The sequence below is a fragment of the Salvelinus alpinus genome, chromosome 25 (assembly GCF_045679555.1).
Source record: "Salvelinus alpinus chromosome 25, SLU_Salpinus.1, whole genome shotgun sequence".
NCBI classification, from domain to species: domain Eukaryota; kingdom Metazoa; phylum Chordata; class Actinopteri; order Salmoniformes; family Salmonidae; genus Salvelinus; species Salvelinus alpinus.
In genome coordinates this window covers 13,004,840-13,149,018 of record NC_092110.1, presented here as the reverse complement: position 1 = coordinate 13,149,018, position 144,179 = coordinate 13,004,840, and the positions used below count along the sequence as shown (strand labels likewise).

The window sequence follows — 144,179 nt, the reverse complement described above, 5'->3', positions numbered from 1 at the left end:
AGTCTTACCCCTGCAAAAGCCAAAGAGCAACCCCATATACCTTGAGTCAGTGTAAAACAACGACATAAACATTCCATGGAGAGGGGGATGGGAGGATGAGCAGAGGAGGAGAGGAGGGTAGACGACGATGTGTTTAAAAGGAAAGCCTCATCACCAGTAACCCTTCAGTGATGTCATTTCCAGCCAATCACAGGAGCTCCCTTTCATCTCTCTGCAGATGCAGTGCATGCATCAGTCTCATCGTCCGCATAGATCACATAACTAGACACAACAAACAATAAGAGGACAATGTCACGAGGAAAGCAAGGCACATGGTTTTACAGTATATCTATAGGTGTTGTGAGGGGGAGGGGGGACACACATGGTTTTACAGTATATCTATAGGTGTTGTGAGGGGACACACACATGGTTTTACAGTATATCTATAGGTGTTGTGAGGGGGAGGGGGGACACACATGGTTTTACAGTATATCTATAGGTGTTATGAGGGGGAGGGGGGACACACATGGTTTTACAGTATATCTATAGGTGTTATGAGGGGGAGGGGGGACACACATGGTTTTACAGTATATATATAGGTGTTATGAGGAGGAAGGGGGACACACATGGTTTTACAGTATATCTATAGGTGTTGTGAGGGGGAGGGGGGACACACATGGTTTTACAGTATATCTATAGGTGTTGTGAGGGGGAGGGGGTACATAGGTTTGCAGTGCTACAATCTGTTTGTAAGGGGTTGGCACATAGTGACATTGGTTTAGTATGGTGGGACATAGACTCTTGTGACAGACTTAATAATAAAAATGTTAAATTCTGTGTGTGTGTGTGTGTGTGTGTGTGTGTGTGTGTGTGTGTGTGTGTGTGTGTGTGTGTGTGTGTGTGTGTGTGTGTGTGTGTGTGTGTGTGTGTGTGTGTGTGTGTGTGTGTGTGTGTGTGTGTGTGTGTGTGTGCAGGCTTGCAGATCTGCAGCAAATCTCTATGTGATGTTTGGGGAGTTGCGGTGGGGGCTTGCAGATCTGCAGCAAATCTCTAGGTGCTGTTTGGGGAGTTGCGGTGGGGGGCTTGTAGGTCTGCAGCAAATCTCTAGGTGCTGTTTGGGGAGTTGCGGTGGGGGCTTGCAGATCTGCAGCAAATCTCTAGGTGCTGTTTGGGGAGTTGCGGTGGGGGCTTGCAGATCTGCAGCAAATCTCTAGGTGCTGTTTGGGGAGTTGGGGTGGGGGGCTTGTAGGTCTGCAGCAAATCTCTAGGTGCTGTTTGGGGAGTTGGGGTGGTGGGCTTGTAGGTCTGCATTGAGCCTCTGTGCAGTGGGATGAGCTCACTGCGTCAGTCCTGTGCTGTTGACCACTCACCCATACCAAACAGCACCATCCATTATTCATTAGACTTTGTCGTCATTCCTCTCTCTTGCTCATTATACAGCCTCTGTAGTGATATTAGAATTCAGGGTTTCAATCAATCAATCAAATTACCATTTGAAAGACCTTAGGGCAGGAAGGAGTTGAAGAGAATGGAACACAATGAGACCAGGCAGAATGTATGCCAATGTTTATGCCATTGCCAGTAATCCCCAGCATTTATTTTATGTCCATCAGATACAGTAAGAATGACATCATGCTGTATTCCAAAGGGGCAACACACATCCTGAATCCACTTACCCTCCTCAAATCAAACCCAGAGGATGATGTCATAATAACAAGACTCAATGTTGTGATGGCGTCATGAGTCACCCTGCTAAGCGAGACTGCTGGACCAAAGTTACCCTAACAATAAATCAGATGAAATCAGTTTCTTATTTAATTTAGTCTAATATGCCTGCAGGCCCATATAATGATGTCATCTTGAAGAATACATGTCGACATTGGACTTGGACACCACAGATCTTCTTCAATGAAAACAAAGTTTTATTAAGGTTAGGTCTTTGTTATGATGTGAGAAAGGAAACGTGAAGGTAAGTAAATGTATCAAATAGGAACCCCAAAGGGTGTATCAAGTCACAGCTAATGATAAGCAGCAGGTAGCCTAGCGGCTAAGAGCATTGGGCCAGTAACCGAAAGGTCGCTGGTTTGAATCCTCAAGCAGACTAGGTGAAAAATCAGTCGACGAGCCCTGGAGCAAGACACTTAACCCTAATTGCTCCAGTAAGTCGCTCTGGATAAGAGCGTCTACTAAAATGTCAGATATGATATTGCATGAAAAAGATAAGTCAGCCATGATTTGCACAGACAAAAGATCATGACATTTGACCTTATTCACTACCTCCCAAAGAGTTCACTTGCATGAAAATGTGATTTCTCAATTGTAGTTATAACATTCTTCTCATACTTGTGTTCAACTTTGACACATTATTCAGCTTTTTACTGTAGATATGTAATTACTAGTAGGCGTTTTGACACTTTCCCACTGAGCTGTGAATTCCTCTCCCGCTCAAGAGATCCTATTTGTTCCCTGTGTGTCTGGCGACATTTCTAGCCCACGGGCTGAGAGGAGGGGCGTGGAGGGTGTGTGAATGTTCTTGTAAATGCCATCGCGGAAGTGAGTCACCATCACTGGAAGAACACCGACACAGGAGGCGTCTGGCTGCTGCCATTGTTTGTGTTGCCGCGACAACACTTTCATCTCATCAGAGACACGGTTTGTGTTTATGTGAATCTGTGTGGTAAGACCCACTCATCTTGAGCAAATGGAGGGAAACGTTGGCCATTAAGACTGAGATCTGTGATAAAATACTCCCCTGTATCTGTTGGCTTTCTGTGCTGCTGCAAACACGACTCAGCAGGCGTGACTCATGCATTTGCATTACACATATAGCAGGAATATACAATAAGCAGCCACAGCAGCAACTATCAGAGCAGATGAAATCTGCATCTACCAAAAGATCTGTAAACATTGAATGGTTAGGGCCGAATGAAGGGTAAGTGATTTGGGACAAGAGGACTCAGCGATGCAAAGCATTGAAGAGAAAGCTCACCCATTTTTACATATGGCCTTATTTTCACTATTTCTGTGCTTGTAGTTGATCCCCCCCAAACTGTTTTAGGATATTTTGTTTTAAGAGAAAATTGGTTGCGACATTTTGCTGAGTGATCACTTGCCATTGACTACTATGCATTATGAAAATGTGTGTAAAGCATGTTATAAAACAACTCATAATGCATCAGAACCTCATTCTGCATAATGTCCCAGCACATCCGTGTTTGAATGATGTCGTTTAAAACAACTAAAATATGCAAATATGGGACAGTGGAACATACAAAAAAACATCTAAATAAATGTAGTGCAGAAACAAAATCCACAATGACATTCTGATGTAATAACATACGGTTTTGAGTGTTTCAGCATTTTATATAACATGTCTAGACACATTTTCATAATGCATTGTAGTCTATGGCAAGTGATGACTCTGAAAAGAGACAAAATATGGAGATTTTATTTTTTTACGTTTGGGATATCACCTTCAAGCACAGAAAGAGTCAAAATAAGGCCACGTAAACATTTGTGAATTTCCTCTAACAAATGTGTTTTAATCTGTAAACTCATATGCGGTCATTCTGTAGGCAAATGATGCCATACCCATCTGCAGCAAGGTAAAATAAACTGTATTTTCAGTCTTCACAGAATACCATTCTGCTGTATTTGTGAATGCCAGTTTGATTCTTAGGCCAGATGGTGAGAAGGCGTAGAATCCAGAATATTCCGGCTATCCACCCCCTCACCCCATAGTTTCATTCACATATGGCAGTGTGCATCTCACGAAGCCACACACGACTAGGCTGAACACATTCATAACCAATTTATTTAGCTTTAAAAATGATCGAGACAAACACTACAGGACTTTAACATGAGCACATTTGCACTAAAAAAGAAAACATTGTGATACAAAAATATACACTTCCAGGACTATGTGACTGTTAAAGAGCATTCCCCAGATAGGAAGAATGAAGCTTCATAGAATGAACTTACAAACAATATGCAATAAAACAACTTAGGATAAAAATAATAGGATACAAGTACATTATTCCATCAGCCATTATCTCAATAACCCTCCCTTATAAACTAAATGAGTCTCGAGCTTCTGACAAAGAAATAGGAAACAAGTGGTTCACTTTATCCAACACTTATGCAAAAATATTGTCCTTAACTTGATAAGTTGCAGTTAGTAAGATCAAACAAAAAACCTACATAACACTTGCATTCACAAGGAAAAATACTAATTTTCAAGTCAGAGTTGAACTGCAACACTGCATCAGTCCAATGAAGTTCAGCACTTGTGAAGAGGGGACCAGTAGGCATGCAGGTAGGGATAGAAGTCCCAGTAGCCAACACACCTAGGTGTATCTCCATAATCTAAAGTGGCATCCTTACAGGGTCCTCCAGACATCATTGAGACTTCCTATTTCGTACCTGCACCACTTCTTTCCTCTCCTTCAGGAAGTTCCCGAAGGCTGTGCCCTCCTTGCTCTCCTCAGTCACTGAAAGGGATGATATGTTAAGTCAACAAGGGAACTTATATTGCCAGTATTTTTGTGTGTTTGATCATATTTTTGTAACAAATCTTTGCTTTCCACGCAAGAATCATTCACGAATCATGATTAGGCTTGTTGTTAGGAATACAAGGTGATTTGATGTTATGGGTTAAATCAATGATAGGACCTTGAGGCCACTAAAAAAGTTTCTCCCCGTACCGTTGTGATCTATGTCATCCGTGTCGCTGTCCTCCCCCTCCTCTTCCTCATCCTCATCAGGGTTACCACGGTTGAAGATGAGATCACTTCGGCCCGCCACATCAGCTTCCCCTGGAGGACAGGAAGTGGCATTTCATTATTTATTTCACAGAACACCTAGCATATAATACACAAAATGTGATCTCTTACACTCACACAATCAAGCACGTAATGCTTTGGGGGTCACTCTCTCTCTCACAGGCACACAAACATGGACACACACACACACCTGTCCGTGAGGTCGTCTCCATGGCAACAGCTCCCATGTCCTTCTGTAAATGCTCCATCTGCTCCTGCTGCTTCCTGCTCTGAGCATCGGCCTGGAGGACATACCAGGACCGTCAGAGAATGATAGATGTCCCGTGCACACACACTGGCAAACATACAGTAGTTCTCAGTATTGTGCACAGACGTAGCATTGGTATTTAAACACTCACCAGTTCTTTATGAAGTCTTTCATATTCAGGACGATAATCCCTGAACAACACAAAACAATTAATTTTCACACAAATATTACACAGTGGTGTGCGTGTTTGCAGAGCAGCCCCCTCACTCACGTCTCGTACTCCTTTGCAGCCTCTGCCACCTGAACAAAGAAATCGTCCAATCCGCTGCCTGTGACTGCAGACACACCCACAACCTGCACATGAAACACAGACGTGACCAATCAGAGGGAACACGCGATAAACCCTCTCAAAAATGCACAGAAACACTTCCCCATAGGTTGATGTAAAAGTCCAACACAAAACTCATAGAATATTGTCTCACATACACACATGCAGATCACACACAAATAATACTACATACAGTTCACAGAAGTGTGCACTGAAGAAGCATAATGTATTGAAAGACAGACACATACCCGTAAGTTGGTGTAGAACTCATCCAGCACAAGGCTCATGGAGCGCGTCAGGTTGCTGACGTAGGACGTCTCCTGGTTCAGAGCGTCCTGGAACACCTCAAAGTCCTGCATCCACTCCACCGCAAAGCTGTGGTCGATTATGTCTGTCTGAAACCACACAACACAGACATGTACCAAAATCTGTGGTTTGTTATCTCTGTATTATTATCCTCCCCAAAAAACATATTTCCTTTGAGCATGTCAACACCTACGACTACACACCTATAGTTTTTCCCCTCATTCAGTAATTCACTGTTACCAAGTTAAAGTGGTTTGATGAAAGTGTTCCAATCATTTCCTACCTTGTTCATGATGACAATGAAGGGCAGCTTTGTCTTGTACAGGATGCTGGTGGGTAGGGGGGACACAGTCACAAAGTGAACAAGCAAAAGCCCCACACTAGTTCTTTATTGCCCATATGTCAAATATTCAATTTGTTCGAACCAATTTGTGGTTTTATTTGACCATCGGAAAGTAGCTAGTGCTCCCTACAGTGTCAGACCTGCAGGCGTAGAGCATGTTGGACATGAAGGTGACTGGGTTGACACTGCGAGACGTGTCCATCACGTAGACCACCACACAGGGGAAGGAAGAGGCCTGGAAACACATTCACACAGACACCAAACAGATCACAATTATGTTGCATCTAGTCATATCTTTAGGCCTAAATGTTATAACACATTACTACTACACACCAGAGTTTCAGTGATGATGGTTCCAGACGCTGACCAGGTGAACACTTCTATCTGTCCAGGAGTGTCAATCAACACATATCTGTAGACATAGGTCAAAGGTTAGGGCAGGTAGGTAGGTACACACCAGAAAAGGGGATGGCAAAACAACAGTACAACGCTGTACTAACTATGCTTCTCCTATGCTTACCAGGAGTACATCTACTAACTTTCAGATTTAAAAAAAATACTTACTGGTGATTGTACTGTTTCTTCTCAATGAATTTCATGACCTGAGAAGGCAAAATGGGAGATTTTGATTCATAATATTCAAATTGTGCAAGCAATAATAGTGACATCTATTGGACAGTCTAGGTGTCAAATACACGTCCTGTTACAACAGAAAAAGAGTTGGGCCTACCTGATCAAACCTCGTAGCAAAGAGATTCAACGAGGTGACAATTCCTCCATTAGGACCTAGGCCATATTGCTTCATTACTTCTTTGTAATTCACTGTGTCACGAATATCTACAAGGGGACAATAAGCAGCTTTCAGTTACTTATTAGCCATGCTAGCTAGCTAATACAATAATAGTGTCGTGGGATATCAACATATTTACAATTCTTGAATTCTATCAATAGAATACCAAGGGGAAAAAAACATACCTTTCTGAACATTCAACAAATTAATGATTGGCAAGAAGTATTACAGTATCAACATGATGCCAGACACATGCATGGTTATGCATGGTGGTCAGAATGATTTCTTACCAATGTTGGCTGGGAAAGGAACTTCGTGCACCGCAGGGTCTAGGTTGATTACATATGGAGGAGACTTCTTGGTGTGAAGATGAGCATTGAGTCGCTGAGAAGGAATATCAACAACGTCAGCTCTAGCTAGGTAACGTTAGCATAGGTAGCTAAGTTAAAACCCAGATGTCCGTGACTTAGCTAATATATACCGTTTCCAAACTGCTTGACTATATAGCAAAGAAGAAAAAGACTAAATTCCAGAAAACAATTGTGCTTAGTTTGGTTGAGCTAGCATAGCTATGTCTCATACACCGTACTGGTAACGTTAGCTAGCTAACTTACCTAGCTACTGTAGTGCTAACAGTTAGTTAGCCAACATTAGCTCGTTTTAGCTTACCTGCACAAAAGTTGTTTTTCCAGACCCTGCCATGCCAAGCACTATGAGACAAACGGGTTTCTTCTGCGAAGCATTTCCCGAAGTAGTCTCTTTTGCTGAGTCACTATTGTCCCCTCCTCCATCATCGCATTCACTCCTTTCTCCTTCTTGACAAGTGCTCCCAGACGCAGTAGCCATGCTTGTTGTTGGTAGAGACTGTTGCTGTGAAGTAGTCGAGTCTGTCGCAAAGCCAGCCTGTCTTTCTTATTTCCACCACTAAGTGATGCTCTTACCTGCTCTTTTTGTTTCCGTTTTTCTCCTTCAGCGTAAAAAAAGGAAAATGGTATTCAATGGCGTAAAGTACTTAAGTAAAAATACTTTAAAGTACTGCTTAAAACTTCTTCTTAATAGGGGGCGCTGTTTTCACTTGGGAAAAAATCATGCCCAAATTAAACGGCCTCGTACTCTGTTCTAGATCATACAATATGTATTTTATTACTATTGGATAGAAAACACTCTGAAGTTTCTAAAACTGTTTGAATTATATCTGTGAGTAAAACAGAACTCATTTGGCAGCAAACTTTCAAACAGGAAGTGAAAATTCTGAAAATGGGGCTCTCTGTCAGGGCCTGCCTATTCAACTGGCTTATATTTATGGATCTGTATGCACTTCATACGCCTTCCACTAGAAGTCAACAGGCAGTAGAATGTTGAATGGGGTGTCTAGCTTGATCTGAGACCGAATGAGAGCTTTTGGAGTGACCGGTCCGCTCTTTTGTCAGTATTCAACTGTGCACCAGGGAACCTAACATTGTCTTCTGAAATGCGTTACGTATACACGACGAAATGCTCCGGCTCTGATTTTATTGGATACATATGAGAAAAACATCCTAAAGTAGGATTTTCAACCGAGTTTGACCAGTTTATTCGACGTTTATTGGGAATTTGGGAATTTTTCGTTCAGTGCGCAAAGATTTCTTGGACATGTGCCCTCCACATGGCTAGCCAAAGTTGCTAATTCGACAGAAGAAATGGACATTCTAAAACAAAACAACGATTTATTCTGGAACTACGACTCCTTGCACAACATTCTGATGGAAGATCATCAAAAGTAAGAGAATATTTATGATGTTATTTCATATTTTTGTGGTTTGTGTTGGCTCCAACAAGGCGGAGAATATGTGAGCGCTGTCTCACAATATTGCATGCTGTATGTTGTACTAAAGTTATTTTTTTAAATCTAACACAGCGGTTGCATTAAGAACCAATGTATCTTTCATTTGCTGTACAACATGTATTTTTTAGTAAAGTTTATGATGAGTTCTTTGGTTAGATTACGTGACCGTCCAAAATATCTCCGGACAATTTGGTGCATCATGGCTACATATTCACAATGTAAAACCAGGATTTGTACCTCTAAATATGCACATTTTCGAACAAAACATAAATGTATTGTATAACATGATATTATAAGACTGTCATCTGATGAAGTTGTTCAAGGTTAGTGATTAATTTTATCTCTATTTGTGGGTTTTGTGAAAGCTACCTTTGCGGTGAATAAATGGCGTTGTGTGTTTGGCTATTGTGGTGAGCTAATATAAATATATATTGTGTTTTCGCTGTAAAACACTTAAAAAATCGGAAATATTGGCTGGATTCACAAGATGTTTATCTTTCATTTGCTGTACACCATGTATTTTTCATAAATGTTTTATGATGAGTATTTATTTATTTCACGTTGCTCTCTGTAATTATTCTGGCTGTTTTGGTGCTATTTGTGATGGTGGCTGCAATGTAAAACTACGATTTATACCTCAAATATGCACATTTTCGAACAAAACATAAATGTATTGTATAACATGATGTTATAAGACTGTCATCTGATGAAGTTGTTCAAGGTTAGTGATTAATTTTATCTCTATTTGTGGGTTTTGTGAAAGCTACCTTTGCGGTGGAAACATGGTGAAAACATGGCGTTGTGTGTTTGGCTATTGTGGTGAGCTAATATAAATATATATTGTGTTTTCGCTGTAAAACATTTTAAAAATCGGAAAGATGGCTGGATTCACAAGATGTTTATCTTTCATTTGCTGTATTGGACTTGTGATTTCATGAAATTATATTATATGATATCTTTCTCGCGTTAGGCTAGGCTATGCTAGTCAGCTTTTTTGATGAGGAGGATCCCGGACCCGGGAGGGTGACTCGTTAGAGGTTAATTCGTTTTTTGGGGTATCTGTACTTTACTTTACTATTTATATTTTTGACAACTTTTACTTCACTACATTCCTAAGGAAAATAGTGTACTTTTTACTCCATACATTTCCACTGACACCCAAAAGTATTCGTTACATTTTGAATGCTTAGCTGGACAGGAAAATGGTTTAATTCACACACTTATCAAGACAACATCCCTGGTCACTCCTACTGCCTCTGATCTGGCGGACTCTCTAAACACATGCTTCGTTTGTAAATAAATGTGTTGGAGTGTGCCCCTGGCTAGCCTTACATTTTTTTTTAAACAAGAAAATGGTGGCATCTGGTTTGCTTAATATAAGAAATGTGAAATTATGTATACATTTACTTTTGATACTTAAGTATATTTTAGCAATTCCATTTACTTTTGATACTTAAGTATATTCAAAACCAAATACTTTTACTTAAGTAGGATGTTACTGGGTGACTTTCACTTTAATAATTTCTATTAAGGTATCTTTACTTTTTTACTTTTACTTTTAGTACGAAGACAATTGGGTACCTTTTCCACCACTGTTACTATGGTACATCTGGGGATATAATTTGAATATTGAAACAATGTTGCAAATGTCAGAGACATTTTATATTAAACAAAGTTTATTCAAATCTCTGCAGTTGAAAACTAAATGTTAGTCTAAAAGAAATGTAAGATAATGTCTAGATGCTTTTTATAGTGGAGATCAAGTTTATAAAGTTGTCACGCCCTGATCTGTTTCACCTGTTCCTGTGATTGTCTCCACCCCCTCCAGGTGTCACTTATTTTCCCCAGTGTATTTATCCCTGTGTTTCCTGTCTCTCTGTGCCAGTTCGTCTTGTATGTTATGTCAAGTCGACCAGGTGGTTGACTTGACAACCACAACTCCTTTTGCTATTCTTTTTTCTAGTCCTCCTGGTTTTGACCCCTGCCTGTTTCTGGACTCTGTACCTGCCTGCCTGATCTTGACAACCACAACTCCTTTTGCTATTCTTTTTTCTAGTCCTCCTGGTTTTGACCCCTGCCTGTTTCTGGACTCTGTACCTGCCTGCCTGATCATTCTGCCTGCCTTGACCATGAGCCTGTCTGCCACTCTGTACCTCCTGGACTTCGATCTGGTTTTGACCTTTTTGCCTATCCACGACCATTCTCTTGCCTACCCCGTTGGATTATTAAACATTGTAAGACTCCAACCATCTGCCTCCTGTGTCAGCATCTGGGTCTCGCCTTATGCATTGATAAAAGTGCCTGGATGAGCTGATGAGACAGTGAATTGCGCAATCAGATGGAACAGAGTAAATGGGCATTTTAAATTCATAGATTTAGCCGGTGGTAACTTGTTGGATAGACACCGGCTGGAATGCGATTTTTATCAACATTCAGGATTAGACCCACCCATTGTATAATGGCTGGCAACATTGTTATCCCTTGCTGGCTAGCTAGCCAACTACGGCTAATTTACAGTCGCATCAAAAAGTACAGCCAGAATAACAGCAAAGTAGCTGCATTTGTTTAAGCTGTTTTCTCGTGACATTTATTTGGATACAGCCATAACAATGAGCTAATGAGGTGTGATTTTGCCTGGCATAGAAAATGTTCTCACTCGTCAGGACACTGTTGTTCAGAGGAGCTAGCCAACAACACAGCTAACACAATCACTTCAAACTGGAGCTGAAAAACTGCAAACTAAATGCACTTTGTTTCGTTTGACCTTTTTTCAATTTACATTTCTTTTTATATATCCATAAAAATTATGCCAGCTGATTCATGACTTCGACTGCTGAGAAAAGCTGCCTGTCCGTCTGTCTCGTCCAGACTCCCGACATGTTCATTACTATAGGACAGCTGGAGGTCAAATTTGAATATTGAAACAATGTTGCAAATGTTGGAGAGACAGACAGTAAGGTTTATACAAATCTCCGCTGTCGAAAACTAAATGTTGTTCTAAAAGAAATGTGAGATAACGTCTAGATGTTTTTATAGTGTAGATCAAGTTCATAAATTGCATGGCTGGGCTGCTGAGACAGTGGATTTCGCAGTCAGATGGAACAGAGTAAATAGGAATTTTAACGTCATAGAGTTAGCAGGTGGTAGCTAGTGGCGTAGACACTGGCTGGAATGTGCTTTTAACCAATCAGCATTAAGGATTAGACCCACCCGTCGTATAATACTGTACATGTTAGAATCACAGTTGGCAGCAAATATAGCTGTGAATCTTTCTGGGTAAGTCTCTAAGAGATTTGCACACCTGGATTTGATAATATTTTCGCTTTATTCTTTAAAAAATTATTCAAGCTCTGTCAAGTTGGTTGTTGATCATTGTTAGACAGCCATAGATTTTCAAGCCGATTTAAGTCAAAACTGTAATTAGGCCACTCAGGAACATTCAATGTCATCTTGGTAAGCAACAGTGTATATTTGGCCTTGTGTTTAAGTTAATTGTCCTGCTGAAAGGTGAATTTGTCTCCCAGTGTCTGTTGGAAAGCGGACTGAACCAAGTTTTCCTCTAGGATTTTGCCTGTGCATAGCTCTGTTCCGTTTGTTTTCATCCTAAAAAAAAATATCGCCAGTCCTTGCCAATGACAAGCATAGGCCTACCCATAACATGATGCAGCCACCACCATGCTTGAAAATTTGAAGAGTGGTACTCAGTGATGTATTGGATTTGCCCAAATATAACGCCTTGTATTCAGGTCAAAATGTTTAGTTTTTTGCAGTATTACTATAATGCTTCATTGCAAACAGGATGCATGTTTTGGAATATTTTTATTCTGTACAGACTTCCTTCTCTTCACTCTGTCATTCATGTTAGTATTACAGAGTAACTACAATGTTGTTGATCCATCCTCAGTAATCTCCTATCACAGCCATTAAAATCACCATTGGCCTCGTGGTGAAATCCCTGAGCGGTTTCCTTCCTCTCCGGCAACTGAAGGGTGCCTGTATATTTGTAGTGACTGGGTGTGTTGATACACCATCCAAAGTGTAATAAATATCTGCACCATGCTCAAAGGGCTATTCATTGTCTGCTTTTTTACCCATCTACCAATAGATGCCCTTCTTTGCAAACCATTGGAAAACCTCCCTGGTCTTTGTGGTTGAATCTGTGCTTGAAATTCACTGCTCGACTGAGGAACCTTACAGATAATTGTATGTGTGTAGTAATTAAAAAATCATGTTAAACACTATTATTGAACACAGAGTGAGTCCATAAAACTTATTACAAGCAAGTTTTGACTCCTGAACTTATTTAGGCTTGCCATAACAGAGGGGTTGAATACTTATTGACATTTCAGCTTTTCATTTTTAATTAAGCTGTAAAAATGTCTAAACATAATTCCAATTTGACATTAGGGGTTTTTGTGTGCATATCAGTAACACAAAAGCGAAATGTATTCCATTTTTAATTCAGACTGTAACACTACAAAATGTGGAATAAGTCAAGGGGTATGAATACTTTCTGAAGGCCCTGTATATGTAAATATATTTATGTCTATTACTTATCCATATGTGGTAGTACGTATTTTCCATACAGTACCGTTCAAAAGTTTGGGGTCACTTAGAAATGTTCTTGTTTTTGAAAGAAAAGCAATTTTTTTGGTCCATTAAAATAACATAAAATTGATCAGAAATACAGTGTAGACATTGTTAATGTTGTAAATGACTATTGTAGCTGGAAACGGCTGATTTTTTAATGGAATATCTACATAAGACTACAGAGGCCCATTACCAGCAGCCATCACTCCTGTGTTCCAATGGCACGTTGTGTTAGCTAATCCAATTTGATCATTTTAAAAGGCTAATCGATCATTAGAAAACCCTTTGGCAATTATGTCAGCACAGCTGAAAACTGTTGTCCTGATTAAAGAAGCAATAGTTTTTCTATGATTTTCTATTTCTGTGTTTGGCCTGATATGGTTCTCAATCAGAGGCAGCTGTCAATCGTTGTCCCTGATTGGGAACCATATTTAGGTAGCCTGTTTTCTGTTGGGTTTTGTGGGTGGTTATTTTCAGTCTTTGTGTGTCTGCACCAGACAGAACTGTTTTCGGTTGTTTCTTTGTTGTTTTGTTATTCAGTGTTCAGTTTTTGATTATTATCAAACATCATGAACACTTACCACGCTGCACCTTGGTCCTCACCTTCTTCCACAGACACAGCCGTTACATAGCATTTGTGGATTCGATTGCAGGCTCAAAATGGCCAGAAACAAAGAACTTTCTTCTGTAACTCTTCAGTCTATTCTTGTTCTGAGAAATGAAGGCTATTTCATGTGAGAAATTGCCAAGAAACTGAAAATCTCATACAACGCGGTGTACTACTCCCTTCACAGAACAGCACAAACTGGCACTAACTTGAATAGAAAGAGGAGTGGGAGGCCCCGGTGCACAACTGAGCAAGAGGTCAAGTACATTAGTGTGTCTAGTTTGAGAAACAGGTCACACGTCCCCCACGTCCTCCTTACACGTCCTCAACTGGCAGCTTCATTAAATAGTACCCGCAAAACACCAGTCTCAACGTCAACAGTGGAGAGGCGACTCCGGGATGCTGGCCTTCTAGAAAGAGTTTCAAAGAAAAAGCCATATCTCAGACTGGCCAATAAAAATAACATATTAAGATTGGCAAAATAACACAGACACTGGACAGAGGAACTGCGGCGCCGACAGAGATGGCCGCCTCGCTTCGCGTTCCTAGGAAACTATGCAGTATTTAGTTTTTTTATGTGTTATTTCTTACATTGTTACCCCAGGAAATCTTAAGTTCTATTACATACAGTCGGGAGGAAATATTGGATATAAGAGCAACGTCAACTCACCAACATTACGACCAGGAATACGACTTTCCCGAAGCGGATCCTCTGGTTGGTCCACCACCCAGGACAATGTTTTGGATCCCAGCCGGTTACCCAAAACAACGCCACTGCAGAAGGGGGAGACGGAGCGGTCTTCTGGTCAGGCTCCTTAGACGGGCACATCGCGCACTGTTCCCGAGCATACTACTCGACAATGTCCAGTCTCTTGACAACAAGGTAGACAAAATCCGAGCAAGGGTTGCTTTCCAGAGAGACATCAGAGATTGTAACGTTCTTTGTTTCACGGAAACATGGCTCACTCGGGATATGTCATCAGAGTTGGTACAGCCACCTGGTTTCTTCATGCATCACGGCGACAGAAACAAATATCTCTCTGGTAAGAAGAAGGGCGGGGGTGTATGCCTTATGATTAACGAGACGTGGTGTGATCATAACAACATACAGGAACTCAAGTCCTTTTGTTCACCTGACCTAGAATTCCTTACAATCAAATGCCGACCACATTATCTACCAAGAGAATTCTATTCAATCATAATCACAGTCGTGTATATCCCCCCAAGCAGACACATCGACGGCCCTGAAATAACTTAATTTTACTCTATGTACATTCTTCTTTTATTAAAGAAAGAACACTGAACAAACTAACAAAACAACAAAACGAACGAAACGTGAAGCTATATGAATAGTGCAGACAGGCAACTAAACATAGAATAAGAACCCACGAACACAAAAGGGAAAATGGCTACCTAAATATGATCCCCAATCAGAGACAACGATAAACAGCTGCCTCTGATTGAGAACCATATCAGGCCACCATAGACATACAAATACCTAGCATACCCACCCTAGTCACACCCTGACCTAACCAAAATATAAAGAAAGCAGAGATATCTAAGGTCAGAGCATGACACCCGCCTGCTTTTGTGTGGGCTTATTCTCACTGTCAGTGGTGAGATTGTTGTGCTTACGTATTTTGCTGTCTGTTATTTTCCCTGGTTTTGGGGACATACCTGTTTATTGGTATTTTTGCCTGTTTGTTGGCTAGACCCAGCTTAATAAACGTATGCATTGGAAGCATTGCTCTCTGCGCCTGATACCACACCCACCACTCCTAGCTATCCGTGACAGATGCCCGCACCCGAAGCCATGGAGTCAGCAGGAGCAGCTGCGCCCCCTCTCCCATCCATGGAAGGGCGTGTCCTCCATCACACAGCCATCCTACACCAGAACGGGACGGCGATGGATCAGATGATGGAGAGAATGGACAGATGGGAGAGGAGCGGCCTCCCTACATCGTCTCCAGCTCCTCCTCAGCCTGCGCTACCAACTTCTCCGGTGGCGTCCGGACCCAGCGCTCTTCGGCTCGCGCCCCCGAGGGAGTACAATGGAACGGCGGCTGGGTGCAAGGGATTCTTGCTCCAGCTAGAGCTTTACCTGTCAGCACTGTCAGCACTCATTTGTATAGCTTCACGTGTCATTTTGTTATTTTTGTTTGTTTGTTCAGTGTTCATTCTTATTATAATGAAGAATGTACGCATACCACGCTGCGCCTTGGTCCGATTCATACGACGAACGTGACAATATAGCTGTACCATGATATTTGCACTAAGTAAACCTCCAATTGGTCCCTACTATTCCACCCGCTAAAAGCCCTCCTCATCCCGAGTTGGGTTGTCATCCCAATGCCCAGCAGACCACCTTCAACCCCCCGTATCCCATAGCCCTGAACCGACTGGGATCCATCCTTTGAAAAGAGCACACAGTGCCATTTACTGGATTGAAGTAGATCAAATGCATTTCCATCGCTCTCACCTCGATTTGTATTATATATAGCTGTGGATCATCCTCTATTGTCCCTAACATCTTTTACTCCTTCACAACAGTTGTGGGATACACACATACACCCACACACACTCAACCCTTACCCCCACACAACCATAAGCTCACTTTCTCAACAATTGCACCATCCCAGAGCCCAACTCAAGATAGGTCTTGATTTACATATGCACTTACAGTTGCAGCTGCATGAGAAGGCCATATGACCATATTCCCAAGCATCTCCATGCAGTCAGACTGATTTTGTGCCACCAGGGTCACAATAATATACCCCCTCTCTGAATATCCGAGTGTGACCCCCTCCCCATGGGTTACTGCAGCTAGTGTTGCCAGCACTGCCACTGCCTGGGTGGGGGCACCCCACCGGAATCCCCACCGGCTAGGTACAAGGTCGTCAAGGTTCTCATTAGCAGCTTTGAGAATTTCCTTGTGTAGTATGCTCTCCCTTTAGGGGGCTTTGGCTTTGCAGGACCAACCCTGCCAAGCAGGCTCAGAATCTTGAGGGGGCAGTGCTGCTCTTGGTCTCTGACCTCATTTTGGCTGCATACCGCTTACAGCAGGCACATAAAACAGTTAGGGACTTCTCCTTAGTATCTGGGTCATTCAGGTGGGTGTCTAGGGTATAGGGACCGTACCATTAAAATAGGATCATAAATAAATAATTAGATATAATTTATTTTTAAAAATGTCTTCCCCATGATAGGACAATAAATACATTTAATGTATAATTTATTTTAAAACTGTTCCACCATGATAGGACAATAAATAAGACGTATAATTCATTATAAAAGTATATCCATCATCTGAACAACATTGAAAGCCCTCTCATACCCCGGCTCACAGTAATGCATTGGTTCTGGGATATGCAACCATTTCATTACTCACTCACTCAACTTTCCCAAACATAACAAATAAAATAAAAAATAAACACACACCACACCATCCACACATACTGTGCCTTCTGTTTACTTCGTTTTTATCTTCACTATGTTGAATATGTGCTTGTATGTTCAATTAGTTATATGTGAAGATTTATATAAAAGCTATATTTTTTATTGTATTGTTACAATCCATAACCGGGCTAGAATTGTGTTTATTTTCCTCATCTATGAGAACTTTGTAATTTTTAAAATAACCATGGAGTAGTCTTTGTGTCTCTGAACAACTGGTTATCAATATATAGTTTATCAACGACGAGAGCTACTCGTTTCGCTTTTAGTCTATTTTCTTTGAAAATTGGATTTCCTTCGGAAACTGATCATTCATGCCAATTTTGGTCCCAGCAAGTCTTTTACCGAGGCTTTTTACCATTATTTTATCTTTAAATGAAGCAAATTTGGCAACGATTGGGCGTCCATACCTTTGGCCTCTGTCCGAAGCTGTGTACATGTTCAAGTTGGATTTTGTTGATAGCTTCGCGTGGGATCTGAAGCGCTGTAAGGAGGAACTCTCTAACTTCAGATTCAGGAACTTCCTCTTCTTTCTCCTGGAAAGAAGAGGAAAGTACCAGATTCTCTCTCATGGATCTAGTTTGTATGTCCAGTAAGGCTTCCCTCAGAACGGTGTTCTCCTTTTTAATTTAATTCACTTCGGTTTCAATCTTATTGACTGTCCCTTTTAGCTTGTGTGTTTCCTTCTCCAATGTCGTAGCTTTTTCATCACTCATCTCGAGGCTTACCTTCAACTCTTTTATATCCTTACTAACTAATTCAAGTATACCCAGTTTGTAATTTATTGATTTTAACAGATCGGTTTCGACCTTTACCATTCCCGCTGGTGAAAATATTAAATCGTCTGTGTCTGTAGAAGAGTCACGTTTTCGTTTTGAAATCGGTTCCCCTGTCTTACTCTCGGTCATGTTTGGGTGTTGCTTGTTTTCGTCATATTTGTCGATAAATGTCTCTAGTCTTAAAATTTGTTTTGTGTTATTATCCAGATTGAAGGCCCACCACTACCAGATTATGTAGTGCTAATATTTTAGTCTAACTTGCCGATATTGAATATTACGTTTTATCTTGAGGTGCTCTACATAACTTTGTTCAGTCCGCCATTACCTTTACGTCCGCCATTACCTGTGACTCTCTGTGAATCATTCTGAACCTTTTTTGAAGTCACGAGGTCAAATGACCAAGGAGCTATTGAAATTCTAAATATTGAAAAATTCATGTAAAATCATGTTAGATGAAAATCGACAAAAAAAGTGTGTGCAATGTGTGTCTATGCCATCGGGTTAGCTGCAACCAGTTTTGAAAGTTTTAGGAGTAATGGTTAAAGAGCTGGTGAAATTTGAAAATTTTGATTTGTCACTATGTTGACATTCCCTAACTGCTGTTGGTGGACTTAAGGAAAACTACAGGCGAATATCCGTCGAATATCCAACCTGAAACTGTCTTTACCTCGGTGAAACACATTGACACAGATTTCCACGAAGTTCCCACTTCGGAATTCCCACTTCAAGACCCAAATATACTTTGAATAAAACGACAACTTATTGACTTAAATTGTTGTGCAACATTATGGGTAAACTCTGGGCATAATCTTTCAGCTGAAAAAAGGGGATTTTCGCTTTTGTGTTACTTTAACGATGCTCCTACGAAGATTCTAACGATGAACTTACCCTTCAAGATGCTTTTCAGCTGTGCCAATTGATTATACACTACCAGGGCCGACGTTATGAGCTGGCCTTAGGGGGCCTGGCCCACCCTACCGTAGCTCCTTTCCACTGTCCAAATAAAATATTGAAATATTGATCATTTATTTGACCGAGACGAGCGCCTACAGAAAGATGCACCAATTTCAGATAAAGCATCCGAGCGAGCGAAACAGCGTCCCTCTATCTGCATATGTGTAGACCATGCATCTGATTCTGTCTGGACAAAAGGAGCATGGCATGTCAAGCTTTTTCTGTCCACAAAGCATCAGATACATGGGCTACATATAGTAAAACAGAGCGGCGCTGTTTCGCACGCTAGTTTCAGCAGAGATGAAGAGGCGAAGCGAGAGGGCTCACTCTAGCCATATGTCCTTAATAAGCCCAATGCGTTTCGATTGGCATTATATGCATACCTAAGCTTGTCGCCTGCATTCCTGCCTTTGGTTCCCCTACATACATTGCAGCCTGCCTCAGCCTCAACACTGAGCACCACATCACTGTCTGGCTCAGTAGTCTACTCTTTGTAAAGCAAAGTTATTATGAGAACTTTTTTTGCTCTTGCTGAGGTAGGCTCCGTTTAACGTTATCTTGTTACTTCATTCATCCTTCTAGCTGGCTAAGTAATGCTAGCTCTTCAACATTACTGCAATAGAAGTCTCTGCTGGCAGCTAGCCACGGTACCTGACTGACATATCTATAAGGCACTATTTACCAATTGTGCAATCATTTTCTCCGAGCAGGGGTGGATTGGCCATCTGGCAGTTCTGGCAAATCCCAGATGGGCTGGACCGGTACCATTCTTTGTTGTGTGGGCTAATAAAAAAATAGAAAAGGTGACATGGCTGGTTTTCTGATAGGCTAAGCTGAGGTCACACAAACTCATTCAAAGTCCAATGCGGCATCAGAGAAATGCTCCGACTCCGTCATCAGTTAGATCATGGGTCACACATACGTACACTGACACCCCAACGCACGCACGCACACACACACACACACACACACACACTACATACTGTACATTTGTCCTCTCCACAAAAAATAATATGGTATCAGAAAACTTCTGTCAGAATGGTTATAAACCTTTTTCAAACTATATTGTGTTTTGTTGTGTAACTGAAAGTGTTGGATTTTTCCATAAATAACAATAAAGCAACGCTTTACCCTGATTTCAGAACGTTAAGTGATTTTGTACACCACTCTCTGTCCGCTAGACAAAAAACAGTAACAGGCAAGTCAAAGTAAAGTTTTGCATTAAAGTGATCCTAAATCCAATGGTCTTTAATGAAACTCAGTTCTGCTGGCCAGGAAATCATTTTAGTAGCAAACCCATATATTCAATGTTGTACATGGTAATTGCTAAATAATTACATAATAAGTAATTGTTAAAGGAATTTCATTCCTATATGTTCAATTAAAACACTCTGCCCATTCATAAGAATTTGTAAGATACTTATTTGCATAAAATGGACAGAAACCAGTCTCAAAATCAATCAATCAATAGCGTTTATTCTCGAGAGTACTGATCATAGTACAATTTACATCAGGTTATATAATAATAATGACATCATAGGTTTTAAAATGTCCTTCCTCCTCTCGGATACAATGGCAATACAGTTCACAGCCTCCTTGCATTGTCTGCCACCTGTTAAACAATCTACAACCAGCCCAAGGTCTCTCCCCTCCCTGGGTAGAGACAGAATTTCCTGTAAGGAACACATCATTCCAGCCTGTCTGATAACTCCATTCTTTCTAACAAGGAACAGACATTCCCTGTTCCAATTCTTGATTAAAATTACACATTATATTCAGCATTATGATTATAATAAGATTCATACATCCATACAGTAACATAGTAGTATTCTGTTTAGTTATAATTCTAAGTGAAATGTATACATAATTTAGTCATTATTCATAAAAATCACATAACAGTAATTGAATAGGATCTCAGTGGTAATCATATTTCAAATGTAAGCAATTACACTCCGGTGATGTCATCTATAAAATAGCCTCCAACACTCTACTCAACAAACTGGATGCAGTGCCATCCGTTTTGTCACCAAAGCCCCATACACTACCCACAATTGCAACCTGTACGCTCTCGTTGGTTGGCCCTCGCTTCATACTCGTCGCCAAACCCACTGGCAACAGGTTATCTACAAGTCTCTGCTAGGTAAAGCCCCGCCTTATCTCAGCTCACTGGTCACCATAGCAGCACCCACTCGTAGCACGCGCTCCAGCAGGTATATTTCACTGGTCACCCCCAAAGCCAATTCCTCCTTTGGTCATCTTTCATTCCAGTTCTCTGCTGCCAATGACTGGAACGAACTGCAAAAATCTCTGAAGCTGGAAACACTTATCTCCCTCACTAGCTTTAAGCACCAGCTGTCAGAGCAGCTCACAGATTACTGCACCTGTACGTAGCCCATCTATATTTTAGCCCAAACAACTACCTCTTCCCCTACTGTATTTATTTATTTATTTTGCTCCTTTACACCCCATTATTTATATTTCTACTTTGCACATTCTTCCACTGCAAATCTACCATTCCAGTGTTTTACTTGCTATATTGTATTTACATCGCCACTATGGCCTTTTTTGCCTTTACCTCCCTTATCTCACCTCATTTGCTCACATTGTATAAAGACTTATTTTTTCTACTGTATTATTGACTGTATGTTTTGTTTATTCCATGTGTAACTCTGTGTTGTTGTGTGTCAAATTGCTATGCTTTATCTTGGCCAGGTCGCAGTTGCAAATGAGAACTTGTTCTCAACTAGCCTACCTGGTTAAATAAAGGTGAAATAAAAAAATAAAAAACCTCTCTGTATTTACAGTATTTGGACAGTGAAGCTAAAACCTTTAATTTGGCTCTATACTCCATCATTTTGGATTTGAGATCAAATGTTTCATATGAGGTGACAATACAGAATGTCATGTTTTATTTGAGGGTATTTTCATACTTATCTGTTTTACCATTTAGAAATGAATTCATCTTTGACATTGCAGACTGTAGGTTCTATCAATTTAATTGTTTATAATTTCTAATCCCACCTTATTTTAATTAAATGTTTTACTTTCTCTAAACTTTTTGCCCTACCATCCCTACCCTAATTGGAGTAAACTAACAGATAAAAGTACTTCTATTGCTACTTACAGCTACTTTGCTCACATCTATGGTACCTGTAGTTAAATTTTTTAACTATATTCCTAATTTCCTCTTTCTTCAAGTGCTGGATTTCCACAAACAGCAGCCAATCCACCATTCATTCTGATCTTAACTCCAACCCTCAGAGGTCCACAGATTAACCCATCTTTCCCAATATAATGCCATTTTGCTATTTCGTTTTACAATACATCCCTCCATTTTACTATGATGTCTTACGAGGATACTTTACCCGAGAGCATAATATTTACCAATGACTGTTCAGGGTTTTTCAGATCCCCTAAAAATACAGTTTGCAGGTCCATCTGAACCCTGATATTATGACATAACAAACATTCCTGGACCTGACTCCAAAAGCGAGTCGCAGTACCAGAAAATATGTTCTATTGAATGTGTTTCCTAATGGCAGAGTTTGCACAAAGCTCACTGTCCAATGCCCCATATATTGAAAATTATTTTTGTAGCAAGTATTTTATATAATTGTTTAAATTGAAACGAATGGATTGATTGTTGTTTTATATGTCAGTTCATAGACCCAATGCCAAGGTATTGGGACATCCAAAAACCTTTTCCCAACTGACTTGAATTTTATATGGTATTGCTGTCAAACCTTTCGACAAGTGAAACTGATGTATTTTCCGATTTATACTAATCATTTTAAGCTATTTATTATTTGTAATGGTTTGCATACAGACTAATTCTTTAATTTCTTCTTTAAGTAATTGTCTCTTCCAATTTTGTGGCAGAGCCACGATGAGAATTATTATAATTGTTATAATTTTGTATTGAGCAAACACTTCCATACACTGTTGTTAGTTACTTGTATGACATCATTTTACCATTCTTGTTTACAATGTCCTTCATAAAATACTATACCCTTGTACATTTCTTCTCTATCAGTATATTTGAATTTAGCCATATTATTTACTGTAATATTAAATCTGGCTGTTCTGGAAACCACTTTATGTATCTAGTCCCCCCATTTGAAGGTGTCATAAGTGTCACGTTCTGACCATAGTTCTTTTGTGTTTTCTTTGTTTTAGTGTTGGTCAGGACGTGAGCTGAGTGGGCATTCTATGTTGTGTGTCTAGTTTTCACGTTTCTATGTTTGGCCTGATATGGTTCTCAATCAGAGGCAGGTGTTAGTCATTGTCTCTGATTGGGAACCATATTTAGGTAGCCTGTTTTGTGTTGGTTTGTGGGTGGTTGTCTTCTGTCTTTGTGTCTGCACCAGATAGGACTGTTTCGGTTTTTCACATTTGTTGTTTTTGTATTTTGTAGTGTTCACGGTTTTTTGTCGTTATTGAACATGATGAACACTAACCACGCTGCGTCTTGGTCCGATCCCTGCTACACCTCCTCCTCAGACGAAGAGGAGGAAATCTGCCGTTACAATAAGTATTTGGACAAATTCCCTTACAGTGTATTTATTTTTTATTTAACTTTTATTTAATTAGGCAAGTCAGTTAAGAACAAATTCTTATTTACAATGACGGCCTAGCCCGGCCAAACCGTAACAACACTGAGGCAATTGTATGCAGCCCTATGGGACTCACAATCACAGCAGGTTGTGATACAGCCTGGAATTGAACCAGGGTTTGTAGTGACACCCCTAGCACTGAGATGCAGTGCCTTAGACCGCTGCGCCACTCGGGAGCCCAAAGTCATCAAACGTTTAGTATTTGGTCCCATATACCTAGCACGCAATGACTACATCAAGCGTGTGACTACAAACTTGTTGGGTGCATTTTGCCTTCAAAACATGCTAACCTCTCACCATTACCAATAACGGGGGAGGTTATCATTTTTGGGGGGGAGGGTGATATTTATGCCTCTGTAACCTTCTCACTCATCATTGTTCAAGATTCATTCATGATTATCCATAATCATGGTAGCATCCACATTAATGTAGAGGTGTTCAAAAACATTCTATTCTTATTTACAATAAACGTAACTCCAAAATAACACAATACAATATTTTCCGTTCACTTCTATTGGGCACAACATAATCCGAAGACCGAAACACAACCATAACAAACTGCAAATGCATCCAACAAGTTTGTAGAGTTACAAGCTTGATGTAGTTACTGCATGCTAGGAATATGGGACCAAATACAAAACTTTTGACTACTTTACTACACTATAAGTGAATTTGTCCAAATACTTATGATACCTTCAAATGAAGGGACTAAATACATAAAGTGCTTTCATTTCTAAACGGTAAAACAGATATGTTTGAAAATACCCTCAAGTAAAACGTAACATTCTGTACTGCCAAGTCATATCAAACATTTGATCTCAAATCCAAAATGCTGGAGTATAGAACCAAATTAAAAGTTTGCGCTTCACTGTCCAAATAAATATGCCTGACGTCTCCAGCTGAATTCTTCCGCTACTCTATGTTCGCTACGTACTTCAGTCTGAGATTGCCATCGTTGAAGTCGTTTGTGGTGATGTCAAAATTAGGGTTTTTGTACTAAACAAAGTCATCAGCGATTGGCTCATCTCAAAACAATCAGAGTGTCAAAGCCAATGACGAATTTCTAAAACGGCGCTTTACTAATTTGTGTTCTGGCTTTGGCCCAACCCATGGTTTCTGGGACTAATCAGATTGGTTAGAATGTGTTTATGTTCTAGATATCGTAGGGGAGGTAACCAGACTTACTGCGGTGAATAAACTAACGTCCGTTGGCGTGGCGTAGCATTTGGTTGGAGTAAGGAGTTTGGGTAGCCAGGCAACAAATACAGTGCCTTTGGAAAGTATTCAGACCCTTTGACTTTATCCACATTTTGTTATGTTACAGCCTTATTCTAAAATAGATTTTTTTTAAATACTCATAAATCTACACACAATACCCCATAGTGACAAAGTGAAAACAGGTTTCTAGAAATGTCTGCTAATTTATAAAAAAGAATAAAAACAGAAATACCTTATTTACATAAGTATTCAGACCCTTTGCTATGAGACTCAAAATTCATGCCAGGTGCATCCTGTTTCCATTGATCACCCTTGACATCTTTCTACAATTTGATTGGAGTCCACCTCTGGTAAATTCAATTGATTGGACATGATTTGAAAAGCACACACCTGTCTATATAAGGTCCCACAGTTGACAGTGCATGTCAGAGCAAATACCAAGCCATGAGGTCGAAGGAATTGTCCGTAGAGCTCCAAGACAGGATTGTGTCCAGGCACAGATCTGGGGAAGAGTACCAAAAAAGTTCTGCAGGATTGAAGATCCCCAAGAACACAGTGGCCTCCATCATTCTTAAATGGAAGACGTTTGGAACCACCTAGACTCTTACTAGAGCTGGCCGCCCGGCCAAACGGAGCAATCGGGGGAGAAGGACCTGTGTAAGGACGGTGACCAAGAACCATATGGTCACTCTGACAGAGCTCCAGAGTTCCTCTGTTGGGATGGGAGAACCTTCCAGAAGGATAACCATCTCTGCAGCACTCCAACAATCAGGCCTTTACGGTAGAGTGGCCAGACGGAAGCCAGTCCTCAGTAAAAGGCACATGACAGCCAGCTTAGTTTGCCAAAAGGCACATAAAGACTCTCAGAACACGAGAAACAAGATTTTCTGGTCTGAATGCCAAGTGTCACGTCTGGAGGAAACCTGGCACCATCCCTATGGTGAAGCATGGTGGCGGCAGCATCATGCTGTGGGGATTTTTTCACCGGCAGGGATTGGGAGACTAGTAAGGATCAAGGAAAAGATGAAAGGAGCAAAGTACAGAGAGATCCTTGATGAAAACCTGCTCCAGAGGGCTCAGGACCTCAGCCTGGGGTGAAGGTTCACCTTGCAACAGGACAGCAACCCTAAGCACACATCCAAGACAATGCAGGAGTGGCTTTGGGACAAGTCTCTGAATGTCCTTGAGTGGCCCAGCAAGAGCCCGGACTTGAGACCGACCGAACGTCTCTGGAGAGACCTGAAAATAGCTGTGTAGCGACGCTCCCAATCGAACCTGACAGATTCATTTGATCTACAGAGAAGAATGGGAGAAGCTCCCAAAATACAGGTGTGCTAAGCTTGTAGTGTCAACTAAGTACTGAGTAAAGGGTCTGAATACTTATCTATATGTATCTAACTTTCCCAAAGGCCCTATATATACGAAAGGGTAGTGTATTTTGTATCAAATGATGTTGACACCCAAGAATCCTGTTCATGAATGCTGGTTAATGCTGATTAAGAGACACAGTACAGGGAAATGACATGGGGTTAAGACACATGGGATCGTAAAACATTAGGGAGTGCAGTTGTGCAGAAGTGATAGTGAGTCCATTTATAGCCAGGAGTAAGGTGGATGGATCACAGGTTAGCACAGCCAGGGTGGATGAAGAATGGATGGAGTATGGTGGCTTGATCAAAGGGGAAGCAGCCGGTCAGGTGGGCAGGTCTGTGGGTGGACAGGTATCTGGATCCGGGCCAGGATGGGTGGCCTCACGGGCCCCCAAGAGGGGGAAAGGGAGGGAAGCAGGGAGTTAGAAAAGAAGACAAAAGCATAAAGGATCCAGACATAAACATATTTGGAAAGTAAATAAAATATACTAAATGTAACAAAGGTTAAAAAGGTGTGTTTTCTGCATATTCTTCAAAATTTAGACTGAATCTGCTGCCCAGACAGAGGGATGGTGCACTCTAGGAGAAGGCCTGCCCCTAGCTGTGTTTTCTGATATACGTGGAATAATGAGAAGGCCGGCTTCCTGTGATCTGAGGGATCTGATGGCTTAGTATTGTATTAATATGTCCTTAAGGTAGGTGGTAGCGTGTCTATTTAAGGCTTTATACTTATGTTAAGAGTTAGACTGTAGGCTGTACCGAACTGGGGAGCCAGTGCAGTTAGGCAAGAATTGGGGTGATATATTCAGATTTGTTGGTTCCTGTTAGGACTCTGGCAGCAACATTCTGTATGACATGTTTTTATTTAATTTAATTTGTGGCGGTACAGCCTGATAAAAAGGTGTTACAGTAATCTAGACGGTATGTAATGAAGGCATCAGTAAATGAACGTTTCTATTCATGTTAAGAGTCTTACTGTCTGTGTTATGTATTGTGTTACGTAAAAAAATATACTTGCTTTGTTGTATGATATAATATTATGTAAAAGTAAAATAGTTCAAAAAGAAAAAGTCACATTATTACATTCCCCTTGTTTATTACAGTATGAGAACTGAATTAAAGCATTGAAGACGTGAGTGTAATAGGAGTTCAACTCTTCTCCTTGTTTTCTATTTTATTGATAACACTGACTGTTTACCAAGTGGCATACCTTTTGCTGTCGGGTCGTTTTATATGATTTTAATCACTTTCTGACAGCACCCCTTTTGATTTGAACGAAACCTTCCATACATGTTTGCCCAACGTAGAAGTGGTCAGAAGGTGACTTTTTGGACCTGAATTCCATTCAGGAGATAGAGGTGCTCAAAGTTTTGCATTCCCATACTGCCATGAGAATTCCGTGTCTTCATCACTGACAAATATGAACTATTGAGTTTTATATCATTTGAAGCTTGCAAACACGTTTGCCAAACTGTTTACGATTTATTGAGAAATTATCGAAAACGTACAGTTCATTATCTGTATGTTGTACCTTAGACATTATTCTGCATCATCTGAATTATTTGTGTTGTGCCTGCCATGGGTTGAGACACAGCATACTCTTGAATGCAGGGTGGATATTAGAATAGACATTCCAATTAAAGTTGGCATTTGACGGTGGGTGGACCGGCAGCCATCTTACTGGTAGTAATTGGAAGTTAAAGTTTCAATTAAATTTAAATGTCTATTGTGTACGAGCTAAATTGCAGGGTCTGAAGGGATAGGTCCATTCTATGAATTATATTTCTATGGTTGAAATGACACCCCCTCTGTATTCAAGAGTATGCTGTGTCAATTGATGATGGGCACAACACAAATTATTCAGATTATGAAAAATAGGTTCTAAGATACAACATTTGTGAAAATGAAACAAATCTGAGTTTAACCGTTTTTAGATATTTATTTTCAATAAATCATACAACAGTTTGACAACCCTGCTTGTAAGCTTTCAAATTATATAAAAATTAACTTTTATATTTTTTCAGTGATGAAAACATGGACGTCTCATGTGGGTTATGTGAAATGGGTCAACTTTGGTCACCTCTATATCCTGAATGTTTTGCCATTCAGGTCCAAAAAGTCACTTTCTGACCACTTCCACAATGGGCAAGCAAGCATGTATGAAAGGTTTCGTTCAAATCAAAAGGGGTGTGGTCAGAAAGGGATTGAAATATTATGGAACGACCCTGTGTTCAAACTAGGTGACATTTTAACCTCTGGGCAGTAGGTGGTACAGTGAGCTGCATATTAGCACCACAGACAGTTTTGTACACCACAATAAAAGTACAGCAACGCTTCCTATTGGACTCTAGTAGGGAGACTGTACTGAACTATGGTTTTATAGACACACAATATATATTTATTTTTCTCCTAAAATATTATCTATTTGGAAAAGATTGAAAGATTTCACAATATGTTTTTTGGTGACTGTTATGGAATTAAAATAACTGTGTCTCCTTAATTTGTGATCAGTGGTAAAAATACTTTGAAGTATTATATACTTAAGTAGTTTTTGGGGGTATCTGTACTTTATATTTTTGACATATTTTACTTTTACTCCACTACATTTGAAAATAAAATACTCCCATACATTTTCCCTGACACCTAAAAGTACTGGTAATGCTTTGAATGCTTAGCAGGACAGGAAAATTATCTAATTCACACACCTATCAAGAGAACATGTTTGCCATCCTTACTGCTTCTGATCTGGTGGACTCACTAAACCCAAATGCTTCTTCTGAACATGATATCTGAATGTTGCAGTGTAACCATGGCAACCCATTAATTAAAAAAATGTTATGGTGTTGTCTTATTTGCTTAAAGAATTAGAAATTATTTTTATATTTTACTTTTGATGCTTAAGTACTCTACATGACCAAAAGTATGTGGACACCTGCTTGAACATCTCATTCCAGAATCATGGGCATTCATGTGGAGTTGGTCCCACCTTTGCTGCTATAACAGCCTCCACTCTTCCACTAGATGTTGGAACATTGCTGCGGGAACTTGCTTCCATTTAGCCACAAGATCTTTAGTGAGGTCAGGCACTGATGTTGGGCGATAAGTCCTGGCTCACAGTCGGTGTTCCAATTCATCCCAAAGGTATTTGATGGGGTTGAGGTCAGGGCTCTGTGCAGACCAGTCAAGTTCTTCCACACCGATCTCAACAAACCATTTCTATATGGACCTCGCTTTGTGCACAGGGGCATTGTCATGCTGAAACAGGAAAGGGCATTCTCCAAACTGTTGCCACAAAGTTGGAAGCACAGAATAATCTAGAATGACATTGTATGCTGTAGCGTTAAGATTTCCCTTCAATGGAACTAAGGGGTGTAGTCCGAACCATGAAAAACAGCCCCAGACCATTATTCCTCCTCTACCAAACTTTACAGTTGGCACTATGCATTCGGGCAGATAGCATTCTCCTGGCATCCTCCAAACACAGATTTGTTCATCGGACTGCCAGATGGTGAAGCGTGATTCATCACTCCAGAGAACGTGTTTCCAATTCTCCGGAGTCCAATGGTGGCGAGCTTTACACCAGTCCAGCCGACGCTTGGCATTGTGCATGGTGATCTTAGGCTTGTGTGCCCATTTCATGAAGCTCCCTACGAACAGACCGGGCAGATCTAGCAGGTAAGACATTTGACAAACTGACTTGTAAGGAAAGGTGGCATCCTATGACGGTGCCACGTTGAAAGTAATTCTACTGCCAATGTTTGTCTATGGAGATTGCATGGCTGTGAGTTGATTTTATACACCTGTCAGCAACGGGTATGGCTGAAATAGCTAAATACAGTAATTTGAAGGGGTGTCCACATACTTTTATATATAGTGTATATTTAAATAAGCCAGATACTTTTAGACTTTTACTCAAGTGGTATTTTACTGGGTGTTTTTCACTTTGACATGAGTAATTTTCTATTAAAGTATGACAATTGGGTACTTTCCACCACTACTTGTGATGGTTGATGACACACCTACATTTTGTGTAAATGTGTGACCAATTCCCATAGGCAACAACTGCAGCTATTGGTTCTAGACAGTGGATGGTGTGCAATTTAAAATACTTAATTTGTGTTTCATATTTTTTTCTCTAATTACGTAATCTTGATTTAAACTCAGTTTTCTGGGGTCGTGCATTGGCTGTTCTTTGTTTGGTTTGAGGTCTGATACCAGATTTGATAGGCTATCCACGCTGTCACTCAAGCGCGCTATTCAAGCGGTTACAGGTTGTATGATGCTGTGTGTGAAATAAATAATGTGCGGCAGAGGCAGCAGGCGTTTGAGCCATGGAGGTGTACAGAACTTGTCGTCGCCGGAAGCATCTGTAACTTTTCTCTTCATGGCCGCGGCAACAATGTTTCTTTTTTGATTACTCTTCTTTTTCGATGTTCTTCCAGTCAGTTTACATGGGCAATGTAGCTTGAACATGTGAACGCGTTTACTTTGTTCTGCTCTTATGGAAGTTTTAGATTAATTTAGTCTAAAACTGGAGTCTGAACGCTATAATTACCCCCCCAAAATTGAATCCCTGTGACCTGCACTGGATTTTTTTACTTTTTTGATATAAAAGGCACTTTTTTGTGTCTTCGGAATCTATATCGACGTGAAGATTTGTTATCGCTAGATCCCCAACAACGTGCGGTTTATGTTCGATGCCTCACGGCATTGTTCTGTCTCGACCAGGCATGTAAGGTCCCTCGAGCTGAGGAATGAGTGGCCGCGAGCAATCGGGCGGTGAACACTATTTTCGGATTTAAGAACTGGGTGGAATTATCTGAAGTTTCTGAACATGGATATTACAGTGTCAGAGTTGATGGGAAACTTCATGGATACGCCGCTGGTGGTGTGGGTAAGTGAATGTGTACTCAGCAAGTGCTATGGCGGATAATAATTTAACTCGGTGTCCTGCTAACCTGCTCTTGGCCACTTTCATTTTTAAATATCCTTGCCCATCTCCTACTCCTAATGACATATTTTAAAAAATAACGTTTTTTTCTTTCAAACATACAGTAGCAGACTGGTAGACCTGTTCGTTTACATTATTTATTTACTGTTTAGCGTTAATCTTTGCTGTAAAGCCAGGATGTCTGACATTTTCCCAACAAGCCAACACCTTTTATTGTGTTTTATTCCTATGGTCTATGGGTTTTATTGGCATGACTTATTATTCCCTAAAACTTGGAACCGACCTTTCATGAAACTGAGCAAGAGCCACGCCAGCTGCTCACACAACCTCTAGCCTGAATTTTGTATCTAGACCAATATTGGCACTCATGGACTATCACAGAGCCATGCCTGTTAGGTCATTGTACTTTGTCTCCATTTTTATCATCACACAAGTCAAGGGAATCATAATGTTGTTGGTTGAACTTGGTGTCACTAGAGTAGAAAGATGAGGACTGGTTCAGAAAACTGTAGCCTGATGGTATAACTTTTGACAACTCCCCTCTGTGTATGTTTAAATGCAATGCATGGCTACATGGATATATGGCATGACAATGGTAGAAGAGTTGGCTACAGCACATAGCCTGGTGACACTGTATGAAGGTCTATGGCTAAAGCACATACAGTATGGCATGAGGCAATGGCTACAACATTGCACAGTATGTCACCATTCTATGGATACAATACACACCATGGTACCAGGCTATGCCTTAAGCACATACAGTATGGCACCAGGCTATGGTGGGGGGGCTGATCCCCTCATCCTGCCCTGATGTCCTGTTTGGCAAGTCGGCTGGGCCTCAGCCGCTGGCTGCTTGTTCCGCTCTAACAACTCTCTACCCTCCGGTCTTTGTTTCGCTCACTGGGCTTCGTCCTCTCTGCTAGCCCTGACTCACCTCTAGGAGGACCTCCTGGTTCCTAGATCTAGAGCCTAAATATCTTGACATGCTCACAAAGTCGTAGACATTTATTAATTGAGAGTATAAAACTTGCATTGACATCTGTCAGAGCAGGAAACGTCTGTGTATTCTTGGAAACCGAAAGCACTAACACCCAGGTGTGGCCAATCTCTTCATAGGTGAGCTGAGCTCTTTAGAGTAATCGAATCCTGTCTGCCCTTTTCTCCTCCCTTTTCTCCCTCTCCCCCTCTCTCTTCAGGTGAAGACCTTTGGACCCCTGGGCTCTGGCTCAGAGGACAAGCTCTCCATGTTCATGGATCTGGTGGATGGTGTCTTCCTGCACAAGATCATGACACACATGTGAGTGGACATAAACGTGTGTGTGCGTGAGTGCATGTTAATCTGGCAGCTGTTTTGTAGTCTCAATCTATCTCCTTTCATAACCACATCCTGGCATGGTTTCCCCTACTGGTATCCAACTGTGTTCAGACATCCTCCCCATGCCTTCATGGCTCACTGACTGGACTCACTCACTCTTTCAGCTCCTTTTCTGCCCCTCATGAGTCAATGTGATCCTAAAGTCTCTCTCGCTCCTTCCCTTTCACTCGCTTTTTCTCGCGCTCTCGCCTGCTTTTCATGAGTCAATGTGATCCTAAGGCTGCGGTTATATCTGCACAATGTGGCTGTCTGTTTGGTTAGCACTGGGAGGCCTCTCAGAGCTCTTGAGCTCAGATGCATTCAGTCTGTCTACTGAAAACAGTGAACACAGCCATTATCTCACGGCTGGAAATAATGTATGTGAAAATATTAAAGAAGTTTATATATAATTTTGTCTCTGACACAGAAAGGGTTGCTCATCTCACAAAATTACTACCCAGATATCATCTGACAAATCTGACATGGCTCAGGCTAGGTCTTTCTCTAAACTGTCTCAAGTTTCTGAACCATTTCCTGTGCTCTGTCACTTCAAAGGAAAGTGATGTGCCCTGAATGGCAGGCAACCCAGTCGCAGTCAATGACTTAGTTTAAGAAACTCCCTCTAATGCTGTGACTTGTTTCTGAAATCAGCTACAATTTTCTCTCATCTCTTGCTCTCCTTCAATTATACTCTTCTCTCCTCTCTCCCTCACTCTCTAACTGTGCCTAGCGTCTGTCCCTTTGTGTTGCCCCCAGCTGTGCTAACCATACAGTCCCCTCCCGCTCCCCCCTCCCACCCCCTCCCTCTCCCCACCCCCTCCTAAGTCCTGTCCTTTAACCTACTTTCCCCTGACTAGCTGCTCCTGCTTCCCCTGGCCTGCTTCCCCTGGCCTATCTGTCTTAATGAGGGGCTTTAAATACTGTATGCTCCTCAAACAAAGACAATATTATTATGCACAGGACAAGGGGACAGAAAACAACCCCCGCCAGGACAATGAGTGGTGTAATTCTGCCATGCATGATTTAGCCATGTAAATAAGTCCATGTGACATCACTGGTATGTCTAGTAATTATCATACTTTTTTATATATTGCGTATGTAGACACCTCTGAAGCGCGTAAGAAATCTTCTGTACTCGGTTGCAACGTCAGCACAAGAACTGTTCGTCGGCAGCCGCACTCAAACCTAAGATCACCATGCGCAATGTCAAGCGTTGGCTGGAGAGGTGTAAAGCTTGCCACCATTGGACTCTGGAGCAGTGGAAACACGTTCTCTGGAGTGATGAATCCCGCTTTACCATCTGGCAGTCCGACAGAAGAATCTGGGTTTTGTGGATGCCAGGAGAACGCTACCTGCCCGACTGCATAGTGCCAAATGTAAAGTTAGGTAGAGGAGGAATAATGGTCTGGGGCTGTCAATCAAACACCTTTGGGTTGAATTGGAACGCAGACTGCGAGCCAGGTCTAATTGTCCAACATCAGTGCCCAACCTCACTAATACTTTGTGGCTAAATGGAAGCAGGTCCCCGCAGCAATGTTCCAACATCTAATGGAAAGCCTTCCCAGAAGAGTGGAGGCTGTTATAGCTGCAGAGGTGGGACCAACTCCATATTAATGGCCATGATTTTTGGAATGAGATGTTCGAGCAGTTGTCCACATACTTTTGGTCATGTAATGACACAATGACACGGCATACATGTAGACTGGTGTCATTGTTTTGGCCTTCTTTCATACAGCATAGTTTGAAGGTTATTAACTTTGTTTTTCTTGTTGAGAAAATACACAGGTGTATTTGGATCTTTTTGGTTACAATCATATAGCCTAGGTCCTCTATGGTTGACTTCTGGCACCCTTAGATAGGCACACATGTGCACACACAGGTGTCTGAGCTGTTTACGTTAAACCTCTACCACAGATGAGTGGATGGCTGGAATCCTCCAGGCCATAAGTGCCAGCAGCAGAAGTCTTCTAAGTATTTCTCTCTCTCTGTGTGTGTCTCTCTTTGAGGGTATACACTATGTGGTTAGAGACCCCCCTCTGGTTGTTCCAGATACACTTTATTATTTTCATGGAAATGTTTCTCCAATACTCAAGCCTGGGCCTGCTCTGGGCATGTATTCTAGTAGTTCTGATATAGGATCAGGCTTTATCTTTTAAATGCAGTGCATTTGGAAAGTATTCATACTCCTTGACTTTTTCCACATTTTGTTCCGTTACAGCCTTATTCTAAAATGGATTAAATATCAAATGTTCCTCATCAATCTACACACAATACCCCATAATGACAACGTCGAGGTACAGATCTGGGGAAGGGTACCAAAAAAATGTCTGCAGCATTGAAGGTCCCCAAGGACACAGTGGCCTTCATCATTCTTAAATGGAAGACGTTTGGAACCACCTAGACTCTTCCTAGAGCTGGCCGCCCAGCCAAACTGAGCAATTGTGGGAGAAGGGCCTTGGTCAGGGAGGTGACCAAGAACCCGATGGTCACTCTGACAGAGCTCCAGAGTTCTTCTGTTGGGATGGGAGAACCTTCCAGAAGGACAACCATCTCTGCAGCACTCCACCAATCAGGCCTTTATGGTAGAGTGGCCAGACGGAAGCCACTCCTTTGTAAAAGGCACATGACAGCCCGCTTGGAGTTTGCCAAAAGGCACCTAAAGGACTCTCAGACCATGAGAAACAAGATTCTCTAGTCTGAATAAACCAAGATTGAGCTCTTTGGCCTGAATGCCAAGTGTCACATCTGGAGGAAACCTGGCACCATCCCTAAGTTGAAGCGTGGTGGCATCCTCATGCTGTGGGGATGTTTTTCAGCGGGAGGGACTGGGAGACTAGTCGGGATCAAAGGAAAGATGAACGGAGCAAAGTACAGAGAGAGGTACTTGATGAAAACCTGGTCCAGAGCGTTCAGGAGTGGTCCAGCCAGAGCTTGGACTTGAACCCTATCAAACATTTCTTTAGAGATCTGACATTAGATGTGCAGCGACTCTCCCCATCCAACCTGACAGAGCTTGAGAGGATCTCCAAAGAAGAATGGGAGAAATGCCCCAAATACAGGTGTGCCAAGCTTGTGGCATCATACCCAAGAAGACTTCAGGCTGTAATCGCTGCCAAAGGTGCTTCAGCAAAGTACTGAGTGAAGTGTCTGAACATTTCTTTTTTTTTATATACATTTGCTAACAATTCTAAATGTTTTTTGCATTGTCATTATGGAGTATTATGTCTAGATTGAGGGGGAATAAAAAAAATATATATAAAATATTTTTTCATTTTAGAATAAGGCTGTAATGTAACAAAATGTGGATAAAGTCAAAGGGTCTGAATACTTTCCGAATGCACTGTAATAATGTATACGATTATATGGACAGGGCGAGCGGTGAACCTAGATCAGCCCTCTTACTCTAAAAGGCTTTTTGGATACAGGGCTCACTCTGCTTTCTCAGCCAGCCAGTGAGAACTGGGAATGGCCATGTCGGAAAGCTATACTTTTAGAACTAAAGGCAGCTAGTACACAAGTTAACCTTAATAAAAAAACTATTCCTTGTTTTTAAACTAAAGCCCTTTCAGAGACCTACTGGAATACTGGCCCAAGCTTGGCAACATTTGCATGGTGTGCCCACAAAACATATGTAAATGAGGTTAGCACAAACAACACTTATCCAGACCTGGCCCTCAAAACAGCCAAGCCTAGCCAGGAAAATGGGCTCTGTGGTAAATGGAACCTTATAGGTCTCTGGTCAAAAGTAGTGCACAGAAAGTATTCACACCCTTTGCCTTTTTCCACATTTTGTCTGACAGTCTGCATTTAAAATTGATTAAATTGAGATTTTGTGTTACTGGCCTACACACAATACCCCATAATATCAAAGTTGAAGTATGTTTTTAGATTTTCTTTTATAAATGAATGAAAATGTGAAATGTCTGTGTGCAATAATAGTGTTTAACATGATACAATTATCTAAGGTCCCTCAGTCGAGCTGTGAGTTTCAAATGCAGATTTAACCAATAAAATAAAGCAGACATTGAATATCCCTTTGAGCATGGTGAAGTTATTAATTACACTTTGGATGGTGTATCAATACACCCAGTCACTACAAAGATACAAGGGTCCTTCCTAACTCAGTTGCTGGACAGGAAAGAAACCGCTCAGGGATTTTACCATGAGGCCAATGGTGACTTTAAACCAGTTAGAGTTTAGTTGCTGTACTGGGAGCAAACTGAGGATGGATCAACAACTTTGTAGTTATTCCAAAATACTAACTAAACGACCAAGTGAACAGAAATTAGCCTGTACAGCATAAAAACAATTGTCTACTTTCCAACAGACCCTGGAGTCATTCACCTTTCATCAGGACAATAACCAAAAACACAAGGCGATGTCTACACTGGAGTTGCTTACGACATTGAATGTTCCTGAACATGTATTTACTCGGGTGTGAATACTGATGTAAATTATATATTTGTATATTTCATTTTCAATAGATTTTGTTACACTTCTGAAAACGTGTTTTTACTTTGTTATTATGGGGTATTGTGTGTAGATGGGTGAGGGGGGGGGGATCTATTTTGAATTCAGGCTGTAACACAACAAAATGTGGAATAAGTCAAAGGGTATGGATACTTTCTGAAGGCAAATAGGGTGTCATTTCAGACGCAAACCCGGTCTCAATGCAAACACTCTGGACTCATGTCAGACTATAACTAGTCCAATGTCCACTGACTGTTTACCGAACAAGTACACTAGTTCTGTGACCACCATATTTAAATTTAGTCCTGTTTAGTCCTGTTGATCAGCTCTATGTATTTCAAGGGTGTTTTCACATTTCTGGTTGGCTTTGTAGATTGAACCCTCTCCTCTGGAGACCTGTGTGTGTGTGCTTCCAGCTTGTGTAAGGGGACAATGCTGTTCCTGAAAGCCATGTGCATCCATAATAATACATCTGTCAGCCAAACAATTGGGTATTCTTGGCCTACTTGTTTCGAGGAAAGAATATCACGTCTGTGTGTTCTGAATAAGCACCATATTATATATGCCGTTCCGCTCTAAAGTGTAGGATAATCCCCAACAGTAATCTATTTTCCTTTTTTTCTGTGTGTGTGGATATTTGGTTAAAGCAACTCATTCACTAGAGTTGGTGTACAGTACATACAAATGTAGCCTAAAATAGGAATTTAGAGGATTATGTACATAATAGTTGTACGTCTCGCATGCCAGACTAAACGCTTCCTAACCGAAACAGTTCCTTAGAGTTCATGCATATATTATGTCAACATTTTGTGTTTTGGACTTCGGTAAGGGTTTTTTCGGCTGTCTTGGATTCATTCTTAGATTAATTCTGACTATTTTGAGAAATAGGCTACAGCGTCTCAAAATGGACAAACAGTACTATTGCTCCTTTTTCCCCTAATTTTTCAAGTGATGGTCTTGTAAGGGAGTATGCAAGCACACTCCTTCGGTTCGGCTAGCAGAGATTGGCTAGGCGCCAGCCGAACTGAAGCATGCTGACGCCTTAAGCAGCTGTTCAAAGAAAATATAGTCAATATAATACTCGGTAAAGGCTCCTGTTTTTTTTCTTTTTTTGTAGTTCACGTACTTTACTACAAAAATATTTTTTCATGTGATGTCTTTTCTTATCCAGAGACCCCAGCCCCACAAATCAGAGAGTGAATAAGAATGTGAATAATGATGTGAACCTACGAATCCAGAACCTCAACATTGTGATCAGGCACATCAAGAACTACTACCAGGTGAGCTCAGTTCTGTCTATCCACTTCCTGCTCACTCATCTCACGTGCATTTTTAAAATTTCCTAACCACTTTGAATGCTGCTCACCATATCAAATTATAGCTACTTACTAATGCACACCTCATACTCATTTACACCTCCTTCACATGTAGAGCCAGGAGATGTGTGTAGTCTCTGATCTTGGTGATCAGACAGCAGCTGGTGTGTGAGAGCATCCTGGGGATTAGACCTGGCTGCTTGGGTGTGGTGGTTATCCCTGGAGGGATGTTTCTCTCATTGTTTTGTCTGCTGTCCTTACACTGACATCTCAATTATCAAACAATTACTAATACATGATGTCCTCTATGTTTTAATTAGTTAAATGTTCTGGTGATAATCCTGTTGCAATATTTTTGGAAGGTAGAGGTAGGTCAGTCATGAATGACAATTAGCCTATATCAGAAACCAACAGTAGTCTTATCTTTTCTAGGTTACTGTAGGTTTCATCTCACAACCAGTAATTCTAGTAATCTGGGAAAATGAATGCTTCCCCTCACACTATCTTTAGATGGAGTAGGCTAGTAGTGTTTCATCATGAATCATGATCGCTCGTCCTCCCGTGGAAAGCTTTAGAAGAAACTATGCCGACCTTGTTATTCCACTGTAATTGAGTTGGTGAAATCCACTACACACACGGTGAGACAGTGGAGAGTGACCCAACTGTTCTGGCTGACCTCTCTCAACACATTCCTTCTCTGTTTCCTCGGTTTCCCAACTACAGACGTCACACACTCCATTCAAATGCCGCCCTTGGCTGTAACACACCCACAGTCCATTCAAACACTTCCCGACCCTGCCGCTGGCTGCCCCGCCAGGTCCAAAGTTTCAAATCTGTGCCCGCTTTGTATGTTTATGGTGTTACCTGCTTCAGTTGTTCACACCGAACTAAGCAGTGTTGTGTTATCACCCCAAATACTGTATGGAGGTTAGCCTCGTATCCCTCTTTCAGTTTTACTTTCACACTCTGAATGTAAGAGGCTATTCCCATTGAAGAGTGTTCAATTCACATTAGCAATGGGAATGTCACGAGGTGAGAGACAGTCCGGGACATTCTTGTTTCGCAGTTAAAATGTACCGTAAATGTCACAGTAGCCACTAGCCAGTAGGCCAGCTAAGCATGCAAACTATTCACCTAGCTAACGTTATGCAAGCAACCTTTCATGCATCTACCGTATTCAACTCTTGATTAATGTGATAAAAACATATTACACTCTTCAATAATGCAACAATTCACAAGCATGTGCCAACATTTCAATGGAATATTTTCTCATCATCCACATTTAATTTAGCTGCAAGACAAATAGCCAATGGCACAGCTGCTAGCTAGCTAACGTTAGCTAACATCAAGTAGGCCAAACTTCAGCATAGCAAAAATGTACGTTTACATCTCTAATACGAATATAAAAGTACAGTAACTGTATCGGTGTCATTCATATTATACAGAGCTAGGTAGCAAGATTAACAAAATGTCTACATTCTCCTCACACATAGCTGCGCTGTGTTATGCATGATAGTTTATCTATGTTTCCATACTCAATGTTACCGGGTAGCTTATACAAAATGCTGCCGTAGTTGAAAAATCCAACCTGCTCTTGGCTATACTTTCTTTGTTCTCGATTTGGGGAAAAGGTTATACAAATGTATGTGTTCAGTTGCAAGTGGTGCAACAAATTTGAGGTGGCGTTCAAGATGTGAGAAATTCGCAAGTTTTAAAGTAAGTCAATTTGAAAAGAGCCTCATTCTCTAATTCTTCTGTTTGAAAGTAGATTTTGTGAGCTTAGTGGTTGGTTATAGTTGATAAAGCAATAGGAAACATAGATGGTGCCACTGATGCAGTGTTCTTAATTAGTTGTGTGACTGAAGAAACTCAGTAGCCCTTGTGACGTGCACATGCCCATGGCACGTGCACATGCCCATGGCACTGGCAGGGAGGCCCCTTTCATTAGGTAGATAGGTCTGAGCCTAGGACACACACAATGCCGGGAGATGATGCCAGTATCGCATTATTCATTAGTACCGTGGCAAGGAAACACAACACGAAGCGGATTTAACTGCTTTAGGAAAACTACCTTAATGTTGGAAACATGTTTTCATCCAGAGTCTTATTTTCCAAGCGAAAGCACACACTATTTGACATGCAGCAGGTTTTTAAATAACCAAAGAGTTTGGTCTGCTTCGTGTTTTAATTTTTACACACACACACTAGGCTAATGAGTAACAGAGCTGTGTGTGTTCAGACCAGCGACTCGCCTTCAATATGAGTAGACTCACCAAGCCACATGGAAACTCAAAGGTTTCCTGTGTAAAGTTTTGCCATTTTCAGTTAACTTTTTCGCTTTGTATTGAACGTTTAGAGTCAGATCCATGTGGTTGAGAGTCAACACTATAGGGCTTGATGGAGCAGGGTTCATATCTCTCTCCCCTGGTCTCTACAGAGGTTTCTGTCTGATCTAATAAATGATGGCCAGTGGAGGGGTGGAGAGATGTCTTCCCAGGTCCTGCTCCAACCCTGCTGTGGGAGTCTAGAGGTGGGGGGGGTTCACCACCCCTCCCTTCCCTCCTGACCAAGAATCAAGAACAGATGTGTTGTCTTTGCCTGGCCTGCCCTGTGGTCATCTGCCTCCCCTGTAGCCTACATATGTATAGTAGGGAGAAATGTGGGGGAGGTGGCTGGTGGTGTTTGATACTATAAAGCCCCTCCAAGCGCCAGCTCCCTGAAGGCCTGTTTTAAGATTTCCGGGCCGTGCTAACAGAAACGGTTAGCTTTGGTAATGCATTAGGCCTCTCACTTTAGATTAGCCTCGTCTGGTGTTTTGTTTTCTAACTAAGTCACTCCAGGCCATGTCCTGGTTCACTAACCCCTCGGCACTCTGACCGCTAATGTCTAATTTCCCCTCAATCAGGCAGTTCTTGTTTAACACAGATATCACTGCCTCGTGTGTATGTATGTATGTGTGTGCTCGCAATGAATCTACTCTCCATTTGTTTCAGACGACTGATCGTATTAGTCCCAGTTGGGTTCTGTCCTTAACTCTGTGTGAAAGCAGTTAGCTAAAGAGTAAACTCACTTTGTCAAGCTGGATGGTTGTGTTCTGTTACTGCCCCCAGGCCAGCAGTGCTGCTGGTTGCTTGTCTTCTGATGTGTTATTATAGTTTGGTTGATCTGCTATGCAGTATGCTGATTACCATATATTAATGTAGATCGATCAGTGTCGTTGACATTTAACCTCAGGTTCCCATCAACCATTGCACAGATCTGTTTTGTACTTTACCATGATTCAATATTGACCCTGACGTTTGATCTAGGTTAATCCATGGCAATCCGCATTGCAAACCAACCAAACACCCTTTAGCTACCATTGAATGATCATGCAGCTCTCTGGTTGTAGGTCTCTCCCTCCTTCCCTACCAACCGCTCACCCCCTCAGGGTGTGCATGTTAGTACAGTAAGGGCTGGACGATGTGATATGATCACACAATTGACCATTGAAAAGAAGTTATGATCACACAAACATGCCCAGAAGGCCTGGCTAGATAAGATATGGTGAGCGTTGCAGACTAGCCTGTTGTATGTGTGAGCCGCCATCTGAGAAAAACACTATGTAGGGAATAGTGTGCCATTTGGGTTGCAGTCAAAGAAGTTGTAGTTAGATCAATCCTCAGCAGGATGTTGCTGCAGGAGGGTAGTATAGAGCACCCCACAGCTTTGGAACCACTAATCTAAGGCACCAATCGTCTCTGTGTGTGTGTATTCGTCACACAGGAAATTCATTTGATATTGAGTTAAACTGAAATCAGTTTCAAAGCTTTGCCAAACACAGCTCAAAACTGACAAGCTTATAGAAAGCATGGCCTAGAAGGCAGTGTTACAGTCCGCCACACCAACCCCCAACTATACAGTACAACCTGGCAACTGGACCAAAAAGTATTATTTCCTTACCTTTCATCTATGCTGTTATAAAATATTTGAGTCTTGTACCTTAAGGATTGATAATACGTTTAAAACACCAGTTTACAAGTGAAAAGACCAGCCATTTTGTGTGTGTGTTTGTAGAATGAATGTGTGAGACTATTTCTGCGTGTCACAAGGGATGGGGTACTCCTGGTGGCATCCAAACCAGGATTAACAATAACTGCCAGATCTAATACTGGTTTAATACATATACCAGCTTAGCCTGGATTTCAGTCTAAACCTAAAGCATGTCTCACATTTGCTTGCTTAAGCCACCCAGACTGTTCTGGCAGTGCCCCAATTTCATCCAGGAATGGGAGACGGATGTGAAGATATTATGATGACTCTCATCCCATTGAGCCCCATACACAGTACTACACACTGTAGGTCAGAGACAGCAGGCAGGGCCCCTATTCACTCACAGGGATCATCTCTGTGTCTGCATCCCCCGACTCCCCCCTTATATACTCTCCCCAAATTAGATTAGCTCCCAAATAACAATCTCTGTGCGCTGCACCATAAAGCGTCCTACCAAAACCTGGACAATGGGGACACGGGGGGGAGGGGTGACATTTTTTGGTTCCCTCCTCCTCACCCCGGCTATTGTCTGGAGAGTCAGGGCACTCCACCCCACCCCCACCTCACTGTAACATGACTCCTTCATTCTCAGATGTGTTACAGGAGAACTGTGTTGTCAGTCAGGACACAGCTCTCAGGTCCTGCTGTATTATGCCTCAAGTACCTTCTATCCATCACCTGTGCTTTGTGTAGTTTGGTATGTGTGGTGCTCCTATAACCCTGCAAATGGACCTATACATGGCACAGGCATACATCTTTTGAATGCAGCCTAGTCTAGCTTGCAAAGGCATTAAGCAGATGGTTTTTGGCTTCTGTCTGTCTAGATTGGGCAGTGTAGAGTCCATTGCACTGCATTGCTGCTGAGGCTGGGGTTGAGGCATGGGGTACTCTGATTTGGCCTCCCGGCTCTCCTCTTTTCTATTTTCCCAGAGGTGTCCAGTTTCTTTACTGTTCACTGTTAGCTATGGTATTCAGCTGTAAAGCTCTAGAGACTAGCACAAGAGCCACAGGCATTCCCATTCTCCTTTCTTTTCTTCTCTCATCTCTCCTTTCGTCCTATTCCTTTTCCTACCTAGCACACTTGTTTCCTACGTAGCACACTCTTGCTCGCTCTCACTCTCTCTGTCCTCAAGTATTTTCCTGTCTTTTGTTGTTACATCTGAAGCCTGGATGTGTGTGGCTCCCCACCCCCCAGTGCAGGAAACCCCCTCCTGAGACCGCTGCCATGGGAAACAAAAACAAAGCCTCTGACTTTAATTTTGAGCTCTTGACATTCTCTCACTGATGCCTGTGCCCTAGATGCGGAGCACCATTCCCAGTCCTAGTGTTTTGGCCATTCTGACCTTTGGCTGGCGTGTCGTTTACCTGTATGTGGTGGTTGCCCTGTGGTTCAGTGGCTTATCAGCAGAGGAAAGGCTGACCTTTGTTTACGCTGACCCTCAACACGGAGGCCCCTCAGAGGTGTGTGCTTAGTCCCCTCCTGTACTCCCTGTTTACCCACGACTGCGTGGCCACGCACGACTCCAACACCAACTTTGCTGATGACACGACGATGGTGGGCCTGATCACCAACTAGACCTGGCAGTGTGGTGCCAGGACAACATCTCCCTCAATGTGGGCAAGTCAACTGAGCTTATCGCGGGCTACAGGAAACTGGGGGCCAAACACGCCCCCATTCACATCAACAGGGCTGTAGTGGAGCGGGTCGAGAGCTTCACTTTCCTCGGTGTCCACATCGCTAAGGACCTATAATTGTCCAAACACACCAAGACAGTCATGAAAAGAGCACAACAGTGCCCCCCCCCCCCCCCCAGGAGGCTGGAAAGATTTGGCATGGGCCCTCTGATCCTCAAAGTTCTACAGCTGCACCATTGAGAGCATCTTGACAGGCTGCATCACCGCTTGGTTTGGCTACTTCTCGGCGTCTGACCGCAAGGCGCTACAGAGGGTAGTGCGTAGAGGTCGACCGATTAATCGGCATGGCGATTTTTAATTAGGGCCGATTTCAAGTTTTCATAACAATCGGTAATCGTCGTTTTGGGACACCGATTATGGCCGATTACATTGCACTCCACGAGGAGACTGTGTGGCAGGCTGACTACCTGTTATGCGAGTGCAGCAAGGAGCCAAGGTAAGGTGCTAGCTAGCATTAAACTTATCTTCTTAAAAAACAATCAATCTTAACATAGTCACTAGTTAACTACACATGGTTGATGATATTACTAGTTTATCCTCTTTGGGATAGGGGGCAGTATTTTCACGTCCGGATGAAAAGTGTGCCCAAAGTAAACTGCCTGCTACTCAGGCCCAGAAGCTAGGATATGCATATAATTGGTAGATTTGGATAGAAAACACTAAAGTTTCTAAAACTGTTAAAAGTATGTCTGAGTATAACAGAAATTATTTGGCATGCGAAACCGAGGGCAAACCATCCAGGGGGGGGGGGAATTGAGGTGACTGTTTTCTATGGGAATCTAGATTTGAGGCACCTGGTTGCAGTTCCTATGGCTTCCACTAGATATCAACAGTCTTTAGAAATTGGTTGATGTTTTTCCTTTGAGAAATGAAGAAGTACGGCTGTTCAGAATGAGTGTCAAGCCAAGTGTACTCTTTTGTTTGGTGCGTGCTCCAGGTCACGTGCTCCACGTTGATTTTATCCACTATTGAACACAGTATATTCCGTCTTAAATTTTATAGATTATTTATGTTTTAGGATACCTAAGGATGGATTAGGAAAGTTGTTTGGAACAAGTTTACAGGTAACTTATTAGATAATTTGTAGTCATGTTGGGCGAGTTGGAACCGGTGTTTTTCTGAATCAAACGTGCCAAATAAATTGACATTTTGGGGATATTAAAAGGAGTTTATCGAACAAAAGGACCATTTGTGATGTTTCTGAGACATATTGGAGTGCCAACAGAAGATCTTCAAAGGTAAGGCATGAATTATATCGTTATTTCTGACTTTGTTGTCGCACCTGCTTGGTTGAAATATGATTTTCATGTGTTTGTATGGTGGGGTGCTGTCATCAGATAATCGCATGGTTTGCTTTCGCCATAAAGCCTTTTTGAAATCTGACATCGTGGCTGGATTAACAATAAGTTAAGCTTTAATTTGGTATATTGCACTTGTGATTTTATGAAAGTTAAATATTTCAAATTTATTTTGTGCTCTGCAATTTCACCGGATGTCGTCGAAACGTTCTGCTCGCAAAACGTCTAGCCGTAACAGGTTATCGTGCGTGTCCTGCGTTGCATATAATCCATGCGGTGTGTGTTAATTTAATATATCATTGAATCACAGCCTACTTCGCCAAACAGGTGATTTAACAAGCGCATTTGCGAAAAAAGCATTCGTTGCACCAATGTGTACCTAACCATAAATGCCTTTCTTAAAATCGATACACAAGTATATATTTTTAAACCTGCATATTTAGTTAATATTGCCTGCTAACATGAATTTCTTTTAACTAGGGAAATTGTGTCACTTGCGTTGTGTGCAAGCAGAGTCAGGGTATATGCAGCAGTTTGGGCCGCCTGGCTCGTTACGAACTGTGTGAAGACCATTTCTTCCTAACGAAGACCATAATTAATTTGCCAGAATTTTACATTATGAAATAACATTTAAGGTTGTGCAATGTAACAGCAATATTTATACTTATGGATGCCACCCGTTATAAAATATGAAATGGTTCCGTATTTCACTGAAAGAATAAACTTTTCGTTTTCGAAATGATAGTTTCCGGATTTGACCATATTAATGACCTAAGGCTCGTATTTCTGTGTTATTATAATTAAGTCTATGATTTGATAGAACAGTCTGACTGAGCGGTGGTATGCAGCAGTAGGCCCGTAAGCATTCATTCAAACAGCACTTTTGTGCATTTGCCAGCAGCTCTTCGCTGTGCTTCAAGCATTGCGCTGCTTATGACTTCAAGCCTATCAACTCCCGAGATTAGGCTGGCAAATAGTATAGAGAGGAATAGTCCTATAATAACTACAACCTAAAACGTCTTACCTGTGAATATTGAAGACTCAGGTTTAAAGGAACCACCAGCTTTCATATGTTCTCATGTTCTGAGCAAGGAACTTAAACGTTAGCTTTTTTACATGGCACATATTGCACTTTTACTTTACATTTACATTTTTACATTTTAGTCATTTAGCAGACGCTCTTATCCAGAGCGACTTACAGTAGAGTGCATACATTTTATTACATTTTTACATACTGAGACAAGGAAATCCCTACCGGCCAAACCCTCCCTACCGGCCAAACCCTCCCTAAACCGGACGACGCTTTGCCAATTGTGCGTCGCCCCACGGATCTCCCGGTTGCGGCCGGCTGCGACAGAGCCTGGGCGCGAACCCAGCCCAGCCTGGGCGCGAACCCAGAGACTCTGGTGGTGCAGCTAGCACTGCGATGCAGTGCCCTAGACCACTGCGCTACACTTTCTTCTCCAAAACTTTGTTTTTGCATTATTTAAACAAATTGAACATGTTTCATAATTTATTTGAGACTAAATTGATTTTATTCATGTATTATTTTAAGTTAAAATAAGTGTTCTTTCAGTATTGTTGTAATTGTCATTATTACAAATATATATATAAAAATTTGCCTTTTATTTTATTTTATTTTTATCAGTATTTGGTCCTCCAATAATCGGTATCGGCGTTAAAATCATAATCGGTCAACATCTAGTAGTGCGTATGGCCCAGTGCATCACGGGAGTCGAATTCCCTGCCGTCCAGGTTCTCTATACCAGGCGGTGTCAGATGAAGGCCCCAAAAGTTGTCAAAGCTTCCAGCCACCCATGTCATAGACTATCTCTCTAGTACCGCACGGCAAACAGTACCGCAGCGCTAAGTCTCGAAGACCAAAAGGCTCGTGAACAGCTTCTACTCCCAAGCCATAAGACTGCTAAATAGTTTACCCGGACTATCTGCATTGACCTTTTTTTTTGCACTAACTCTTTTTGACTCTATGCACACACATTGGACTCTACTTACATTGACACTTCAACACAAACTCTCACACAACACGTGCACACAGGCACACATTCGCCACACACACACTTCCACACTCATCACATATGCTGCCACATACGCTGAGTAAACCTTGTGCTAGGGACTATAAACACAATGCCACATGTCTGAAGTGTTGAGGGAGTGTGCAATTGGCATGCTGACTGCAGGAATGCCCACCAAAGCTGTTGCTGGGGAATTGAATGTTAATTTCTCTACCATAAGCTGCCTCCAATGTTGTTTTAGAAAATGTGGCAGTACGTCCAACCGGCCTCACATAAGACAAATGGTGGTCACACCAGATACTGACTGGTTTTCTGATCCACGCCCCTACTTAAAAAAATAAATAAGAAATATCTGTGACCAACAGATGCATATCTGTATTCCCAGTCATGTGAAATCCATAGATTAGGGCATAATGAATCCATTTCAATTGCCTGAATACCTTATATGAACTGTAACTATGTAAAATCTTTGAAATTGTAGCATGTTATGTTTATTTTTTACATTTACGTTTAGGTCATTTAGCAGACGCTCTTATCCTGAGTGACTTACAAGAGCAATTAGGGTTAAGTGCCTTGCTCAAGGGCTTGGGGATTCAATCCAGCGACCTTTTCGGTTACTGGCCAACGCTCTTAACCGCTAGGCTACCTGCCGCCCATAGAGACCACTGACTCATAGCCTACATGGAGACCACTGAAGCGTTCCACTCCACTTATCTTCTGGTGATATGACATTCTGCACTACTAGATTCCATAATCTCTCGACTGTGTGGTGGCTTGTTGGTTTTAAAGACAGCTTTGTCACTGTGTGAATGAGGTTCTTAGTAGTCTACATGAACTCAGCAAAAAAAGAAACGTCCCTTTTTCCGGACCCTGTCTTTCAAAGATAATTCATAAAAATCCAAATAACTTCACAGATATTAATTGTAAAGGGTTTAAATACTGTTTCCCATGCTTGTTCAGTGAACCATAAACAATTAATGAACATGCACCTGCGGAACGGTTGTTAAGACACTAACATATTGCAGACGGTAGGCAATTAAGGTCACAGTTATGAAAACTTAGGACACTAAAGAGGTCTTTCTACTGACTCTAGAAAAACGCCAAAAGAAGATGCTCATCTGCGTGAACGTGTCTTAAGCATGCTGCAAGGAGGCATGAGGACTGCAGATGTGGCCTGGGCAATAAATTGCAATGTCCGTACTGTGAAACGCCTAAGACAGCGCTACAGGATGGACAGCTGATCTTCCTCGCAGTGGCAGACCACGTGTAACACCTGCACAGGATCGGTACATCCGAACATCACCTGTGGGACAGGTACTGGATGGCGGCAACAACAACTGCCCGAGTTAAACCAGGAACGCACAATCCCTCCATCAGTGCTCAGACTGTCCGCAATAGGCTGAGGGAGGCTGGACTGAGGGCTTGTAGGACTGTTATAAGGTAGATCCTCACCAGACATCATCCGCAACAACGTCGCCTATGGGCACAAAACCACCGTCGCTGGACCAGACAGGACTGGCAAAGAGTGCTCTTCACTGACGAGTCGCGGTTTTGTCTCACCAGGAGTGATGGTCGGATTCGTGTTTATCGTCGAAGGAATGAGCGTTACACCGAGGCCTGTACTCTGGAGCAAGATCGATTTGGAGAAGGAGGGTCCGTCATGGTCTGGGGCGGTGTGTCACAGCATCAAACTGAGCTTGTTGTCATTGCAGGCAATCTCAACGCTGTGCGTTACAGGGAAGACATCCTCCTCCCTCATGTTGTACTCTTCCTGCAGGCTCATCCTGACATGACCCTCCAACATGACAATGCCACCAGCCATACTGCTCGTTCTGTGCGTGATTTCCTGCAAGACAGGAATGTCAGTATTCTGCCATGGCCAGTGAAGACCCCGGATCTCAATCCCATTGAGCACGTCTGGGACCTGTTGGCTCAGAGGGTGAGGGCTAGGGCCATTCCCCCCCCACCCCCCCCCCCCAGAGGTGTCTGGGAATTAACCCCCCTTTGTTCAGGGACACATTATTCCACTTCTGTTAGTCTGTTCGGTTTGTCTCAGTTGTTGAATCTTATGTCCGTACAAATCTTTACACGTTAAGTTTCCTAAAAATAAATGCAGTTGACATTGAGAGGATGTTTCTTTTTTATTTTATTTACCCAAGACCCCCAGAGCACTGGGCCGTGCGCAACAGTGTGTCTCTAAAACGTTAATCCGATTTATTCGTGATGACCTCAGTAAGGAGGCCCCAAGAGCAGTCTGAGATGTGACGTACCCTCTCTAATCTAGATAGTTATGAAGCCCCTGGCTGATCTGAAATGTATGAAGAACCCCAGATCTGACTAATGTGGCAAACCCTCTCTAGTCTAGATCCAGCCAGTCCACATCCTGATTGACTGCATGATTGGCTGAGTTATTTCAGGCCACAGGCAGCCAGTGTGTGTGGGTGGGTTTTCTGTTTTTGGTATTGATCTCAGATTGCTAAAGGCGGCAGCATGCTTCCGTTCAGCTGGCGGCTAGCCAATCCGAACGCGTGTGCTCACACTCCCTTGAAAGACCTTAGCTTGAAAAAATTTGAGACGCTGTAGCCAGTGCTTTGAGACATACTTCCTCAAAGTAGTCCCAATTTATCTGAACTCGAGTTCTGTCATTAATTTTGATGTTTTTGTCGGAGATCTTAGTCGCGCAATTTTTCATCCAAGATGTTTGATGCAGTATTTCTCCAAAGAATGTGCATGAAAACGAGTCGAAGAATCCCTACTGTTGACCAATCACCGCCGAAGGGGTGTGAACTCTGGCTACTGACTTCGGCTTGCCTTAGGGCACACAATTTATTTTCTTAACAGCTGAAGAAACCCTTACCGAAGTCCAAAATGTCACAATGACTTCAAAATATATGCACAAACTGTTTCGGCTGGAAAGCATGTGGGCGATGTCTGTCTGCATTTAATTGCCATATGGGCGATTTCTGCCCTGACTGTGTTCGTTAACTGTATTTTGATAGGCATCTGTTTTACTTTAACACAACATTTGCTGCCAACCTGTCCTCTGTGGCACTGGGCCCAAACATTAGAGCAACATAATCAGGGCCATACACCCCATGGAGGGGTGACTTGGCTTCCTCTGTTCATAGCTTCAGGGGTCTGCTGCCACTGGACTATAGAAGCAACGATGCAGGCATTGACTGGTTTCCAGCAGCCAGGTTGCCCTAGGCTGTAGAGACGGGTGTACTGTACTCTGTAAAGGCACTAGACTAACATCAGCTCCAGCCCTGCTTGTACCCCATAGGGGCTTGGTCATCAAGTCACCCTATCCCAGTCAACCCATCCCTTATCACACCGACCCCCCCAGACCTCTACACCCTCCACTCAGGGACATGATCATGTCAACCCACTCTGTCCCTCAGACCGTCACAGCACACTCAGCAGAGGAGAATGGAACAGCTGGGGAGGGTTCCACTAGACTGCGTCCCCTCAATGGACGCTGGGGGGGGGGGGGGGGTAGGGGAGTTGAGGTGTCATTGTACTCAGTCAATAAAGGAGAGGAGAAGTGGGGGGCGGGGTTATCATGGTGGCAGGAATGCCTCTTTCCAGCCTGCTGTTGCATTCACACTGAATGAGGAGTTAGTAGGCCTTGTGGTGGGTGTATCGGCTCTGAGAGGGACATACCGTGGGATTTATCAAGTGTGGGGTCTCGGACATTGCTTCAGTCTTATTCTTTGTTTGTCTTTCTTTTCGACTGGGGTGTCCTTGTCCCAGGTCTTTTGGCAAGAAGCCTTAATGAGGTCTGGGCTATGAAATATGGCAGACAGCCCAAAATATTATTTTTATGTTTATGAATGATTTCACATTAATTTGTTACAGAGAAAAGTCTTTGAAATGTGAACAGCGGCGAACCTCCCAGTCAGCCTAGTGTTTGTTGCTGTCATGTGTCTGAGAGGCTGGGAAGACTAGGTACCCTATTTACTCACTCTGTCAAGTTTGAGCGTTTGTTTAATCCAGTGTTGAATAAGTTCTCGCTCTGTTCCTTCTTATTTTAGCCCCTTTGTCTTTTCAACTAATCACTCTGTCATCTCTGTTTTCTTAACAGTATATTTGTATCTGCACGGACAGTTATTCCCCATCTCTCAGCCTGTATGGTTTTATAAAGTGTATGTGATACTCTGTGGTTAGTGACTTAACTGTAGACTAGACGCCCAGGTGAGAAATAATTCAGCACCCTGTGACTAGAATTCTGAAGCTCTGATTGCAGCCACTGAAGCTCGGCTGATGCAATCAGTGCAGAGAGAAGCTTTCTGTATTATTTCAGAAGCATTCACAGAATGATATAGATGTTAAAATGTATAGATATGAGTGCTTACAGATGTGTAGTCAGTGCTGTGAGAGGAAGGCTGTCTTCCCCACAGGGAATATGGTGCAGGGGGTCAATTAGCAAGGGAGATGGGCCGCGTATATTGAGGGAATTTAATTGACAAGTTGTTTCTCTCTCACGTGTGTGCACACACACACACACAGGGGAGTGTGCTTAGCTGTGTTATTGATCATAGCCTGGGTCAGCGGTCAGACCAAGGGGGGCATAGGGTGTGCACTTTTTAAATGGGTTGCTGGTACATGATGAAATTCTCACTCACCAGGCTGTTCTATTCAACAATGACTATTGATCCACTCTGGGATTTTTACTGCACATCCACTCAACCAAAATTGAGATAAAAAAAAGATTGACATATCATTCTTTATTTGGTATGGAAATGGTATACACCTTACTGCACTTTTTTATACACTATTACATACCCTTTAAAAGTACATCTTAATTATATTGAAGGACCTGTGCCTTTTTTTGTGTGCATTTTTCATTCACTGTAATGTGACAAAAACAACCCAGGTAGCCAGTGTGTACCCTGTGATGGAGACAGGTACTAATCTGTTTCCAGTGCAGCCTGGTAATATCTTCAGTTATTTTGCTGTTTGTGTAGGTAGGTAGGTAGGGTGGCAGGTAGCAGCAGTTGGGTGCAGGGTGTTGGTTTGGCACACTGCCAGACTGTTCCTAGTTGTGACACCCTCGAGGGTCTCCAGCTAGCTAATTGTGTCCCCAGGCTATTGCGGAGTTCTGCTGCACAAGACTACCAGTTAGCTGCTAGCATACACCTAAAAGAAAAGTCCCTTTTTCAGGACCCTGTCTCAAAGATAATTAGTAAAAATCCAAATAACTTCACAGATCTTCACTGTAAATGGTTTAAATACTGTTTCCCATGCTTGTTCAATGAACAATAAACAATTAATGAACATGCACCTGTGGAACGGTCGTTAAAACACTAACAGATTAGACGGTAGGCAATTTAAGGTCACAGTTATGAAAAATTAGGACACTAAACAGGCCTTTTCTACTGACTCTGGAAAAATGCCAAAAGAAAGATGCCCAGGGTCCATGCTCATCTGCGTGAATGTGCCTTAGGCATGCTGCAAGGAGGCATGAGGACTGCAGATGTGGCCTGGGCACTACATTGCAATGTCCGTACTGTGAGACGCCTAAGACAGCGCTACCGGGAGACAAGGCGGACAGCTGATCGTCCTCGCAGTGGCAGACCACGTGTAATAACACCTGCACAGGATCGGTACATCCGAACATCACATCTGCGGGACAGGTACAGGATGGCAACAACAACTGCCCGAGTTACACCAGGAAGGCACAATCCCTCCATCAGTGCTCAGACTGTCCGCAATAGGCTGAGAGAGGCTGGACTGAGTGCTTGTAGGCCATGTTGTAAGGCAGGTCCTTACCAGACATCACCGGCAACAACGTTGCCTATGGGCACAAACCCACCTTATGCTGGACCAGACAGGACTGGCAAAAAGTGCTCTTCACTTGACGAGTCGTGGTTTTGTCTCACCAGGGGTGATGGTCAGAGTCGCGATTATCGTCAAAGGAATGCGCGTTACACCGAGGCCTGTACTCTGGAGCGGGATCGATTTGGAGATGGAGGGGCTGTCATGGTCTGGGGTGGTGTGTCACATCATCAGATTGCCTGCAATGAAAACAAGCTCAATCTTAACGCTGTGCGTTACAGGGAAGACATCCTCCTCCCTCATGTGGTACCCTTCCTGCAGGCTCATCCTGACATGACCCTCCAGCATGACAATGCCACCAGCCATACTGCTCGTTCTGTGCGTGATTTCCCGCAAGACAGTAATGTCAGTGTTCTGCCATGGCCAGAGACGAGCCCGGATCTCAATCCCATTGAGCACGTCTGGGACCTGTTGGATCGGAGGGTGAGGGCTAGGGAGAGATACTGTTACTTTTGACTCCCCCTTTTGTTCAGGGACACATTATTCCATTTCTGTTAGTCACATGTCTGTGGAACTTGTTCAGTTTGTCTCAGTTGTTGAATCTTATGTTCATACAAATAGTTACAAATGTTAAGTTTGCTGAAAATAAATGCAGTTGACAGTGAGAGGATGTTTTATTTTTTTGCTGAGTTTATAATGTGCTTGTGGGGCCTCATCCCATAGTACAAGAGCTTCATCCTTACTGTAGGGCTTCCCTAACGCAGCAGCACTGTTTATAGACTATAGTGTTGTCTTCTCCTCAGGAAAACTGTTTTGGGTGTGGTCTCTCTTCCTCTTATAATAACCTGGTCATGGAGCTCTGTCTATACAGCCCATTGTTTACAGTGTACAACTAAAATACAATACATTGGAATAGGAGGGAAGGGAATTCCTTTATTTTAAGTGCAATACCTAAATGTCTCTTGGATGAGATTGTCTCTGCTTTCTCCCAGTTACACAGTACACACATTAGTATGTACAGTTGAAGTCAGAAGTGTACATACACTTAGGTTGGAGTCATTAAAACTGTTTTTTCAACCACTCCACAAATTTCTTGTTAACAAACTATAGTTTTGGCAAGTCGGTTAGAACATCTACTTTGTGCAAGACACATGTAATTTTCCCAACAATTGTTTACAGACAGATTATTTCACTTATAATTCACTATCACAATTTCAGTGGGTCAGAAGTTTACATACACTAAGTTGACTGCCTTTAAACAGCTTGGAAATTCCAGAAAATGATGTCAAGCTTTAGAAGCTTCTGATAGGCTAATTTACATAATTTGAGTTAATTGGAGGTGTACCTGTGGATGTATATCAAGGCCTACCTTCAAACTCAGTGCCTCTTTGCTTGTCAACATGGGAAAATCAAAAGAAATCAGCTAAGATGTTGTATCCCTCCACAAGTCTGGTTCATCCTTGGGAGCAATTTCCAAATGCCTGACGGTACCACGTTCATCTGTACAAACCAGTAGAACGCAAGTATAAACATCATGGTACCACTTAGCCGTCATACCGCTCAGGAAGGAGACGCGTTCTGTCTCCTAGAGACGAACGAACTTTGGTGTGAAAAGTGCAAATCAATCCCAGAACAACAGCAAAGGACCTTGTGAAGATGCTGGAGGAAACGGGTCAAAAGTATCTATATTCACAGTAAAACAAGTCCTATATTGACATAACCTGAAAGACCGCTCAGCAAGGAGGAAGCCACTGCTCCAAAACCGCCATAAAAAAATAAAAAAGCCAGACTATGGTTTGCAACTGCACATGGGGACAAAGTGTACTTTTTAGAGAAATGTCCTCTGGTCTGATGAAACAAAAATAGAACTGTTTGGCCATAATGACCATCATTATGTTTGGAGGAAAAAGGGGGAGGCTTGCAAGCTTAAGAACACCATCCCAACCGTGAAGCACAGGGGTGGCAGCATCATGTGGTGTGGGTGCTTTGCTGCAGGAGGGGTGGTGCACTTCACAAAATAGATGGCATCATGAGGTAGGAAAATTATGTGGATATATTGAAGCAACATCTCAAGACATCAGTCAGGAAGTTAAAGCTTGGTCGCAAATGGTTCTTCCAAATGGACAATGACCCCAAGCATACTTCCAAAGTTGTGGCAAAGTGGCTTAAGGACAACAAAGTCAAGGTATTGGAGTGGCCATCACAAAGCCCTGACCTTAATCCTATAGAAAAGGTGTGGGCCGAACTGAAAAAGCATGTGTGAGCAAGGAGGCCTATAAACATGACTGTTACACCAGTAACACCTCCTCTGTCAGGAGGAATGGGCCACAATTCACCCAACTTCTTGTGGGAAGCTTGTGGAAGGCTACCCAAAACATTTGACCCAAGTTAAACAATTTAAAGGCAATGCTACCAAATACTAATTGAGTGCATGTACACTTCTGACCCACTGGGAATGTGACGAAAGAACTAAAAGCTGAAATAAATAATTCTCTCTACTACTTTTCTGACAATTCACATTCTTAAAATGATGTGTTGATCCTAAGACAGGGTATGTTTACTAGGATTAAATGTCAAGAATTGTGAACTGAGTTTAAATGTATTTGGCTAAAGTGTATGTAAACTTACGACTTCAACTGTATGGTGCTTTTGAAGCAGCCCTGGTGGAGTGGATGGAAGCAGGAGTCCTGCTGTTCCCATGGGCTGTCTGTGATTGGAAGAGAGAGGCTCTGTGATTGGAAGAGAGAGGCTCTGTGATTGGAAGAGAGAGGCTCTGTGATTGGAAGAGAGAGGCTCTGTGATTGGAAGAGAGAGGCTCTGTGATTGGAAGAGAGATGCCTGGGGGAACATTCTCTGACTGTTACTGTGTCGAGCCCAGCACTGGTCGGAGCTACCTAGCCTGTCTCTGCTGTCTCCTTGATCTTGTTTGGTTGGGGAGGAGGAGAGGAGGCTGAAGCTTTTGCTTTTGTCTCAACCTTTCACTTGTGCTTGCTTTCACTTGCTGACTCGTCTCACTCCTAATGACGTACATGTAGAATTTGAAACACTTGGTCTACAGCTTCTCCATCAGCTTAATGTGAATAGCCTATCGGTCTCCAAATAACCATCATATGTATTTATAAAGCCCTTCTTACATCAGCAGATATCTCAAAGTGCTGTACAGAAACTCAGCCTAAAACCCCAAACAGCAAGCAATGCAGGTGTAGAAGCACCATCAAGCCAAAGGTCCAGAAAAACAAACAAAAACACGTGGCCTATGGATGTCCTAGATTGCACAGCTCTGTATTGTTCTGCATAGCAACAGAGGAAGAGGAAATAAGGCCCAGGCAAAATTATTTGATTTTTTTCCAAATTTCTGGCCAGTGATCTTTCTTTGACCCTCTGGTCCCAACACATCTTCAAAGCCATTCCTCCCAATGATGGTTCCATTATGTTACTGAGCTGTAGATGATGATCATGAAGTCATTTTCTTTCTCCTCCCCACTTCCCTGTTTAAACAAAGGTAGATTTTACAGTTGAGGAGATGGCTGTTGTCAAGGGACACGTCTACCTATTGCACAATACACACCTGCGCACACGAAGGGATGAGGTCAGCCAAAAACTATTTTTGTTTTTGTACTGAAGGAGTTACCATTGTTGGGTGGGTAATGGAGAGAGGGTAGGAGAGGAGAGATTTGACTCCAGTACCTGAACATGACCTCACCTGTTCCTGCAGGCTGAAATCGATCTGCACTAATCAATAATGTAAACCAGACAACTTAGTGTGTCCCAGCCTGTTTTCCACTAACATGGCTGATAAACCAGTGTTGTGTTCAGTTGGGCCTACCATAGCATCTCCATCACCCTTTTAAACGGTAAACTGAAAATATATATATTTTCTGATTGGACAAGTCCAGGTAGTCCCTCCCTCCCTGTTTGTCATTTCAATTATAATTTTTATTTTATTTGTGCCTAATGATTATGACCCAGTACTGGAAAAACAAGGCAAATATCTCCATCAATAAGGTCTAATTAGAGCCTTGAAGGCACCATCTGCCTGGCTGTTGTCATGTTTAATTTACACTGGTTTGGTTTCTGTTATGCTGATTGAGATGATTTGGACTAGCTGACAGCAGGAGTTGACCAGGCAAAGAGATTATGCTTTCTAAATGACACCCTATTCTCTTTATAGTGCGCTACATTTGACCAGAGCCTAGTCAAAAGTAGTGCACTATAAAGGGAATATGGTGCCATTTGGGTTGTAGACAGAGATAGCTAGGGAACTCTATTTAGCTATGCATCATAGCCAACACCTGCAGCTACTGTTAGTGTCCTCACTGGCCCGTCCTCCAGGGGGTAAACCGATAGGCTGCCGTTCTCCCTCAAGTTCCTCTCGATGATCACCTGCCTGCTGAAACAACATGATGGCTTGAGCCTGTAACACCCTGTAACACCTCTACAAAGCCCCAGTGCTAGCCATATTATACAAATATTGTAATGGGAAATTGTTTAATGATGTTGCTTCCCTAAATTGATCTATTTAAATATTAATAGGTGTTTTCTAAAAAGGCCTGGGGGTGTGATGGATAGAACGTAAGCCTGTGTTTGAATATTGATGAGGTGTAACAGAATAACAGACATATGGGGCCCTCTAGTCAGACAGTCTGTTTTTTATGGCCATAAGAGGCTCCAGTCCAGATGCACCATGCTTATTTACTAATGTTGCACCCAAACCCAAGCATCTGTTAATAACAGAGAAGTAGTAAAGTCTTGCTCAATAAAGATGTTGATTAAATAAGGCAGAGTTCCCACAGTTACAAAACATGCTAGAGTGATCCCTATCCACAAGAATGGCCGAACAACCAACAAGGTTAACTATAGATGTGTCTATTTTGAGTGTGCTGTCTAAAGTGCTGGGAAAAGTAATTTATGAACAGAGGAATAGATCAAGACTAATATTCTTGGTCTGGTTTTAGAAAGTCCCACTCCACTGACACATCTATTGTTTTTAACATACTTTATTAGGGGAGGCGTGAGTGAGGGGGTCAGAACAGCAGGTCCGGGACAAGATGGCATGACCTGTGAACAGGTTAGGGTTCCATAGCTGCAGGCAAAACACCAGAAACTGGATCAGCAGCACAACCAGATGGACTGGGGACAGGAACAGCCAGGAGTCATCAGGTCATGTTGTCTTGAGGCATGGTCCTAGGGCTCAGGTCCACCGGGAGGGGAGAGAAGGAAAGTGTGAGATGGGAGAATTAGAGTAGAGTACCTAAGATTACACAGGACATCAGATAAGACATGAGAATTGCACCAGATATGACAGACTGACTCTAGCCCCCCGGCATATAGACTATTGCAGCATAGATACTGGAGACGGGAGATCGGGGAACACTGTGGCCCTGTCCGGGACAGGGCCAACCAGGCAAGATATAAACCCAACCACTGCCAAATCACTTTCTCCACACCACTAAAGGGATATCAACAGACCACTAACTTACTACCCTGAGACAAGGCTGAGTATAGCCCACGTAGATCTCCCCCACTATATGAGCCCGAGGACAGGAAGGGCAAGCCAATGATTGAGCCCCCGTAATAGGGTCAGAGGCAGAGAATCCCAGTGGAGAGAGGGGAGACGGCAAAGGTGGTTCGTCACTCCAGTGCCTTACCATTCACCTGCACACCCCTGGGCCAGACTACACTCAATTATAGGACCTACTGAGAGATGTCTTCAGTAAAGACTTAAAGGTTGAGACTGACATGGATCTCACGTGGATCGGCAGACCATTCCACAAAAATGTACCTCTATAGTCAAAATATCTGCCTCCAGCTGTTTGCTTAGAAATTTTAGGAATAATAACGAGGCCTGTGTGTTGTGACCGTAACGTACGTGTAGCTATGTACTGCAGAACCAAATTGGTGAGAGGGATAGGAGCAAGTCCATAATTTGTACGTTAATTTGTAGAACTAGCGTCACTGTTTTGTTTTACTTTTAAACATTTGCTGCCATCCACTTCCTTATGTCTGGAACACAGGCTTCCAGGGTAGGCAATTTTGGGGCTTCACCATGTTTGATCGAAATGTACTGCTTGTGTGTCATCCGCATAGCAGTGAATGTTGACATTGTGTTTCCGAATGACATTACCAAGCGGGAAGATAGAGAACAGTAGTGGTCTTAGAATGGAACCTTGAGGAGTACCGAATCTTTCCATTGATTTGTCAGGGGACAAGCCATCCACAGAGACTAACTGATATATTTCTGACAGATCAGATCTGAACTTGTCCGCGTAAACCAAATGTGGTTTCCAATCCCTCCAAAAGAATGTTGGGCTCGATTGGTGTCGAATGCAGGACTAAGGTCTAGGAGCATGAAGATACACACGTTAACAATATGAAATCAGCCTGCTCTCGTAATTGATTTTCTATGCAGATGACTGCTCTACTGGTGTCCCATAAGAACAAAGCCTCAGTGGAAAAGATCTTTAGTGCAGAGTTATCCAATATCAGTAAATTCCTTTCAGAAAACCTTTCTCTGCATATTGGAAAAGATAGAATCCAGAGTAAAGCTTGAAGGTCCCCTGGTTTTAGTGTCCACGTGGGCAACTCAGTGGTTACACAAAAAACCTTGGTCAGCTACCTTGGGTGTGAATTGGTTGGGTACTTGACTGGTGACACTATGGCCGTGAAGGTTTTGACAAAGTAAACCACAAAATTCTATTCCAATCTCGGACCTCAAAATATCTTGATAGTGACAGCCTAATGACACTGACAGGTGCGCTAGTTCAGTATCACTTTTATGCGTGCACATCATGGTTCACCAGCATCCCTAAACAGCTAAAAAATAAGCTACAGACCAGCCAAAACAAGCTGGTGGAAACTGTGCTTAACTCCCTCCTCGTACTCATCGAAGGTCGAGCATTTTAAACAGCTAGTCTGGCTATCTGTAGAGAAAAGGGTAGAGTATCTTGTAAGATCACCTTTTTTATATACTGTCACGGTTGAGTGGAACAAACTACCACAGCAACTCAAAGCCATGCCGAGCATAACTTCATTTTAAAATAATGTAAAAATCTGGCTAATCAAGGAATAGAACAATTGTTTCATGTCTGGATCTATGTCATGTGTCTCTATGTTTATCTATTTGCACCATGGAATTTATGGACTACCAGGGGAACTAAGGACAAGCAACACCTGGTGACATTTTCACTGAGCTGCTGCTAGTGTAAGATGAGGAGCCTAGCAGGCAGTTAGACTCGGCTCTGTTCTGCTGTTTCTTTACCGATCTTGTGCTCTGGCTTTCTAGTTCAGTGCATTTGAAACAGAGACGTGGGGGGTGTTTTTTGTGTTAGAGGTTTCTCAGGATGACGTGGGTAACAAATGGAATGTCCAACGGTTTTCACCTGACAATAGAGCTGTAGCTAGGCTGGGGCCTCTGCCAAGGGTCTGCTGCAATAGAAGGGAGGGAGAGTGAAAGTAGTCATTACCCCACACCACCACCATCCAGCCCCTCTATACAGAAGGCCCCTCCCTTGTAGTGGCGGCAGGCCCTTTGATTCTCCCCCAGGCCTGTCTATTCTAATGCCTCCAGAGTCCAGTGAAACCTGTATGGGAAAGGAGGGAAAGAGAAGGAGTAAAGATGTCATAGTAACTTCTGTGCTAATGCTCTCTTGCTATCGCTCTCTTTTTCTCTCGCACTCTCTCTCTCAGAATGAGGCTAACCTGACCCTAATCTTTCAGTTTTCCCTTTTTACATATCCTGCAGTATTACCTGAAGACAGTTAAATTCTCCAACGAGTCACGTTGTTCACTTTACTACAAGGAGTTGTTTGAAGCATGTGCCTGGGGTTTACAGCAATAACCATTACAGGTGACCTACCCGTGTCAAGTTGTGTGGGTGTAATGTTTTCTATGTAGGTGTGTGTTTGAACGAGGAGCTAAGGTCATTTGGACGTGTTGGGTCTGGTTTACTGTGTCTGTGTGATGTGTTATAGCTTGTTACCAAGGTGTCCATTGTTCCTCTGGTCCATTCTCTCACACAGACAAACATTGAGCATTCCATTTGTTACCCATGTGAGTGACAAACGAGAGAACAAACAGTATGTACATGCATGCACGTGTTGTATGTATGTGATTGTGTTCCTTCCTGATTCCCAACAAAAAATGTTTTGTGTGTTATTACAACCCTGCCCATATTCTCTCTCACTAGGAGATTGTTACAGCTGGGCAATGCATTGGTTACTGTATGAACTCCCCTCCTCCCCAAACGTGTTCTCTACAAACTGAAAATGGTCCTTTCCATCAATATTTCCTGTCTGTGTTTAATACGTTTCCCTTTCCCACCTTGCTGTGGGTCTCTGTTCAAGCTCTGTTAGCGACTTCACCCTTCAAATTCATGCCAGTGGAAGCTTCCTGTTCTGTTCTAGCTGAAGTCTGTGGCTTTATTAGTTAGCCTAGTTAACCCCTGCACTGCGTTTCAAGTCGACAGTACTTCTGCTGCAATGGTTTCCTTCCTCTGGTCCTGCTCTTACTTAATCCGGTATGTTCTCCTCTGTGTTTTCAGGACAGTCTCCAGCAGCTCATCCTGATGACCCTGCCTAATGTGCTGACCATCGCGAAGGACCCCCTCTCAGGTACTGTGGTGCTCATTCTCTTGTTCACAAACTCACAACAAGCCTCGGGTAGCTACGCCTCTAAATCCAGTTGGCTAGCTGGCTAGTGCAATATTTAAGTTAGGGGTCCCCATCTCTTGTTCACACTCACAATAAGTGCTTACAAATGCCTTTACGTATTCCCTTGTAATCTCGGTCCAGATACTGTTCTGAATGAGGGCCTGTTGGGGTGGAAAGGATGCACATGTTGTGGCCTTTTACTGGAGTCAGTCAGGAAGTGGGAAAGGCAGGAAAAGTCCTTTGGAGCCCTTCTATCTATAGGAGGCTAATCAGGCCATGGAGAGTGCTGAGTGTGTGGGCTCTCCGGCCTGGTGTCGACAACCTCGCCAGCATAGACCTGATATGGCTAGATGTGGCTATGGAGACCGTCAGACCTTATATAGTGGGTGTGAAAGGTCAGAGAGGGCTGCTGTCCGCAAGATACAGGTATAGCTGGGGATAGTTCACCTAAGGCTACTATGGTATATTGAGCCTTGATGGGACCATCTAGTCTGATTAGTAACAACTAAACTTTTATGAGAAGGAAGAGTTGTTTTTGTTTCCTCATCTAATTTTAATCTCTGAACCCAGAACCGTATATTGTGTACACTACTCTGTCATGAGTTTAAATCTAGCTAGTGTGGTTTATTCCGACTCTGTCCCATATGACTTTTTTGAAACTCCACCTAGCTAGATGACTCCATAAAGCTAATACCCCGTAGTTTACACATACTCTATGTAGTTCATGTATGTACTTGCCGTGCGGTACAGTATGCATGAATGAATAAAAGGAACACCAGACCAGTTATTTCTATGGCTTTTGTAACTGCTGGCGTGAGAGTAGAGTATCTCCAGGATAATGACGTCATGTTTGAAGTGTTCAGCTTCACTGCCAGACAATGTTGTTCCTTCTCCTCCCGGTGGCTAGGCCTTTCATGGGTTGGGCCACTACCATGCCGCTCGCACGCTTGTTTTGCATGTTGGTTCCTGCAACTGTCTGTCAAACACACAAATAACTTATCAGGACCCATGTGGCTTAATTTTTTATTTTCCTTTCGGGAGCCAAGTTATCTTGATCTAGGCCTCTTGATTGGTTCCGTATGAAAACGTGTTTAGCAATCAAGGACAATAGTGGTCTAACATTGAATGGTGGAGTTGTTGGGAGGCTTTAGCTGTAAGCCAGCCTTGGTATGTGAACTGAATCTCAATATTGGTTAATGGGGTATGTGTTAATATTATTGTGTGTGGATTGACGCGTTATGTTTGTATTGAATGGCCTTAGGAAGTTAGCTTTTCCATGACTTCCTATGTTAAGTGTAGATTAGAAACAGTGAAAAGCTCCTCTCAGGGTTACAGCACTGCCTGCCCTGTGTACCTCTTTTGTCTTTTTAGTTGGTCTCAATGGAATAAGGGCAGAGCTGGGTCGCAGACAGGGTCTCCCTGGCAACAGTGTTGCCCTTTCCCCAGAGTGTTGATCAAGCTTTTTTTAAGTCCCTTCCAGGCCCAAGGGGATGGACACACACACACACACACACACACACACACACACACACACACACACACACAGCTGATCCCAGACAAACCCTGCACAAAACGACATGGTAAATACTTTTTTACAATCATGTGTCTTTCAAAAATTAAGGGCTTGCTACGTCCACAAAAACACACAAACATAATCCTGAGCTGTGTCAGATTTTAATGATTGACCCACTAACTGATGGCATCCTACCCATCAGTGATGGGAGAGATTTTCCAGCCCACTGGTGTAAGAACTGGGGGGATGGGAGAGGTCCACAAAACTGTCATTTGGGATTTGCTGCCTGCCTGGCAGGTTGACGTTTATTGGGATGACGCTTGTCATTTCCTTTATGATTGATGAGGATCTTCATATTGCAAATGGACGGTCCCTTACTGGACGTCTGCGAGTGTTTTATTAAAATAGGCCGAAGGCTTCAGGTCGTCCCCCTGGACGCGGTGTTCCGGGAAGTAAAAAATAAAATACGTTTCCTGGGCAATTGGTTTCCGCAATATCAAATTGTAATTAAAAAATTATTATTCTGCTCTTCCGGAATATTCCACCAGCTGGCTGTATATGGCAAATGGACATGGCCGTTTCTCGTAAACGGAAAAGACTTCAAACGAAACTCGGTGAGCACAGGGGTGGCCAAATGTACTTTTAGCCCAGAAACAAGATGGCATCGAGGCCACAACGCTCTTTGCGTTAATGCACATTTTGTGGGATTGAAGGTTGAAAACAGTAATACAGTGTTAATTTGACCGCTTCACGTCAAAGTACATAACCCTACGATGTAAGGAAAAATACAGTTGAAGTCGGAAGTTGACATACACCTTAGCCAAATATATTTAAACTCCGTTTTTCACAATCCTGACATTTAATCATTGTAAAAATTCCCTGTCTTAGGTCAGTTAGGATCACCACTTTATTTTAAGAAGGTGAAATGTCAGAATAATAGTGGTGTGATTTATTTAAGCTTTTATTTCTTTCATCACATTCCCAGTGGGTCAGAAGTTTACATACAATCAATTCGTATTTGGTAGCATTGCCTTTAAATTGTTTAACTTGGGTCAATTGTTTTGGGTAGCCTTCCACAAGCTTCCCACAAGAAGTTGGGTGAATTTTGGCCCATTCCTCCTGACAGAGCTGGTGTAACTGAGTCATGTTTTGTAGGCCTCCTTGCTCGCACACGCTTTTTCAGTTCTGCCCACACATTTTCTATAGGATTTTAGGTCAGGGCTTTGTGATGGCCACTCCAATACCTTGACTTTGTTGTCCATAAGCCACTTTGCCACAACTTTGGAAGTATGCTTGGGGTCATTGTCCATTTGGAAGGACCATTTGTGACCAAGCTTTAACTTCCTGACTGATGTCTTGAGATGTTGCTTCAATATCACATAATTTTCCTACCTCATGATGCCATCTATTTTGTGAAGTGCACCAGTCTCTCCTGCAGCAAAGCACCCCCACAACATCATGCTGCCACCCCAGTGCTTCACGTTTGGGATGGTGTTCATCGGCTTGCAAGCATCCCTCTTTTTCCTCCAAACATAACGATGGTCATTATGGACAAACAGTCAGAGGACATTTCTCCATGTACAGTTGAAAACCGTAGTCTGTCTTTTTTTTATGGTGGTTTTGGAGCAGTGGCTTCTTCCTTGCTGAGCGGCCTTTCAGGTTATGTCGATATAGGACTCGTTTTACTGTGGATATAGATACTTTTGTACCCGTTTCCTCCAGCATCTTCACAAAGTTCTTTGCTGTTGTTCTAGGATTTATTTGCACTTTTTCGCACCAAGTACGTTAATCTCTAGGAAACAGAACGCGTCTCCTTCCTGAGCGGTATGACGGCTGCGTGGTCCCATGGTGTTTATACTTGCGTACTATTGTTTGTACAGATTAACGTGGTACCTTCAAGCATTTGGAAATCGCTCCCAAGGATGAACCAGACTTGTGGAGGTCTCCAATTTATATATTTTTTCTGAGGTCTTGGCTGATTTCTTTAGATTTTCCCATGATGTCAAGCAAAGAGGCACTGAGTTTGAAGGTAGGCCTTGAAATACATCCACAGGTACACATCCAATTGACTCAAATGATGTGAAATTAGCCTATCAGAAGCTTCTAAAGCCATGACATAATTTTCTGGAAGCTTCCAAGCTGTTTAAAGGCACAGTCAACTTAGTGTATGTAAACTTCTGACCCACTGGATTTGTGATACAGATTATTTCACTTATAATTCACTGTATGTAAACAATTGTTGGAAAAATTACTCGTGTCATGCACAAAGCAGATGTCCTAACCGACTTGCCAAAACTACAGTTTGTTAACAATACATTTGTGGAGTGGTTGAAAAACGAGTTTTAATGACTCCAACCTAAGTGTATGTAAACTTCTGACTTCAACTGTATAACCATCCATTTGTACGAATTCTCGTAAACTACGATAGATAAAGTCAATTTCATGATGCTTAAATACATTTTGTTTTTAAGTTGAGGCGTGTTCAGGCGATACCATTAAGGCGGATTTTGGGTGGTCCATGTGATTTTTCTGTTCTCTCTCACACACACAGTCAATATGGAGTGACATAGTGTGGGGCTTACAGACACACAGAGCCTGCAATAGTTACCTGCGTTCGAACCATCAAAGAACCGTCAGACCTAGAGCTCTGAAACTTTAGAGCTTAAGTCGGTAGTGCACGGTGAGTTATGTGTCTCTAGAAGGTTCTCAGGCTGAGAAACAGCCTCGTCCATTTGCAATGTCTTCAATTCATTTAACGTCGCAAAAAAGACGACATTTAGAGAAGTACAAGAATCACAAGACTAGGTACATTGACATTGTTCAATGTCAGAACTGGACCCGCGGCTCCAATTTAAAAATAAAATAATAATGGTTTTAACAGAAGGCGCTATGAATTGTGGGCCGGCTTTGAAATATGCGATAGTTGGCTTCTAAAAGAGTTGGACAAAGTAAGTTTGTCAGTATGTATAAGTTTGGTGTCAGTATGATATCTTATTGACTGATGGCTGACTTGATGACAGTATAATATATTGGCATTGTGCGTTTTACATTGCGAATGGACAGTGTACATTTCCATTGTATTTAATGAGGGATTTCCCATCACCAAATAGACAGGCTGAAATCAACACCAACGAGTGATGGAGAGGAACCACTATCACTGCTCGGCCATCCCGAGTTCAACAAGCCAGTCAATTGGGCATTTCTGCAGTATATTAGAGCATGTCCAATTCGTGATGCTAAATGCACATTCTAATACATTGCAAATGGACAGTGTACAATTATACATTTCCAATATATTTAATGAGGGATTTACCTTCACCAAATGGACAGGCTGAAATCAACACCAACAAGCGATTGGACAGTGTCCAATTACACACATGCTATATTGTCAGTGTGAACATGTTCTTCTGCAAGTTAACAATGTCCATTGCCAATGTATATCCATAAGTACTTCCCATTACGAAATGGACATGCTGAATCAACACGCATGAGAAATTCTGACTTCCTGTGATCAAATAGATCTTCTAGGTTGATTTCAGGGCTTAACATAGTGATGTATATCATTTGGTCAGTATATAGGCCATCTCGACATTATATATGCCATTTGGACATGGTTCACTGACTTTTGGGCTCTGGCTAACTTCCTATGATCATATATGGCAAATGGACAAAACAAAGGCCTTTTGGGCAAACTGAATATAATAAGAAAAATGTAGTCTGGTTACTACATATATATAATTGACAAGAAAAATACATTTTGAAAAATGGTACAAAACATACTTGACATGAGGGTTTACAATTTTGAAAAAAATTAGATTTAGAAAATTTCACCCCTGAGACCTGACTTTGACCATTTCCCATATGAAATCCTACAAAGGAGCGCGCTCACCCCCTCAGGGATTTTTGGATAGTGAGACCTGGCATTTGCCATGTTCCGCTTGCAGTATGTTTTTGATGAACTGCCGTCCATTTGAGGGGTGTTTGCGATTTGTGTATATGGTTCGCCCAATGCCAATAAGTAGCCATTCATTTTTGTCCATTTCATGGGGGTCTTCCCTTACCACTAGATAGGCCTGCTGAAAAGCCAATTGGCTATACAGTGCCTTCAGAAAGTATTCACACCCCTTAACTTTTGCAGATGTTGTCTTACAGCCTGAATTAAAAATGTATTAAATTGAGCTTTTGTGCCACACAATACCCCATAATGTCAAAGGGAATTATGTTTAAAAATGTATTAAATGATAGCTGAAATATCTTGACTCTAACAATTAAACCCCTTTGTTATGGCAAGCCTAAATACGTTTAGGAGTAAAAATATGCTTAAGTCAAGTTGCATGGACTCGGTGTGCAATAATAGTGTTTTAACATAATTTTTTAATGACTACCTCATCTGTACCACACACATACTTTTATCTGTAAGGTCCCTCAGTCGAGCAGTGCATTTCAAACACAGATTCAACCACAAAGACCTGGGAGGTTTTCTAATTGAATGTTCCCATGTCTAGTTAGTCTTGACTTAAATTGGCTTTAAAATCAATGGCAAGACTTGAAAATGGCTGTTTAGCAATGATCAACCACCAACTTGACAGTGCTTGAAGAATTTTGAAAAGAATGTGCAAATATTGTACAATCCAGGTGTGCAAAGCTCTAAGACTTACCCAGAAAGACTCACAGCTGTAATTGACGCAAAATGTGATTCTAACATGTATTGGACTCGGGTGTGAATACTTATGTCGATTTGATATTTCTCTTTCATTTTCAATAAATTTGCAAACATTTCTCTAAACCGGTTAGTCGAGGTAATATGTACATGAAAGTAGAGTTAGTGACTATGTTAACAGAGAGTAGCAGTAGTGTAAAAGTAGGTTCTGGGTAGCCCTTTGATTAACTGTTCAGGAGTCTTATGGCTTGGGAGTAGAAGCAGTTAAGAAGCCTTTTGAACCTAGACTTGTTGCTCCGGTACCGGTTGCCGTGTGGTAGCAGAGAGAACAGTCTATGACACGGGTGGCTGGAGTCTTTGACAATTTTTAGGGCCTTCCTCTGACACCGCCTGGTATAGAGGTCCTGTATGGCAGGAAGCTTAGCCACAGTGATGTACTGGGCCATATGCACTCACCCTCTAGAGCCTTGCGGTCGGAGTCCGAGCAGTTGCCATACCAGGCAGTGATTAAACCTGTCAGGATGCTCTCGATGGTGCAGCTCTAAAACCTTTTGAGGATCTGAGGACCCATGCCAAGTCTCCTGAGGAGGAATAGGCTTTGTCTTTCCCGCTTCAGGACTTTCTCAGTGTGTTTGGACCATGATAGTTGGTTGGTGATGTGGACGCCAAGGAACTTTAAGCTCTCAACCTGCTCCGCTACAGCCCCGTCGATGAGAATGGGGGCGTGCACGGTCCTCCTTTTCCTGTAGTCCACAATCATCTCCTTTGTCTTTGAGGGAGAGGTTGTTATCCTGGCACCACACGGCCAGGTCTCCGACCTCCTCCCTATAGGCTGTCTTATCGTTGTCGGTGACCAGGCCTACCACTGTTGTCATCGGCAGACTTGATGATGGTGTTGGAGTCGTGCCTGGCAATGCAGTCATGAGTGAACCGGGAGTACAGGGGTACGCACCCCTGAGGGGCCCTTGTTTTGAGGATCAGCGTGGCAGATGTGGTGTTGCCTAGCCATACCACCTGGGGGTGGCCCGTCAGGAAGTCCAGGATCCAGTAGCATAGGGAAGTGTTTAGTCCCAGGGTCCTTAGCTTCATGATGAGCTTTGAGGGCACAATGGTGTTGAACGCTGAGCTGTAGTCAATTAATAGCATTCTTGCATAGGTGTTCCTTTTGTCCAGGTGGGAAAGGGCAGTATTGAGTGCAATAGATTGCATCACCTGTGGATCTGTTGGGGTGGAATGCAAATTGCAGTGGGAATAGGGTTTCTGGGATAATGGTGATGTGACCCATGACCTGCCTTTCAAAGCATTTCATGGCCACAGATGTGAGTGCTATGGGTCGGTAGTCATTTAGGCAGGTTACCTTAGTGTTTTTGGGCACAGGGACTATGGTGGTCTGCTTGAAACATGTTGGTATTACAGACTTTGTCAGGGACATGTTGAAAATGTCAGTGAAGACATTTGCCAGTTGGTCAGCGCATGCTCGGAGCACACGTCCTGGTAATCCATCTGGTTGGGGTATGTACGTACGGTGACGTCATCTTTGCACTTATTGATGAAGCCATTGACTGATGGCTTTGAGGAGCACACCACATCAGAAGAATCCCAGAACATTTTCCTGTCTCTGCTAGCAAAACAGTCCTGTAGCTTAGCATCTGTTCATCTGACCACTTTCTTATTGACTGAGTCACTGGTGCTTCCTGCTTTAGTTTTTGCTTGTAAGCAGGAATCGGGAGGATATAATTATGGTCAGATTGTGTCTGTGTGTGGAGTAAAGAGTTTATTAGAGTTTATAGAGTTTATTTATTTGTTATTTTTTCCCCCTCTGGTTGCACATGTAAAGTGCTGGTAGAAATTCGGTAACTTATTTACATTTCCCGACATTAAAATCACCGGCCACTAGGAGCGCCGCCTCCTGGATGATAGTTTTCTTGCTTATGGACTTATACAGCTTATTGAGTGCTGTCTTAGTGCCAGCATCGGTTTGTGGTAGTAAATAGACAGCTACGAAGAATATAGATGAATATGCTCTTGGTAAATAGTGTGGTCTACAGCTTATCATGAGATACAAAACATTGAGACTTCCTTAGATTTCATGCACCATCTGTTTACAAATATGCATAGACCGCCAACCCTTGTCTTACCAGAGGCCGCTGTTCTATCTTGCCGAAAAAGCTTAAAACCCCGCAGCTGTATGTTATTCATGTTGTCGTTCAGCCACGAATTGGTGATACATAAGATGTTAGTTTTTAATGTCCTGTTGGTAGGATATACGTGATCGTAGTTCGTCGATTTTATTTTCCATTGATTGTACGTTGGCTAATAGGGCGTTGTACGTTGAGGCGGCAGGTAGCCTAGTGGTTAGAGCATTGGACTTGAAACCGAAAGGTTGCAAGATCGAATCCCAGAGCTGACAAGGTAAAAATCTGTAATTCTGCCCCTGAACAAGGCCGTCACTGAAAATAAGAATTTGTTCTAAACGGACTTGCCTAGTTAAATGAAGGTAATTGTTTTTTATAAAAATGGGACCTATGGTAAAGGGAGATTACCCGCATGCCGTCGGATCCTTACAAGGCACCCAGACCTTCACCTTCGATGTCTCTTTCTCCTGTAAATGACTGGGATGAGGGGCCTATTCCTCCAGTACGGGCTGAGTAATCGCTGTCCTGATATCTAGAAGCTCTTTTCGGTCATAAAATATGATGGCAGAAACATTGTACAAAATTTGTTACAAATAACGTGAAAAAACACACACAATTGGTTAGGGGAACGTAAAACGCCAGCCATCTCCTCCGGCTCCATCGTAGTGTTAAATTGGATAAAAATTAGACTGGTGTGCCACTAAGGTTAGGGGAAAGGTTAGATTTTAAAATGATATTTTATGACTTTATGGCTGTGTCATAGTGACTGCCCTGCAGAGCTGTGGGATTTAAACCAAAATCGAATCTGAGCTCAAACTCAATTGGCTATAAGGAAAGGGTGTTTTAATAAGTTATGTCTTCATCTTTCATCTTCAACAGGCAAGGGCATGGAGGAGGTGAAGAGAATGCTGCTGTTGATCCTAGGCTGTGCTGTACAGGTAACAGCCTTTTCTAACATATTCAACAGATCTTTCTTGCACAATTGATTTGATCTCAATGATAATCTGAATGAATATAGTTAAAATTACAAAACATTAACAACCCCTTTTAATTGAGCCAACCAGGTAGGCCTACTTTAGAATTAGATTCCCATTTGAAGACTGAGTCGGTGTGGAAGCAGTCAGTCATATCCTTTTATTATACTGTGAACTATCTGCTTTGGCAAACATTATACATATTGTGTGTACAGTACCAGTCAAAAGTTTGGACACAACTACTCATTCAAGGGTTTTTATTTATTTGTACTATTTTCTACATTGTAGAATAATAGTGAAGACATCGAAACTACACATATGGAATCATTGTAGTAACCAAAAAAGTGTTAAACAAATCAAAATATATTTTAGATTTTTCAAAGTAGCCACCCTTTGCCATGATGACAGCTTTGCACACTCTTGGTATTCTCTCAACCAGCTTCATGAGGAATGCTTTTCTAATGGTCTTGAAGGAATTCCTACATATGCTCAGCACTTGTTGGCTGATTTTTCATTCACTCTGCAGTCTAACTCATCCCAAACCATCTCATTTGGGTTGAGGTCGGGGGTTTGTGCCAGGTTATCTGATGCAGCACTAATCACTCTCCTTTTTGGTCAAATTTCCCTTACATAACCTGGAGATGTGTTTTTGTCCTGTTGAAAAATAAATTGTAGTCCCACTAAGCGCAAACCAGATGGGATGGCGTATATCTGCAGAATGCTGTGGTAGCCATGCTGGTTAAGTGTGCCTTGAATTCTAAATAAATCAGTGTCACCAGCAAAGAACCCCCACACCATCAAACCACCTCCTCCATGCTTCAGACCAATGGACATATTTCCACCGGTCTAATGTCCATTGCTCGTGTTTCTTGGCCCAAGCAAGTCTCTTCTTCTTATTGGTGTCCTTTTTAGTGGTTTCTTTGCAGCAATTCGACCATGAAGGCCTGAATCACGCAGTCTCCTCTGAACAGTTGATGTTGAATTGTGTCTGTTACTTGAACTCTGAAGCATTTATTTGGGCTACAATTTCTGAGGCTGGTAACTGTAAAGAACTTATCCTCTGCAGCAGAGCTAACTCTGGGTCTTCCTTTCCTGTGGAGGTCCTCATGAGAGCCAGTTTCATTATAGCACTTGATGATTTTTGCAACTGCACTTGAAGAAACTGTCAAAGTTCTTGAAATGTTCCGGATTGACTGACCTTCATGTCTTAAAGTAATGATGGACTGTTTCTCTTTGGTTTTTTGAGCTGTTCTTGCCCTAATATGGACTTGGTCTTTAACCAAATAGAGCTATCTTCTGTATACTACCCCTACCTTGTCACAACACAACTCCTTGTCTCAAACGCATTAAGAAAGAAAATCCACAGATTAACTTTTAACACTGCACACCTGTTAATTGAAATGCATTCCAGGTAACTACCTCATGAAGCTGGTTGAGAGAATGCCAAGAGTGTGCAAAGTGTGGCTACTTTGAAGAATCTCACATTTAAAATATATTTTGATTTGCTGAACACTTCTTTGGTACTACATGATTCCATATGTGTTATTTCATAGTTTTGATCTCTTCACTATTATTCTACAATATAGAAAATAGTAAAAATAAATAAACCCTGGAATGAGCAGGTGTCCAAACTTTTGACTGGTACTGAATGTGTATAAATGTATACGTTTGTCACATATACCGGATGTGAAATGTGCTGTTTTACAGGGTCAGCCATAGTAGTATGGTGCCCCATCAGGCAAATTAGGGTTAAGTGCCTATTTTTTTTTTTCTTCACGTTGTCGACTCAGGTATTTGAACCAGCTACATTTTGGTTGGCCCAGCACTGCTAGTCTACCTGGCGCCCAACCTTGCACCTGATCACACCAGGAAGTAAAGCTGCATTGGCATAACTTTACATGTTAGAACGCATCCCTGTATTAACTGAAACTGATAACAGGCTGTTGCTGTTGCACTAAAGTTTACTGTTATCTTATCAGCATTTTATGAATCAATTCAAAATGTCCCTCAAAAGTTTTGAGATTAATTTCTCTTTTGAAATCAACATGTCCAGTGTAGCACCAATATCACAGAGCATGTAAGAGGCTCAGAGAGAGAAAGGGTTAAATAGTGCAGGGCCCACCCACCTGTACCTATACCAGAGGCTGTACTGTTCCATTCCCTTGGCTCTATCTCTCTAGCTTCAGCTCTGTACACTATTGTTTTCATTCCCTCCAATCCCCTGGCCTCTCCCCCTCTTTTTTCTCTCTCTTTGTTACACTGCCCTGGTTTTTCCTGTTCCTGGGGAAAAAGCAGGATAGTGATGAAGTGTTGAATAGTTGATTTTTCCTCAGTTATTTTTCTGATACCTAAAAAGAAATGTCAACGTCATGCATAGATGTAATACATTTTCTAAGTTGATGCTTCATTTATACCTCTTAATTGTTTTCTCCCCATTGAATGGTAATTACTCAAGTCTGTGCTGCCTTAAGTCCTCCACATTACCCTTAACCGTATTTCTATAAGATTTAGAACATTCTTTTCATATGGTTTATTCGGTTTTATGACCATTCAAACACCCAGTCCTTTGTGTTCAATAGAGAATGTGAAAACCAAGTCTTAATCATAATGTTTTTCTGATTTAGTTTATAGTCGCGACCTATAGGTATCTCTAATAGAAATGCCTGCCGTTGTTACTTCCTCTGCAGTGTGAGAGGAAAGAAGAGATCATTGAGAAAATCAAACTGCTCGACATCGAGAAGCAGGCAGCCATCGTCTCCCACATTCAAGAGGTGAGTAGTGCAGGTGTTCACGTCAAAGCAGGCACACATGTTCATGCACATCAGCCTTTTTTGTAGTGATTTTTTTTCTTCTCCTCACTATCTTCAGGTACGCATCTGGCTAAATTTGGCACATTTACAGAAACCTTGATTGATGTGCACTGTCCCTGTCAAATAAATCTAATGATGTAAAGACATATTCAGGTTTTACTCCTAGGCCTACACTTTAACAGTATGTCATTTCCATTGACATTTAGGCAATCATGTTCATGCATGTCTGTCAATTTGTTCATTGAGAATCTTTTATCACATGTACTTTGCATCTTCACATAGACACATTCAAGTCTTATTCCCAGGCCTACAGTAATATATTCCTTTTGACAATATTATTTTTTGCTTCACAGACCCAGAAATACAAGGGAGGGGGCACTGTTATTACACATGTATTGGGTTTCAATGTAGAACTTATGGCATTCCTGTTGACATTGTTATATTGTCTGTCTACCCCTTCAGGTGACCCATAACCAGGAGAATGTGTTGGACATGCAGTGGCTGGAGCTGCCAGACATGCCCCCTGAGGAGCTCGACCCCCTGTCCCGTAACATGGCCCTGCACCTCCGCAAACTCATAGATGAACGAGATGAATGTGCAGAGGTTGGTATCAAAGACGGAACAAGTCTGAAACGCATCCAAATCAACTGTATTACCCACAATAAGACTTGATTTGTGCACTTTCTATACACAGTCAATAGACTGACAGAATTCTTCTCCACCATCCTCCAGGTGATTGTGGAGCTGACCCAGGAGAAGGACTACCTCCAGTCCCAGCAGCCCTCCAATCACATGGGTTACCCCTGTCCTGAGAGGACTGTGTCGGGCCTGGACGGACCCGTCTCACTGCTGTCCAAAGAGGACCGCCAGCACCTGGCTGTGGAGCTGGCCGACACTAAAGCCAAACTGAGACGCTCACGGCAGGAACTGTGAGTCAGAATAGGGGAGAGGTTAGAGTCGGGGATAACATTTTAGCGTTTAGTACATTTTATTAAGACAAATAATTCCCTAAGATGTTAACTTCAGAAACACTGCAAGCCCTCTATCAGAAAATATATTGACTCTAAATAAACTAAACTTAACATGATTACAAAAATGTATATATGTCTGAATAAATTGATTTGCCAACCTAATATGTGCTGTCTCTCTCCCAGGGAGGAGAAGACTGAGCATCTGATGGATACCAAACATGAGGTGGAGAGGCTGGACCTGGAGATGCAGAAACTCAAGCAAGAGGTGTGAATTTTCTCTTTCATTTTGGCTTCCCCCCCCTTTTTTCTCTCTCCCTGTTTCTCACTCACTTATGTAAACACACTGAAACCCAACTTTCCCTTATTTTCCAAGTCAGGATAAAGTTTCCTCCAAATCTTGACCACAAATGACATGTTAGAAAAGCTTTGAAATTTCATCTTCAGAAGTTTCACAGTAGTGAACATTTTAGCTGATGTCATATTCTCAAAGCCATTACCATTTTTGGATATTCACATGAGACCAGGAAATTCTGAAATGGAAAGATTTGTTATTTAGCCGTAACCTCCAGTACATCTAGTTTGTTGTACAATTCATGTGCCTTTACTTTGCAGCAACCAAACAGGCAGTATACAATTTCTGCAATTATAACCTCCAGACCAGATCCATAGTGTGCTTTTATGCCCTGTGCAGAACATGCAGGTGCTGGCGGAGGCACGGTCGGCGCGTGCCTACAGGGATGAGGTGGATGCTCTGAGGGAGAAGGCAGCCAAGGTGGACAGACTGGACACAGAGCTGTCACGCTGCAAGGAGAGGCTACACGACGTCCACTTCTACAAGACACGAGTCGAGGTGAGACGCATTGAGTTTCATTGATTTAAAGTCACCAACATCAATTTTATGAAAGCTAGAATAAAATACAATACTGTACATTAACAACACATGTAAAAGGAAAATACCTTTGTTTGCTCCACTGTTCATGCACCTTTGTTTGAAAGTGAGTTAGTGACAGCATTTATTTTTCTCATTATCAACACACATCCGCATGTATAGCCTATCTCATCTGTCAAGACGGATTAATATTGGTTGTGCATATTAAGACCCATAATCCTTAGCAGCACGTCTTTCATGTCTCTGGGTCAAATCAGTTCCACTTCATTGACTAGAACCCCTGCTGTCTCTGTCACAGGGGAACAATGGCACCTCCTGATCAGCAGAATTGAGTTTGTCCAGGAAGGGAGCTCCACAGCTGTTAGTGGCAGGCCTTTGAATCACTATATTTCCTATTGTCTCCATCTCTGCCTCATTTATATTTCACACTGTCTCCTTACTGAGAATAAAAAATATATATATATTCGCTACATTTCAGTCCGACTGAACGGAATTACAAATCACCTTGCTTCCCCAAATAACTACTCATTATGTGATCAAGATTAGAAAACATGCACAGCGTCTCAGGCCAATCCCCTTCAACACGCTGTATATATCCCTCTGTTTTAGGGCTGTCCCCCGACAAAAATAAAAATCTTCATTGACCAATCAATTGGTCGAAAATTGTAAACATGTATTTTCCATATATAGACAACACCCTATGTGTTTTTAATAAAATCAACTATATCTACTGAACTTGTCTGACGCTTTAAGCATGCTGTTTGATTAAATCATTAAGACACATAAATGACTTGAGAGAGCCAGAGATAAAGATGGCCTAACTGGAAGAAGAAAAAAAAACGGTTCCTGACTCTCTTCCTCCCACTGCTTAATTCTGCCATTAAGCTCCTAAAGTTGCTGGTAATAGGGTACGTTAGCGGTCGGCAACCTTTTTCAATTTGGAGTACCAATTTACTCTTACCATTTCTACCGATCTGCTTGCCAGTTATGATTTTCATATGCACATTGATGTGTAACGGTATAATTTAATTTCCAATAGTTTCATAACCACATGACAATGATTTATCTAAATGATATCTAAATTAAAATTATTCAAATCTAAAAGCAGGTAGAAAATATCCTGATAAAAATTTATATGAATCCTATAAATCACATTGACTATCATGGCCTGTCTGCAATGAACTTGTATCAACTATCGACTGTGTCCGGGCCCGAAGCTCGCGTCCAACATTGTATCAAATATTCTAGGCCCTCAGTTTCCTGCGCAGGTGATCTCAGGACTGACAGCTGTAGGCTATTTGTGCAAGGAATAAGAAGTAAGTGGGTGTTTTATGTTTGCACTGGACCTGAGCATTACATTTTTCCCGTTCATGCCGAGTGGTTATCGATAGGGAGAGAGTTGGAAAATGTTTCAAATACTTTGAGGAGCTATTGTCATTCTCAATGGATAATAAAAATACTTTGTTTACTTGCTGTTTGAGGTGAAGAAAAAAATGCTTTGAAAAGCTCCACAAGCTCATTAGTGGTGGTGAGTTAAGACAATCAGAAATAGTATCAGATCCCAAATGGGCACATTTATAGCCCTACATTTGTGTGCAGGCCAAGTAGCCTATGCCTAATTCTATGCGTAATCAGGTGCGCGTCCTTACTCAACGTTGACAGGAGGGCTCCAAACAAAAGACAATTAATAAATTGGCAAAACTCGTAAATGGAATGAAATCACCCAAAACTTGTTTCTCACAAGTGTAGCATGCGTTGTGAGCGCTGCAAACATGTCCGTGGTGATATAAGTAATGGGGAATTCATAGACACTAACAATCAAATGGCAAACAATTCACACAATGAAGTTATGAAACCGTGAATTTGCAGGAGAGAGCGCATTCTGGAGAGATACTGTAAGTTCCTTTTGCATCTTAGCCACACACCCCTTTTTCTTGGACCGTGGCATCTCCGCGACCTCAATGGATTAGTCCACTGAGATGGCCTGTGAATCAGACAGGTGTCTTGTGTGCCATTTAGGAAAAAACCTTTTAAAAATGTAGTTATTTTAAAAATCTTGGTCAACCAACAGTTTATCGACCAGTCAACTAAATGGGGTCAACCCTACTTTGTTTCCATCTGACAGTTTGTCTGTGTTTCTTCTGTGTGTGTGTTTCCAGGAGCTGAGAGAGGACAACGTGACTCTGATTGATACCAAAGCCATGCTGGAAGAGCAGCTGGGGGCAGCCAGGGGGCGCTGTGACAAACTACATGAGTTGGAGAAGGAGAACCTGCAGCTGCGCTCCAAACTGCATGACATGGAGATGGTAATAAAAGCAGTAGGGATTGGTCCATCTGTCTGTTTGCCTGTACATCTGTGTGTGCTATATGTCGGTGTATGTTATGTCATTGCAGTGTTAGTGTATACAGTGCCTCCGGAAAGTATTCAGACACCTTCACTTTTTCCACATTTTATGTTACAGCCTTATTCTAAAATGTATTTAATAAAAAAAATCCCCTCATCAATCTACACATCATGCCCAAGAATGACAAAGCAAAAACAGGTTTTTAGAAATTTCTGCTAATATATTTGGAGCATCTCCCATTTTTCTCTGCAGATCCTCTCAAGCTCTGTCAGGTTGGATGGGGAGCGTCGCTGCACAGCTGTTTTCAGGTCTCTCCAGAGATATTAGATTGAGTTCAAGTCCAGGCTCAGGCTGGGCCACTCAAGGATATTCAGAGACTTGTCCCAAGCCACCCCTGCATTGTCTTGGCTGTGTGCTTAGGTTCATTGCCCTGCTGGAAGGTGAACCTTCGCCCTAGTCTGAGAACCTGCTCCAGAGCACTCAGGATTTCATCAAGGATCTCTCTGTACTTTGCTCTGTTAATCTTTCCATCGATCCTAACTAGTCTCCCAGTCCCTGCCGCTGAAAAACATCCCCACAGCACGATGCTGCCATCACCATGCTTCACCGTAGGGATGGTGCCAGGTTTCCTCCAGACATGACGCTTGGCATTCATACCAAAGAGATCATTCTTGGTTTCATCAGACGAGAGAATCTTGTTTCTCATTGGCTGAAGTGTCCTTTAGGTGCCTTTTGGAAAACTCCAAGCGGGCTGTCATGTGCATTTTATTGAGGAGAGGCTTTCATTTGGCTGCTTTACAATAAAGGCCTGATTGGTGGAGTGCTTCAGAGACAGTTGTCCGTCTGGAAGGTTCTTCCATCTCCACAGAGGACCTCTGGAGCTCTCTGAGTGACCATCGGGTTGTTGGTCACCTCCCTGACCAAGGCCCTTCTCCCCCGATTGCTCAGTTTGGCTGGACGGCCAGCTCTAGGAAGAGTCTTGGTGGTTCCAAACTTCTTCCATTTTTAAGAATGATGGAGGCCCATATGTTCTTGGGGACATTCAATGCTGCAGACATTTTTTGGTACCCTTCCCCAGATCTGTGCCTCGACACAATCCTGCCTCGGTGCTCTACAAACATTCCTTTGACCTCATTGCTTGGTTTTTGCTCTGACATGCAATGTCAACTGTGGGACCTTATATAGACTGGTGTGTGCCTTTCCAAATCATTCCCAATCAATTGAATTCACCACAGGTAGACTACAATCAAGTTGTGGAAACATCTCAAGGACGATCAATGGAAACAGGATGCACATGAGCTACATTTTGAGTCTCATAGCAAATAAATGTGATACAATTTCTAAACCTGTTTTCGCTTTGTTATTATGGGGTATTGTGTGTAGATTGGCGAGGAGAACAAATTAATTTAATCCATTTTAGAATAAGGCTGTAACGTAACAAAATGTGGGGAAAATCAAGGGGTCTGAATACTTTCCGAATGCACTGTTAACTGTATATATGTTGGTGTGTGTGTCTGACCCTGCTGTCCCTCTCAGGACCGGGACACAGATAAGAAGCGCCTGGAGGAGTTGATAGAGGAGAACATGCTGCTGGAGATCTCTCAGAAACAGAGCATGAACGAGTCTACCCACCTTGGCTGGGAGCTGGAGCAGCTTGCTAAGAACAACGACAACAGTGACAGTAAAGGCGCACACACACATATTCTCTCTCTCACACACACACTAAACATGTGTAGGTTTTTCCCCAGCTACATCACTTTGAGTTGTGGTACTGTTCAGTTCATAGGTTCTTTTTCTGGGGCCACCCATACGTAACATGTATGCATGCATGTAGTCACTGTAGGGTCTGCTAAATGGCACATATATTATTCTGCTGACAGCCAACATGTATAAATCATCTTCCATTAGTGCCTGATGGAGATTTTGGTTGAAAAATCAAAGATTCTCAGTGAATCCTGCCAGAGCTTGTGGCGCAACCTAAAATAAAAATTCTGTTCAACACTATGCTGTTGATACTTGAACTAGAGAATTGAATTGTATCATAGTTTCAGTTTTTTTTATTAGAGAGGGTGAACATCACTGTAGATTTGCACGACAGGTCTTTGCATTGGTGTGTGTGTGAGGGGTTACATTTTGGCCTCTGTGTTGAAGTTAAAATTTCACTCTGTATTGTCAGAAAGGTAATATAGTAACTCAGCAGCTGCCTCAGCTGTTTCCCTCAGCCTCACATTTATCACAGTGCCTGGTCCTCTAACTGTCAACACATACAGACGTGCTCAAATTTGTTGGTACCTCTCCACAAAAAACGAAGAATGCACAATTTTCTCTGAAATAACTTGAAACTGACAAAAGCAATTGGCATCCACCATTGTTTATTCCATATTTAATAGAAATCCATCTTTGCTTTAGATTTTTTATTCAACATAATATTGTAAATAAGAAAACAAATGAATATGGCATGGACAAAAATGATGGGACCCTTAACCTAATATTTTGTTGCACAACCTTTAGAGGCAATCACTGCAATCAAATGTTTTCTGTAGTTCTCAATGAGACTTCTGCACCTGTTAACAGGTAGCTTGGCCCACTCTTCCTGAACTGCTCCAGCTGTCTCAGGTTTGATGGGTGCCTTCTCCAGACTGCAGGTTTCATCTCTTTCCATAGATGTTCGATAGGATTCAGATCAGGACTTATAGAAGGCCACTTCAGAATTGTCCTATGTTTTGTTCTTATCCATTCTTGGGTGCTTTTAGCTGTGTGCTTTGGGTCATTATCCTGTTGGAGGACCTATGACCTGCGACTGAGACAGAGCTTTCTGACACTGGGCAGAACATTTTAGCTCCAGAATGCCTTGATAGTCTTGAGATTTCATTGTGCCCTGCACAGATTCAAGGCACCCTGTGCCAGGCACAGCAAAGCAGTGCCAAAACAGAACTGAGCCTCCATGTTTCACTGTAGGTATGGTGTTCTTTTCTTAAAAAGCTTTATTTTTTCCTCTGTGAACATAGAGCTGATGTGACTTGCCAAAAAGCTCCAGTTTTGACTCATCTGTCCAAAGGACATTCTCCCAGAAGGATTGTGGCAAATTCCTTTCTGGCTTTTATGTTTTTCTTTCAAAAGTGGAGTCCTCCTGGGACTTATTCCATGGAGCCTGCTTTCGCTCAAAAAGCGACAGATGGTGTGATCAGAAACTGACGTGCCTTCACCTTGGAGTTCAGCTTGTATCTCTTTGGCAGTTATCCTTGGTTCTTTTTCTACCATTCGCACTATCCTTCTGTTTAATCTGGGGTCGATGTTCCTCTTGCGGCCGCGCCCAGGGAGGTTGGCTACAGTTCCATGGACCTTAAACTTCTTAATAATATTTGCAACTGTTGTCACAGCAACATCAAGCTGCTTGGAGATGGTCTTGTAGCCTTTACCATTACCATGCTTGTCTATTATTTTCTTTCTGATCTCCTTAGACGAATTTCTCCTTTGCTTTCTCTGGTCCATGTTCAGTGTGGTGTATACAATGATACCAAACAGCTCAGTGACTACTTTACTCTATTCAAATAGGCTGAATGACTGATTACAAGATTGGATACGTGTGATACTAATTAAAGAAGCAAATTAGGTTGAAACATCACTGTAATCCAATTATGTATTATCTTTTCTAAGGGGTACCAACAAATGTGTCCAGGCCATTCTAGAATATCTTTGTAGAATAAGCTATAATTAATCTTTTCACAGCTTCTTTGCTTTATTCTATGACATACCAAAGGCATGCAAGTATACATGATAAAATAGCTTTTAATTTCATCACTTTTTTTCCAGGAGGAAAGAAGCATTATGAGCTGTAAGGGTACCAACAAATTTGAGCACAACTGTATATATCATGTAAATCTACACACAATACTTATGATATAGAAATCTACAGTGTGCTATAAATGTGGCTGACTCAAACTTTCCACACCGATTCAGTCAAAATGAAAAATATCCACTATGCAAGCAGCCAAAGCCTCTCTGTCAATCACTTCCACCCACTATTCGAAATAAATAAAGACACACTTATGATCCCAATCTCATACTGTACAGTACACAAATGCCTTGGATTAATCAAGCCCCCCCCCCCCCCCCCCTGTGCAGCGCGCAAGTCATTTGTGTTTGAGCTGAACGAGTCTGCGTCGAGCCGTCTGCTGAAGCTGGAGAAAGAGAACCAGGGTCTGCAGACCACCATCCAGGAGCTCAGAGAGGCTTCCCTAAGTCTAGAGGAGGGCCAGCTACATACCTTGGAGCTGGAGAGTGAGAACCAGGGCCTCTGCAAGAAGGTACTGTACAGACACACACTGATTGCGCATAGACACACATATACTAGAGACAGACTGACAGACCTGCGTACATGCACACTCAGCCACTCTGATGCACGTACGCACAGGGATGGGGGTCACACACCTTGAATACAGAAAATAAGCATGCAGAAGGTACTGTATGCGGGTCCCACATACTTTTATAGATTGACAGTCTGTGTGTTGTGGGATACTATATGCTGGTCCCACATGTCCTATAAAGTTGGTCTGCAGTATGCATTGCAGTATGTTTTGTGGTGCAGTTAAAGCATGCGGGTGGGCGCAGAGCAGCATGTACCGGATTAATGCAATATTTCTCTAGTATTTGGCATTGGCCCAGCACCGGTGTGTATGTTTTTAATGTACAGTGCGTTCGGAAAGTATTCAGACCCCTTGACTTTTTCCATATTTTGTCACGTTAGACTTTTCTAAAATGGATTCAATTGTTTTCCCCCCCTCATCAATCTACACACAATACCCCACATAATAACGAAGTGAAAAACAGGTTTTTAGAAATGTATAAAAAAAATAAACACGAAATATCACATTTACACAAGTATTCAGATCCTTCTACTCAGAACTTTGTTGAAGCTTATTTGGTAAGATATTACAGCCTCGAGTCTTCTTGGGTATGACGCTACAAGCTTGGAACACCTGTATTTGGGGAGTTTCTCCCATTTCTTCTCTGCAGATCCTCTCAATCTCTGTCAGGTTGGATGGGGATTGTTGCTGAACAGCTATTTTCAGGTCTGTCCAGAGATGTTTGATCGGGTTCAAGTCCAGGCTCTGGCTGGGCCACTCGAGGACATTGAGACTTGTCCCAAAGCCACTTTTGCGTTGTCTTGGCTGTGTGCTTAGGGTCATTGTCCTGTTGGAAGGTGAACCTTCGCCACAGTCTGAGGTCCTGAGCACTCTGGAGCATGTTTTCATCAAGGATTTCTCTGTACTTTTCTCTGTTCATCTTTCCCTCGATCCTGACTGGTCTCCCAGTCCCTGCCGCTGGAAAACATCCCCAAAACATGCTGCTACCACCACCATGCTTCACCATAGGGATGGTGCCAGGTTTCCTCCAGACGTGTGACACTTGGCATTCAGGCCAAAGAGTTCAATCTTGGTTTCATCAGACCAGAGAATCTTGTTTCTCATGGTCTGCGAGTCCTTTAGGTGCTATTTGGCGAACTCCAAGCGGGCTGTCATGTGCCTTTTACTACCATTAAGGCCTGATTGGTGGAGTGCTGAAGAGATGGAAGAACCTTCCAGAAGGACAATCATCTCCACAGACAACTCTGGAGCTCTGTCAGTGACCATTGGGTTCTTGGTCACGTCTCAGACCAAGGCCCTTCTCCGACGATAGCTCATTTTGGCCGGGCGGCCGGCTCTAGGAAGAGTCTTGGTGGTTCCAAACTTCTTTTATTTAATAATGGAGGACACTGTGTTCTTGGGGATCTTCAATGCTGTAGATTGATTTTGGTACCCTTCCCCAGATCTGTGCCTCGAAACAATCCTGGCTCGTATCTCTACGGACAATTTCTTTGACCTCATTGCTTGGTTTTTGCTCTGACATTCAATGTTAACTGTCGGACCTTATATAGACAAGTCTGTGCCTTTCCAAATCATGTCCAATCAATTGAATTTACCAGAGGTGGACTCCAATCACGTTGTAGAAACATCTCAAGGATGATCAATGGAAACAGGATGCACCTGAGCTCAATTTCGAGTCTCATAGCAAAGGGTCTGAACACCTTATTTATTTCTGTTTATATTTTTTTATACATTTGCAAAAATATCTGGAAAGCTGTTTTCGCTTTGTCATTATAGGTTGTTCCGTGTAGATTGAATATTTATTTAATCAATTTTAGAATAAGGCTGCAATGTAACATGTGGAAAGAGTTAAGGAGTCTGAATACTTTCCGAATACACTCTCTCACACACTTCTGACATTATGCTTTCATATTTATTACCTCTTTGCTCTGGCTTGATTTTGTTCATTTAGTGTTTGTGCTTTCTATCATGATTGTCATTCATTTTGTGTCTGCTGTTTCCTCCATTCCTTCACTAGCTGGAGCATCTGCAGACCCTGCTGGACCAGGAGAAGCAGACCACCCAGGACATGGAGGGTCTCGGGGAAGATCTGCTCAAAGACAAGCAGAAACTGGATAAGGCTCTGGAGACACTGCAGTCAGACAAGGACAGACAGGTACACACTACTTCTAACCTTACACATGCTAAATGCACCACTGATTGTGTGTGTCATCGATGGTCCCTCTTATGTCACTGTTGTCCCACCTGACTGTCTTTGTGTGTTCTCCAGATCTCTGAGCTGGAGCAGGAGAAGGAGCACCTGAGCCAGGCGGTGAGCTCCCTGCGTCAGCGCGCCCAAGCCGACAGTGAGGCTCGGGTCAGGGAGGTGGAGACGGAGAACCGCGTCCTCCACCAGACCATCACGGACACAGGGTCCAAGCTGGCCCGGCTAGAGGCCCAGGGCAAGGAGTCGACTAAGGAGCTGGAGACACTGAGGGAGAGGGGGGAGCGCTGTGAGGAGCTGGAGAGGGAGACTGCACATCTGGAGAGGAGCAAGGAGCAGCTTCAGAGGGAGGTGAGGGAGGTCATTCTTGCGCTCACACTTGTTTTGCCATATCTGCAGAGGTCTTTGAAGAATGTTTTACTTGCAGTGATTGTGGATCCCAATCAGTGTATTCAACTTAGGTAAAACAACCATATATCACAATGATTTCAACATGACTAAACTGTAAATGTAAACATAGGTGGCGTCTCTGATGATCACGTGTGACCGGGCCGAGGCCCTGGAGAGAGACAACGCTAGCCTGGAGCAGGACAACCGGAGGCTGAAGAAGCAGGCGGACACGGCCCAGAACATCAGCCTGCGCCTGACCACTCTGGAGAAGGACCACAGCCTCCTGGACCAGGAGAACCTGGAGCTCCGCCGCACTGTGGAATCTCTCCGGCCGGCCGCCGTGCGCCTGCCCCAGCTCCAGCAGGAGAATGGGGAGCTAGAGCGGGAGAGGGAGGAGCTGGCCCGGTCTGTGGAGGAGCTGAGGTCCCAGGGGAAGAGGGCGGAGAGGCTGGAGATGAGCGTCAGCAGCCTGGGTCAGGAGAACCAGAGGCTCCAGCAGAGCCTGGACAATAGCTGCACCAAGATCCAGGGGCTGGAAAGGGAGCTAAGGCAGGCTGAGGCCGAGACAGGGGGGTTAAGAAGGGAGCTGGAGGAGGTGTGCCTGGTGGGGAAACGCCTGGAGGTAGTGGAGAAGGAGAAGAGGGGGCTGGAGCAAGAACTGGGCCAGTCAGAGAAGGTATGTCTGTGTGTTATGTGTAAACTGTAGTGGCTGTGTCTTAAGTACTCCTGATTTCAATTCAATTAAATTGCAGGAGAGGAAGCAGCTGGAGAAGGAGGCACGGAGGCTGTGGCAGCAGCTGGAGGTGAAGGAGGGGGTGCTGGAGGAGAGTGCTCTGAGGCTGGCCTCCCTGGAGAAGGAGGGCATCACCAAGGAGAAAGAGCTGGAGAGGTTAAAGGAGGTGACTGGGAAAGTCAAAGAGCTGGAGAGGGAGAACAAGGAGCTGCAGAAACAGGCCACGATTGACAAGAGGACCCTGGCCACACTCCGAGAGGTATGTATGGGGAAGGTCTGAGGATAATATAGGCTACAGTAGATTGTAGAGAAGTACGTGTACTATGCAGTATATACAGTGCCTTCGGAAAGTATTCAGACGCCTTGACTTTTTCCACATTCTGTTATGTTACAGCCTTATTCTAAAATTGATCAAATAATTTTTTTCCAGCAATCTGAAAATACCCCATAATGACAAAGCGAAAACAGGTTTTAGAAACCTTTGCAAATGTATTAAAAAGAAAAAACAGATACTGTTTCCATTGATCATCCTTGATGTTTCTACAACTTGATTGAAGTCCACCTGTGGTGAATTCAATTGATTATACATGATTTGGAAAGTCACACACCTGTCTATGTAAGGTCCCACAGTTGACAGTGCATGTCAGAGCAAAAACAAAGATATGAGGTCGAAGGAATTGTCCGTAGAGCTCCGAGACAGGATTGTGTCGAGGCACAGATCTGGGAAGGGTACCAAAACATTTCTGCAGACATTGAATGTCCCCAAGAACACAGTGGCCTCCATCATTCTTAAATGGAAGAAGCTTGGAACCACCTAGTCTCTTGCTAGAGCTGGCCAAACGGTGCAATCGTGGGAGAAGGGCCTTGGTCAGGGAGGTGACCAAGAACCTGATGGTCACTCTGACAGAGCTCCAGAGTGCCTCTGTGGAGATAGGAGAACCTTCCAGAAGAACAACCATCTCTGTAGCACTCCACCAATGAGGCCTTTATGGTAGAGTGGCTAGACTGAAGCCACTCCTCAATAGGCATATAACAGCCCGCTTGGAGTTTGCCAAAAGGCACCTAAAGACCCTCAGACCATGAGAAACAAAATTCTCTGGTCTGATGACTTCAAGATTGAACTCTTTCACCTGAATGCCAAGCGTCACGTCTGGAGGAAACCTGGCACCATCCCTACGGTGAAGCATAGTGGTGGCATTATCATGCTGTGGGGATGTTTTTCGGCTGCAGGGACTAGGAGACCAGTCAGGATCGAGGCAAAGATCAACGGCGCAAAGTACATGGAGATCCTTGATGAAAGGTCCTGAACGCTCTGGAGCAGGTTGACTGGGGCAAAGGTTCACCTTCCAACAGTACAACGACCCTAAAAACACAGCCAAGACCATGCAGGAGTGGCTTTGGGACATATCTCTGAATGTCCTTGAGTGGCCCAGCCAGAGCCCCGATTTGAACCTGTTCGAACATCTCTGGAGAGACCTGAAAATAGCTGTGCAGCAACGCTCCCCATCCAACATGACAGAGCTTGAGGATCTGCAGAGAAGAATGTGAAACTCCCCACATACAAGTGTGCCAAGCTTGTAGCGTCATACCCAAGAAGACTCGAGGCTGTAATCGCTGCCTAAGGTGCTTCAACAAAGTACAGAGTAAAGGGTCTGAATACTTATGTAAATGTAATATTTCAGCTTTTTTATTTTGTAAATTAGCAAAAGTGTCTAAACCAGTTTTTGCTTTGTCATTATGGGGTACTGTGTGTAAATTGATGATGGAAAAAAACAATATAAAGTCAAAGGGTATACTGAACACAAATCTAAACTCAACATGTAAAGTTTTGGTCCCATGTTTCATGAGCTGAAATAACAGATCCCAGAAATGGTCAATCTGCACAAAATGCTTATTTCTCTCAAATCTTGTTCACAAATTTGTTTACATCCCTGTTAGTGATAATTGTTCCTTTGTCAAGATAATCCATCCACCTGACAGGTCTGGCAAATCAAGAAGCTGATTAAACAGCATAATCATTAGAGGTGCACCTACTCAGGGCAATAAAAGGCCACTCTAAAATGTGCAGTTTTCACACAACACAATGCCACAGATGTCTGAAGTGATGAGGGAGCGTAAAATTGGCATGCTGACTGCAAGAATATCCACCAAAGGTGTTTCCAGATAATTCAATGTTAATTTCTCTACTATAAGCCGCATCCAATGTCGTTTTAGAAAATGCGACAGTACGTCCAACTGGCCTCACATGAGGCAAATGGTGGTCACACCAGATACTGACTGGTTTTCTGATCCACGCCCCTACCTTTTTTTTGTAAGGTATCTGACCAACAGATGCATATCTGTATTCCAAGCCATGTGAAATCATAGATTAGGGCATAATGAATTAATTTCAATTGACTGAATTCCTTATATGAACTGTAACTCGGTAAAATCTTTGAAATTGTTAAATGTTGCGTTTTTATATTTTTGTTCAGTGTAGATGTACCATATAGCACATGGAGTTCAAGTAGAAAAAGAAATGCAGGGTGCCGATGAATTGATAAATATTTAGTTTTTTTATATATAAATTATGGATCACACCATGAGAGATTAGTATTCTGTGCATATTCTGCTTATGTCAATGCGCCTCTAAAACTGCAGTAAGGGTTACAGTAGCCTGTCCGTATACTGAATGTGCAGTGTGTTTCAAGTCTGTCTCTAGATCTGCATTTCTGCTACAACTGCCTCTCTAAAACTGTTTGGTGGACAGCTCAGTAGAATCAGCGCTATATTGTGTGTGTTCTGTCCAGGACCTGGTGAATGAAAAGCTAAAGGTGCAGCAGCAATGGAACGAGTTGGAGACACTGAGCCACGAGCTGGAGAAGATCGGCCTGAACAGGGAGAAACTACTGCAGGAGGAGCACAGCTGTGAAGACAAGTAAGAGGCTTTACGCTATGTCTACCAGCATGCATCACACTAACTACATCTACACTGTACCAGTATGCCATCACCCTACCGGTGTCTCAGACTCAATACCCTACCCTCATAATACTGCAGGCATTTTTTTGTATAAAAAAAGGGAGTGTACTAATATTTTGTAACAGGTATTTATAGCATTTGTGTGTGTGTGTGTGCTGAAGTGCTTGTGAAAATGTGTGCCCAATGTCCACTTTGGATGAGGTACAGGGGACATGTTGGTTTTGAGTTGTAAAGGGGCTTTTCATGTTTAGCAAGTTATTTGCTTTAATGGATTCTGCCCTACCTCCTGTGCCAGGTATAGTGGGTGAGTCCTGGTTTCTGGTCAAACCTGCGTTGAAAGCGTTTAATCACTTTCTCTGCAGATTTAATGTGCCATCTTTTATTTAGGCTCTTATTTTATTGTTTGGTGCAGTTGGTGGCATGAACACGTGTTCCACTCAAAAGTGTATGTGTTTGAGCGATCTCCAGCAGCAGGTGTGCAGTGTTCTATTACAACCAATTTCATAAGACTATATGGGAAAATTACAGGGGAAAGATTATTTCCTTTCCTCTGTCTTGCAGCAGTTTAATTTTCTCTGGAATTTTTCCTGGAGAGCGGAGGCGTTCTAGAATCTAGTCCTGCTGGGTGAGGTAATGTACAGTGACCGGGAGAACCATACCTGGCTTCAAATAGTATTGGTTTTCCTTCAAATATTTTGAGCATTTGAGCCTGCCTGCCTGGGGTGCCAGATGGGTGAGGTTTTGGGACAATTACATTGGTTCAATTGTAGCAGCTAAAGTATTTGAAAGAAAAAACAAATACTATTTGAACCCCAGGTCCGGTGAGGCAAGCAGCAGGACAGCGCTGTGAGAATAGCTGAACTGTACACTCCTGAACTCCAGCCTTTCTGAAGGGAAAATATATGAAATAAGACACTTTGGAAAAACTTGTATTGCCTGAAAGGAGGGCCTCTTCTTGAGGGGTTTTCTTCAGTCTCTGAGGATGTGTTAAGAGGCACCTCTCAAGGTAAGAGTTAGAGACCCAGCTGGGTGTCACCCAGGGGGATTGGATTAAAAGCAAAGACATTCCTTCTCCAGCTATTTGTGCTCAATGAAACCCAAGCTGCCACTATTCAGTTAACGTCAAATAAATTCACCACCCTGAGTTACATTTCTACAGCACTTAGTAATCTCGTGTGCTCTGCACGCTTATGATATATATTTATTTTTATTTAACTATTAGGTTCAACTGCTTGTGGCTAGGGTTTTTCATATTTTTCCTTCATAGTTGTCTTAGTGGAAAGCTAATACAGTGACTCCTTAGTACAGATGAAAGTCATATGGTTGTAAAACTTTTCAGATTACCTCAGCAAGCAAACCTCTGTCTCAAACTTGATATTCCATAATATTACTCTAGTCTCTCCTAAGTGAAGGCTTGATATCTGCCACACATGCGGTCTCCCTCTTGGTATTAGAAATAAGGTACAATAAATGGTACATTCAACCTCAAAAACATATAAGTAAATGCACATCGTTCTGCAGGAATTTCCATTATGTTTGATCATCATCGGACTTAAATAAAAGCCCCACGTTGCTGATAAATTTGCATCACAATGAATGAATTTGTCTGGGACTTTCTATTGGCCTTCATGACATTTAAACATATTGTTTGCATGTCTCTTTGCCCCCTCAGTAAGTTCAAGATCTTGGAGAGTAAGATCGAGTCAACGCTGAAGAAGACTCTGGAGATCCGTGAGGAGAAGATTCAGGGGCTGGAGTCTCGACTGGAGGAGTCTAGTAGTCTCAACCAGCAGCTACGCACTGAACTCAGCACCGTACGTACCTATACGCCTCTCTCATTCACTCACACACACAGACGTGTGTACACACTCAAACATATATTTGGAGCACACACAGTCTACTAATCATACTCTTGCACGTACTCAATCTTTCTCACACAAACACTTTCACTCGTATTTCTACTCTCTTATGTAACTTATTCACTTACAATCTTTTTACTCACACTGTTGTGGTGATTAGGTGAAGAAGACTCTAGAGGCTCTGCGACAGAGGCAGGAGGAGGAGGCGGCCCACTCCCAGACCCAGAGCTCCACACTGCAGGCTGTAGGTCAGGGCCAGGGCAGGCCCGGCCAGAAGGAGAAGTGGGAGACGGAGACTAGAGAGGCCACCACGGAGCTCCTCAAACTCAAGGACCGCCTCATCGACATAGAGAAGAATGTGAGTGGGGATGGAATTTAAAAGGGTTGAATGTTTAGTTGACCATTGACAAGGACTTCTTCCTGTAGAGCCCTCAACCCTTGCTGTGAATGCTTAGAACATGCGTAGCAAAACAGCTACTACAGTAACGGTCAAAACATACTGGCCAATGCAAGCATCATGCAAATTGTTATACAAATGGTATATTGTGCATGTTTAATCATACCTGGATGCTTTTCCCTTCAGAATGCAACCCTGCAGACAGAGAAGCACCTTCTGAAGGAGCAGCTGAGACAGCTGGACACCCAGAACAGTCAGCTGAATGCCCAGACTGTGGCCGTACAGAGGCAGGCTGCTCTACTGCAAGAGCACAACACGGCCCTGCACACACAGACAGCCAAGCTACAGGTACTACAATACATACTACAGGGGCTCTGCTCCACCATGTTCGCACAGTTACTGTGCTTCTCTCTCTCTCTCTGAGCTTGGTTGTGTGTCGGTCTGGCAGTTGTTTCTCACCCCCTTGTTTGCATTCCTAGTAGGGCTGTCCCTGACTAAAAAAGATCTTGGTCAACCGACAGTCTTCTGTTCTTTCGTCCAATCGATCGGTCCAAATTTTTAAACATGTATTTTTCCATATATAGACACACCCTATGTCCCCCCCGCTGCTGGCCTTTAATAGGCTACACCAGGGGTGGGACATTTTTTTTCATGTTGAGTGCCAATTTACTATTTATCTTACCATTTCTACCGATCCAGTTAGGATTTTCATATGCACATTTTTGTGGAACAGTGTTATTTAAATTATAGTATTTCAAAATCATTGTCATGTGGTTAATCTCAATTCTATTTGTATTGAAAATTATACAAATCTAAAAGTTACTTCTATAGAAGTAAGCAAATAGCCTACATAAAACCAACAAATAAAAACATTGCAGGTAGAAAATATCCTGATTTTAAAAGTAAATATCGTATACATCACATTAGCTACGCATGGCCTGTCTGCAATGAACTTGAAACATTCAATCAACTGGGTCTGGTCCAAAGCTCACGCTACTAACTTACAAAAAAGCTAGAAAGAATTTTCAAATACATTGAGAAACTTGTCATTCTCAGTGGATGTAAAAACAGACTTTGTGGAGGCTGTGGGGATGGCACTGTACATCAGTCTAAGACATGTGCTACTGAAATTGTATATGGTTATATTACATAAGAACAATGGTGCAACCCTAATAAAAATTATATTAATTTATAACAAATACGCTTTCTCCAAATTCAGCTGTTTTTAATCTTTGCTGTAAAGGCTTTACACTTTTTTTCATTATAACAGCCTCTCTGGTATTATCATTTATTTAGTGTTTACACTGTTCCAAATTGTCCGAAACATTATATTTAGAATAACAATAATGCTCCTTTTTCTTGATCTCCTTCTTATTCGTGTTATTATTATTATTATGATCATAAGTAATGTCATTATCATTAGTAGGCTTAGTATAGCAGCCTTGTATAACCACCATTTGAGATTCAGGCATAAAAGCACATCCTTTTTACTTTGGCCTATATTTCAATACTTTTTTAGGCTACTGTATCAATCAATTGTTCATGTCATCACACAGCATATGAATCATTCATGATTTGAAATGCAATCAAGCATTTTAGTTTTTTTTTAAATAAAAAAATAAAGCAAGCCTTGAATAATTACCTTAAAACCTCTTATGGCTGAGATCCCGTTAACGGGATCGATTTGACAACAGCAAGTGAAAGTGCAGGGCGCCAAATTCAAACAGAAATGTCATAATTAAAATTCCTCAAACATACAAGTATTTCACACCATTTTAAAGATAAACTTGTTGTTAATCTCACCACAGTGTCCGATTTCAAAAAGGCTTTACGACGAAAGCACACCAAACGATTATGTTAGGTCAGTACCTAGTCACAGAAAAACACAGCCATTTTTCCAGCCAAAGAGAGGAGTCACAAAAAGCAGAAATAGAGAAAATGAATCACTAACCTTTGATCTTCATCAGATGACACTCATAGGACTTCATGTTACACAATACATGTATGTTTTGTTCGATAAAGTTCATATTTATATCCAAAAATCTCAGTTTACATTGGTGCGTTATGTTCAGTAGTTCCAAAACATCTGGTGATTTTGCAGAGAGCCACATCAATTTACAGAAATACTCATAATAAACATTGATAAAAGATACAACTGTTATGCATTGAATGTTAGATCCACTTAATGTAACCGCTGTGTCAGATTTCAAAAAAACTTTACGGAAAAAGCCCACCATGCAATAATCTGAGTACGGCGCTCAGACAACAAACCAAGCCATACAGATATCCGCCATGTTGTGGAGTCGACAAAGTCAGAAATAGCATTATAAATATTAACTTACCTTTTGATGATCTTCATCAGAATGCACTCCCAGGAATCCCAGTTCCACAATAAATGTTTGATTTGTTTGATAAAGTCCATCATTTATGTCCAAATACCTCCTTTTTGTTCGTACAATCCAAACCCACGACGCACGGGCAAGTCCAGGCGAAAGTTCGTAGAAACATGTCAAACGAAGTATAGAATCAATCTTTAGGATGTTTTTATCATAAATCTTCAATAATGTTTCAACCGGAGAATTCCCTTGTCTGTAGAAATGCAATGGAACAAAGCTAACTCACGTGAACGCGCATGATCAGCTCATGCCACTCTGGCAGACCTCTGACTCATTCAGCTCTCATTCCCCCCTCCTTCAGAGTAGAAGCATTAAACAAGGTTCTAAAGACTCTTGACATCTAGTGGAAGCTTTAGGAAGTGCAATATGACCCCATAGACACTGAATATTGGATAGGCAAACCTACAAACCTCAAATTTCCCACTTCCTGGTTGGATTTTTTTCTCAGGTTTTTGCCTGCCATATGAGTTATGTTATACTCAGACATCATTCAAACAGTTTTAGAAACCTCAGAGTGTTTTCTATCTAAATCTACTAATAATATGCATATATTAGCAACTGGGCCTGAGTAGCAGGCAGTTTACTCTGGGCACCTTATTCATCCAAGCTACTCAATACTGCCCCCAGCGATAAGAAGTTATTAAACAATAAAATTACACCGGTTTATTTTGGTGTCACCTGTGGCGGCAGAAAAGCGAAGACCGACCCTGTCTATAGGTCAGGCCCTATTCGGACAGTATTAGTTTTACTGGGGAGGTCGGGGAAATGTGGCGTTTTGTGCTCATGCACATAATTACATCTGTAATATTAGTCCTGTCCAAATGTCAGATGGCCATGTCAGTCATTTTTACATTGCAGGAGAGTAACAATTCCAGCCAGAATAACATACTGTTTTTTGGTAAACTCCAAGGTCCTCTGATAATACTAGTCCTGTGCAAAATTGACATCCCTGTGTTTTGAGAGAAATGTCTGCGTTTGACAGGTGTTGCTCACTGTTTGCGCAAGAGAACAGTAACTGATTCGATAAATTGAACCAAGGGATCCGCATAGGCTACATGTACACCATTCATATATAGCTTATCAACTTTCACAGTGAATGCTTTTGTTTGTTTTGTGCATATGAATTGAGTATTACCAAATGCATCAGTAAAAAATATTGAGCCTATTTAATGCAACCCTTGCTGTTAATATATCGCAAAGCAGCAGCATACAACTGACCTTTGTAAATGATAAGAGAACTTTTTCATCCATAGCCTTTAAATGCTTTTCAAGTGTAATTGCACTGTTTACTCACATCTGAAGGCTGGGGTGCATTTTCGATGCACTGCGGATTGCTAAAATATCCTAATTTATGATCACACTTCCTCAATTGAAATATTATGGTGACACTATAGGAAATATGGTTTGGTATGGTTTAGAAACTTTGGAACCAAGCTTGAGTTATCAGTGTGGCCCTATCACCTGGACATGTTGAAATACTGTATCTTCACGCCTAGAATAAAAACCTTCCTTCATAACTGTGTAAATGTATATAAAATAAAATTACAGGGGGCAGTTAGGGGGGAAAAATTATCCCATCTGAATCGTCCTCTGGAATAATGGGCATTCTGGAGTAATAATTACATAACCAACGTTCTCCAGTAATACTTGTCCTGTGCGAACAGGTCTTTGGTCATGTGCATGCGATGCATACATGTGTCACGTAAAGAGAGCAAGGGTTGAGGGAATAGGAGGTTTTTCCTAAACAAATGATGGATTCCGGTAACAGAACTTTTCAGTCAAATGGCTGTAATTATGTTGCAGCTTTAGCAACACAGACCGCTCGATAAACACTTTGATGTTCTGTGGTAGACGATGCAGCAGGGAGGAGAGAGACAACGGGTGCTAGTCAGTCACTCGCTGTCTTTTTTTTGTTAACACAGAGCAGTAAGTCTGAGTCGGCCACGGCACAATCAAATCAATTGCTGATCGGACTCCCTCTAGTAATTTCTGTGTCCTAATTATTTAATCAAGCTGTATGCTTAAAGCATCAGACAAGCTAATATAGTTGAATTGATTAAAACACATAGGATGTGTCAATATATGGAAAATACACATTTAAAAATGTCTACTAATTGATTGGTTGAAGGAACAGACAACTCTTTTTTTTGTCTGTCAGCCCTACACGTGTGCCATGGGAAAAAAAATATGTATATTTGTGACCGCTCAACAACAAAAAATCTCTGTTGACCAACAGCCTATCGACCAAACAATCGACCAATCGACTAAATGGGGTCAGCCCTAATTCCTAGTTAGAGTAGCTGTGTCAGTTGTTGCCAATATATAGATGTTGTAAAATGAAAAAAATGTCTCCCTCTTTTAGGTGGAGAACTCCACCCTCAACTCCCAGAGTGCATCTCTCATGGCCCAGAATGCTGTGCTGCAGGGCCAGGTGGGGGCGTTGGAGAGTGAGTCAGAGGCGTGGCAGCGGCAGCGGGAGGAGGCGCGGGTGGGCAGGGAGAGTGTGCTGCAGGATCACGAGCGCCTGCTGAGTGTACATGAGAGACAGGCAGCGGAGTATGAGCAGCTCATCGCCCAACACGCCACCCTGAAGGGCAACCAGAGAGCTCTGGAGCAAGAGCACCGCACACTGGAGAACAAGTGGGTCACACACATGGGGCACAAGCTCAGGGGTTACACAAACCACCCAGCATACACACACCAAGTGGTAATGCCCTAAGGCACGGCTATTCAACTATATTGTTACTGGGGCCATATGTAATTTTTTTTTTTAAATGGTTCATTGCAGGGGTGCTGGATATTTTCCACATGCGATTATTCTTCAGAAGAACTGTATAAAAAAGCAATGCACAACCGCCAATAAATAACTTTTCTTAAAATGGAATGTTGCTTAAAGTAATTATGAAAGAAGTGGAGTACACAACTTGCGTGAGTCAAGGTGCAACCAAAAAATGTTAGCATCGTTGAAAAGGCACAACGCTATTAACATCTTCTTAAAGATGCACTATGCAGAAATTGCACCACCATTTCCTGGTTGCTAAAATTAGAATAGTTTGCCTAATTTCAGTTTGACAAAACAAGCAAGTATAGTGTAGTCATTGTAATCAAATCACATTTTATTTGTCACGTGCCAAATACAACAGGCTTACTTACAAGCCCTTAACCAACAATGCAGTTTTAAGAAAAATAAGAGTTAGTAAATATTTTCTAATGTCAACAAAAGTTTTTTTTTTAAAGAGAGAGAGAGAAAAAAAAGAGCAACAATAAAATAACAATAAGGCTATTTCTATGTGAATTTGGTCGGGTTACCCAAAAAGTTACATATTGCAGCTTTAAAATAAATAAATCGTCTGAAAACTATGCATCTCAATAAATGACAATCAGCCAATGCCAAATTCCAGTCTGAAGGAGGTATACTTTGAATTAATTTCCCTCAGTCATTAGGTGTGTTTTGTCACACACAATGAGTCCTTGTGAGTATCAGAGAGGGAAACAGGAGGCATGTACTTGTTCCTTGGTCTTAGCTTTCAGGAATGGGGTCATAATATTTTGTGGCTTAAACTGTTCAAACGCTAGAGCCAAATTCAAAGGAAGAAAAAATAATCAACATGCTGCTAGAATTCACACTTGACAACCACCATAGTACTTGTCATTTTGGCAGGGATTTTTTATGGACCTTTTATTCATGTTCAGAATTTATCAAAGGGTATGGAATTTAATAAAGATCATATTCTCCAGAGGTCAGCTACTATGGTCACACATACACTCACCAAGATGTTACACTGAGAAGGTGTAATAGAAAAAGGTCAGATTCGTTTAAAATAAATATATATTATTATTATTATTATTACAGAGTGGTCATGTTACTGTTGTTCATGTCCATGTCATGTGTATTGACCTTGGTGAGTCTGTGTAAAATATCAATTGGTTACATGTCATCAAGAGAACTGTGTTAATATATTTCTCTGAGGTTAATTTTCCAATAACAGACTTCATCATTTGATAAGCCACATATAAACAGCCATAGGCTAGTGAAAGTATGTCCTTCCAGACTGGCTTGGCACTGGGACACTGAGAGACCGCCCTAAGGAAGTGACCTAGGGGATGTGTTGCCTGCCCTTCCTGCCTCTCCCCTGCTCTCTCCTGACCACCCCATGCCACCGGGCTGGAACAGTACAGCAGTAACAGACTGGGTGTGGTTTCACTCTGAGACATCCTGGCTGGAGCTGGGAGAGACTGCTGACACCGCAACGGTTGGGTTGGGTGGAGACAGGTAGCCTAACACTAAGGCTAGGGAGGGGCAGGACAACAAAGTTAACATCAGGCCAGAACTGTGACTGTTCAATAACTCTGGGAGACTAATTTCGTTCAGTTGGTGTTCAGATAGGCTTATGTCAGTGGAGCTCTTCTAGTCTGCTGCTTTTATTGTTTAACAGTGGAACCTTATAACCTGTACTGCTTCAGGCAGGTCACTCCTGGGGGGAGGGCCTGAGGGAGACACGTGTCACAAGTACATTACTACTCTAACTATGGCGAATGTGTTCTCTGTTTTCTGTGGTTATATTTGGACTTGGTTATATTATGTACGTATATCTCATAGGGCTGAGCTGTATACCTTATTTTATGACATACCGGTATTGATGCAGGGACCGTTCTATACCAATATTTTAATGTTTGGTTTGTTAAATGCGATACGCCATCTGTAATGTTACCTTTTAGTTTACTTCGCTACTTGACTCATCTCTCTCCACTCTCTCTCCGTGCCCCTTTCCATACAGACCTAGCCACGCCCCCTGTCACTCAAGGAGCGCATTTGATGTTCCTCAACCACGAGACACTTGCGTTGAGTCTGCTTGGTCAATGCAGCACATGCAACAATGTTGATGACAACGATGCTGTTTTCACTTTGCATCTTAATATAAATCCACCAGCGTTCTATAATGACACTTAGTTTGTGTTTCTTACATCAGCAAATTGATAGTTAGTCTTTTCTTTGCAAGTTGCCCTAAATCTTGAGATGCTAATTGTTAGCCGCTAATGCTATAATAGCTAGCTAATATATGTACTGAGTAAGAGCAAACGTAGCTAGCTAATACAGCCTGATAATACCAGTGATGGTGTAGACCTAAAACAGCATGTTGTTTGTGCAACAGTGTCTTCTAAATCAAAGAGGAATATGCAAAGCAAAAATATGTTAACTACATGAAGTAGCTAAGAGAACATGCAATGTAGCCAAAGCTTATAGGGTCCCCTAGGAAACACGTATCAACACTTTAGTTGTTACCCTGTCACAATAACTCTTTCCTGACATTTGTAATTCGTTGTCATCTCAAACACTGTATTGAAAGTGCCCTCTATTCTAACTATTGAATTAGAATAGTCATTCTATTTCCATGATTCCAACAGTATTGCTCTAATTCGCAAGTCAAATCGCAATTGCAACATTTGGTTAAAAATAAGTCCTAGATTATTTATAGTGTGCATCCCTAAGGTGTAAAGTACTTAAGTAAAGACCTGTGGGTACTACTTAAGTCGTTTTTTGGTATCTGTACTTTACTATTTTTATTTGACAACTTTTACTTCACTACATTCCTAAAGACAATACTGTACTTTTTACTCCATACATTTTCCCTGACACCTAAAAGTACTCATTACATTTTGAATGCTTAGCAGGACAGGAAAATGGTCCAATTCACGCACTTGCCAAGAGAACATCTCTGGTTATCTATTGCCTCTGATCTGGAGGACTCACGAAACATAAATGCTTTGTTTGTAAATTATGTCTGAGTGTTGGAGTGTGCCCCTGGCTATCCGTAAATACATTTAAAAATGGTGCCATCTGGTTTGGTTAATATAAGTAATTTAAAATTATTTTTTACTTCCATACTTATATTTATGCTTAAAATACCGTGATATAATATTTTGGACATTTCGCCCAGCCCTAATATCACATACACACATGATGAGAACCCACACATAATAAACGCTTGTATTCCCACTGTCCTGTACGAGAAAAATAGTCCTATTGGGAAGCATACTATCATATCAGTTTAAATGGAGTAATGTGAGATGTGACATGGAGAGATTTTTAGTTAGCCAGCTCAGCCATCTACTTTTTCTCTCCTTTTATGAATAATGGAGCAGGGTCCCTTGGAGCCCGGGTTGAGGCCCAGGGATTAGAGGAGTCTGCCTGCTGTGCCGTCAAAGGACCTAATCAGCTGGAATATCAGATGGTCCATATGCCTCAAGGCCTGGGTTGTGTTCATTAGGTACACGGTAGAAAAACATTTAAAAAATGTTTTACAACACAACTAAAATGAGAGGTTGTAATTGGACAGGCTGAGGTAGTCCCTCCCTTTTCCAGTCAGTTTCTTTAATTTTTGGGATATGATGAAAGAATGAAGATGACCCTGATGGGATTGCTTTGATCTGTGATCTTAGCAGCTCTTTGAACACACCACCACATATATCATGGATGCTCAATACTTCATGACTTTTCCATCCAGCTCTTGTCGGACCCAGTATCGATATTGTTCTTTCGGTGGTAATAGGAATCTATATGGGATGGGATTGCCATGGCCTATTTTATTTTTTTTAGATGTAAAACAATACAAAACATGTACAGTTAATTTGGCACCATACAGTGCCTTGCAAAGTATGCAGACCCCTTGGATTTTCCCCCACATTTTGTTACAAAGTGGGATTAAAATGTATTTAATTGTCATTTAACTGCCTCCTTATTTTCAAGCGTGGTGGCTTTTGACTTAAATCGGCTTGAAATACTATAGAAATTACTGTCTACCCACGATCCCCAACATCTTGAAGAATTTTGAAAAGAATAATGGCCAAATATTTCACAATCCAGGTGAGCAAAGCTCTAGAGACTTACCCAAGAAGACTGCTGGAATTGCTGCCAAAGGTGTTTCTAACATGTATGGACTCAGGGAGCTGAATACTTATGCAATGACTATTTTATTTATGAAAATGTTCTGCCACTGTGACAATAGAGTATAGATTGATGACAAAAAAATCTATTTTAAATCAATTTTAATCCCACAATAAAATGTTAAGAAATCCAAGGGGTCGGAATACTTTATGACCTCCGAGGAGAAATAGTCTTTTAACCCAGTCTTTCTTTCTGTTTTTCTGTGTCTGTCTCTGTGTGCAGGTACATAGTGCTCCTGAAGCAGAAAGATGCCATGGAGGCGCTGGAGTCCACCCTCCAGAAGGAGAGGGAGAGTCTAGGAGAGGAGATCCACAAAAACGCCCTGATCTTGGGGGAGAATCAGAGCCTGAGGGGGGAAGTGGACAGGTGAGCTCAGTCAGTACAGCAGCACCTGAATACAGCACCAACAACATACTCCAGCTTTTCAAAGCACCACATAGAGAACAGCCTGACCCTGGCACCCTCTGGTGGTTATATACTGTAATGGCTGTTTCTAACTATCTTTCTCCAGCTACACACACTTGGCCATGGTTTTTTAACACTACAGTTAGATAAAACTGGCTTTTGTTGCCAAGTGGGCAGAAAAAATAAGTATGGCTAAAATTAACAAAATCTAACAAAATTCACTAACTACAGAACTGACTAGCTCACCCTAAAATTTGTATTTTGAAGATGAATTTGTTTTGCAAAGCACCAGGAACTCATGTCTCTCCATACGTTCTCTCCACACCCCCTGAAGGTTGACCCAGACACATACCCAGCTACGTGCGGAGTATGATGGGCTGCAGGTGCAGACCAAGGAGCTGAAGACTAGTCTGAATGGAGCTCAGCTGGAGGTGAACCGCTGGCAGGCCAGATACGACTCAATGAAGGAGCAGCACCAGGGCCTGGACATCTCCATGACCAAGCTGGACAATCACTGTGAGGTACAGAGATGACTGAAAGACCACACCGGGACCTCAATGAGCTACTGCACAGGGGACTGTCTATGGGTTTTCCATAGAGATAAAACGGCTCATCTCTATTCTGTGTTCTGTCCCAGTTGCTGACGCGTCTGAAGGGGAACCTGGAGGAGGAGAACCACCACCTGCTGAGTCAGATCCAGATGTTGAGCCAGCAGAACCAGACCCTGCTGGAGAGAACCATGGAGAGCAAGGAGCTCTACCATGAAGAGCAAAAACAGTACATGTGAGTAGGGAAGTGTGTGTGTGTGTGTGTGTGTGTGTGTGTGTGCACGTGCGGGTATATAGAGGGAGATATTTTCTACTGGAATTTGATTAGTTTAATGTCATAAATAAATCAATCAAATCCTGTGTTTCCAGTGACAAGTTGAACTCACTCCGGAGGCAGAAAGAGAAGCTGGAGGAGAAGATCATGGATCAGTACAAATTTTATGATCCAACCCCTAAAAAGTAAGTTTTGTTACAGTTTGACTTGCTAATCTAAGTCAATGGAATAGGATGACAAATGGATGCATTTAGCAAGGCCTAGGTCCCTGAGTTGTTCCTGGTCAGGTCACATGGTCTGTAAACCCTCCTGACCCTAGCTATGCCACTTGTGGAGAGTTCCCCAAGGAGGGAAAGAGAGCTTACTTTGTGGGCCCTAGAGCATACATAGACAGGAAAGAAATATGACGCAAGTGAAGATGACCTATGGCCTGAGGATAGATGGATGTCTGAGTGTAACTGTGATTTCCTGTCTGTCAGGAAGAACCACTGGGTCGGGGCCAAGGCCTTGGCCAAACTCATCAAGCCCAAGAACAGACAGGACAGCTCGAGGGAGAGGGTGCGGAGCGCCCCAGACATCCCCCTGCCTGAACCTCCCACCCTGGACTTCGCTGACATACCTCCCCCCCTGCCTCCCCCTCTACCCCCCCGCCAGTCCCGCCTCAGCCTGGACTCTGTGGGGAACCACTCTCAGGAGGAGAACCACCACGGACAGGGGCACTCCCCTACCCTCACCCCCACCCACTCCAGCAGAGGTAAGACTGACACGGGGTGGGGGGTGGGTTGGGGAACTAAAGGAAAATGCAGTGTATTTTCGTCTACTCATCCAGGATTGTTCTTAACTGAATAAGGAAAGGTGTCAAGGCCATACAGTTCTACAAGTCCTCTTTACCACAAGAGGGAGCTCTAGCTACACACAATCTCACATTTCCTCCCCCTCCAACTCATCTTGCATGTTCTTCATTATCTACTAGTTCAATGGGGATCTATTGCATGCCTAAACATTTTAATACTTTAACTCTTCATCTTCTCTGTTGGACTATTTTGGACGCTGTTCATTCATATAATGCATGTAGTTAACTACTTTCTTTCATTCACTCATCTCTCTTTCTCCCCCTTCTCTTTGTCGTTGTGTGTATAACATAATCCCCTATCATTCAGCACCCCCAGCCCTGCCAGCAGTACTCCCCGTCAGACCAGCCAAGCGGTTTGGTTTTCTGAGGAGTAAGAGCCAGGAGAAAATGAAGGTTCCCAAGACGCCTCTCTCACGGCATTCTCTCTCTAGACAACTTCGCTTCTGGTCCTCCTCTGACATCTCCACCTGTACCACCGAGCCCCTCTTGCCCCTCTTGCCCATCATTGGACAGTTCTAATACCACCACCACCATCTTCGTCATCTTCATGTTCACTCACCCCCCTTTTTTAATCTGCAACATCTTAACTTTTTGGCCCTCTGTCATAATTTACTTACAGACAACTGATCTCTTAATGTACACATACCTCCCATTACAACATACACTATCACACATACCAACACAAACTGAACTCTGAACTGAACTGTTTGAGGCCTCTAGCCTCATACCCTGCACACTCCACTCTGGACTCTGGCTAGACCCTGCAGTAAGTAGCCTTGTTTTGGATTAGAGCTCGCCCCTACTGCAGCCAGCCCTTACTGCAGCCAGCAGCTTTGCCTCTCTCTGTGTTAATGAGATCTGTGTGTCTGTCAACTGATGTTTAATCATGTAAAGTGGGCAACTGAAGAGCCATGACACCAGCCCAATAAAGGCAATTACTCTGTCTGCTGTGTCTCTTAGTCTGGCAGCTGGTATAAATCTCATGTTGCACATGGCTGGAGGGATGATGAGAGGAGAACTTGTTACAGGGGCAATCTGCAATATTTACTGCTGTTTAAAGGATTGTGCTTTTAATCCCAGTGTGAAAGAAATGCCACTTTGGGGAGTGATGTGTGCACATGCTGTCTGTGCTGCGTTGTTAGCCTGTGTCACGTTGCTGATAATATGAATGCCTCCAGCTAGCATCATACTCTCTCTGACTCTCCTTGTGAAACTCACACCACAGTCTAACATCATCCTATCCTTTATTCCATATCCTTCCTTATCTGTCACTCTCTGCCATGCTTTTAAGCCACACTCTCTGTCCACCTCTTTTCCCTCCACACCATATCCCTTTGCTCAGCCATAATGACAATGGCTGTGCAAAAATACAGAATAGCTGTTCTATTGGATCTATTGATGTCTGAGACTACTAACACAGTGATGTTTGCATAAATGACCAATCCAATGCTGGACTGAGAGAGGGAGCAGGGAATGCAATAAGACTAAGGTATAGAACCAGATCCTCCCTGAGCCAGTAGCCTACCAGACTGACTGAGACACCACTGTCTTGTAGGCTACCCACACACACTCTCTTTCTCTCTCACTTTCTTCCTTTCTTGAGAGTTAAAAACCAGACAGGAAACTGCCAAAGCCTTCACTTCCTATAGAATAGTAGAACTGCCAGTGTTCTATTCTGTCTCAGCAGGCCAGGGTTCAGTCTGACTTACTATAAAGGGATTTAGCCTTTTATTCTTTTGTAAAAAAAAAGACTGATCGGATAGAAACATTGGTAGGTCCAAAATGCATCTAAAAACCATTGGTGTGCGTACAGTATCTTACCATTTGGAAAGTGGTCTGACTGAAGAAATGATAGTTGAGACTACTGTATATCATTGTGTACTGTAGCAAACGGAGTCAACTTGTGTCCTTTGAAAGCTTTTGCTGACACTTACGCTTCACTGCTCTAGCACACACTTGTCTACCTGCCCTAACTGTCCACTGTCCAGCAGTCTCCAGCTCACCTGCCTCTGCTGTGTCCAGAATGGGGTTGTTTGTTTGGACGGATGTGGTACCATCATAGATACTAACTGCTCTGTTATTGTTCCCCTAGCACTAAACGACAGTGGAGTATCCCGAGGCAGGGAGCTGTACCGAATTCCAGGGGGTAGCAGTGAGAGTGTCAATGGCACAGAAGAGCTCTATGCCAGAAGGAGAGGTGTGGCGCTAGGGGGCGCTGCTCACTCCACCCTCGCCAACCACACCTCCACTTCAGGCCTGACACCCAACTCAAGCTCCAGGCCTGGACGCAGACCCAAAGGTACAGTAGGCCCAATGCCCATTTACTGACTAGCTGCCATCTTCAATGTTAAGATGTCATGATGTAGTGTAGATCTGCAGTATGTTCTTTCTATGAAACTATAACTTTCTATGAAAGTCTCTTAAAGTCAGTAATGAAGTTTCCATTCACAGTTAAGTAAAGTCATTCCGTTAAATAGATCAAGACGGGTGTGATGGAAACACGATGTCTATACAATTTCATTAATGTTGACAGACAATTTGTTTGCTTGACATGGTGTGATGTTTTTGTCGGTAAAATGTATTATGCGGTGGAAAGTCCTTTATGCCCATGATATGGAGTCATGTGATGATATGCTATGTTGTACTACCACAACAATGTGGAAAAGCGTTGAGTTTTATAGGCAGATGAAATAAATTATGATAAACTGATTGATGGTGATGAGCTTGATGCAAATTTACAATAAATATCAAGGGTATTATTTGAATGCTGGTGACATGATGATCGATGCTTGGCTGCAAATGATCAAATAAATTATATTGCTCTTATCCATATCTCATCATAACCTATCCTGTCCACTTTATTAGCCACCTGTTGTCTAGAGAGAATGCTCCAAAACCAGATTGTTTTTGTGACAAAACCATCGGTAGAGTTTAAAATGTGATGGAACCCCATTCAATCAATCAAATGTATTCATAAAGCCCTTTTTACATCAACAGTTGTCACAAAGTGCTTATACAGAAACCAAGCCTAATACCCCAAAGAGTGAGCTATGCAGATGTGGAAGCATGGTGGCTAGGAAAAACTCATTAAAAAGGAAGGAACCTAGGAAGAAACCTAGAGGAACTAGGCTCTGAGGGGTGGCCAGTCCTCTTCTGGCTGTGCCTGGTGGAGATTATAAGAGTACATAGCCATTAAGTCCAGATCGTTCTTCAAGATGTTCAAACGTTCATAGGTGACCAGCAGGGTCAAATAATAATCCGTGGTTATAGAGGTTGCAACAGGTCAGAAGTTAATGTCAGTTGGCTTTTCATAGCCAAGCATTCAGAGATCGAGACAGCAAGTGGGGGAGAGAGGGTCGAAACAGCATTGAACTTCTGCTTTAAATTCGGTACATGGGAACTTCAGCGACCAAAGTGATTTTTATGTGCACTGCGTTATCACACAAGAAATCAGTTTGATGGAAGCGTACCTCCAGTGAGAGAACATGCATTTTTTTTATGCAGGTTTTAGAATATTTGCATGAAAATCTGTCGCCAATTGGATGGAAACCTATCTAGTGTTCCAGAATAACGCCAAACAGGTGACTTAAATCCCTAATCTCCCAGAGCGCAGTGCTGAATAATTGACACGTCACTTAGTTTACCAAGAGGTCAGTTATCAGTGTTTTGGAATAATTCTGCCATCCTCAAGTCAATCACAGTCGGGGAACATTTGTTTACTTTCCTTGAAACCTTGTGGTCCAATCTCAGAACATGGTGCCATCAACTGGAAAATAGATACACTTACAGGAAGGAGCCTTGTGGCTCAAGGCTACATCATCGTACAGAGACAGTTGTTACATTATGTTATACAGTAGCAACATTTGAATTCAGTATGTAGAAGTGAAGTGGATTATCTATAGTTGATCTACTGTGTATAAACATGGGGTTTTCCTACAGCTTAGAAATATCCCCTTAATCATCCTTAAACACTACTGCCCTTTTTAGTGTGCACAGTTTTAATTGTATAGGGGGACAGTATCAGCATGTGGGGGTACACGTCTGTTGGGACAAATGACTCGTAACACACATACCTTCATCTCTCTATCAATATGTGATGACGTGGAGGAGTAACTCACTTCCCTCTGTGCTCTGCAGGTTTCATCCATGAGGACGACCCTCGGGTTCCCTCCCTTGATGCCCTGTTTGGGAGCAGTATCCATGGAAACGCAGGTAAAAGACCAGGATGATCAATACAAGTTCAAACGGCTGCTGGACCCTTGGGCTCCCTTTCACTCTCTGTGTCCCTCTCTCTGTTTCATTCTTTCTTGCTCTCTCTCTTTCCCGCCTCCATCTCTTTCTCTGCAGGTTATCGACCAGGCTCTGCTGAGCTCAGCCGCAACACCTCCAGCAGCAATTCCCCTGTTAACTGCAAAGGTACAACCAACATTATGCCTATCTGCAAACCCTGCAAATGACTTCAATAGATGCTATTTTATATTTAACTGATTTTTATACCAGATGTGTCATTATATTGGGCATGTCTCAGGCCACTGTTTTAGCCTGCTTTCTAGTACTATCCCCCACTGTGGACTTAAGTCATTTTCAGCATTTAGTTGACTAAAAAGCAATACTGTATCTCTTATCCTGATTGTCTATCTTTACCTCTCTACCTCCCTCTGTCCATCTAGATTCCCTGGAGCGCCTGCAGGGCCGTTCTGCCAGCCTGTCCAGTGATGACGTAGTGGGCGTTAGTCACGACGTCTCCCTGTCTCTCCCCCGGAGCTCCACGGTTCCCTACGACACCCATACACACACCCCGACCAAGAGGAGTGCACCCCGGCCGGGCCGCCACCGAACCTCCTCCCCTGGCAGCGATATGGTCACGTTGGAAGAGTTCCTGGAGGAGAGCAACACCCTCTCACCACCGACTGTAAGAATAGAGGGATAATATGTCATAGGGAGATGGATGAATGGTTTGGGATGTGGATGTACTAGCTTAGTATGGTAAAACAGAGTGCATTCGGAAAGTATTCAGACCCCTTTGCTTTTTCCACATATTGTTATGTTACAGCCTTATGTATTAAATTGTGTTTTTTTCTCTATATACACACAATACCCCATAATGACTAAGTAAAACTGTTTTTAAAAAAAAAAAATTTTTTTTTTTTTTTATAAAACGCTACATGTTTGGCACACCTGTATTTGGGGAGGTTCTCATTTACATTACATTTACATTTAAGTCATTTAGCAGACGCTCTTATCCAGAGCGACTTACAAATTGGTGCATTCACCTTATGATATCCAGTGGAACAACCACTTTACAATAGTGCATCTAACTCTTTTAAGGGGGGGGGGGTTTAGAAGGATTACTTTATCCTATCCTAGGTATTCCTTAAAGAGGTGGGGTTTCAGGTATCTCCGGAAGGTGGTGATTGACTCCGCTGACCTGGCGTCGTGAGGGAGTTTGTTCCACCATTGGGGTGCCAGAGCAGCGAACAGTTTTGACTGGGCTGAGCGGGAACTGTACTTCCTCAGAGGTAGGGAGGCGAGCAGGCCAGAGGTGGATGAACGCAGTGCCCTTGTTTGGGTGTAGGGCCTGATCAGAGCCTGAAGGTACGGAGGTGCCGTTCCCCTCACAGCTCCGTAGGCAAGCACCATGGTCTTGTAGCGGATGCGAGCTTCAACTGGAAGCCAGTGGAGAGAGCGGAGGAGCGGGGTGACGTGAGAGAACTTGGGAAGGTTGAACACCAGACGGGCTGCGGCGTTCTGGATGAGTTGTAGGGGTTTAATGGCACAGGCAGGGAGCCCAGCCAACAGCGAGTTGCAGTAATCCAGACGGGAGATGACAAGTGCCTGGATTAGGACCTGCGCCGCTTCCTGTGTGAGGCAGGGTCGTACTCTGCGAATGTTGTAGAGCATGAACCTACAGGAACGAGTCACCGCCTTCTCCCATTCTTCTCTGCAGATCCTCTCAAGCACTGTCAGGTTGGATGTGGAGTGTTGCTGCACAGCTATTTTCAGGTCTCTCCAGAGATGTTAGATTGGGTACAAGTCCGGGCTCTGGCTGGGCCACTCAAGGACATTGAGATTTGTCCCAAAGCCACTCCTGTGTTGTCTTGGCTGTGTTTTTAGGGTCGTTGTCCTGTTGAAAGGTGAACCTTTGCCCCAGTCTGAGATCCTGAGCACTCTGTAGCAGGTTTTCATCAAGGATGTCTCTGTACTTTGCTCCATTCATCTTTCCCTCGATCCTGACTAGTCTCCCAGTCCCTGCTGCTGAAAAACATCCCTACAGCATGGTGCCAGGTTTCCTCCAGACATGACGCTTGGTATTCAGGCTAAAGATTTCAATCAAACCGGAGAATCTTGTTTCTCATGGTCTGAGAGTCATTTAGGTGCCTTTTGGCAAACTCAAAGCGGGCTGTCATGTGCCTTTACGGAGGAGTGGCTTCCGTCTGGCCACTCTACTATAAAGGCCTGATTGGTGGAGTGCTGAAGAGATGGTTGTCCTTCTGGAAAGTTCTTCTATCTCCACAGAGGAACTCTGGAGCTCTGTCAGATTGACCATTGGGTTCTTGGTCACCTCCCTGACCAAGGCCCTTCTCCCCCAATTTCTCAGTTTGGCTGGACAGCCAGCTCTAGGGAGAGTCTTGGTGCTTCCAAACTTCTTCCATTTAAGAATGATGGAGGCCACTGTGTTCTTGGGAACCTTCAATGCTGCAGACATTTTTTGGTACCCTTCCACAGATCTGTGCCTCGACACAATCCTGTCTCGGGACTCTACGGACAATTCCTTCGACCTCATGGCTTGGTTTTTGCTCTGACATGCACTGTCAGCTGTGGAACATTATATAGACAGGTGTGCGCCTTTCCAAATCATGTCCAATCAATTGAATTTACCACAGGTGGACTCCAAGTTGTAGAAATCTCAAGGATGATCAATGGAAACAGGATGCACCTGAGTTCAGTTTCGAGTCTCATAGCAAAGGGTCTGAATACTTATTTACATAAGGTATTTCTGTTTTTTAATTAAGACATTTTCAAAGATAATCTAAATCCTGTATTTGCTTTGTCATTATGGGGTATTGTGTGTAGATTGATGAAAAAAATAGATATTTAATTGATTTTAGAATAAGGCTGTAATGTTAAAATGTGGAAAAAGTCAAGGGGCCTGAATAATTTCTGAATGCACTGTACATCAACCACTGTAAGAACTTGCACATTCTATGACAAAGTGATGTATGGTGGTTTGGCTTGGATGAAATTGTGGATATAGCTTCTAGTTTAATATGACACATCGAATTAATTTTCACAGCTAGCTATAAGCATATAGTGTCATAGGGAAATGGATGAAAGGTTTGGGAAGGCGTTGTGGCTTCATATAGCCAAATCTGATTTAATTTTTATTTATTTATTATGATACATTTAGTTAGATTTCTCAGCCAACCTAGACAGGCGCCCAAAAACAGTGTCTAAAATGTTAATGGTCTGAATTACGTTTATTTTACGTTGGCTAATGAAGAATACTGAACTGGTCTCTGTCTGTAAGTCCCCCAGTTTCAGATATAAGGTAAGGTTTCGTTCTGCATTGAGTGATGCTACATAAAGCACAGCTTCCCTCTCTCCAGCCGCTCTGCAGGAGAACTCCTCTCCACCAACAGCTCCTCTGACTGAGGCTCTGTATTGGTACCACCAGGCCAGGGTGATGGATGGGTGGCACTGTTCGTTTTTGGTCATTCACCTCACTTGACAGGCTTTTGTAGATGAAATGTTAGGATCAAATTTACATCAGCTGATATCTCAAAGTGCTGTACAGAAACCCAGCCTAAAACCTCAAACAGCAAGCAATGCAGGTGTAGAAGCACGGTGGCTAGGAACAACTCCCTAGAAAGGCCAAAACCTAGGAAGAAACCTAGAGGAACCAGGCTATGAGGGGTGGCCAGTCCTCTTCTGGCTGTGCCGGGTGGAGATTATAACAGAACATGGCCAAGATGTTTAAATGTTCATAAATGACCAGCATGGTCAAATAATAATAATCACAGTAGGATGTGCAGTAGAATGTGCACACCTACACACTCCATTCACCTCACTTTCTAACTCACACAGTAAATAAAATAGTCATCACTTAGTGGGCATACTGTGGCAACGGTGGGGGTTCAACACCACACAATGTACATTTTTCTTTCTCGTTCTCTTTCACTATATCTCTTGTTTTCTTCCTACCTCTGTTTTAAAGAATGTAGAGATCAGTCTGATTCTCGCTTCCCTGACTAACCACCTAAATCAGTATAAAATGGGTTAACACACCTAAATCAGTGTAAAATGGGCTAACACACCTAAAGTTTTTGCCTCCAAACCTGACTAAATATGATTGAGAGGTGTTCATGCCTAACTAAACCCACTCACATTGACCTGCATCCCAAAGTGCTGTATCAATCAACATCTGAGCAGTGGTGTTACCTCCCATAGTCCCTCTATTTTTAATGGTGCAGGTAGATGAGACCAATTCAATACTTCTCTTTGTTTATAAAGGCATTTCCTCTTCCTCATTAGATTATTTCTCATGTCATTGGCTGTTAGCCCTGTGAGCAGCGGGCCGCTCTGATTGGCTTGCCGTTTAATATCATTTATATAGTGCTGCAGTGAGATGTGTATGGCCCCTGGTGTTGTAAACACATTCCCTAATGATTCTACATCAGAGGCATAGGCAGACAGACCCATGGGCCATATTTCCAGGAATCTTTATACTGTTTAACAATAGACCATCTAAACAAGCACTTCACTGATTGGATCAGTCCTGAGTCCCATGTTGTGTCTGTACAGTAATCCAGGAAGTTGAACATGAACAATAATAGTTTTGGATGGATTCCCTCTGTGTGATAAGGGTTTGGTGTTGAATTCTTTACTTCCTTGATTCATCTAAGTGCTGTGTGTCGGTCTCCCTCATCCCTCCCCTCAGGTGCAGACAGGCAGTCAGGAGGACCTGATGGAGGACTACTTCAGCAGAACAGGAGAGCGGGAGAGATCCACCTCCGGCCGGCCCCCTCTGAGAGATGGAGCCAAGACCCCCACCAGCTATGTCACGCCCACCGTGAAGAGAGACACAGACCCCCAACGGGCCGGCGACGTGCCAGGCAGGAACTCCAAACCAGGCCAGAGCGTCAGGCCTATCGTCCGGCTCCCTGAGGAATCCACCTCCACACCCCAGTCCCAGACCCTACCCAACCGGGCCAGTAATGGGTTAGGGACAGGGGGGTGGCCCTCACCCCTGGGACCCCCTGCTCCCCGTGGAGGTGGTCTGGGCAGCAGCAGTCTGTCTCGGACCTTCAGCCTGGCCTCTGCTGACCTGCTGCGCTCAAACGGTCCAGATAGCTACCGGACAGACAGGGAGGCAGGTGGCTCACCCAGCCAGAGTGGAGGTGGTGGAAGTGTGGACGGGGTGGTCAGGAGGCCTGGGGCTGGAGCCATGGCCAGGGAGCGCCCCCAGTCTGCCAGGCTAGCAGGACCCTCGGACATAGACCCCCGCAGGCTGCCTCTGGCTCCACCCAAAGAGGAACCACTCAGCCTGACCCTTCCCCAGCACCACTCCTCCTCCCTATCCTTGCAGCCCGAGCGAAACGGAGGAAGAACAACACCAGGCTCCACCCCCAGGAACAACGAACCCAGCACCGGACAACAGGGACGGCCCAACCCCCAGCAGAATCAGAAGAACCATCGTGGGGAGGTTGCCATGGTGACGCCAGTCAGGGCAGTGCCGGCTCTGAGACTGGAGGAGGAAGAGGTGCAGCGCAGGGAGGCGCGGCTACAGGCGGACTCCCCGTTACTGAAGAAACCGGAGTTGGGAGGAGGGGGGCTGAGCAGTGGCACAGAGGAGCCCCCCACGAGCACCCCTGCCTCCCCAGACCCCAATAACGACCCCCAGACTGTGTGGTATGAATATGGCTGTGTCTAGGAGCCGTTAGTGTAGTTACAGACCACAGCCTCAGTACTGTACAAACACTGTTCTTCCTGCTAAACCACAGGATGTCTGGTCTTGTCTGGCACTCCTAGGCTGGTCCTTACTGTACTGGATATATCCTTTATGATTCGGGCTGTTTGAAACTTCCTATCTGCTTTAAAGCTGTAATCTTTAATGGTGAAACAGCCAACAACAAAGAAGTTACTGCAAACAACGAACACTGTTTTTCCATTCTGACATCATTACACGCACGACAGAAGAGCAAAATGTGTACTGCTTGTTTTTTTTACCATGCTGCGCAACGTCTTCTCAGCTCGGCATCAAAAACAATAACAGCGGTGGTGTGGCGGCCAGTGGCGCTGTTTCCCCATACTGAGGATTCTATCTTTAAAGCTTCATAAAGGAAATGCTGCCCCAAAGAGACCACCTCAATCAACACACCACAGGGGCCTGTACCCAGCTGGAAAAACAAATGGTTGATTTGATTTGCATGACCAAGGGACCGCCAGTACCGCAGTTACATTAGCATATGAATGTACATGAATGCTTTGAGGAAGACAAAAGGCACTAGGGAGCGACGAATGTATTTTAATATTTTTCTATTGGACACCACTGATTCCCCTAGGCTCTCTGTGCACTGTATACACAGCCTTGGCCTTGTCCAATAAGTTATATTCTGAATCTGAAAAACAAACATTTTGGAAGGAGAAAAGAACCACTCCCAGAGTAATTGCATGGTAATTTCTGTCCTCCATCTTTAGGAGCTTAAGGACAGACAGTGTTTGATTGTCTCAACACAGCCTCAGTGACACATTACTGGAAAAAGGTCTGCTCCAACTTTGAACATACTGTTTTCTGTTGTGGCCTGTGGGTGACCAAACTATGGGCTTTGTGAAACTAGCTTGTGGGGAGCATGTAATTCATCCCATATCTGTCCTTGTGCACGCGAGGCAGGACGAGAAAGTAAAGGGAGAGAGCACCGCACTGACCAACTTCCGAAAAGAGAAAAGGCAGGGCTTTTGTAGCAAGACAGGGGATACTTTTTAAATGAAAGGAGTGAAGGAGGATTGAGAAAGTGATGGAGATGGCGCGAAAGTGAGTTAAAAAAAAAAAAATTATATGGACAAGGAAGGTATTGGTGACATGATGATAACAGATGAAGATGAGCGTTACAGAGATTGGTCAGGTTGAGAAATAAAACGGTGAAATATTTCATACTGTCCATGACTGACCACCGTGAATGCCCCCAGAAACTAGTCTCTATACCAGAGCTCTCCAACCCTGTTCCCGGAGAGATATCCTCCTGTAGGTTTTCACTCCAACCCCAGTTGTAACTAACCTGATTCAGCTAATTATTAGAATCTGGTGCACTAGTTTGGGGTTGAAGTGAAAACGTGCAGGACGGTTGGAGAGCCCTGCTATATACAGTAGAACACTGTCAGTTTTGATGTTTTGTATATGCATATGATGAATATTATTTTCCAAATTCATTCCAAAAAGCACTATACAATGAAGTAGATAATGAGTCTGAACACTGGATACATTTTTACTACAGAAAACGAGTACATTGTCGGCCAAGGGTTAAGGGTTTGTGTTTTTCATTTTGAGTTCTTGATAGTGTTGAATTTTAGTTTTTTTAGATACTGTGTCTGCTACCCAGCTCTAAAATGGCAATAAGACTCAATGTATTTATGTTCCCCTCGATGATAAAACTACAGTATGTCTGCATGTTTTTTTTCTCTCACCTAAATGTGTTTGTTGTGAAGTGAACAGTGTGTGTTTCATTGTAAGGGTGGTGGTGTTTGAATTGTGCACAACCTCATTCATTCAAAAAGTATCGATGCGTTTTCTGTATTAGTAAAAAATCAGTGATACAATTCTAATTAGATCCCTGTATTAGGTGGATGACTAGTCTGCCTGTTACAGTGTAATATAATGCATCAGATGTCTATATAGAGCATGAAAATTGACCATATTTGGCACTTTTCTCTACTAACTCAAATTTCCCTTCCAGCTGTTCTCTTCAGATTTGATGAAAGGTTGGTATGGTTGGCATTCCCAAGAGAAATATCATCTGTTTTGTGTTGAATTCCACACGTGTGTGTGTGTGTGTGCACACACACCTATGCACAATATGTGTGCCATCACCATGTGTACAGGTTTCTAAGGTCTTGTCTAACTGGTGCACAGTTCCTGTGTGTAATGTATAGTAGGTTAGAGATTTGATTTTGATAATCATGACCAAACACTACTAAAAAATGACTGGAGTTCTAAAAGACAGACCTACCAACGTGCACAGATACTGAAATGAAAATATTGCAAATGTTTTCATAGCTTAATGTAGATACATAGACCTTTTCTGTCCAAAAACAATGGAAACATTTTTAAATAAAGATTTGTAAAATGAAGTTTCTCCTGAGTGTCTTTGTAGGGCTACACTACATATACAAATGTATGTGGACACCCCTTAAAATTAGTGTATTCGACTATTTTAGCCACACCTGTTTCTGACAGGTGTATAAAATTGAGCACAGCCATGCAATCTCCATAGACAAACATTGGCAGTAGAATGGCCTTACTGAAGAGCTCAGTGACTTTCAACATGGCACTGTCATAGGATGCCACCTTTCCAACAAGTCAGTTAGTCAAATTTCTGTCCTGCTAGAGCTGCCCTGTCAACTGTAAAAGTCTAGGTGCAACAGCAGCTCCATCGCGAAGTGTTAGGTCGCACAAGCTCACAGAACGGGACCGGCGAGTGCTGAAGAATGTAAAAATCACCGGCCCTCGGTTGCAACACTCACTACAGAGTTCCAAACTGCCTTTGGAAGCAACGTTAGCACATTAACTGTTTGTCGGGAGCTTCATGAAATGGGTTTCCATGGCCAAGCAGCCGCACACAAGCCTAAGATCATCATGCACAATGCCAAGCATCGGCTGGAGTGGTGTAAAGCTCGCCGCCATTGGACTCTGGAGCAGTGGAAACGCGTTCTCTGGAGTGATGAATCACGCTTCACCATCTGGCAGTATGACAGACAAATCTGGGATTGGCGGATGCCAGTGGAACCCTACCTGCCTGAATGCATAGTGCCAACTGTAAAGTTAGGTGGAGAAGGAATAATGGTCTGGGGCTGTTTTTCATGGTTCGGCCTAGTCTTTTAGTTCTAGTGAAGGGAAATCTTAACTATACAGCGTACAATGACATTCTATGCGCTTCTGTGCTTCCAACTTTGTGGCAACAGTTTGGGGAAAGCCCTTTCCTGTTTCAGCATGACAATGCCCCTGTGCATAAAGCGAGGTCGATACAGAAATGGCTTGTTGAGATTGGTGTGGAAGAACTTGATAGGCCTGCACAGAGCCCTGACCTCAACCCCATCAAACACCATTGGGATGAATTGGAATGTCGACTGCGAGCAAGGCCTAATCACCCAACATCAGTGCCCGACCTCATTAATGGTCTTGTGGCTAAATGGAAGCAAGTCCCCTCAGCCAATGTTCATTCATCTAGTGGAAAGCTCTTCCAAGAAGAGTGGAGGCTGTCAAAGCAGCAAACGGGGAGAGAAACTCCATAATAATGCCCATGCTTTTGGAATGAGATGTTCGACGAGCAGGTGTCCACATACTTCTGGTCATGTAGTGTATTTCTGTTACTGTGTTACTATGGTTTGACCATTGTCAAGGTAATATGTCACCATCAGGTTAAGAGATGTCTGTCATGTCATTGTATTATGGGCAGTTACACGGTAATGGTCCCTTTTTCACTTTAAAATGTATGCCAAGCAAGAGCCATTTGATTGCAAAGTGTATCAAACCATACACTATATGCAGAAGTCTACTTTTAACAATTGTCACTGAAAATGTTACTAAAACACATTTTACTTGAGTAACAGTGCAGATGCAAAGTTTCATAACAGAATGACAGTAAAACCCAGTAACAGGACATCATGGGTCGTTGATCTGTACTCTGAATAATTATGAATGTCCCTCCCTTCATTATATTTAAATGTTTGGGTATTATTCTACACACTAGCTATTATTATAATGAGCCAAACAAGACCAAATCTGGTTGGTCCAAGCTAGACTAAATCTGTACCAATCATAGACGTCTATATTTCACAAGTTTGGACATCACAGTACATTAGTCGAGTTCAGTACAGTAGAGCACAGTAAAGAGTATAGTTCAGTTGAATATATTACATACAGTACATTACTCATGTGTGTTCTACTGTACTGAACTGAACTATACTCTACTGTGCTGTACTATGCTCTACTGCAACATGGTTTGTGACTTATGAAGGCAAATCATTAATGCAAAATTAATTATAAACGTTATTAGTTTTCAGGGGCCTTTACTTAAACATTGTGTTTTGATGCATTTCTAATACTTTTAAATACTTTTTATAGTAGTTATTTTTTTTTACCCCTTTTCCATCGGTGTGCCCAGAAATCAAAGCCTTTTGCCAACCATTTCTCATCCTAAATATTAGGAATAAGAAAACTTATCTATGCCTTCATTTCACAAAAATATAGACTCTTCACTTTCATTTGACATCAAATTTGATATACTCATATAAACTTGGTGCTCTTTGGTACCTTTTACATGAAAATTACCTTATCCTTTAACCATACAGCCACTGCTGAATAAGAGCTAGACCCACCCGTGCAACTGACGCAAGTTTAAATATGACCAGAGGGTCGTTTGCAACATTAATCGCATGAATAGACACACAGGCTAGGGTTGTGGTGTACTGGAAAGGGGGAAGGAAATTACTCTGAATGATGATATAGTTCAAGAAGATATGCTGACAAAATAAGGCACTAGCGAAACCAGCATTGGGGTTTCTCAGAATCTGTTGGTCTGTGGCACTGAGCCCTATAAAGCCTTAACCACCGTGCCCTCCCGTCTCTACCGCCAGATGTGAACAGTGCCAATTTCGTGCTACAGCAGCCTTACTTTCGGATTGGTCAATAACCAAGCGCTTGGTTCTTCAAAGCACTGAGAGAGTTACTACGGAGAAACCTAGCGAGTTACTACCGAGAAACCTAGCGACTCTCACCATCAAAGACCGCGAACAGCCTATTTCAAGGGGCGTGGATGAGGTAAAATCATATCTTTAGTATATCGCTAATTATTGGCGTTAGTAGTGTAATATAGCCTGTTCATTGCGGCACTACCAATGTATTTCGAGTTTTTGAATAATGTATAGGCTAAGCCTTGGTGGATCTAATTTTTTTTTTTTTTTAAGTATTGTTTGAAATGTACTATTATAGTTTCTCAGTGCGCTTATTTATCTTTGCAAATAATTCCTAAATAATGTGCTATTTGCAATTGTACAGTAGGCTTTCCAGTGTTTGGTGTCTGAGGGAAGTAGCCTAGATTGTGTATTATATAGCCTGCATTTGCATGTTTCCTATTAACGCCTTTTAAATACAGTTATCCTATTGAACATCTTTACAGTAGCTTACTTAATGGGAAGCGCATGGTGTTGTGTACCGTAGGATAGCCAGTGGACAAGAGTTCTGCATGGAGACCAATGCGATTAACAGGTGCAAGATTTTGGAAAGGATTTTGTATATTGTTGAGTGAGTAATATCAATAACAGTAATCTCTTTTCTAGCTTTAAAAATAATGAACATAGGCTGCTGTCCTCGTTGGGGACATTATTCTAAAGTATTTATTATTCTGGGTGGTATTAGGCTATATTTTTATATTTTATCATTGTCCAATATTGGAGTATGCATCAGATTCTGCTCAACTGGTGGTGGAATAAGTCTTTTTGGGAGTTCAGCACAAGAGTACGAAGTAGGTTAAGAAGTCAAACAGAGGAAAAGAAAATATGCCGATGCATATTGGAGCTTCTCAGTGGGCCAAACCATTCCCCCAGTATCTCTTAGTGGGCCAAGCAATGCCCTCAGTTTCTCTTAGTGGGCCAAGCAATGCCCTCAGTTTCTCTTAGTGGGCCAAGCAATGCCCTCAGTTTCTCTTAGTGGGCCAAGCAATGCCCTCAGTTTCTCTTAGTGGGCCAAGCAATGCCCTCAGTTTCTCTTAGTGGGCCAAGCAATGCCCTCAGTTTCTCTTAGTGGGCCAAGCAATGCCCTCAGTTTCTCTTAGTGGGCCAAGCAATGCCCTCAGTTTCTCTTAGTGGGCCAAGCAATGCCCTCAGTTTCTCTTAGTGGGCCAAGCAATGCCCTCCGGTGACAAAAGTTGGGTACCACAGAGCTGCCAGTCTTCATCTCCTGTGGCATTGGTCTATGAATGAATAGCTTGGCTGGCATTGAGCTATGAACTGATTCAGACTTTGTCTCCTACACACACAATCCACAAATGACTATTTAGAAAGGAAAGTAGAGACTGCTGAAATTAACCAGACATGAAGTGGATCTCAATACTCATTGGCAACTTACAGTAGTGATTTTGTAACAGACTTAAGAACGCACCGTAAAATCAATCCACAGCTAGCTTGAAATGTCACCGATGGAGCTATCCTATTAGTACATTTTGGATAACTCGAACAGTTGGTACGTTGTCAAGGAGGGTGGTAACTTGTGTTAGCGAATCAGAGGTCCTGGGTTCAAGCGTCGGTGTGCGCCGAATCAGGAGGAAGCAGTACTCTCTAAGTAAGCAATGCACGGTCATTTACAGTGGTGCTGTGACCTAGATCTACAGTTGCACTCAGCTCAACGCTGGGGTCCCTGTTAAGGACGTTTGAAGGATGAATGTAGCACATGGGGATGTGTGAAACTTAATCTTCAGCCTGAGGTGTCCTCACCTGCTCCAGCGAATAGCTAGTGTTTCGTGAGACGCAGACTGGTAAGAAGCTTCAGGAGAGCGGTCACTTGTTCTAGCAAGGCAGAGGACCTGGGTTCGAGCTTCGGTGTTAGAAGAGTCAGGAGGAAGTGGTACTTCCTAAGCAAGCAGCGTGAAATCCTTTAAACTCTCAGTAAGATATTAGCTCAAGGTCTGATTGTGCTGTAATGTTTGTATTCTGCTGATTTATTGTTCAGTCTTTATTGGTCTGGTGCTGGTAGAGAAAGTTATGGTATGCACTTACAGACTCCTCTTTCTGACCATAATGTCAGCCACATCCTGCAGAAAGGACAGGGAATGTTGTTATTGATCTAAAATATGAATACTAGGAATCATCCTAATACAATATCAATCAGTAGCTAATGTCCTCGTAAACCAATTATGATTTGGTACTGTACTTTTGCCCAATGGGATCACACAACAAAGGACTAATGTGAGTGTACATTATGATTATAATGAGGATGTGGTGGTTATAATGACCAACTTGTTGCCTGGTACACCTGTTGCGCTCTCTGCTTCTCCTCCACGGCTCTGTAATTGCCCCTGATGGGAGATATAAACCTGTATTTAATTGAACTGAATAGAACCAGAGAAGGATGTAAGCCAGTGGAACAGGCATGGGCCATGTTCCAATATCCACACTAGCATAACACTTCAAATTAGAATGCATTACCAATACAGTACATTGCTTTTTTCAAGTGGTATGCTGGTGTGGGTATTGGAAGAACTGTTTTTGGTTCCATGTAGAACCATTTCCACAGATGGCTCTACATGGAACCCAAAATGGTTCTACCTGGGACCAAAAAGGGTTATCCTATGGGGACAGCCAAAGAACCCTTTTGAAAATATTTTTTCTAAGTGTATAGTCTTGCGTGTGACAATACAGAATGACCACATGTTGATGCTTTACTTGATTTCTCATGGTTTGTGTCTGAAATGGGACCCAATAGGACTCTGGTCAAAAGTATTGCACTATAGATGGAATAAGGTACTATATAGGAAATATGGTACATTATACAGGGAATGAGGTGCTATTTCAGACACGTACATAATTCCATGTCAGACGTGATTAGACTGAATTAGCCCAGATAGGACAGATGTGTTATTCCAGGCTTGTCTTCATTGGAAAGAGATGCTCATTACATGCTAAGGGTCCACTGGGAATTCCAGGACTTGTTGTGAGATGGACCTGCCTGTCAACAACATCATCAGCCTCAGCACCTCTAGGGGTTGGCTGTTCCTCGACTACAGAGATCTGCTGTATGAAATAGGGAGCACAGGTTAAACAAATATTTGTTGTGTTCAGCACAGTGTAGTTAAGCGTTTTTTGCAACCAAATGTGTGTTCTAAATGGCTTCACGTTTCCTGCCTACTGAACACGCCCGTGGCTACACATCAGTTTGAGTGGGGGATGGTTTATGGCTTTATGTTGATCCAAATCTCCATCTGCACATGGGCATATTTAGACAGGTTATATGAGGACAAAAGTTATCGCAGAGTAACTGATGGACATGTTCATTTTGGAATAATATCACAGTGTAGGAACGACCTGAGGCTAATGATGCGTTTAAATATTTCATCACTTCATTCTTGAAAAGTAATGTTGATTTGAGACAAACTCCTTGTTCTTCAGCAGCACATGTTACTACTCCAGGCATGAGTACAGTACATCTTGACCACAGGGGGAACTTTATCAAATGTTGGTCATGTGACATACACTATCTTGCTTGTCCTGTTTCCATGGTTACCGTGCTGTCCTCCCTCTGTTGACTATCTTGTATTTCTTATATACAGCCACAGTAGTTCCAATTTAGTTTGCCACGGTTACATGCTTAGGGCTGTTGGCAGACTCACTAATCACCTGGAAGCAAGGCCTGGCCAATCAATACATGTAGTCCAGGCCAGCTAGTAGAGTGCAGACCTCACCGATCTCTGCCTGTGTGATAAAGCAGAGGATAATTTCACAAAGAACAGCAAAAGCTCTTGGGAAATCACACCAGCTAGTGTGTGTAATTCATCATGCCTGAACATCGCAATGCCCTGTATTTTAATGCTCACACACTGAATGTTTTAGTGTTGTTACTAGTGTAATTAAACTGTTACTACACAGGCATAATATACGTTTTCATTAGGTTTGTTATTCATGTGTTAATGTTTTACAAAAGAGCATATGGCTTCCCTGAGAAGCTGTGAAGTTTTGACAGGGTCTAAGTAATGTTGAGATCTTCTCTGTCTTGCAGGCCTTTTTGTGGAGGGCTAGTCTGAGATAAAGTTGGGCAAACTGTTCCCTGTACTCTCCTCCGTCCTCCTGAGGTCACTCACAGCAACACAGAAGAATCACTCTAATTGGAGGTCTGGAGTTATTAAGTAAAGCTTGCCAATAGTTGCATCTGTAACAGGATACTGGTATGCTACACTGCTCAAAAAAATAAAGGGAACACTTAAACAACACAATGTAACTCCAAGTCAATCACACTTCTGTGAAATCAAACTGTCCACTTAGGAAGCAACACTGATTGACAATAAATGTCACATGCCGTTGTGCAAATGGAATAGACAAAAGGTGGAAATTATAGGCAATTAGCAAGACACCCCCAATAAAGGAGTGGTTCTGCAGGTGGTGACCACAGACCACATCTCAGTTCCTATGCTTCCTGGCTGATGTTTTGGTCACTTTTGAATGCTGGCGGTGCTTTCACTCTAGTGGTAGCATGAGACGGAGTCTACAACCCACACAAGTGGCTCAGGTAGTGCAGCTCATCCAGGATGGCACATCAATGCGAGCTGTGGCAAGAAGGTTTGCTGTGTCTGTCAGCGTAGTGTCCAGAGCATGGAGGCGCTACCAGGAGACAGGCCAGTACATCAGGAGACGTGGAGGAGGCCGTAGGAGGGCAACAACCCAGCAGCAGGACCGCTACCTCCGCCTTTGTGCAAGGAGGAGCACTGCCAGAGCCCTGCAAAATGACCTCCAGCAGGCCACAAATGTGCATGTGTCTGCTCAAACGGTAGCAGCAACGTATGGTGTGTGTTAGGAGAGAGTCATGTGAATAGAGGCACTGCAGATAGTGCTGATGACTGAACTCACCACCAGTGATGAACTGGTCTGTCCGAACCACCCATGAACAAGGGAATCTATTCGGAGAGCCTGTTTCTGTCCTGCCCTTGACTTTGGTGCAGGTCATGTGAGTCTCTTCGTCGCAAAACTCCCTGATCTTGTCAAAAAGATAAGTTTGTCTAGCTGTGTCCAGTCCAGGTGGTGATTGTACAGGCAGACCATCTATGGGAGGGAGGATGTCAGCTTTGCTCAACAGCTGAAACCTGGTCCCGACTGAGTCCGAATGCTCGTTGGCGACAACACCAGTCTCCAGTGCATCGAAGCTGTAAAACAGGAAATAACAAAACAAATTGAAAATGCATGACATCAATTCACCTCCCAAGTTTAGATAAGAAGAATAACCTCATGCAATGAAAATGATATTCACCTGAAGTGCTGGTACTGCTTGATCTGTGGCAGCAGCCTGAAGTACGGAGTCAGGTGTTGTTACCAGCCATAGCTTTCCAACAGCACCGTACCATCCTCCAGTCCAACCAGGTGTGGGATGTTGACCCCTGTCACAGTGCTGGTGTTGTTTAGAACAGCAATCTCAGGCAAAAGTGTTCACTCTGGTCTTTCTACAAATGTATAATATCTGAAACTGTAGCTAGACTCTTAACTGTATACATGGGGCTCCCGAGTGGCGCAACAGTCTGTCACTGCATCGCAGTGCTAGAGGCATCACTATAGACCCTGGTTCGATTTCATGCTGTATCATAACCGGCCATGATTGGGAGTCCCATAGGGTGGCGCACAATTGGCCCAGCGTCGTCCGGGTTAGGGTTTGTCTGGGGTAGGACGTCATTGTAAATAAGAATTTGTTCTTAACTAAAATGATTAAATAAAAATGAACGCTTCACGGCAGACTGCAACCCCTTTCATTAAATGAGTTTGATTTGTACAGCTTACTTGGCCCGTTGTGTCAAGTCACTCTGGTTCACACTGACCGTGTGCAATGGCATAAGAATCGTCCTCCTGAAAGTAGTCCATCACTGACCTTAGTCGATAGCGCCTGATAAATTCAGGGGATCAATGTTATTGGGAGCAGTAGCAACACATTTGCAGTTCTCCATGGCTAACGTTATATCTTTCGGGGAAAAAACTGCAGTAGAAAGGATTGCACATAACGAGCAGCTAATTTTATAGACAGAAGATGCTACACAGCAGACCAATCTGAAACTCATCTCTCAGGATGTCCAGGCCATTCATTATCTCAGACAATCATGGCTAGCGGGAAGGTTCCTGACTTTTTTTTTCTGTAGCTAAACCAACTAGGCTCGTAATTTAACTTTAACTTTATTCGTATTTACACATGACATACAACTTTGTTATTAAGGCACATGGTTAAATAAAGTATGAAAGTTCAAATGTTCCAGAAGGCATTTCTGCCCAAAAATGCATACAAAAAATATATAAAAAAGAAAAGTTCAAATGGCTCTCCTGTGAAGTCGTAACTTGCGACATACGCCTAGTTTCCTGAAACTAGTCACATTTTAGGATGTGAGTAGCTAATTAGATTGTCACAGTCTGCTGCTAAAGCCTTGTTCTTAGTCCATGCATTACTATATTACTCTATCAAAGAACTCTCATTGTATCATTTTGATTTCAGGAAGTCAATGACAAAACATAAATCCTCGTGACATTTTGTTGTTTCTTCTTCCAGACACTACGGTGTCCCCATACCGGGACGGTTGTTGCTAACGTGGGCTAATGTGACTATAATGACATAAGTAACAACAAACCTTCCAGGACATACACATGTCTTTATATGGGCAAAAAGCTTACATTCTTCTTAATCTAACTGCACTGTCCAATTTACAGTAGCTATTATAGTGAAAAAAGACCATGCTATTGTTTGAGGGGAGTGCACAACAACAAAAAACCTTTACCATGGCAACTGGTTTGATATATTCACCTCAAGGTAAATAATATACTTACATTCAGTAATCTTGCTCTGATTTGTCATCCTGAGGGTCCCAGAGATAAAACGTAGCATAGTTTGATAAAATACATTTTTATATTCAAATGTAGGAACAGGGTTCTACAGTTTAAACCCATGCCGTCTCTGTGTCCGCACCCACACTGCCAGGCCATCTAGATGTGTGAAAGTTAATGTATAAGCTAATGATCCATCATGTATGACATTCCTGGGAGTGTGTAAACTTAAAATGTTGTATTACCATATCATTTTTGTATGTTGTCTGTAGTTATGCACTTGAAAATGTATCAATTGACCAGTTCGGCACATTTGGGCAGACTTGATACAAAATACTGTGCAGTATTGCAGTGCTTCACTGGATCACTCTGAAACTTTGCACATGCACTGCTGCCATCGAATGGCCAAAATCTAAATTGCACCTAAACCCCTATATTACATTATGGCCTTTCTCTTGCATTTCAAAGATGATGGAACAAAAAAAATAATAGAAAATGCATGTTTTTTTTGTTTGTATTATCTTTTACCAGATCTAATGTGTTACATTCTCCTACATTAATTTCACATTTCCACAACCTTCAACATGTTTCCTTTCAAATGGTATCAAGAATATGCATATCCTACCTTTCGGTCCTGAGCTACAGGCAGTTAGTCATTTTGGGTGAAAATTGAAGAAAAAAAAGTCAGATTGTCACAGTCTGCTACTAAAGCCTTGTTCTTAGTCTGTGCATTATTATATTACTCTATCAAAGGACTCTCATTTTGATTTCAGGAAGTCAATGACAAAACAAAAATCCTTTCCTCGTGACATTTTGTTGTTTCTTCTTCTTCCAGAGCTGAGTGAGTGGAATGGCCGGGACTGTCGTTGTTTTGAGTCAAACTCACTGTGCTGGGCCCCACAGCCTGGTACTGTGTGGGTGCTAACAGAGAGGAACAAAGCATGTGGACCACGTCTGCCATGACAGTCAACATGTCTGAGGCTGACCCAGACCACATTAACTGCACCATCAGCCATGAGATCCACCAGTACCTGTTCTCTGTGGCCTACATCCTGGTTCTTTTGATTGGCGTTCCCACCAATGCCTACTCCCTCTACCATGCCTGGCTTCAGCTGAGAGACAAGAACGAGCTGGGGATCTACCTGCTCAACCTGACCGTGTCAGACCTCCTCTACCTGGCCTCTCTGCCTCTCTGGCTGCAGTACATCTTCCAGGGAGATGACTGGAGACAAACTGAGTGGCTTTGCCAGCTGTGTGGCTTCCTGCTCTATGAAAACATTTATGTTAGTATCGGATTCTTATGTTGTATCTCTATAGACCGTTACCTAGCCGTAGTGTACCCATTCCGCTTCACAGCTTTTCGAAGTATGCGGGCAGCCACGTTGGCCAGTGCCTTCATCTGGCTGAAAGAGATTGCTGTGGGTGTTGTCTTTTTCAAACACAAGGAACTAAGCAGGGACAGCACCAACCAATCGGTGTGCTTTGAGCACTACCCCATGCAGCCGTGGGAGTACCCAATCAACTACTACCGTTTCGCCGTTGGCTTCCTGTTCCCACTAGGCATCCTGTCCGTGTCGTATCTCCGCGTCCTGCGGGCGGTCGGAAAAAGCGTAGGCACGCAAAGCACCCAGAAAACGCGCATCAAGAACCTGGTGACCAGCACCATTGTCATTTTCCTGGTGTGTTTCTCTCCATACCACGTGTTCCTGCTGGTGCGTACCATCTTGGAAAGAGACTGCCCCTTCATAATCAACATCTTCAACTACTACCACGTCTCCCTGCTGCTCACCAGCTTCAACTGCGTGGCCGACCCAGCGCTGTACTGTTTCGTCAGTGAGAGGGCCCAGCAGGGGATCCAACAAGCCCAGGAGGCCTGTACCCAGGCCCTCTGCTGCTGCTGCCACAGGGGACAGCACAGCCCCGTCACAGCCACAGGTACAGACTCCGAGGTGGCCACCTCCAACGAGAACAGAAAAGTCTCAGTCACACTGCTGACATCTAGTAGTAATATTAATAATACATGGGTTTTATGAAGCTCTTTTGAAGGACCTAAAGACACTTGAATAGTAGACTAGGAGCTAGGGTTGGATTTAGATGAGCGAGAAGGTCGGGGAAAAAATACATAGTGACAGGACATTGGACATGAGACATTGGGCAATGATATGATTATGGGCAGTCCCAAGAGCAGTAACATGTGAAGTTCATAGGAGCCCATCAAATTTGCTGTCAAATGAAAGCTAAGAGTCTATATTTTTGAGAAATTAACATATATATATATATATATATACATTTTTCAACCATTTCCAATGCAAAAAATGTGGAATAAGCAAAGGCTTTGATTTCTGTTCAAACAGATAGAAAAGGGGTCTTATAAAACATCTACCAGAAAAAGTCTTAACGGTATTAGAAATACATCAAAACCCAGTAATGTTGAAGTAAAGACCCTTCCAAGTAATATCTATATATTTATATTTAGTTTTGCAGAAATTATTTGATGTCTGTAAGTTTAAGGAATATTGCCTAGTGTCTTGTCACTCTCTTACCAGAAACATTAAGATATTTTCTAATTTCTCTCCCTCATGAGGAGGGAGGATAATGAAAGTTCCCATAAGTAACAATTAAAGGTAGACCTACCGATTTAGTGATTTTACTGATAACAATTTGGTTTATGATTTATTAAGTGATTTAAAACGTGTCATTTTGTTACCAAATTGCTAACAGAATGACTGCAACTGAATTTGCTGCAATGGGAGTTCATAGTAGTTACATACCAGGTGGGTCATCTGCTAATGTCCTCCCTTCTACTGGCATACTGTTATGTTCAGCTCATAACTGTTTTCTTTCTCTTTCCGTTGTGTGGCGGTCAAAGCAACAGTGTGAAAATAGTCTGGACAACCCCGCCCTCTCTCTCCCTGTCTCTCTTCTCTCTCTCTCTCTCCAGTTGAAGTCACTTCTCCTGGTTCTTATTGACACCTAGCCATGACTCTCATGAGCCCTCTCTATTTCCAATTACTGTAACCAGCCCTCACACCCACTGAGCACCGACAGACACCGGACGTCCATGGACATGGACAAGTAGTTTACATTTTGTCAGTCCAAATCTAAACCAATCATAGATGTCTGTTTCTACTGTACTGACCTTTACTTTTCTGAACTCTCCTGTACTGACCTTTACTTTTCTGAACTCTCCTGTACTGACCTTTACTTTTCTGAACTCTACTGGTACTGACCTTTACTTTTCTGAACTCTACTGGTACTGACCTTTACTTTTCTGAACTCTACTGTACTGACCTTTACTTTTCTGAACTCTCCTGTACTGACCTTTACTTTTCTGAACTCTACTGTACTGACCTTTACTTTTCTGAACTCTACTGTACTGACCTTTACTTTTCTGAACTCTACTGTACTGACCTTTACTTTTCTGAACTCTACTGGTACTGACCTTTACTTTTCTGAACTCTACTGTACTGACCTTTACTTTTCTGAACTCTTCTGTACTGACCTTTACTTTTCTGAACTCTCCTGTACTGACCTTTACTTTTCTGAACTCTCCTGTACTGACCTTTACTTTTCTGAACTCTACTGTATTGTATTTTGGTGCTGTACTTTGTTGTCCAAACATGTGAAACAATGACGTCTATTATTGGTACAGATTTGGTCCGAACCGGACCAATCAAATATGGTCTTGTTTGGGGCCGGAGCTCATTAGAATAATAGCCATTGTGTAGAATAATACATTACATTTGTTCTACCTTTGTGTACCTTTTCAGAATACATCACAATGAGGAGAAGGACATTCATAATTATGCACTTCTGTATAGTACAGATCAGGGTCTCGTGATGTGACCATCTGTTTCCGGGTGTAAATCCACTTCACTTACTGTAGTTCAATAACCAAAGTAGATTTTTTTTCAAACTCAAGTTGTCATATAGCTGACACCGATTCTTTCTGCAGACATCTGTGAATCTTAATTTGGAGTAAAACGTGGTCCAAAAACACTGAGGGAGATTATATTGGCATTCTGTTACCAAACTTTACATCTGCACTGTTCTTCGAGTAAATGTTTTTGTAAAATATTCAGTGGAAATTGTTAAAAGTAGTCCTTGTGCATAGAGCTGTATGTTTTGTAGAACTTTGCAATCAATGGTTTTTGTCTGGCATACAGTCTGTGTCATTCTGCTACAGTGGCCTTGGACATATGACATCGTAAAAGTGTTATAATTAAGGTATAACATATGAATATGATGCTTTTTGTTTTTTAAATGAATGCTTTATACTTTCTTTAACATGTGCAGGACACTTGCACAGGTGATGCTGCCTTGTGTATAAGCCTGAGTTGAAAACTCTCTTGCATACCAAGTTCTTTCTGCAACATTGTCAGGTTTTTATCTTCACATTATGTAATATTCATTGTGTGTTTTTGGTTTTGGGAGTGACTCTGAATTCATACCACATATCAGCACAGATACGACATATCAACACAGATACGACATATCAACATAGCCTCTTGATCAAACGTATCTCTATTTCCTGTTTGTTTATTTTTAAGTACACTGAACAAAAATATATAAAGTGTTGGTTTCATGAGCTGAAATAAAATATCCCAGAAATGTTTCATACACACAATAGCTTATTTCTCTTAAATGTTGTGCACAAATTTGTTTACATCCCTGTTAGTGAACATTTCTCCTTTGCCAAGATAATCCACCTGACAGGTGTGGCATATCAAGAAGCTGATTAAACAGCATGATCATTACACCTTGTGCTGGGGACGATAAAATGTCACTCTAAAATGTGCAGTTTTGTCACAACACAATGCCACAGATATCTCAAGTTTTGAGGGAGCGTGCAATTCGCATGCTGACTGCAGGAATGTCAACCAGAGCTGTCATTTTAGAGAATTTGGCAGTACTTCCAACCGGCCTCACAACTGCAGACCACGTGTAACCAAGCCAGTCCAGGATCTCCAGTACCGGTTTCTTCACCTGCGGTGTTGTCTGAGACCAGCCACTCGGACAGCTGAAGAAACTGTGGCTTTGCACAACTAAAGAATTTCTGCACAAACTGTCAGAAACCATCTCAGGGAAGCTCATTTGTGTGCTCTGCGTCCTCACTCGGGTATTGACCTGACTGCAGTTCGGCGTCGTAATCGACTTCACTAGCACGCTGGAGAAGTTTGCTCTTCACGGATGACTCCCAGTTTCAACTGTACCGGGCACATGGCAGACAGCGTTTATGGCGTTGTGTGGGTGAGCGGTTTGCTGATGTCAACGTTGTGAACAGAGTTCCCCATGGTGGCAGTGGGGTTATGATATGGGCAGGCATAAGCTACGAACAACGAACACAATTATATTTTATCAATGGCAATTTAAATGCACAGAGATACGAGACGAGATGACGAGATCCTGAGGCCCATTGTCGTGCCATTCATCCGCCGCCATCACCTCATGTTTCAGCATGGCAATGCACAGTTCCATGTCGCAAGGATCTATACACAATTCCTGGAGTTGTGAAAATGTCCCAGTCCTTCCATGGCCTGCATACTCACCACAAGTCACCGATTTGAGCATGTTTGGGATGCTCTGGGTCGACGTGTAGGACAGTTTTTCTGATCCACACCCCTACTTTTTTCTTTTTAAGGTATCTGTGACCAACACATGCGTATCTGTATTCCCAGTCATTTAAAATCGGAGATTAGGGCCAATTGAATTTATTTCAATTGACTGAATTCCTTATATATAATGTAACTCAGTAAAATGTTTGAAATTGTTGCATGTTTCATTTATATTTATGTTCAATGTACACATAGTTATTATCTTAATAGGTCCTCTGGGATTCTTGCTGCTTAATATATGTGAATTGCTCCCAGTTTCAGGGGTACGTAAGGATTCCTCAGCTCAGATTCATAACTGACTGTGTGTGGAGAGCATAGACATACTGTATATACATACATCATTGGGTGAGAGCCTTAAGGGAAGCATCAGCACCGGGTCAAGCTCAGTAGTACCCCAGAGGTCTTGACTTCTGTGTTTAGCATAAGTTGTAAAGTCAATCAATCAATCAATTTTATTTTATATAGCCCTTCGTACATCAGCTAATATCTCGAAGTGCTGTACAGACACCCAGCCTAAAACCCCAAACAGCTAGTAATGCAGGTGTAGAAGCACGGTGTTCTCTACTGCACTCTCTTTCCCAGGGGTTTGCCCCTCTTACGGATGTCTGAGTTGTAACTGCCCCATGATGCCCCCATCCCTTTTCCCGTTCCCATGTCTTCCCAGGTCATGTCCTGGCCACACAGCCTGAGTATTTCCAGGTTAAACGACCCACATGGGAACTAACGTAGCTGACCTTTCACACTCTCCACCGATTATTTTCTGCTGCATGTTTTCCCTCCTTACATTAGGAGTTTGGTTTTAAAGTACCACATCTCCCCAGAACAGAGAGAGAGAGCGAGAAATAGGCTTTTCAATTGTGAATTATGCAGTTGTAAATCACTGAAGGATGGACTGGTTGTTCTACAGTCAAACATTGAGAGTTCATAAATCAAAGTATTTCAAAGCAGAATAAGAACCCGGGGGTCAATATATTCACACAGAAGGAGCCAGGGTAACAATATTGTTGACTCTTTTATATAACATTTCACAGGGACTCTAATGGGATCAAATGTAATTTGTTTAAATGTATGTTTAACCACATCATGAAAATATGAACATAAATCTGTAGAGCAAGTACTGTAACCAATTCATTGGTTTAATGTTATTTTCTCTTGCTGTTTGAGAGATTTGCTTTGTGACCATGCAGTCATGCCTGACGTTAGCAGTGATACACTGTACTCAGTGATGCATGAAATGCCTTCTCACTGCGTGTTTTTCTTCTTCTGCTGAAGTTATGAAAGGAAACAAAGAGGTCATATCACTTTGGTCTAATCGGAAATATTCTCTTCACATCTGTCTCATATATCCGGCAATACCGCTGCTAATCCGGCACCTAGTGGTTAGCTCAACAAGTAGAAGGAAGTAGAGACGCTGTTGCACCCTCTTGACGAGTGGTGATGGTGATGGTTCATGACAATGTGGACACCGAGGAACTCTCTGATACAGTCCCATTGATGTGGATCGGGGCATGTTCCCTCCAATGCTCCCTGAAGTCAACAATCAACTCCTTTGTTTTCTGACAATGAGGGAGAGGTTGTTGTCATGACACCACAATGCCAGTTCACTTACCTCACTATAAGCTGACTTGTCATGGTTGGCTATCAGGCCTACAATCGTGGTGTCATCAGCAAACTTGATGGAGTTGGTGTCGTGCAAAGCCACGCAGTCGTGGGTGAACAGGGAGTACTGATGACACACCGCTGTGTTGAGTCAGTGTGGAGGAGGTGTTGTTGCCAATCCTCACAGCCTGTGGTCTCCCTGTCAGGAAGTCCAGGATCCAGTTGCAGAGGGTGTCCAGACCCAGGGCTCTGAGCTTGGTGTTGAGCTTGGAGGGAACAATAGTGTTGAATGTTGAACTGTAGTCAATGAACAGCATTCTCACATAGGTGTTCCTCGTGTCCAGATGTGTTACGGCTGTGTGAATAGTGATAGAAATGGCATCTTCAGTGGATCTGTTGTGGCTGTAGGCAAATTGGAGTGGGTCCAGTGTGCCTGGCATGCTGGCCTTGATATGGGCTGTGACCAGCCTCTCGAAGCACTTCAGGATGACATAGGTGAGCACGACGGGACAATAGTCATTTGGGCATGTCACGTTGTTATTCTTGGGCACTGGGACGATGGGGGTCTCCTTAAAGCAAGTGGGCACTACAGCCTGGGACAGGAACAGGTAAAATATTTCAGAGAAGACGCCCGCTAGCTGGTCGGCACACACTCTGAGGACACGGCCTGGGAGGCCGGCTGCTTTGTGAGTGTTTACTCTATTGAGAGTTTTCCTCACGTCAGGCTTCGAGAGCAAAAGCACCTGGTGGGCGATAGGTTCAGTACACATCACTGTATTCTGTATCAGAACGTAGGCTTGCACTCTTTGAAGTATCGTAGATTGATGCATTGCACTCTTTGTTTATAAAGCCCTCCTGCATAAACTTCCGCCGTACCTTACTTCATTGTTAACAGATGTACGAGATGCCAGACCATGGCTAACTCTGGAGATCCCTTCAGTTGGGCTGATCTGCTTTTAGTTTTTATGGAAGAACTTAGGTAAAAATATTTAAGTTCTACTTGAGTAGTTTTTGGGGATATCTGTACATATTTATATTTTTGACAACTTTTACTTTTACTCCACTATATTCCTAAAGAAAATGAACAAATTTGCCTCAAAGACCGATAAGGTCCCTCGGAATAGATTGTCTTCCAACTTGGACATTTTGGAAAACCATATAATACCAAATTCGGTATGTAGGCCCATGCTACATATCTTAACTTAGTTTGAGAAAAGGTAAGGGATTTGTTAAGAGATGGCTGAGTTAGTGATAAAGCAGGAAATCAGATGTTACATGTCCATTTAAATCCTTTGTGAATCCACTTCACAATGACATAACAGCTTGAAACTGTTTAGGGTTACCGAAGACATTACCATGATGAACCATGTTAAGTTTGGCATTGACATCTTAAAAAATAAGGAAACTATTAATAGTTCACTTGACGATGTAACGCTAATACTTAAAATAATCATAACCTCTTCTTCTCATGGTCTAAAAGTCTGATCCACTCTGAATTTAATCGTTGTCAATAGTCCCTAAAGAGTTTGAGAAAATAACATTGATGCATTCAAAGATGCTAAAAATACTAAAGAAATCTTCTCATGAACCATAGGATCAAATGACACCACATTTGGAATGTAGGCCTATCGTATGTCTTAACGTAGCTAAGGAATTGGTCAGATTTTACGTGTCCATTTTAAACCACTAAATCCACTCTGATCTTGTCCTTTCTGTCATCCTGTGAACCCCATTCATTGCTGCTTCCAGCTATATTTTATGATTGTGTTTTGCTTTTCATGTATTGTTGTGTATTATAACATGCATTTGAATGTGTATATGGATGTGTTGTTAATGTGTATGTTGTATTTTGATGTGTATTGTTGTGCTAAACAGGACTCATCTGGAAAAGAGCCCTTGGTCTCAGCATTGACTCCCTGTCAAAATAAAGCGGGAAAAAAATTGTCTTGATGTTTGGAGTTGTGTGGATTCCTCTGTAGAGTTGTTCTCTGGAAGAGAGGGCTTTCGTGTAATTTTATCTTATTCAGATCTAGGGTTGCAAAAGAAGGGTATATTACTTAAAAGTTTCTAAGTTTACTAGTGAAATACCCACATTTTTTTACTTTTTTAAGGAATCTAGTGGCCCTTTTGGGTACTTCAGATTTTTACAGGTGTCTGTAATTATCGCTGTCCCTCTGTGTGGCCTTATCACATGTAAAATGTATGAAATAATTCAATAAGAATTTCAACAAAAAAAAAAGTTAAATATAAACCATCAACTTAGTGAATACCGTTGCTTAGTATTAGGGTTTCAGCATGAAATATCTGTATTTTACTATGTCAGTATGTATTTGTTGTCAATGTTTTGGTGTGAAACTGGTGGCAGTTTTGAAATACAAATAGTTGGAAAAGTTGCAGAGTTAATTGAAAATAATGCCGTTGTTGATTACAAAAACGAGTTGAATCAACTTTGTTTCCATGTCATTTCAACCCCAAAATATTAACTGATTGGACTTGCCAAAAGTTATCAAAATAAGCGAATTTTGTATTTTTTTCACCCAACTTTTAACCTAAATCCATGATAGGGTTACATTTTTGGTCAATTCCACATTGCATTCACGTTAGTTGACATCTCAACCAAATGTAAATCAAAACTAAACTTTGAACTGACGTCTGTGCCCAGTGGGGAGATGCTTTTCTTTATTAGTTAGGCTATTTTCTGTTATAAACTCGGTGATTCGAGCCCTGAATACTGATTGGCTGACAGCCATGGTATATCAGACCATATACCACGGGTATGACAAAACATTTTATTTTTACTGCTCTAATTACATTGGTAACCAGTTTATAATAGCAATACGGCACCTCAGGGGTTTGTGATATATGGCCAATAAACCACGGCTAAGGGCTGTGTCCAGGCACTCTGCGTTGCGTCGTACTAAGAACAGCCCCTAGCTGTGGTATATTGGCCATATACCACATCTCCTAGGGCCTTATTGCTAATTAGACCATATGGTCTATCTACTAGACACTCATGGACAATATGGAGATCGATATAAAAAAGTGATACTCTCTCTCATATATATATACAGTGGGGAGAACAAGTATTTGATACACTGCCGATTTTGCAGGTTTTCCTACTTACAAAGCATGTAGAGGTCTGTAATTTTTTATCATAGGTACACTTCAACTGTGAGAGACGGAATCGAAAACAAAAATCCAGAAAATCACATTGTATGATTTTTAAGTAATTAATTTGCATTTTATTGCATGACATAAGTATTTGATACATCAGAAAAGCAGAACTTAATATTTGGTACAGAAACCTTTGTTTGCAATTACAGAGATCATACGTTTCCTGTAGTTCTTGACCAGGTTTGCACACACTGCAGCAGGGATTTTGGCCCACTCCTCCATACAGACCTTCTCCAGATCCTTCAGGTTTCAGGGCTGTCGCTGGGCAATACGAACTTTCAGCTCCTTCCAAAGATTTTCTATTGGGTTCAGGTCTGGAGACTGGCTAGGCCACTCCAGGACCTTGAGATGCTTCTTACGGAGCCCCTCCTTAGTTGCCCTGGCTGTGTGTTTCGGGTCGTTGTCATGCTGGAAGACCCAGCCACGACCCATCTTCAATGCTCTTACTGAGGGAAGGAGGTTGTTGGCCAAGATCTCGCGATACATGGCCCCATCCATCCTCCCCTCAATACGGTGCAGTCGTCCTGTCCCCTTTGCAGAAAAGCATCCCCAAAGAATGATGTTTCCACCTCCGTGCTACACGGTTGGGATGGTGTTCTTGGGGTTGTACTCATCCTTCTTCTTCCTCCAAACACGGCGAGTGGAGTTTAGACCAAAAAGCTCTATTTTTGTCTCATCAGACCACATGACCTTCTCCTATTCCTCCTCTGGATCATCCAGATGGTCATTGGCAAACTTCAGACGGGCCTGGATATGCGCTGGCTTGAGCAGGGGGACCTTGTGTAAGCTGCAGGATTTTAATCCATGACGGCGTAGTATGTTACTAATGGTTTTCTTTGAGACTGTGGTCCCAGCTCTCTTCAGGTCATTAACCAGGTCCTGCCGTGTAGTTCTGGGCTGATCCCTCACCTTCCTCATGATCATTGATGCCCCACGAGGTGAGATCTTGCATGGAGCCCCAGCCCGAGGGTCATTGACCGTCATCTTGAACTTCTTCCATTTTCTAATAATTGCGCCAACAGTTGTTGCCTTCTCACCAAGCTGCTTGCCTATTGTCCTGTAGCCCATCCCAGCCTTGTGCAGGTCTACAATTTTATCCCTGATGTCCTTACACAGCTCTCTGGTCTTGGCCATTGTGGAGAGGTTGGAGTCTGTTTGATTGAGTGTGTGGACAGGTGTCTGTTATACACGTAACGAGTTCAAACAGGTGCAGTTTATACAGGTAATGAGTGGAGAACAGGAGGGCTTCTTAAAGAAAATCTAACAGGTCTGTGAGAGCCGGAATTCTTACTGGTTGGTAGGTTATCAAATACTTATGTCATGCAATAAAATGCAAATTAATTACTTAAAAATCATACAATGTGATTTTCTGGATCTTTGATTTTAGATTCCGTCTCTCACAGTTGAAGTGTACCTATGATAAAAATTACAGACCTCTACATGCTTTGTAAGTAGGAAAATCTGCAAAATCGTCAGTGTATCAAATACTTCTTCTCCCCACTGTATATATACGTTTTTCAAGTATTAATTACTGAAGATTCCGGTAACTTTGGTAAACTACCGGTAGCTTTTTCAACCCTATTCAGATCTCTGCTCTGGCATATTTTAAGAGTAAAACAAATCGTCTTGTATGTTCTCATATTTTACCCTCTATCTCTTTCACCTGTGAAGGAGTGGTACCTTGGCAGTTTGGATTTGATTCAAAATACAACTACACACTTCAAAACACATTTCAACAGACTAATGCATCTCACTCCAAACACACTTGTTAGGGAATGACGGACAGAGACCCAATCAGAAATGCACGCACACGCATGGCTCGGTGGAACTAGAGTTAAATCCACACTGTAATTTTATCAACTAAGCAACTAATTCCATCATCGAATAATACTTAACATTCTCAGGTGTAGCTAGTAGCTAATGAATATCCTTGGTTTATTTATTTCCCTAGCAACAGAAGCTTCCTTGGACGATATCAACTTGACTTTGAGGGAACCTAAAGGAAAGGGCTTCATTTGGAAAGGTTACACCTAATGTCTTCGCTTTCTATTATATCCATGTTAGCTAAGACAATAACAGATCAACTAACTGTGTGAATGAGTGTGAACATAATGTTGGAAGTCATTTTTTGGCTGGAGAATACAGTATGTCAACTGTCTTTGCAAAGTTGCCTGAAACCATACCATGTGTTTATCAGACTGTGTTGACTGTATGAAGTGTGTGTGGAAGATTGTTTTAGACAGATCTGTGTCTGACTTGGCTCAGTTGGCTGGGGAGAGAGGGATGGAAAGTCAGGGAGGGTGGCCCTAGCATGGCACACACTGGCACTGGTATTGACAGTTGATGAGATTGTGTTAGAGCGCAGACAGTGGGGCTCCTGATTCTAACCAGATGTCAAGAGCACTTCATTTATTAAAATAAACTGCATAAGCTGTTACATCATAAACATAAATCAGTATTACAACAGTCAATTGCATACAAGTGAGTTATGATTTCCAATACAACATTTCATATTTACACCATTAATATTACTAAGGAAACGTGTGTTTAAAAAATCTAGATACAGTTGAAGTCGGAAGTTTACATACGAACATTTAAACTCAGTTTTTCACAATTCCTCAAATCAAATCAAATCAAATTTTATTAGTCACATACACATGGTTAGCAGATGTTAATGCGAGTGTAGCGAAATGCTTGTGCTTCTAGTTCCGACAATGCAGTAATAACCAACAGTAATCTAACCTAACAATTCCACACTACTACCTTACACACACACACAAGTGTAAGGGATAAAGAATATGTACATAAAGATATATGGATGAGTGGTGGTACAGAACGGCATGGCAGATGCAGTAGATGGTATAGAGTACGGTATATACATATGAGATGAGTACTGTAGGGTATGTAAACATAAAGTGGCATAGTTTAAAGTGGCTAGTGGTACATGTATTGCATAAAGATGGCAAGATGCAGTAGATGATATAGAGTACAGTATATATACATATGAGATGGGTAATGTAGGGTATGTAAACATTGTATTAAGTGGCATTGCTTAAAGTGGCTAGTGGTACATTTTTACATAATTTCCATCAATTCCCATTTTTAAAGTGGCTGGAGTTGAGTCAGTATGTTGGCAGTGGCCGCTAAATGTTAGTGGTGGCTGTTTAACAGTCTGATGGCCTTGAGATAGAAGCTGTTTTTCAGTCTCTCGGTCCCTGCTTTGATGCACCTGTACTGACCTCGCCTTCTGGATGATAGCGGGGTGAACAGGCAGTGGCTTGGGTGGTTGTTGTCCTTGATGATCTTTATGGCCTTCCTGTGACATCGGGTGGTGTAGGTGTCCTGGAGGGCAGGTAGTTTGCCCCTGGTGATGCGTTCTGCAGACCTCACTACCCTCTGGAGAGCCTTACGGTTGTGGGCGGAGCAGTTGCCGTACCAGGCGGTGATACAGCCCGACAGGATGCTCTCGATTGTGCATCTGTAGAAGTTTGTGAGTGCTTTTGGTGACAAGCCGAATTTCTTCAGCCTCCTGAGGTTGAAGAGGCGCTGCTGCGCCTTCTTCACAACGCTGTCTGTGTGGGTGGACCAGTTCAGTTTGTCCGTGATGTGTACACCGAGGAACTTAAAACTTTCCACCTTCTCCACTACTGACCCGTCGATGTGGATAGGGGGGTGCTCCCTCTGCTGTTTCCTGAAGTCCACCATCATCTCCTTTGTTTTGTTGACGTTGAGTGTGAGGTTATTTTCCTGACACCACACTCCGAGGGCCCTCACCTCCTCCCTGTAGGCCGTCTCATCGTTGTTGGTGATCAAGCCTACCACTGTAGTGTCATCCGCAAACTTGATGATTGAGTTGGAGGCGTGCATGGCCACGCAGTCGTGGGTGAACAGGGAGTACAGGAGAGGGCTCAGAACGCACCCTTGTGGGGCCCCAGTGTTGAGGATCAGCGGGGTGGAGATGTTGTTACCTACCCTCACCACCTGGGGGCGGCCCGTCAGGAAGTCCAGGACCCAGTTGCACAGGGCGGGGTCGAGACCCAGGGTCTCGAGCTTGATGACGAGTTTGGAGGGTACTATGGTGTTAAATGCTGAGCTGTAATCGATGAACAGCATTCTCACATGGGTATTCCTCTTGTCCAGATGGGTTAGGGCAGTGTGCAGTGTGGTTGCGATTGCGTCGTCTGTGGACCTATTGGGTCGGTAAGCAAATTGGAGTGGGTCTAGGGTGTCCGGTAGGGTGGAGGTGATATGGTCCTTGACTAGTCTCTCAAAGCACTTCATGATGACGGAAGTGAGTGCTACGGGGCGGTAGTCGTTTAGCTCAGTTACCTTAGCTTTCTTGGGAACAGGAACAATGGTGGCCCTCTTGAAGCATGTGGGAACAGCAGACTGGGATAAGGATTGATTGAATATGTCCGTAAACACACCAGCCAGCTGGTCTGCGCATGCTCTGAGGACGCGGCTGGGAATGCCGTCTGGGCCTGCAGCCTTGCGAGGGTTAACACGTTTAAATGTTTTACTCACCTCGGCTGCAGTGAAGGAGAGCCCGCAGGTTTTGGTAGGGGGCCGTGTCAGTGGCACTGTATTGTCCTCAAAGCGGGCAAAAAAGTTGTTTAGCCTGTCTGGGAGCAAGACATCCTGGTCCTCGACGGGGCTGGTTTTCTTTTTGTAATCCGTGATTGACTGTAGACCCTGCCACATACCTCTTGTGTCTGAGCTGTTGAATTTCGACTCGATTTTGTCTCTGTACTGAGACTTGGCCTGTTTGATTGCCTTGCGGAGAGAATAGCTACACTGTTTGTATTCGGTCATGCTTCCGGTCACCTTGCCCTGGTTAAAAGCAGTGGTTCGCGCTTTCAGTTTCACGCGAATGCTGCCGTCAATCCACGGTTTCTGGTTTGGGAATGTTTTTATCGTTGCTGTGGGTACGACATCGTCAATGCACTTCCTAATGAACTCGCTCACCGAATCAGCATATTCGTCAATATTGTTGTTGGACGCGATGCGGAACATATTCCAATCTGCGTGATCGAAGCAGTCTTGAAGCGTGGATTCAGATTGGTCGGACCAGCGTTGAACAGACCTGAGCGCGGGAGCTTGTTGTTTGAGTTTTTGTTTGTAGGCTGGAATCAACAAAATGGAGTCGTGGTCAGCTTTTCCGAAAGGGGGGCGGGGGAGGGCCTTATAAGCGTCGCGGAAATTAGTGTAACAATGGTCTAGTGTTTTTCCAGCCCTGGTAGCACAATCGATATGCTGATAGAATTTAGGGAGTTTTGTTTTTAGATTAGCCTTGTTAAAATCCCCAGCTACGATGAATGCAGCCTCAGGGTGTGTGGTTTCCAGTTTACAAAGAGTCAGATAAAGTTCGTTCAGGGCCATCGATGTGTCTGCTTGGGGGGGAATGTATACGGCTGTGATTATGATTGACGAGAATTCCCTTGGTAGATAATGCGGTCGACATTTGATTGTGAGGAGTTCTAGATCAGGTGAACAGAACGACTTGAGTTCTTGTGTGTTGTTATGATGATCACACCACTTCTCGTTAATCATAAGGCATACCCCCCCGCCCCTCTTCTTACCGGAAAGATGTTTGTTTCTGTCGGCGCGATGCATGGAGAAACCAGCTGGCTGCACCGACTCCGTTAGCGTCCCTTGAGTTAGCCATGTTTCCGTGAAGCAGAGCACGTTGCAATCCCTGATGTCTCTCTGGAATGCTACCCGTGCTCGGATTTCATCAACCTTATTGTCAAGAGACTGGACATTGGCGAGTAGTATGCTAGGGAGTGGAGCGCGATGTGCCCGTCTCCGAAGCCTGACCACGAGACCGCCACGTTTTCCCCTTTTTCGGCGTCGCACAGGGTCGCCGGCTGGGATCAGATCCATTGTATTGTGTGGAAGGCAAGACACTGGATCCGTTTCGGGAAAGTCATATTCCTGGTAGGAACGATGATGAGTTGACGTTAATCGTATATTCAGTAGTTCCTCCCGACTGTATGTAATGAAACCTAAGATTACCCGGGGTACCGATGTAAGAAATAACACGTAAAAAAACAAAATACTGCATATTTTCCAAGGAACGCGAAGCGAGGCAGCCATCTCTTTCCGGCGCCGGAAGTTCCGGCGCCGGTTACCAAGGCAATTCCTGACATTTAATCCTAGTAAACATTCCCTGTTTTAGGTCAGTTAGGATCACCACTTTATTTTAAGAATGTAAAATGTCAGAATAATAGTAGAGAGAATGATTTATTTCAGCTTTTATTTCTTTCATCACATTCCCAGTGGATCAGAAATTTACTACACTCAATTAGTATTTGGTAGCATTGCCTTTAAATTGTTTAACTTGGGTCAAACGTTTCGGGTAGCCTTCCACAAGCATCCCACAATAAGTTGGGTGAATTTTGGCCCGTTCCTCCTGACAGAGCTGGTGTAACTGAGTCAGGTTTGTAGGCCTCCTTGCTCACACACGCTTTTTCAATTCTGCCCACAGATTTTCTATAGGATTGAGGTCAGGGCTTTGTGATGGCCACTCCAATACCTTGACTTTGTTGTCCTTAAGACATTTTGCCATAACTTTGGAAGTATGCTTGGGGTCATTGTCCATTTGGAAGACCCATTTGCGACCAAGCTTTAACTTCCTGACTGATTTTTCCTCATGATGCCATCTAGTTTGGGAAGTGCACCAGTTCCTCCTGCAGCAAAGCACCCCCACAGCATGATGCTGCCATAGGACTCGTTTTCCTGTGGATATAGATACTTTAGTACCTGTTTCCTCCAGCATCTTCACAAGATCCTTTGCTGTTGTTCTGGGATTGATTTGCACTTTCTCACCAAAGTACGTTAATCTCTAGGAGACAGAACGTGTCTCCTTCCTGAGCGGTATGATGGCTGCATGGTCCCATGGTGTTTATACTTGCGTACTATTGTTTGTACAGATGAACGTGGTACCTTCAGGCATTTGGAAATTGCTACCAAGGATGAACCAGACTTGTGGAAGTCTACAAATATTTTTCTGAGGTCTTGGCTGATTTCTTTTGATTTTCCCATGATGTCAAGCAAAGAGGCACTGAGTTTGGTAGGCCTTGAAATACATCCACAGGTACACCTCCAATTGACTCAAATGATGTCAATTAGCTTATCAGAAGCTTCTAAAGCCATGGCATACTTTTCTGGAATTTTCCAAGCTGTTTAAAGGCACAATCAACTTAGTGTATGTAAACTTCTGACCCACTGGAATTGTGACAGTGAATAATAAGTGAAATAATCTGTAAACAATTGTTGGAAAAATTACTTGTGCACAAAGTAGATGTCCTAATCAACTTGCCAAAACTATAGTTTGTTAACAAGAAATTTGTGGAGTGGTTGAAAAACGAGTTTTAATGACTCCAACCTAAGTGTATGTAAACTTCCGACTTCAACTGTATATGAAGAATTACAGAAGATGGTTTTGGGACACAGGTTGCGGTGGTGCTTTGCTCTTAGCAAGTGTTTTGCACACTGACTCATAGTTAAGGAAGACTGATAAAAGGTTACCAAGGCAATGTTTCTGGTTTGAAACACATATACACATACACACACTCCCCTTTCTATTTTTTAATCTAGAATCAGAGTGGTAGTGGCAGGAGCAGAGCAGAGCTCAGTCGGCAGCTTGCCACAAAGGCAGTTAACTGTCCCTCAGAGCACTCTGCCTTCTATGTGTCTGCTCTGTGTGTGTGTGTGTGTGTGTGTGTGTGTGTGGTGTGTGTGTGTGTGTCCTTGTGTGTTTGTCTGCCAATGACTGATTCTTTATTTGGTCCTACTAACTGAAGATGAGACATGAAATGTCAGTTGGGAGTTCTTAAGATTGGGAGAATATGATTCGCTTTTCAAATGTAAGAAAACATATTGAGGCTCTCTATTTTTGCTCTAACCCTCCCCCTCCCTTCGTGCCACACTTCAGTCTGTGGTTAGTTAGAAACTGAAACTACCAGGAGGCTGATGCAACAGTGTACTCTGACCTCGAGTCTCAATATTTCCATAATACAAGTAAAAACAAAATCATTTTACCTAAGAAAAGTTTCGGTTTTCTTCTATCACAAGCTAAAACCAGGTTTTATTTTGTTCTATTCGAGTGCCTTGTTTATTCTAGATGAGATCACAGAGCTACATTTAAGTCATTTACATTTACATTTACATTTAAGTCATTTAGCAGACGCTCTTATCCAGAGCGACTTACAAATTGGTGCATTCACCTTATGATATCCAGTGGAACAACCACTTTACAATAGTGCATCTAACTCTTTTAAGGGGGGGGGGGGGGTTAGAAGGATTACTTTATCCTATCCTAGGTATTCCTTAAAGAGGTGGGGTTTCAGGTGTCTCCGGAAGGTGGTGATTGACTCCGCTGACCTGGCGTCGTGAGGGAGTTTGTTCCACCATTGGGGTGCCAGAGCAGCGAACAGTTTTGACTGGGCTGAGCGGGAACTGTACTTCCTCAGAGGTAGGGAGGCGAGCAGGCCAGAGGTGGATGAACGCAGTGCCCTTGTTTGGGTGTAGGGCCTGATCAGAGCCTGAAGGTACGGAGGTGCCGTTCCCCTCACAGCTCCGTAGGCAAGCACCATGGTCTTGTAGCGGATGCGAGCTTCAACTGGAAGCCAGTGGAGAGAGCGGAGGAGCGGGGTGACGTGAGAAACATAAACAACTTGATTTATGGCATTTTTCATATCAGGTTTTAGCTTCAATCATGGGATAATGATGGTTTATAATCTATTACATTTCTAATAAACACGCATTCGGGAGGAAAATTGAGAGCAATCAAATGCACAGCTGCAGCCAACTCCACCTTCTCACAACAGGTAAATCAACCACAAATCTCAGTTCTTGGTTTGATCCAAACATGACAGTCTACAGTGCATTCTAAAAGTATTCAGACCCCTTCACTTTTTCCACATTTTGTTACGTTACAGCCTTATTCTAAAATTGATTCATTTGTTTTTTTCCCTCATCAATCTACACACAATACCCTATAATGACAAAGCAAAAACATGTTTTTGCAAAAACATCCTCAAGCTCTTTCAGGTTGGATGGGGAGCATCACTGCACAGGTGTTTTCAGGTCTCACCAGAGATGTTCAATCGTGTTCGGGCTCTGGCTGGGCTACTCAAGGACATTCAACGACTTGTCCTGAAGCCACTCCTGTGTTGTCCTGGATGGGTGCTTAGGGTCGTTGTCCTGCTGGAAGGTGAACCTTCGCCCCAGTCTGAGGTCCTGAGCACTCTGGAGCAGGTTTTCATCAAGGATGTCTCTGTACTTTGCTCCGTTCATCTTTCCCTCGATTCTAACTAGTCTCCAAGTCTCTGCCCCACAGCATGATGCTTCCACTCCCATATTTCACCGTAGGGATGGTGCCAGGTTTCCTCCAGACGTAACGCTTGCATTCAGACCAAAGAGTTCAATCAATGGTTTCATCAGACCATAGAATCTTGTTTCTCATGGTCTGAGAGTCTTTAAGTGCCTTTTGGCAAACTCCAAGCACAAGCAGGCTGTCATGTGCCTTTTACTGAGGAGTGGCTTCCGTCTGGTCAATCTACCGTAAAGGCCTGATTGGCGGAGTGCTTCAGAGATGGGAGAACCTTCCAGAAGGACAACCATCTCCAAAG

The 144,179-nt window shown here is 42.7% G+C and overlaps 3 protein-coding genes across 3 annotated transcripts; 2 read left to right on the top strand and 1 right to left on the bottom strand.

Moving 5' to 3' along the window:
* Window positions 1–3,775: 3,775 nt before the first annotated feature.
* On the bottom strand, window positions 3,776–7,694 carry gpn1 (GPN-loop GTPase 1). The gene is made up of 13 exons (XM_071365663.1): window positions 7,444–7,694; window positions 7,065–7,158; window positions 6,715–6,821; window positions 6,549–6,586; window positions 6,318–6,396; window positions 6,125–6,219; window positions 5,925–5,970; window positions 5,584–5,730; window positions 5,279–5,361; window positions 5,159–5,198; window positions 4,951–5,041; window positions 4,683–4,793; window positions 3,776–4,469 (listed from the first exon to the last, which is right to left on the bottom strand). Exons 1-13 carry the CDS (start codon window positions 7,618–7,620, stop codon window positions 4,378–4,380), a joined length of 1,200 nt encoding a protein of 399 aa, XP_071221764.1. The 5' UTR covers window positions 7,621–7,694; the 3' UTR covers window positions 3,776–4,377.
* Window positions 7,695–30,477: 22,783 nt separating this feature from the next.
* LOC139553384 (protein Daple-like) lies at window positions 30,478–114,730 on the top strand. The gene is made up of 32 exons (XM_071365661.1): window positions 30,478–31,077; window positions 32,331–32,431; window positions 38,130–38,238; window positions 61,650–61,719; window positions 70,946–71,004; window positions 73,728–73,811; window positions 74,313–74,453; window positions 74,583–74,779; window positions 75,005–75,086; window positions 75,513–75,671; window positions 77,870–78,016; window positions 79,592–79,736; window positions 82,181–82,362; window positions 84,440–84,577; window positions 84,692–84,976; window positions 85,146–85,691; window positions 85,768–86,007; window positions 88,538–88,665; window positions 90,380–90,521; window positions 90,727–90,924; window positions 91,150–91,311; window positions 95,722–95,999; window positions 100,528–100,671; window positions 101,045–101,231; window positions 101,348–101,493; window positions 101,628–101,717; window positions 102,012–102,286; window positions 104,478–104,684; window positions 106,523–106,597; window positions 106,733–106,801; window positions 107,056–107,297; window positions 111,324–114,730. Exons 1-32 carry the CDS (start codon window positions 31,018–31,020, stop codon window positions 112,314–112,316), a joined length of 6,081 nt encoding a protein of 2,026 aa, XP_071221762.1. The 5' UTR covers window positions 30,478–31,017; the 3' UTR covers window positions 112,317–114,730.
* A 2,385-nt stretch (window positions 114,731–117,115) lies between these two features.
* On the top strand, window positions 117,116–133,320 carry LOC139553385 (ovarian cancer G-protein coupled receptor 1-like). The gene is made up of 2 exons (XM_071365662.1): window positions 117,116–117,419; window positions 124,992–133,320. Exon 2 carries the CDS (start codon window positions 125,098–125,100, stop codon window positions 126,187–126,189), a length of 1,092 nt encoding a protein of 363 aa, XP_071221763.1. The 5' UTR covers window positions 117,116–117,419; window positions 124,992–125,097; the 3' UTR covers window positions 126,190–133,320.
* The last annotated feature ends 10,859 nt before the right edge of the window (window positions 133,321–144,179 follow it).

Coding starts and splice junctions, on each gene's coding strand:
- gpn1 (XM_071365663.1), bottom strand. CDS start 7,620: ATGGCTACTGCGTCTGGGAGCACTTGTCAAGAAGGAGAAAGGAGTGAA. Junction 7,159..7,443: donor GAAAAACAACTTTTGTGCAG/GTAAGCTAAAAC, acceptor ATTCCTTCTCAG/CGACTCAATGCTCATCTTCA. Junction 6,397..6,548: donor AAGAAACAGTACAATCACCA/GTAAGTATTTTT, acceptor CTATGTCTACAG/ATATGTGTTGATTGACACTC.
- LOC139553385 (XM_071365662.1), top strand. CDS start 125,098: ATGTGGACCACGTCTGCCATGACAGTCAACATGTCTGAGGCTGACCCA.
- LOC139553384 (XM_071365661.1), top strand. CDS start 31,018: ATGGATATTACAGTGTCAGAGTTGATGGGAAACTTCATGGATACGCCG. Junction 74,780..75,004: donor AGACGCTCACGGCAGGAACT/GTGAGTCAGAAT, acceptor TCTCTCTCCCAG/GGAGGAGAAGACTGAGCATC. Junction 84,578..84,691: donor AGTCAGACAAGGACAGACAG/GTACACACTACT, acceptor TGTGTTCTCCAG/ATCTCTGAGCTGGAGCAGGA.